The 137,331-nt window shown below is 52.3% G+C and overlaps 7 protein-coding genes and 1 long non-coding RNA gene across 21 annotated transcripts in view; 4 read left to right on the top strand and 4 right to left on the bottom strand.

The window, feature by feature from the left end:
* The window catches only part of MFNG (MFNG O-fucosylpeptide 3-beta-N-acetylglucosaminyltransferase), a 17,808-nt gene extending 806 nt beyond the window's left edge, over nt 1-17,002 (bottom strand). For 2 of the 11 annotated variants that reach the window (XR_010389460.1, XR_010389468.1), the window contains exons 1-10: nt 16,030-17,002; nt 9,803-9,851; nt 8,907-9,009; nt 8,418-8,571; nt 7,682-7,767; nt 6,124-6,289; nt 5,493-5,578; nt 4,550-4,646; nt 1,395-3,723; nt 1,008-1,067 (exon numbers count right to left, since the gene is read on the bottom strand). Coding sequence is in view for 2 of the 11 variants with exons in the window: in XM_064512875.1 (XP_064368945.1) it covers nt 4,577-4,646; nt 5,493-5,578; nt 6,124-6,289; nt 7,682-7,767; nt 8,418-8,571; nt 8,907-9,009; nt 9,803-9,851; nt 16,030-16,377 (1,062 nt within the window). In the remaining 9 variants the exon portion in view is untranslated. Of the gene's footprint in view, nt 3,724-4,549; nt 4,647-5,492; nt 5,579-6,123; nt 6,290-7,681; nt 7,768-8,417; nt 8,572-8,906; nt 9,010-9,802; nt 9,852-16,029 lie in introns of all 11 variants that reach the window. The other 9 variants (XR_010389453.1, XR_010389461.1, XR_010389454.1 and 6 more) reach the window with 8 other exon arrangements.
* A 5,376-nt stretch (nt 17,003-22,378) lies between these two features.
* On the bottom strand, nt 22,379-40,573 carry CARD10 (caspase recruitment domain family member 10). Of its 3 annotated transcripts, none has more exons than XM_026112596.2 (21): nt 40,367-40,573; nt 38,136-38,354; nt 37,630-37,767; nt 36,968-37,293; nt 34,478-34,660; nt 33,362-33,517; nt 33,108-33,224; nt 32,751-32,960; nt 32,507-32,653; nt 31,623-31,738; nt 31,327-31,367; nt 30,511-30,631; nt 29,855-30,035; nt 28,907-29,030; nt 28,300-28,540; nt 27,918-27,987; nt 27,480-27,579; nt 26,811-26,969; nt 24,286-24,407; nt 23,538-23,653; nt 22,379-23,281 (listed from the first exon to the last, which is right to left on the bottom strand). In XM_026112596.2, the coding sequence occupies exons 1-21, from the start codon at nt 40,371-40,373 to the stop codon at nt 23,074-23,076; spliced, it is 3,102 nt and encodes a 1,033-aa protein (XP_025968381.1). In that variant the 5' UTR covers nt 40,374-40,573; the 3' UTR covers nt 22,379-23,073. The 3 variants fall into 3 exon arrangements, with proteins under 3 accessions (XP_025968381.1, XP_025968380.1, XP_025968382.1); XM_026112595.2 differs by having other exon boundaries at nt 33,108-33,233; nt 40,367-40,572; XM_026112597.2 differs by having other exon boundaries at nt 32,751-32,945; nt 33,108-33,233; nt 40,367-40,570.
* Nucleotides 40,574-56,912: 16,339 nt separating this feature from the next.
* On the top strand, nt 56,913-66,414 carry CDC42EP1 (CDC42 effector protein 1). The gene is made up of 3 exons (XM_026112575.2): nt 56,913-57,174; nt 60,965-62,049; nt 63,219-66,414. Exons 2-3 carry the CDS (start codon nt 61,602-61,604, stop codon nt 64,067-64,069), a joined length of 1,299 nt encoding a protein of 432 aa, XP_025968360.1. The 5' UTR covers nt 56,913-57,174; nt 60,965-61,601; the 3' UTR covers nt 64,070-66,414.
* A 1,650-nt stretch (nt 66,415-68,064) lies between these two features.
* Nucleotides 68,065-70,584, bottom strand: LGALS2 (galectin 2). Its single transcript, XM_026112576.2, has 4 exons — nt 70,429-70,584; nt 69,857-69,939; nt 69,388-69,547; nt 68,065-68,266 (listed from the first exon to the last, which is right to left on the bottom strand). Exons 1-4 carry the CDS (start codon nt 70,432-70,434, stop codon nt 68,120-68,122), a joined length of 396 nt encoding a protein of 131 aa, XP_025968361.1. The 5' UTR covers nt 70,435-70,584; the 3' UTR covers nt 68,065-68,119.
* Nucleotides 70,585-75,058: 4,474 nt separating this feature from the next.
* Nucleotides 75,059-84,302, bottom strand: LOC135328504 (uncharacterized). Its single transcript, XR_010389440.1, has 3 exons — nt 84,205-84,302; nt 77,032-77,329; nt 75,059-75,343 (listed from the first exon to the last, which is right to left on the bottom strand). It is a non-coding gene; the product is annotated as an uncharacterized LOC135328504 (long non-coding RNA).
* Nucleotides 84,303-84,466: 164 nt separating this feature from the next.
* On the top strand, nt 84,467-96,523 carry GGA1 (golgi associated, gamma adaptin ear containing, ARF binding protein 1). Its single transcript, XM_026112574.2, has 17 exons — nt 84,467-84,608; nt 85,622-85,706; nt 86,288-86,363; nt 86,957-87,055; nt 88,360-88,483; nt 89,033-89,133; nt 90,230-90,310; nt 90,746-90,883; nt 91,039-91,120; nt 91,511-91,618; nt 91,922-92,077; nt 92,851-92,915; nt 93,053-93,228; nt 93,341-93,624; nt 93,913-94,082; nt 94,336-94,446; nt 94,619-96,523. The coding sequence occupies exons 1-17, from the start codon at nt 84,578-84,580 to the stop codon at nt 94,727-94,729; spliced, it is 1,998 nt and encodes a 665-aa protein (XP_025968359.2). The 5' UTR covers nt 84,467-84,577; the 3' UTR covers nt 94,730-96,523.
* A 1,727-nt stretch (nt 96,524-98,250) lies between these two features.
* Nucleotides 98,251-112,149, top strand: SH3BP1 (SH3 domain binding protein 1). 2 transcript variants are annotated; one of them, XM_064512817.1, is made up of 18 exons: nt 98,251-98,995; nt 101,217-101,259; nt 102,171-102,275; nt 103,238-103,314; nt 103,593-103,704; nt 103,858-103,934; nt 104,743-104,878; nt 105,313-105,432; nt 105,875-105,965; nt 106,263-106,405; nt 106,509-106,620; nt 106,713-106,794; nt 107,620-107,700; nt 107,807-107,923; nt 108,546-108,643; nt 109,748-109,877; nt 110,122-110,231; nt 110,782-112,149. In XM_064512817.1, exons 1-18 carry the CDS (start codon nt 98,934-98,936, stop codon nt 111,147-111,149), a joined length of 2,064 nt encoding a protein of 687 aa, XP_064368887.1. In that variant the 5' UTR covers nt 98,251-98,933; the 3' UTR covers nt 111,150-112,149. The 2 variants fall into 2 exon arrangements, with proteins under 2 accessions (XP_064368887.1, XP_025968352.1); XM_026112567.2 differs by having other exon boundaries at nt 98,253-98,995; nt 105,364-105,432.
* A 605-nt stretch (nt 112,150-112,754) lies between these two features.
* On the top strand, nt 112,755-116,562 carry PDXP (pyridoxal phosphatase). The gene is made up of 2 exons (XM_026112605.2): nt 112,755-113,491; nt 113,962-116,562. The coding sequence occupies exons 1-2, from the start codon at nt 112,903-112,905 to the stop codon at nt 114,285-114,287; spliced, it is 915 nt and encodes a 304-aa protein (XP_025968390.1). The 5' UTR covers nt 112,755-112,902; the 3' UTR covers nt 114,288-116,562.
* Nucleotides 116,563-137,331: the final 20,769 nt, after the last annotated feature.

Raw genomic sequence — 137,331 nt, 5'->3', positions numbered from 1 at the left:
GGCTGAAAACTAACTCAGACAAAAAGTTTAAAAACATAGTTTTAACCTTTCATAAAGTTGCACCCTAAGAAACAGAGATTGTCCCTTCAATTATTCTTCCTGGTTCCTTCTATCGATGGTTACAGTCACTTTTGGGCAGAGGGATGTTATCATCAGCTTGGGCTTAGTAGGAATTTGCTTCCACTCATTGTGTGGTTCTTTGTTTCTAATTAATTCAAAGCTGTGACTGACTCATTGTCCTGTACCAATGAGTTCCACAGTATAACTACACACAGAGCCCACTACTTACTGTTAATGACTGGGGGACATAAGGAAAAGAGTGCATAGTAGAGCACAGGCATGAAGGTTCATCATTATAGATACAGCAGTAAGAGTTCAAGCCTTGTCTTGGGTTCATTTGAAAACGTAGCTCCAATCACCTTACTGTAAACAAGGATGTAATGCCTAGCAGTCAGAAAAGGCTGGTGAGTAGAGCCCAGGTGGTGCAAAATGGCAACCCAGCTGTCTTCTAGGGTTGTTGAAGGATTGAGCACAAAAAATAAATGAATGAATGAAAAGAGCTGTTGATCCCAACCCTGGACTGTCTGAAGAGCCAGCATTGTGAGCAAGGGCAGAGGAAAGCTGGAGATCCAGAGGCCAAAACTGCTGTTAGGAAGTGAGTATAATTGCCACATGAAAGCCTATCAGCTTCTCTGGGGCATTCATTAAAATTAAAAAAAAAAAAAAAAAAAGTGGGGGGGGGGCCAATGGCACTGAACAGGCCTGATTCCCACCTCTTTCAGTGTGACCTCTCACTCACAGACTGGCATCCACTGTGGCATTGGAGGGCTACCATTGTCCCGATCACAAAAACATCCAGAGATGGGGGTCCAGGCAACACCCACTTTCCCACTCCTCCTGGGCAGTTCCCAAACAGCACTCTCAATGAAGAGCTTAAATTCCCTCCTAGGCCCTACTTGGCCATTTCTTCCCTTCCAGCCTCCTTTCTTCCTGTTCCTATTTCTCACCTTTTGGATTCTGTTTAATAAACTGCTAGTCTTTTGAAGGTTGCATCTTTTCCAAGAGGCCTGGGGAGAGAGATGAAGGCTGTAATCCAGGTACAAGTTTGCTAAATCTTCCAGCAGCTTAGAAGTCTGTTTTCCTTCGGCAGCAGAGTTGTTAAGAGGAGTTGGCACCAGAGACAGAAGCATTGTCTAGCTTTGTTATTCTCCATCCCCTTCAAGCCTTTAGCAACAACTGCAGTTTCCCACCTATTTCAGCTAACTTCTCTTTTTCCCCTAAAGAAAGGGTAGTCATTAGCATTTTCTGCACTGTCAACTAAGGGTTTCCTAATAAAAATTCTTCACAGCTAAAGGGAAAGTGAAGAAAAGATATTGTTAACATGAAAGACTCACTTAATACTTAACATTTCAAATACTGTAACTGCTTTTTTTCCCTCCTTCTCCTTTTTCTGAATCTTCAGTATACAGTTTAAACACCATTAATGCTGTTCGTTGCTATGGTGTTGGGCAGGCTGAGGTCTCTGTACTCAAAACCTTGAACTATACTTGATGTTGTACAACAGCAAGGTCATGTCAGCACCTTTGACTCCGATCCCATTTTTCCCAGTAAAATGAAAAAAGCAGGTCTCCATCCCTTGTAGTTCTTGGGGCAGGCTTTTTACTGCAGTGGGGGTGGGGAAGGGAATAAAAAAGAAAAAAAAAATCAATAGAGGGAGAGGAACCTTTGCAAAATCTTTAACTGTTACATCAGAAAATCATGAAGGAGAAGAAAAAAATACAGTCCCCTGAAAAGTTTCACGTGAGATTGTTTCCCATTTTTCCCAAGCAGCTAAACTTTTTAATAAACTAGGAAAATGAGACTGTAAAACCACAACATCTGACAGCAAGCCCCAAGAGCAGAAATCATTCCTGAAACTAATTTTAACTCAGGTTTTAACATTGATCAGATTTCAAGTGGAGAATGTCCCCTTAAGCTGTCTCTCTGTTCTTATAGAAATCCTGGTTCCTTTTGTCAGCTCTGAGAATCAATTTTCTTTCCAGTGCATTGCCATCGCAGGCATAACAGAACTTTCTGTCATTCATTTCTCTACAGCCCAAGAGATGTCTTGCCCAAGACATCTTCTCATCTGTTCCCAGTTTCCTTATGAGAGAAGGCATATTCCACAGAAGTGGTACCTACTGCTTCAGCAATGAAGCCCTGTCGTAGAGTGATCCCTCTGAAGCCCCTCAAGGATTCAACCCATTTAACATCAGACCTTCAGCCATGCAAATAGCAACAGGCCAATTCAGACTGGCTGAGGCTGGGATCCAAAGTGGGCTTCCAAATTCTGTGTCTTGCTTTTCCTCAAGGAGGTAAGTCTGCTGTATCAGTTTCTTCTCCAGGCACATGAATTGCATTGTGCTTTGACTGCCATCAGGAATTCTACAAATAGGACTGGCTTTTGAACCCAAAGGTTTGATTAACAAGAAAGCTAGCAGTTTAAATGGGGAAAAAGGAATATATCTGAGTAGTGTAGATTTCTCTTGCAGACTCTCCTTTCTCCACATGGAAACACTTTTCATCTTCTGGTTAAGTTTAAACCAAGTCATTTGTCTTACAGCCAGGACTTCAAACTCCTCTGTGTATTGTACCTGTCTTCCAACAGTTGGATGTCTCTTTGAACCGCATGGCTCCTGGCTTCATGTAGCTGTGTGAGACAAGTGTTTTTCACTACTCAGAGTGGTCATTGGCATCACTAGTCCCTGTCCATGCCCAGGAAGAATTTCCAGTTCAAAGTCACATTGTGCAAGAGAAGAAAGCAGAGCTCTCTGCTGCCTCACAAGCTGGCTAATGCCTATAAGAATGACCAGACTGGGAAACAGCTCCCCAGGCGCTGCTTTCTGGTTCTCCAGAAATTAAAATGTTCATTAATTTCTAGATCCCTCTTTGCTAAGGTGGAAGGTCTCTCTGATGCCTTCCTTTTCTTTTAAAGCTTGTGTATGCTGTGTAGGAGATGCTGGTGTTTGTTTGTGGGGGGGGATGGGAAGACAGGGTGGCCAGTTTTCAGAATGGTGGGGGCACAGTGATACTCCCCCTTGGCACTTAAGCCAAGCAGCAGACTCAGTCCCATAATAAGCATCAGAGCTGAGCAGCTGTTTGAAGAAAGGACATTTGTCCTTTCATCTGGAGATTACAGGAAACTTTCATAGACCCCAGCAGTGTGTTTTGAAATACTCCTTAAAGAGAAATATCTGTTTGTGGCACTACTGGCATTGAAAACAGCCTCTTTGCCTTCCAGCTTTCCAAGGAATATTCTCCACCAACCATTTAACCATATGTACAAGGAAAAAATGTCACCAGGGTTCATTCCCCGGTGATCAGAACTGTCCAGGTGTCATGCCAGGCTCTGTACTGAAAAAGATACTGCACAAATGTGCCAGAAAACTCATAACCTGTCTGGGACTGCTCCTTTTCCCTGTCGCACTCAGCAGGAATGGGGGCAGGGGGGGTGGGGAATGCTCTTAGCGTCTAGAGGAAAGAAATGCAAAGATAAGAAAGCTCTTTGCCTTGCTGTTTCCATTCCTTCAGGACTTAATTTTTTTGGTCAGGGGCACAAGGAAGATCATAAAGCTGTAACCTCTAATCCGCTCCCGAGCGTTCCTTCTCCATCTCTTCCTTTCTCCTCTCTTTCGGCCAGTTCTAATCCTTTATGTCTCTTCTCTCACAGGTAGGAGTTAGAATCTAATCTCCAAAGACAGGTTGGTAATTAGAGCAAAAGATTATCCTGACCCCATATCGAGAAGGTAAAAAGAGAGAGGAATAATGCAGAGCCATAAAAGAGCAAGTCTTCAATGTTCAGTGCAGGAACCATCTTCCCCTCTGCCTCCCTCCTCCCATCCCATCCCCCCCCCCCCCCCCCCCCCGCCCACATCCCACACCCTCTCCTTTGTCCCATCAGAGTGGGATTCCTGACTCTTTTCTACTTCCTGCCCATCTCCCCTTCACAGGGGAGTGCTTTTCCAGCACTATTTCAGCACAGAAATGTCCACATTCTCCTTCCATGTAGGGCGGTCAGAATCAGACCTTGACTAAGCAGACACACAGCCAAGGGAACACAGCTGGGAAGAGTTGGCAATGGGGTACACACAGGCAGGTGTGGAGGAAGAGGGCCTGCTCATGCAGGCTGGAGCAAAGGCACGCTATCAACAACCTTCAGCCAGATACTGGGTACCCCTACCCAAGGCCTTTCTAGTCCAGCAGGATAAATCCACAACAAGGGGCAGCAGGCCCCCATCTCTATCCAGATGCTCAACCCTTGCTTTGTTCAAAAAGGCATACTGCTCCTATCCCTTGTAAGCATCCCAGCAGAAAGGGAAAGCCACATGCATGTGTCCAGCCCATGTTATTCATCTTTGGCACAAATCTCTCTTGTCTTTTTGTCACCAGTACTCAGCAAAGACCAAAAAAGCCATCACAGCCCCAAGGCCATCATTGCAAGGGGGCAGTTGGGAGCACCAAGCTTATTCAGTGTCCCACCCCCTAAATGCACAAGGTGAACGGAGATCACCAGGAGACTGCTGCTGAGGCTGAGACATCACCAGCCACCAGGCTGCAAGCACCAGGAGGTGTCCGGATAGAGGTGGCAGTGAAGTGATCGAAACCTGCTGGGGAGAGAGTGAAGGAAGGTCAAGTGACAGTTCTTACCACAGTGCAAAGCAGGATAATGGAGGACTTGTCGCTCATGTCTAATCCCACACCAGATGGCCTCCTTTCACTGCAGTGCTCCAAGAGTGGTTGCACATCTCAAGATGTCTCATCTTGGCAAAGCCGAGCAGACAAGCCTCACTCTAGCACCTGGGTCTAGCCCTGGCCCATGTAGCCTCAGCCTGTGGCTCATTCCAACCACAAGCAATGAGATAGGCAATGCACCAGCACATGCTGCATGGTTTTCTTGATGCTCTTTTCATTGCCTCACTGCTTTCCACCCCTGCCATTTTCAGCCAGGTACTTACCACTAGTGCTCTTCAAATAACAACTTTAGGTTTGCTCACTCAATGCAGAGAAGATAAATCAAAGAACACTTTTGTTTGCAGTCAGCCTGAAATTAACCTTTTTCTTTTTTCTCTCCAGTTTTCTCAGAAAAAAAACAAAACAAAAAAAAGAATTTCCTTTCCTGAGTTCAAAAGAACATTTCAGTTCCTGTTCCATAGGGTAGAGGTTAGCTTGTTCAGCCTCAAAATGTGAAGCAAACCAGCAATACATCTGGCTCTGGAACTGTCCAAATAAAATGTTTAGATCCCCCTTTTTTCCCACTCATCCAAAAGGGTTTGCAAAGTTTGTAAGCATTCACAAGCAGCTTAAAGCTGTGCCTTTACTTAGTAAGCTAGGTGACTGCAAAGTTTCTGTCCCCCATTCTAGACCTCCTGCATCCCATTTGGCTGCCTCCCACTCCCAGCCTACTGGCTGATGGCTCCAACCATAGCAATCCCTAGAGCGCTTATGCCCCATACCTTGAGGGATCCTCCTGGGGTGAGAAGGGGCCACTGAGTTCAATAATATTGAGCTTGTTCTCAAAGACACCATAGCTGAGGGTGACCTGCAAAGAGGAGTGGGGAGGAGGGAGCAGGGAGGGTGACAAGATGAGTTTAGGAGAAAGGAACTTGCTTTGGGCTACAGAAGTTCCCATCCTGTTCCTTCTCTGTTGTCTTGGCCTCTACCTTCCTCTCCTCCTTCCCATGATGGTCCACCATGCCATCCCTTTGCCCTCTCCAAGCCCCCCCCACACACGCCTTGTTATCTCCCCCTGTGAGGAAGACATGGTGCAAAGCCCCTCCCCCAAATACACAGCAGCTCTCCTTGTCCTGATGCCATGTTCCTGTAAGGACCCCCCCTGCAATTATCCCTTCATTTCCCATAAACTTGCTCCCCACCACCAATCCAGGGTGCACAGTGACTGGCAGCTGTGCTGCTGGCAATATCTGCCCCTTCCTTCAGGGAAGCATTTTTCAGGAGGCCTGAGGAAAAAGCAGGCGACTGATTCAATCCACATCACTGCCACCAACCAGGCAATGTGCCAATCAGCTCCCCTCCTCCATCTCTCCTTCCTCACACACTTCTCTCTTGCTCTATCTCCCTGCTCACCTGCTGTGTGAGCTGAGTCGAGGGGATGAGCTGCAGGTTCTCCAGGTGGGAGTGGAAGAGTGAGCTGGACAGCAGCTGCCCACCAACTTTACACTCAATGATGTAACCCATGGTGCAGTCATCCGGCAAGTGGATGAGCTCTGAGGTGCTCAGGAAGTTCCTGCCACTGGAAGAGAGCAAGGCTGTATGGATTAGGACAAGAGTGGAGGCATATATAGGCATCCCTTGTGCTGGACATAAGTGAAGGACTTAAGTGAGGAACCATAGCAAATATTGGAAATATGCAAGAAATCCTTGAGTCCTGCCTGCAAAGAAGTGGGGAATGTGTTTGCTCTTCAACCACCCCCAACCATGCAGTCCCACCAGTTGTCCAGTGCTGTGCCTGATACCTACCCAACTCCTCAGTCAGCTGATTCAGAGAGCTGACAGTTTTCCAAATTACTTTTTTGCCTGTTTGGTGAGCTGCACAGATTCACTGAGGGGTCTGACAAGCTAGCACAAGAGAAGCATTGGCACCACATGGCCAGAACGAGGAAGGAAAAGACAACAGGGCGGTCTTTTTCAGCAGGAATTAGCCATCGATTGGCTTCACTGCAATGTAACACCACACTCTTGGCCATGGTTTAATGACAGGGTAAACCCAGCATTAAAGCTCCTGCAATTGGAAACAGCCACATGGCACAAAGCACTGTCTACTATAACACCCCTCAGCTAGTCCTAATATGTTTAGAACACTCTAATACAGTAGTGACAGACTTTATGCCAGGTTAGGAATTATCTATCCGTGCCACTTTAATTTTACCCTGGATCAGAGACTATCTTCCTGTCTGGGTCTAGCATAAACTGTGTATCATGGGCTTCAGCTAAACCAACGCAAACAGGATCATGGGCCACCTGGTATGGATCAGATCTGTCCTTCGGGGTATGTACAGATCCAATTAAAGGTAGCACAACCATTGCCTATGGGTGCATGTGCTTATGGCCTGTGATATGACCTAGAGCATCCTGGAAAACATCATCTTGAGCTAACAATCGTTGTAGGCTGGGCTATCAGAAGATATCAGACCTACTTCTGTTCTCCATGCACCAAGCTGAGGAACTGACAGTGGATTCTGGAAGAAGCTGGAGAGGGTTTGGGGTGGGGGAATTGGGAAATCGGCTCAAGAGAGAGGAAGAGAGGCTTTCAAGGAAGCACAGTAAGGGGAAAGGAGATAGGCAGACAGGGAAAGTACTTAGTAAACAGTCAGAGGGAGCTGAAAGAAGTGAGGAGGAGTGTGATGGAATAACCAAGAGCTGAAAGGAATTGAGGAAGGGGGAGTATGTTATCCTGCCATCATGTTTGCCGACATGCCTACTCTTGCCTGCTTTTAATAAGGTGGCAGACCCACCCAATACATCCTTCCTCTGGTCCCACCTGCTTGCACATGTGTAGCACACGGCACTCTGCACCCTTGCAAACACCACATACACAACTTCAGGTCTTGCACTAACAGAAATTTATGTGAATCCATGTTCCTTATCCTGAAGGGTTCACATACGCACCAACTGAACAGCTCACCTGGCCCAAGGCACCATCTTGCTTGCCAGCTTGCGACTGATGCAGAATCCAGCCCCTCCTGTGGCAAACCAGAAACGCACAGATTTCTGGAGAGAAACAGCAGAGAGAGTCAATGGCAGTGGCTCAAACGATACCATACTCCCTGAGATGAGAATGCTAGAAAACAAGCTTTGATGCAGAGATAAACAGAGCCCTACTGTCATCCTCCTAACTGCTGCCCAGAATGAGGTCTTGCTGGTAGCACAGCACAGATTTTGACTTCCTCACGTGACCAGGAAGTCAGGATAACCAGGGCTGCTAATACAGCACTGCAGTTCCCCTCTCAGCCAAAGGAAAAAAGAGCAAGCAGAGGTGGAGGCTCCACTGGCCAAATAATGTCACTTGTGCTAAAGAAGGCTAACTGGATACCCAGGCTGAACCCTGCCAACTTGTTAAAGCAGAACTGGCCAATTTGAAGCAGCCAAGTCCCTGCTGGCAGCAGCAGGTAAGCCACCCAATGCAAACTTATCTCCTTGCAGATGGGTACCCAAAGGCACAGAAGCAACATGGACCATCACTTCCTCTTCCTCTGGGTGGCTCCCATCAGTGCTACAACATTCAAAGAAGAACAGCAAGTTTTCAGCTGATGCCTGTGGCTCTTTGGGCCTTTTTCAGCATGGTACAGCTACAGTCAATGAACCAAAGCATTAAAAACAACCCATTCCCCTCCCTCCCTGCCATGAGCTATGGGCTGTACCGTCTTGTTGTTAGGCAGTGTTTCAGAGGCACGGATGGGTCGGTTCAGGCTGGGTTTCCCTATGTAGACATCCCATGCTGCAGAGTAGGAGGACAAGAGCTTCAGGAGGGCCTGAGGGTTCAAATAGTTGTCATCATCCAAGTGGCAAAACCAGCTGGAGGGAGATGGTAATGAAGACACAAGATGTTTTCAGTAAGGAGGGTGCCTCTTTCTCTCAATGGCCTGCCATACGAAGGTGCTGAGCAGCAGCACGCTGACTTGATTTCAAAGTGCCTGGGATCACACACACCCTCAGTGCATGACTTCCTCCTTTCCTCTGGGAACAGGGTCCCAACAGGGATAAAGTGCCATCCTCCCTCCCTACTCAGTCTCATACTGATACTTTTCCTCAGCAAATGGTTGACTACCAATTAGCCTATCTCATGGGGCCCATGTCCACATGGGCTCACAGCTGTGCCACCCCAGCAGCCCATGGCAGCCCTGGCTCACCTTTGGCTGCTGGCCAGAAATGCGTCAAACTCTGCAGCCATCTTGCAGGAGAGGGCAAGGTGGCTATGCTCAGCAGAGCAGTTGCTGAACACCACGTGGTCACCTGCAAGGAGAGAGAAGACTATCGCTCAGGGCTAGCCTGCTTCATGTGGTCCTGGAGAGGAAAACCCTCTGGGCAGGAGGGAAAGGGAGTTTGTTCAAGGCCAGCCTCCTCACAGCCCCCTGAACAGGCATCCAAGCCCACTGCCATGTGGGTGCTTTCTCCCACGCTCTCAGCTCTTCATCTCACATACCCCAGGCTGTTCACTCCACATAAGCCTTGCTCTGAAGATGATTCCTTGCTCTTTTGCTTCATAGCTAGACTTCACCCCATGAATGGCACAGTGGTGAGAAGAGTCTAATCTTCAATTTATCAATCTGCTTTTTCCCACTGCCATCACTGCACCTTGCAAAGACACATAAGTCCCATCCTTCCCCTCACTAGGAGCAGATACCCAGGGAAAGTGAAGCATCTTGCCCGAGGTTACAACCTGGCTTTGCCAAATTGCCTGTCCACCACACTTCTACCCAGCCCACTGCTAGCCAGGATATAGGGATGGCAGGGTTTTCTCCAAGGCTGCTTGTATTGAGTGGCTTTTGCTTGTGGACTTTTTAAGGCAGATGGTCTACCTTGAGTCAGACAAGCGCCCTGGGGGGAGCCAAACCACAGATGATCATCACTGTTCAACCCGGTGGGCTCTGCAGAGCTCTCCCACGGGACATGGCGAAGGGAACACTCCACCATGCAGAGCTGGCATGGGAGAGCCAGCCTTCATGCAGGATCCCCTCCAAAGGCCATGAAAGTTAAAAGGCTGAAGGTAAGGAGGAAGACATGCTGTTATAGGAAAGGTGATTACCCATTCTCCTTTTCAGGGCTTCGTCTTCTTCATCCGTGAAGACATATGTCTGGGGAAATGAGAGGAGGAGGTCACTCTGAAGCCTGGAGCTGGAGCTGCTCCTGGCTGCTTATCCGCTCTTCCCCTCAGCCAGACATGCACTCCACACATGCAAGCTGCAGTAGCCCCTCTCCCACCCCCACGCCAGCCTCTGATGCCACACTCTCTTCCAGGCATCAGGCAGCAGCTGGACTCCCCGTCTGAGCAGAGAGATGGCTGGTTGCCCCATTTTCCCCTCTCACCCAACAGCACTGGCCCTCTTCTCACTTCCACGGCCAGTTAATCCTTTTAGAGACCCATGCTCTGCTCACAGGAGGTGCAAACAGGCCCCCACACTGCCCCTTTTGCCCTCCCATTGCTTCAAGCAAAGGGGAGGGAGGGGGCTGTTTGGCCAGGAAAGCACTTTCCGTTTGGCTCAGGTGAGTGAAGGGAAAAGGAGTTCAAGTCTCCAAGTGCCCCTCTGCAAGAGCAGCTCAGCCAGATGCTATGCAAGGGGACAGGCACAAGGCAGCTTGGGTCACTCTCTCAGCACATGTCAGGGCTTTCCCACTAACGGCACTGAGGATAGGCTGGTCAGCACTGGGTGAGACCACAGGGATAGAAGCTTTGCTTGCTCCGAGACAGCCCCAAAGGCCCCATGGCTGGCCTCAGCACACAAGGGCCTGCCATGAGGAGAAGGATCAGTGCCTCCTTTGTCACCACAGGAACCCACTGCCCTGAGCTGGCACCATCCATGCTTGTGTTGCTTCATTTTTCCCAGGAGTCTGCTGCCTTGGGACAAGGGGATCTGTAACACTGTGTGAGGGTGTGAGGGAGACTGGCTTAGGTTGTGGTTGTAGAAAAATGAAAGCATTGTGGTCAGAGGCAGCTCAGATTAAAAGGAGAACATCTGTTTGTGTGTTAAGTGTGTATAGCCCCCTGTCGCCTCCTCTTCCTCCACCCTCCAGGCCCCTCTAATCTCCCTCACTGCCATTGTGTGGCACATTTCCCCCTGTTCTGGGCTAGGCAGGGATCAGACCTCAGGGAGAAAAGCTCCCCTCAGGCAGAAAATGAGCTTTCATGAAATCAAAAAGGAGTCACAAGCCTTAAACTCTCTCTCCACCAGCTGCCCACAGGCTGGTTAAACACAGCACCCGGGCAGGGACAAAGGGGAAGAGGCAGAGCTCGTAAGAGCTGTCATTGTGCCAAAAGGCTCTGACAAGGAGATAAGTCCTTTCCTCACTGACATCTCCCAACACCCACCCAGCATTCAGGCTGAGTGATGTGACCCCATCAGAAAGGTGTGGGAAGAGAAATTCTCCAAACAGGAAAGGAAGGTAGTGAGGGACCCTCAGAAACCACCTGGCTCTGGAAGAGACAGCAGCACCAGAATTAAGAGGATGGTCTCATTACGCCAAACGTGTGACTTGCAGTGACTTGGTGCATTACCCTCCAACAGCTGAATGGCAATAACTGACTGTGCATACCTTCCTACCCCATTCCAATGGTAAAATCTCTTATTTTAAACCACTTCCAAGGTGATCACGGGAAAGGAAGCAATTAGCTAAGCCTCAGGTAAAGCAGGCACTCTGGATCAGGTGACTATAACTTAATGTTCAGGCAAGGCAGGAATTCTCAGTGACATGTGATTTTCCTTGAGAGCATATCAAAGCCAGAAATTTCCACTACAAAAAAATATTTCATCTTAAGAAAAAGATCTGAAACCATTGAAACTTTCTAACATTAAAAAAAAAAAACAGAAACAGTGCTGCTTGAAATGACTTACTTAGAAATATAAGACCAAGTAGAAAACATGTACATAATAAACATCATCTTCCAATTGACCTAAAACAGGAACCTTTCTCTTTTCCCAGATTTCCTATTTGTGAAAATCTTCTGAGGTTCCCACTTTCCTCTTGATGTGAGATGGAAAAAGGTTTTTTGGAGAAACCTTATATGTTTCTGGAGGAACCCAAGGATGAAGGAGCATTGTCACCAAGGGGAACACCAGAATCTCCAAAAGAAATGCGAAGAGGGGGGCATGAGCGTGTGTGGGAGGCAAATCTGCCTTCTCCATCTCCCCTGAGCCCTGACTTCCTTGGCATACCTGGCTATACCACTCCAGAGATGCTGGAGTGTGCCCCCTGGCTCGGTCCTAAAGGACAGTGCAGCAGCACAGGCATCTGCACATGTCCTCTTTTCTCCATCCCTCGTGTCTCTGAGAGCAGGGAACCTGGAACAACAGCTGCTGCCAGCACCAGAGCAACTGCCATGGTGTGTTCCTCAACAAAGCCATAAAGCTTGGCCAGGATGGAAGAGCAAGAGGAGGGGCCCTACAAAAAACCTGCCTGGAGGGGATTTGTTCTGGCTATGCAGGCCTTTCTCAAGGAGATACCAGCTGCTCTTGTATATACTAATGGAGCCTGGAAGAGATTCAGAAGGTCGCTCTGTGCACCCTGTTGGGTATTCTCCCTGTTGGGGACATGGCAGCAGAGGTGTCTCTGCAGGCAAATGGGATGGACAGAAGCAGCCTCCCCACCATACACTCTTTTCTGTGCTTCACCAGACTCTCAGTGGGTCCATGCATGGTCTCCCACAGTGCCTCTCATTGTGGTGCCTCAGCGCTCAGGGACTATCCGCGAGCCCATTCTGGCAGGTGGCCTGGCAGTCTCACAGCACAGCCTTTCAGCCACAGCTTCCCACTCCCCTTCTGCCTGGCATCCCCCCGGCACAGTTCCTCCTGCCAGCGCAGAGGGGAATCACAGAGTCCCGCTCTCCCGCACACACAGAGCTGGGCAGGACAGTGATCACTTCTGCTACAGGGGAGCTGATCCAGGCCTGAGGAGTTGTGCAGAGTGGAAGGCATCCCCCAGTTTTGGAGCAGATAAGCTGGGACAGCTGAGTGGGAGAGAACCCCTGCCAGATGGCCAGTGCTAGTAGGCACCTGAAGCCACTGGTGTCGGACAGCCTTGCCTGGCAGCTCTCTATGAACAGAAGTGCCCATGTGATGGTATACGCTGGGCTTTGAGAACTGCTCAGCCAAAATTAGGAGCATAGACTAACAAGGAAAAATTAGGAAAAAGGAATAAATATGTGGAATCTGGCAGTCCAGGGCCACATGCATCTCCCAGGCTCCCAGGATATCCCTTCTCCAGGCAGAAACAGCCTTCAAAATGCCAACACATCAGCAGAGCTGAAAGTACAGCTGGGCAGGAAACTGTTCCTCTGCCTGGAGAACATGCTTGAGATTCGAAATCTCCAGCGTGTTCATAACCCTGAAAATGTGAAAAACATTTCAGAATGGGTTGTTCAAAGGTTTCATTTCAATCAGTTGGGTATTTGGGTTTCTAAAAGGAGAGGGGTACTAGAATTAGTTTATGTTACCAGAAAGCTAGACCTTTCTCTCTCAAAATTATAGGGCTAAGAATGTCAGAATGTTTTCCAGCTTAACAGCCACCAAAACTGATACTTATATTTAGATGAAGCCTTTCCCAGTGAAAAGTCTTTTCACTGAAATATCCTCCTTATCAAACTCCAGTGTAAAGTTTGTCATGGAGTAGTCCTCAAGAAACAGAGCATGGTCCAGCATCTAGTGAAGAGCACCCATCCCATATTTCCCTGTCCTTATCTCCCATTAGCTGCCTATCTTCTCTTATATTTAAACAATACAGTTTTAGGAAATCTCTCTCTCTCTCTTACTGTGTACCTGACTGAGTCCAACATGTAGACTCTTAATTGGGCCCCCGGACTCTCTTCTAACTGTAAAGATCACAGCTGGTCCTGTCTCCTGTTAGTCACCCACGCCTGGCCTTTGAGGTCCAGGTTGCTTCCTCTGGCAGGACACCGTGCAGATTCCAGCATCAGGAATACAACCAGATGCTAAAATTTCCCAGCCAGCCACCTGCATAGAAGACCCCAGTGGATCAGTAGCCAGCCATGAGTTACGGCCAGTGAGATAGCAAGACCAAGGTCAGCCCTAGGAGAAGGCAACCCCTGCAAGAGCTTCTGATACCTGCATATCTCTGAGACTGTCACTTACAAGTCTGTCTTTATTTATCCATAAAGCGTCATTAGGAGGAGATCTGGTAGCCTATCCCTGGCCTCACAGCCATTATATGCCCTTTGCCAATTGAGAGCTTTTTTTTTTTTTTAAGCAAGAGTTTCTATCTTGTTGATTGTTCAAAGTCTAAAACTTGCCCACCTCCGAAAAAACACTCCAGCAGTTTATTTCAACAAAAAATTAAGTCTTTTAACTCTCATATACTTCTCTTTACCCCCCTCCTTCCCCTGCCCTCAAGGCCATTTAGAAAAAAAAAAAAAAAGCAAGAAAAAAAAACAGGAAAAGTTGAGAGTGAAAAAAGAGGAAAATACGGAAATTACAGTATATTTGATAATAATGAAAAAACTATGTTTAAAAATGACTAAGCCTCCATTCTAGCCTCCCTTTCCCATTTTCCTGCTCAATCTGTGAAGCTTTCCTACATGCTGATAGCAGTACTGAAAATTCAACACCATCATTGGAGGTGAAGCTCTTCACAGGTTTGGGCAAAGTTTGTCTGCCATATATCCCACACACAGAGTGTCAGATGAGTTTGGGGAGCTGTTATCTAATTCTTGTCATCAGCAGGATGGCCAGATGTGTGTTTGTCAAATACATGAGGAGGGAAAGGTGAACTGCCTCTTGCAAACCCACTCCAAATTCCCCAATCTCATTATCTTACTGCCAGTGCCCAGCCTATTCCATAGTACAGCTACACAGTTGAGTTTGGTTTCTCCAAAGAGCCATTGGGCTAAGGGCAGGAGAGAGCAGAGAGGAGAAGTGCATCTTGAGGAGGAAGTAGGGTATCTCAGATGCTAACACGGACACACATACAGGGGAGGAAGTGTGCTCAAAATAGGACACAACTTCCTGCAGCAACCGCAACAGACCAAACAGTTGCAGCACCATAAAGTGGAAAACCACCCTTACCCAGAAAACCCTGCATCACTTCAAAGTCTCCTACCCCATATGTCCACCCCTGTCTCCCTTCCTCACTGAGGCCTGAATTTGTCTATTAGCCACATGTTGCACACAGGCAGAAACAATAAAACCTTTGGAGACAGCCACAGGATTTTTTTCTTTCTTGAAGAGCAGCTCTGCAAGGGAGTGGAGGCAAGGGAGAGAAGTACCATTTTCCCCAAGGTCCAGAGGTTAGGATTTGGCACTGATTGAAAAGCTGAGCTTGTAGCCCAGACCTCTGATCCCTAGCCAGCTGGGCTGCTAGAGAGCCTGGAGCCTGCACCAGTGTACAGAGATGAAAGCTCTTCTAAGTGCAAGAAAGCAGAGCCCAGGCAATAGGGGCACTTCTGCCAGTCTGCACACCACCACCAGTCATGGATACATGTGCCCTACCTACAACAGTTCTTCTGGCAGGAAGCAAAACTCCTCAACCTCTCCTTAGCAAAGGGAGAAAACATCAGGGCCCGGTTAAAAAAGTCAAATATATGCACACATCACCTTAGGAGTGTGCACGCAAGGTGATCTGCCAAGAAAACAAGGGATTGATTATGCTGATATGCATGGGAGTGAATAAGGCTGCAAACACTGCTCCTGCACACCACCCACTTCGGCCACTTCCCCTCTTGCCGGTGTCCTCCAGCCTCTGCTCTCCTGTGTGCTGCACTACACCATCTCAGGGTGAGCTGTGCCCAGACGCAATGCATGCATCATGGTCTAAGGCTGGGGGGAGCTACTCAACTCGAAACCTAGCAAACGCATGTTGCTTGGATGTAGAAAACCACCATTTCAGATGGGCTCAGGAAGGGCTGTGCTTTCAGACTGGTATGGCCCAGGCAATCTGTCATCCCCAGTGTTACTAGACAAAAAACAAAAGTAAATCCCTCCCCCCAGCACAAGGCCAAGGAGTTAGGCTTATGTTAGGGGCAGCTGATGCCTGTCTAAGCACTCATCCTCCCAGCCTGTGTGGGAAGACCCTACACAATGCCTTCAGCCTCTCTGCTGGCCCTTGCCTTGAACCAGTGAAACATTTTCGTGGGTAGCATCCACCTTTAAATGTGAACAGAGGTGAAAAATAGGGAAAATGAAAGAAAGTACTTGAGGAGACTGCAATGCCCAGCCTCCACTTCCTTTGGCCTTTATCCCTCCCCACAGACATCCCATCCCTGTCCTGCCACCAAACACTCCCTCGCTAGTCCAGATCCACACTCACCTGCTCTCTTGCCCGGGATATCCACGTGTCCAGGAGCAGCTCCATCCGGCTCTGGTGAAATCTCTTGGTTGTCTTCACAGCTATGAAAATGTCCTCAAGCTTCAAGCCTCCCCTAGTCTTGTATTCGTCCTGAGGATGGGCTTGCAGGTCCTTCTGCCTGCTGCCATCACCTCCTGCGACATCCTCTGGGCTCACTTTGGCCCGTTGCTCTGGATTCTCTGACATCCCTTCTCCGAGCCCCAGGTATTGGGCTGTTTCTTGAGCCCCATGGTGCCTTACGGAAAGGAGAGCCACGGTGACAAGGAAAACAGTCACTCCAGACAGACCACGGATGAGCCGGCGGCCCATGGCTCCCAAAATGTTCCTGCTGCAGCCAGAAACCTATCAGACAAGGACAATTTCTGCCTCTACCTCCATGTGAATCCGTCCAGTCTTCTTTAAGCCCCTGACAGGGCAGGACAAGCCGAGAGTGAGGTCCAGATAGGATGTAGCCAAGGAATGCGACAGGCATGGACCAGGAATTAAAAAAGATTCACGGATTCAAGCGCCAAGTCAAAGAGACAACAGGCCCTGAGGATAGAGGTGGAGGGTAGAGTCTCTACAGACCACGGAGACTTCATCACCCAGTGAGGCAGGAACAGGAGACAGGCAAATACTCCAAGGCAACTGGCAGGTGGCTGGCACAGCCTGCCATGTGGGAAGCAAGCATCCCCACTCCTGCTGGAGAGTCTAAGAGTCCCAGGCTAGGGGTAGAAGGCAGGAGTAAAAGAGATCAGCTCAATCAGTGAGAAGTCTGGACCGAAGTGATCAGGTCCCCAGCAGACACCAGCCCACGCATCCAAGCCAGGGGTTGCAGGGTGGAGGCAAACAGCCGGAGCAGTGCTGCAGGGCAGGGGCTGGGTGCCATGCATACAGCAGACCACAGGGCTGTCTCACCACCTGCTCCCTCTGTGTGCAGCTTGCCCTTACTCCCTGCCAGCCCTAACCCCAGCCCCGGCCCCAGTCCCGCCTCCGGGCGTGGGGCGGGGCGCCAGCCCGAGGGGAGGAAGAGGATAGAGAATGGAGGATGGAGGAAGAACAGGGGGAGCTCTGAGTTTCTGAAAGTGGGTTTGTCACATCTGCAGTGCCAGGGCAGCCATCCCCAGGCTGGGACCTCTCCTGTGTGACAAAGAAGCTGATCTGCAAGGACAAACTTGTTGCTTGATTGTTTGCAAAAATCTAGCTCAGTCTCTGTGTGCAAGAGGGGTTCCATGCCTTACGGAGGAGGCAGGATGTGGGCGCGAGCCCTGCTCAGCCCTTTGCTGGTACATGAGAAAGGGAGGGTGGCACCAGATGCAGGCTGAGAAGTAGAAGGGAGCAAAGCAAGTGAAGTTAAGGCGTGGGGTCCTAAACTGTTCCTGGGAGGAAATATGTTTCTCTTTGCATGCCTCCCATACTTATCCCATTGGCATTGCTCTGAATCACTCTCCCTACCCTTTTACCCTACCCTGCTTCCCCAAATCAGGGCTACGTGTCCCTTGCTGCTCTCTCCGCATATGCCCCAGAGACTCAGACTAGGATCTCATCTCCGCTTCTGAAACCCCTCTCTCCCCAAACCACGACCCCAACCCTGTCACCTTCGAAGGTCCCTTTCCCTCTGCTTCTGGCCACCCTCCCTCCACATCTCACATCCCCACCCAGGAGGCCTGGCTCTAGACCAAGGGCAGTCTGCTGCCCAGGCGGTTGCAGAGCCAGTGACACTCACAGAAATAGGCACAGGGGCACCAGCAAAAGAGAGGGGAGGCCTGGTGCCTCCCTTTCGGTGTCTGTATCTCAGCATCACTGCTGGATTTATATCCCACACACGTCTTCACCCCCTCTTAGCCTCGGCACCCACTGGGAAGGCTGATCTCTTCCAGCCCCATTCTACCCTGCTGGCCAAGCCTAGCTTTGCTTCTACTATTCCCCCCCCTTCCCCCGCCACCCCCCCAGAGACGCTGACCTGCTGTGTGGACAGGGAAGCAGGGCTGTCAAAGTGTGAAGTGAGGGGAGGAGGGTTGAGAGCTCAGTGGCTGCTTTGACTCTCAGCCTGTGTCAGATAGGGCAGGTGCTGGAGAAGGGACTCTAACTTACAGGACAGGGATAGATCTGTAGTGGGGGGGGGGGGTAAGGAGAGAAGACAGACTTAAGGCCACACCATCGCATGTTCCAGAAAGGAGCAGTTTGCCAGCATTCTGCATGCCATTCCTTAAGCGGAGGATTAAATAAGGAGGGATCTCCTAGGGCCACACTCGCCACGGAAGCAGACACCACTCATCTGCACACAGTGTATGCAAGGGAAACAGAAGGCACCTTACAGGAGTGGGAAAATCTTTGCCACCTTGGCTTTCCTGGAGCCCAGGCTCTGGGTTTGTCATGTCCATTTTCCCTGACACAAATGCCCAAGTCCCATCCAGGCTCTGAGCCTCCCAGTGCCCTCCAGCAGGGTTCAGCTTGTCCTTTTCGGCTCTTGCGCTTTCCAAGATGTTCTTTCCTTTTCCCATTCCCTGGACAATTTTGGTCTCCTCTCCCCCTATGGATATTCCCAGATGAGTCCCACAGGCAGAGCAGGAAACTGGCACAGCCATCTCCTTCGCCCCCACACCACTCCCACACCACCTCCCCACAGCCAGGCAGGGCCATGCATCTCCCTTGTGTCACCTTCACTCCAGCTCACTGGATGCCCGCATGATCATGAGGATGGTGTGGGGCTGTGCTGAAGGGCACAGTAGCTGAGCAAGCCCTGCATGGAGCAGGCTATCCCCAGGGAGGGGGATGTCAGGGATATGTGAGAGCCCCTCCAGAGCAAGGATCATTGCAGATGGAAAATCTTAGGGTCAGCACCACAGATTTCTGTGTGATGTTCAGCCAGAAATAGGGTGAGTGATTGCTAGGATCCCCTGCCATATCTTCATGCTACCTTTAAGGCCCTTCAGAAAGTAGCTGGGGGGTACAGAGAGACAACCAGCCCAGGGCTGGGTTGACACACACACACCCCACCCCAGCTTCTATGTCAAAGCACACGTGGGGACAGCACGATGATAATGCTCTACATAAGCTGCTGAAATCAGAGCGCTTCCTTAGGGAACTACTAGCTGTGGGCATCAAATCTGAGCATACCAAAAATAATAATAATAATAATAATAAGATGGGGACGGAGGAGGGACTGGGGAGGGGGGCATGGCTCCCAGGATATGCCATGTGACAAAGGCCCTCCCATCTCTCTGCTGCTCACTGCATGCCAGATCGTGGGAACTTAGAAAAAAGTGTCGGGGCAGGGATCAGGGTCCCTCTGCCCCACACTTCTGCTGTGTGTCCAAAAACAGGCATGTTATGGGATCACAGTGAAGATCTCCCTCTAGGACTAAAGACAGGTGCTCAGTTTCCCCAGGCCTCATATAAACACTTTCACCTCAGCCCTACCCTTGGCTACAACTTTCCCTTTTATAAGGAAGAACCCACTGAATACTTCTCTCCTCCCTCCCATGTACTTTCTGAGTGTCCGAGACTCCAAGGCTCCCAGCCTTCCCCTGAAGCAAGAACATCTCCTGAGCATCTCCCATGTCCCTTTGTAGGGTCCCTGAAGATTTTATTTTTAGATCCTTTCAAATAGTGATGCTTTCTTAGGCTGATCTGGGGCAGGGGGGAACATGTCATTCACCTTACATTATTGTGCGGATGTGAAGCTAGCATGACTGATCCACTGTCTCTCTGCTAAATATTGTGATTGCTGCCACAGCTAGCCACCACTTCTCAACCAGGAATTAACCTTTCTGAGTGCTTTGGCCCCATGCCTGCAGCCCCAGGCAACTTCCATACCTCCCAGGCATCCTGCAGCATCTCCCAGCCCTGGCCAAGGACATCATTTGGGAGAGGAAGGGGGACACAGCCAGAGCATCCTTAATAATGTTCCCCAGAAGAGACCTTTGGGAGCTGCAAATATCATTCAAATTCAAATAGAGCAGGGTATCAGGCAGGGGAACAGGTCAAACCCAACCATGTACAAACCAAAACATGCCTGAAGCTAAAAGTGAGCACAGCCTCCCTTTCTTCCCTCTTTCTTCTGCAGCACCTGGGTTGGGGGGGGGGGGGGGGGGGGGGCATTTGTCACTGTCCTGGTGGAAATGGCACTGTGCTTACCCACCCTATAGCCAGGAGCCTGCTCTGCTAGAGCTGCTTCTGGGGACAGAAACCCTTTGATGCCCAGCCCTGCCCCGCAGGGAGGCTGACCCACGCATTGCCAGCAGGGTGCAAGAGAAAGAGACCCCGTGTTGCTACAGCTCTGCCAGGAGCAGGGGCAGGCAGCATGGAAAGGGCTGGCAACTTCCCGCAGTGACACACGCATGCCACCTTGCCGGTCCCCTCCCTGGAGGGAGAAAATTTCATCTCAAAGACTCTTTACAGGGGCTTGTACAAGGTTGTTACAGCTGGTAATTGGTGCCCAGGGCTGCTAATTGCATTCTGCCTGTTACCTAACCCGTGACTCATTCCTCCGGGCAGGCAGTCACCCCCCCCTCTCCCCCGGGGGATACAAATAAGGGGGGCTGGGGTGTGCAGGGCAAGGTGAGGGAGTCATTAGTGTTTGCCTCTGAGCCTTCTGCCCCATTTCTCACCCATGTCTAGAACTGGTTGAAGCAGGATTTCGAAAGGCCTCTGGGGAAGACAACATGGGTAAAAAGCGGGCCTGGAAGAAGGCTGGAAGTGGGCTAGGCAGTGCCGCCTGGTGGTTAGAGAGACAGGAAATGCCAACCTTGCCCTGAGGGCATTGCTCCCCAGCTCAACCTTTCTTTGCCTCAGTTTCCTTCCTGATGACAAAGCCGATGGCCCAGGGAGGTGCTTGGCGAAGGCCATTATATAGGGGCTGAACAGCCGCCAAGCAGGCTGCCAGTCCTCTGGCACAGAGGACACAGCCAGTCTACCCAGAAGGGGGACTTGCTGTTTAACAACACCCAGCCTAGCCCAGGAGGAGTACCTTCGTGATGTCTCCCAAAGCCAGGAAAAGTGATATAGAGCTGCCTAGCTTTGAATCAGCATGCCTCACCGAGAGTATTTTCCCTAAGTACTTGAGCACTACTTTTTTCCCTGAAAAGATGCAGGCTCTAATCTCTTTACCCTCCAACCCCTGCAAATCCCTGCCCCAGTAGAGGGGAGCTTGCCTGGGGACTTGTCTTCTTGTCAGATCAACAAGAGTCCTGCTTTGTCTGCCTGCAGGGCAACCATGCTCCCACAGGGCTGGCAGTGCTGGGATGCCAGGGCTGTGTCCCTCAGAGTGGGTGTCATTTGGGAGCTTTCATCCAGATCTGTGTGTTGCACCAGTCCCTGCTTCCCTGGGAGCATAGCTGCATTGCTCCAGGGCAGCTCTGGGACATTGCTCTACATTTGAGTGACTGTAAGTTAAATTCTTTTTCTTTTTTCCCTCCCCCCACTCCCATCCTCATAAAAGACAGGCAACTGGTTTAGAGCCTGAAATAACACCTCACAGGGGACCCATGAAGATCAGCAAGTTAATCTTTCCTCAGAGCTTCAGAAGTGCATGGCACTAGCAGTGCCCTAATCACAGAGGTGAGGAGGACACAAAGAGGACTTGACTGTCTAGCGCTGGTAGCCCATCTCCCATTGCCCCAGGAGCAGTGGGCGCAGCCCTCTGCCCACTTTCCTGCCCCATGGGGCCTCCCAGAGCCACTGCCCCCTTTTTCCTCTAGCACAGGAACGACCATCCCCCACTGCCAACCACCACTTCTCCGTGGCAGAGGTATCATGGCACCCCTTACCCCCAGGGCAGCTGATAACAGCAATTGGTAAGGAGTCAGGAGTGTGCTGCAGTAGGTGAGTACAGATTCTGCTTCCCAAGCCCCCCACATCTTCCCTCTGTCAGAGCCTTAAGCCATGGTCAGTCCCAGGTGTGGGTGAAAACTGGCCCCGCCAGAGGGGTAAGGGGACCCCAGCCTCCTGGTATCATGTCATTCCCCAGGCGGTGGAGGCAGCTGGCTTGTCACTCCACAATAACCACGGCATAGGGGCATGCAGAGCTCTGGGGACCTCAGCCAGGCATGTCAAGCAAGCTTTTCCCAGAGCACAGCTGTCTGCCAGCATCAGCACTGGGGAGAGGGACCAAAAAACAGGTGGGCTCACAGAGATAGGAGGGAGCTTGATCTGTGGCCTGTTCTAACCCATCCTCTCACAGCACCTCTTGCAAGAGCACAGCAAGAGCAGTGCTCCCTCTCTCCCCTAGACAGCTGTGCAGAGAAGCCTCAGCAAAAGGAGAAAAAATACCCCACCATGTATCAACCAGCCCTTTCCATTAACACACAAACCCACAACCTGCCACCTATTCCCATTATAAATGGTATTTAATTCTCCTTTATATGCAGGTTGCCAATAAATGGGTCCATTAATAATTTACAAGCAATAAAGAGTACAGTTCCCATAAAACAAGGATGTGTCGCAAAACCCACTTAGTGTCACTCCAGCCATGGTGGGGTGCTTGCATGCAAGCACTGCTTCCTGCTCCTCAGGGCAGGAGGTGAGGTAGACAGAGAAAGAGGGGGAGAGGACCCACAGCACACAGCGCTATGGGCAAGGGAAGAGAGAGATGATGAAAAAAGGGCCTTGGAGGTACCAAAAGACAGGATGGATGTACGCGCATGTATGCATACAATGCACTTATATACACCCTGATTTCACACAGTTCCCTCAAGTGTCCAATCTGGCAATCTAACCAGGTACCCGAGCCAAGGGTAGGCCCAAGGGGATGGGGAATAGACCATGAGGGTGGTTTCCAGCATAAAGGTAGAAGACATCGCTGCAATAAAAGATGGAAAACGCAGGCTAGGGAGTTAGCATTACTCCCCCTCTCTGTGCAGCCTGAAGGGGACCTGAAAGACTACCCTGGGGACATCTGCTGATGGCATCCCCTCAAAGAGAAAGGACGCTCTGCCTAAAGGAGTTCAGGGAGGCAGGGGCCTCTGAGAACAGCTCTCAGGAAAGGTAGCTGGCAGCGCAGTGCCAGCTCAGCTAGGTCCTAGGTCAGTCATTGCCTTCCTCAACCCACAGCGGGCGGGTTTGTTCCTGAAAGATGCAGCCCCGAACCACCTTGGCCAGTTCCTCCACATGACTCCAGGCCTGGGGATCCACACGGGCCCAAGAGCATGGCAGAGCATGAAGCACCTGCTCCGCACCACAGCATACCTTCAGCACCTCTGAGTCCCGCTGGCCCGGCTTCCCCAGCAAACTCCTAGGGAAACAGAAGAACACGTTACCCTTGTGTAAAGAGATGGGGTGGAAAAAATGCCAGTACTCCCACCTTGATTCCTACAAGAACTCACACATACAAAGTTGCTTTTCCTGCTCTTTTTCCCCACAGCGACCCACCTGGCACACACAGAGCTAGTACTCCCATAAGGGTCTTCTGTCTCTTCCTTTGAACAGAGACAAGAGTTTCTCTTTTCCTCCATAATATCCTCCGTCCGTACTGCGTGGTCTCTTCTTACCTGAGTCCTCTAACGTTCTTTTCCGTGACCTCAACATGGATAACAATGGGGTATATTTCACTTCTAATTAGATCCCTCACACTCTGAACTCCAAGCTCTAGCAGGCAGTGTTTATTCTAGAAGGAAATCAAATAGATTTACTGATTTAAATGGAGAAGAAATAACCCCAGTTCCTGACAGTTACATTAAATCAAACCCCATACTGTGAAATATCATTGCTTTTCCGATAGTAATTCCATTAAATGTGGGATTTACAGCCAGGGCCAAGAGGCAAGCAGAGGACTGAAGAGCAGGGTCATCTACTATATCACAGCCAACCTGACCCAAGAGCCCATCAGACACTGTGCTCAGCCAGTCTGTCTTCATGCCCCTTCCTCTGTTGTCACCCACAGCCCCACGTCTTCTCTATCTGCCCTGAGCAGAGCCATAGCCACTTTAGTGAAGATGAGGAATGCGAGAGCAGGGAGGCAGCTTCAGTGTAAAGCATCTCCCATCACCTCCCTCACATATCGCCAGTCACCATTCCTTTCACCAGGGTGGACAAAGACTCAGAAGACCTCTATTTGTTGTTTCACAGCCCCACAGCACCTGGATCTAAAATGCCCTCTAAGTCACACAGCCCCCAAATAAGCAACTCCTTTTCTCTCACCACTCTTTCTTCCCTCCCTTCTGTTGTCCCCTCTTCTCCTAGGATCTAAACAGGGTGCCCCATCCTTGTCCTCTGTCTCCACACCGAACAGCTCAGCACCTTCTCCATTGCCTCCCGTATCATGCGGATTTGCCCAGGATCCCTCCGGTCCTGGGGGAAACTTCTAGACACAGGGTCCTCCTTAGTGTGGGTAGTGTTGCGATGCCCTTCTGCCAGCTTCTCTGCAAGCCAAGAGGAAAGGGAGGTATGAAAAGAGAGACACCATCCACTTCTCCCTCCTGCACATACTTTCTACCTCAGCTCCTGCACATTTGCTGCCATGCTGATACTTATCGAGTTCAGTGTTTATGGATTCTGGAGAGCGAGTCTAATTATACAGCATTACATGTTGGCATGGATCTCTTGCAGCTTTCTGCTTACAGAACAAGCAATATATCATAGCTGAAGACACCTTGCAGGGCAAAAGCAGCTCTTGTGTTGCAGTACCACAGCAGCCTAAGCCAGCTCACAGCCCTGATCCCCTCCTTCCCCGCTGCCACACTGTCCTGCTCCCACCTTGCAACTACTCCCAGACAGAATCCAGTAGAAAACTAATAATTTTATTTTGCCAGGTAAGGTTTCTGCAGGGTTAGCGAGCTACATGGGCTCACAGATGGCTCCAGCAAGCTGCAGGGCTGGGAAAGCAGTGGGAGTGTGCATCTTGGCATGGGAGAGTAGGAGGGAGATGGGGGGCAAGCTGAACCTCCTTTTGTTGGTGGCAGCCAGAACCATCTCCCAGTGCTCACAGGTGGGCCTGGAGAGACAGCACATGGCAACCGAGCTGCAGGGCCTGCAAACGTTTTGCAGGCTCTCAGAGAGTCCTGGTGTGCATCAGCTCACAAGGCGCAAAGTATTGCTAGTGCCCAAACAGCACCGCAACAAAGCTTCTCATCACACACAGGAAAACAGAACCGTGCTTCTCCCAAGACAGGAGGCCAGAGATAGCGTGGGCCCAGATCACCCCGACACCAGGCAGGAGAGCAGCAGAAAAGTAAAGCTGAGACAGAAAACTGGGGGCAGAGCCTTGGAGGCCACCAGGACAGCAGGATCTGGGAGGGTCAAAGCAATGATTCACCAGAAGACAAGACAACACACACATGCACACACACACACACCTCACTCAGAATCAGCAGGCTGAGCCACCCAGTGTGGCTGAAGCAGGCACTAAGATCTACCTGCTGACTCTGCTACCCTAGGCAATTGCCTACACTGCCTACCCCCAGAATAAATGAACATGACAAGAGCAGGGAGCCCTAACAAGGCTTTTAAGAGCTGCCTTTCCCTCTCATCCTTAAAGCAGAAATAATGTAATCTATTCAGGATAAGGCATGTTTGGGATCAGGTCCAGAGCGCCTTCCACTCTCCACTTCTCCCAAACCCAAGGTCGGCTGGGTATCCTCTGCTAACTCTGCCTGGCCACATAGTGGCCTGGCTCCCTGGTAAAGCTGGCTCCCATAAAGCCATCTGTTTTCTTTGGGGGCAGCAAGCTCCTATGAAGATCAGCTGGCTTATATTAACTCTGCACTGGCTGGGGATTTCTCTGAAGTAAAGTGGAGGCAATGTAGAAAAGCAAAATGGCTCAGGACTCCTGGGATCACCTTTCCCACACACCAGGCAAAGCGGACAGCAGTAAACAGAGTTTGTGCTCTAAGGGCAAAGTCCCCAGCTGCAGTAAATGGCTTCTGAAGCACTTCCCAATGCAATGTGAGGGGGACCCTGCAGAGGGCCTAGTAAGACAGGATATATGGCAAAGTCGCTTGGTTAACAAGCCCAGTGGAAGAAATCTATTTTTGTAGAGTCTTCCCTTTTCAGCAAAGCAGAGATTTTTCACCACCACTACCCCTGCAAAAGTAAAAACCAACTTTTTTCATTTCTGCATTTGGCAAAGGAAGAATTCTAAACACAGGGGAAAGGAGGGAAAGGGAAAATGGAAGAAGAAGGGGCAAAATAGAGATTTGTCCTCTGAAAATTCCCTATAGGAGAAAAACCCTCTCCCCAGCAGCCTCTGCAGCTGTGTGCCAACCTCACATTGCTGGCAGAGAAAATGGAGGACATAAACAAGGCTGGATGCTCTCACCCTGGTGAAGGCAGGACAAGTATGAAGTCGACCTGCAGATCTCACCTTGGGCAGGGGTTTCATCTCTGGGAAGAGCCACCCAGAGCAGCAAGGCAATGCCATCACCACCCACTCAAAGGAAGACAGAAGACCCTTGTGCCTCAGAAGACCAGAAGAGAGGTCTGGCTTCCCTTTGGGCCAAAGGAACAGGGCACAGTTAAGAAGGGGAGGGAACTCTTTGGAGTCGTTCAGCCGAAATGGCTGAAAGGTGACCTGACAAAAGGTATTGTCTGGGAAGACTTTAAGACCCCGCTGACACCTCATGTCCTCTCCAAGCCCCATGACACCATGTGTCAGCTTTCCCAGGCTAACAGCACCTCTTCCCTGAATTGGCCTCCACAGAAGAAGAAATCACAGGAGGTAAAACAGGAAGGCAACCTTGGAAAGTAGGACACCTGTGTACTTTACTTCACTCAGCCACAGGCTCCTAAAACATCCTTGGGCAAGTTAACCACTCATTGCCACCTACCTGCCGGGCACACATGAAAGTCCAGACGGGAGGTGGGCAAGTCCAGCAAGTTCCTGATGAGCCGTGGTGCAATGCAATCAGGTGACAGCACCACAGGACGAGGTGTCTGGACCACCACAGGATGCACCAGGTTGTAAGGCTTCAGGCTCCTGTCTGGGTCTGGAAGACAGGAATGAAGAAAAAGTCAAAGGTGAGAACATGGGAGATTGGGCTGCCACCAGCCCAGACTCCCTGCCGTTCTCCCTGCACCATCCCCTGGTCCTGACTCATGGATGCACCCACCGACCCCATGTCCCAGGAGAGATCTTCCACTGGTTACACTACTCCCCCATAGGCAACCCCGTAGGCAGATGCCTCAGCTGTAACCCTGCCTTGTCCATCATCTAGGGAATCACTAGAGTTACAGATCAGTTTATTCTCCTTTCTCTCCGTAATGTGCTGGGTGACCTCAAGAACCGTAGCAGCAATGATGGAGAGCCTTAGAAAGCCTGGGAGAAGGAGCAGGAGATTTAAATATGCTCAGTCTTCCCAAAAACCCATCAGCAGGGTAATATGAGGGATTCTGGTCAGAGAAACTGAGGCATCCTAGGTGCCAATGCACCCTCAGTGCCCACAGGGGACAACTGGGTCTCCAGGGGTGATAGGGCAGTTGTAGGAGTGAGAGCTCACCTGAGCAGGAATCCAACCACAACTGCTGAGGGGGCTGTCTTGGGCTCCCCTGTGGCTTGGATTTTACCAGGCGTAGTTGGTCCAAGGCCCGTTTCTTTAGCTGAGGAGAAAGTGAGGGCACTAAGGCTGAAAGCACAGATCTTCTCACACACACAGCTGACTGCAGAGCACCCCCCAGCAAAGGAGATGGAGGGCACACATGGAAAGAAACCAGGCCTGCCCACCATCAGGTTCAGGCTGGGAAATAGGGAGTGGGTAGGGGTGCAGTCAAAGAGCAAAGATGCTGCCTGGGCTGTAAGACCCCGCTCTGCTTGCTAGCCAAGCTGCCGCCTCCATAAGAGTTGGTCTGCAGTCAGAGCAGGGCAGACCGTGGGCCGGAGTGTGGGGGGGAACACAGGCGCACACACTCGGCTCTCGTTGCTGGTTTCTCTGGCTTACATTATTTTTGTGGCCCCTCTGCTGCCCAGGCATCTGACCCTTCTCTTGGATCTTCAAAAGCTGGTGGGCCCTGAAAAGACAGAGAGGTTGCCCTCAAGCAACTCTAGAGCCCTCAGGGACCCTAGCCTTCTGTGACCCTCTTCTGCAACCTCCACAGAGATATGCTGAAAGATAAGCATAAAAGAGCCCTCACTCGACCACCCATTCTCTCAAAGGCACCCAGATACCATTGCACTGGCTCCTGATACAAGGCTCAGACAGCTCACACTATCATGAGGGGAAAAGGCCAAACCACACTTCTCAGGACTCCTAGTGGATGCTTATTGCAGAGAAATGGAACAGGTACCCCAGGGACCCCCTACCTTTCTCCTCACCCTGTTACCTGTGGTAGTTGGGCACCGTCCCCTTGTCCAGGTCCCGCAAGGTCAAGGGATCAACACGGGAACAGTACCACTCGAGTCGTCCTTTGTGCATGGTGTCCACGACGTGGAGGATTTCCCGACACTTGACGCACAGCGCATAAGGGTCTGACTGCTCTGTGAGGGGTAGATTGGTACGTACATAGAACGAGTCTCCAGAAATCTTCCTCCCTTCCTCCAGGGCTTCACGTAGAGGCTGGTATCCTGGAGCAAAACACATAGGTCAGCACAGGCAGGGACACAAAAGATAACCATCACCAACAAAAGAACCTGTCAAGGTAGCCAGGTCTCTAGCACAGCAGTGATGCTACAGATAGGAGTTCAGAGGAGGCAAACAGACAGGGGGTCTGTGCCTCCAACCTGTAACTCACAGGATGCACACGTCACACCAGACATGACAAATAACCAGAACTATGGCCAACCCCTGTGTCACACATTGTGGCCTAGGACCAAATAGGAGAGGAGAGAGAACAACTGAGAACCGAGATTTACCTCCAGGACTGGGTGGAGGGCCTGGAAAGGGAGGCAGAGAGCCCAAGCTCAAGGGAGACCCAGCTGCCAGGGCCTTACCTTGCAGGTCTAGCTGGAAGATAAGATTAGAAGGTTTGTCCCAATGCAGCAGGCTCAGGTAGGCAACCTCCCGGGTGCAGTTCTCCAGGGAAAGCACCTCTTCTTTCAGTGATGGGACCCTCAGCTAGCAAGAATCAAATGCCATTAGACCTAGGGGCTAGAAGAGCAGGCTCCTCCCCTCACCAGCTCCTCACCCACCAAAGTTATGCAAGAGATATAGACCAAGGCAGGCCCAGGGAAATCTCTTCCTGAGGACAAGGCATCCTCAGTCTGCCTCTGGTTCCCTACTCTGCTTCTGAAATACCTGCTGCCAGCCACTGCCAGATATGGATGCTGGGCTGCTATGGAATTGAACATATGTGCGCGCATATGTGTATGTCGAGGGGAGGGCGGAGGGTTCAATCACAGGTTGATATTAATTAAAGTGCCATAGCTGCATTTCAAGTGGTGTCATTCTTGCCAAAACAAATGCCCTTCCCCCCTCCAGGAGCTTTCTCCAGAGCAATTACTCTCCATAGCTTGAGAGGGTCATGAAGGCTTGCAAAATTTCACTTCAGAATCGATTGCTTTGCAACAGGCATGCACAGGATGCAGCTTGCAAACTGCTCCAAAATGCTACAAGGTAACAACAGACAACTCCAGGGACACACAGTGATATCACTGTCTTAATTTGTGCGTCTCCTTGTTGTTTTTTCCCTCCCACAGCTGAAAGACGTGTTTCAGGTCAACTCAGCTTTTTTACATGCACTGGTATGCTTGCCTGCAAAGCAACCTGGATGCCTGTTCGTGCTGCACAGAGCTGTAGACAGGGAGCAGTCTCTGGAAGCAAGAGAAATGGAAGTGCACCTCAAGTTGGGCAGAGGGCAGTTTGCACTGGAGCTTGTTTCACGCTCCTTGTGCCTCAGGTGCATTGCAATCCCATAAAAATGACCGCATTCCCAGACTTACCTCAATGAGCCGGCAGCCTTCCCTGAGTCCTGCACTCTCAACCTGTGAGCCTGGCTTGACCCACTGGACATAGATCCCTGTCCTGTTCCCTCCAAGGATGGAGATATCTGCTCCAAGGTTCTTCTCCTGGGGTGATGGGTTGCTGGGATGCCCCATGCTAGAGAGTTGTACCACCAGGGACCTGGCAAGGAGAAATACCAAGTTCAACTGTTGAAGTTTGCTGCCTTTCTTAGGAACTAGTCACCATGCCTGGTGTTCAACCACAAGGTGTTTCTTTTATCGAGTACTGTGACGTATGGAGCTCACGATTCACAGTCATCACCAGGGTGCACACACAGCCAAGACCTATTCCACCCCACCAGCCCACCAGTCCCAGCACAGGCTCTTCTGGTCCTGTCCCAAATCAGACAGATTTTTGTCCAAATCCAGGGCACCATCCCCATCCCTGCCATAACACATGGAACAGGCCAGAAAACCGGGACTCTGCTGGGAAGCAAGGACTATAGGAACTTCATTTCTCTCCTCTCCTGCTAGCAGGAAAGGGCCCACAGGAGAAAGGCAGAAAGGAATGGCCTTCCATGCATGGTCTCCCAACAGCGTGAAATATCCCCCCAAGCAGCAGACTCAGAGTGCCTATTTCAGAGAGCAGCAGTCACCTCCTGGTGACCTCCTTGCGGCTGGGAAGCGTGGACAAGCAGATCTCCGACTTCACCCTGGTGTAGGTGCTGCTGGAAGAAGAGGAGAAGGCGCCAAGCGACACACTAGCAAAACCACTGCCTAGGAAAGAGAGCAAGAGGGAGAGAGGGCACATGACCTCTCTGAGCACTGCAGGGAGCCCACATTCTAAGGGTGGCTGAGATCTGTCACCTCCCTTCTCTGCATTTTCTAGCATCTGACTAGGAAATTGAGGCTGGAGAGTGTTTGAACACTTGGAAATGGGCACTTCCAGAGAGAAGGGGAAGAGTTAGGACTGGTTTCCATGTCTCCTGAAAACAAACAAATCTTCGTCCCCCTCATCAGCATTTTGATCACTAGCTGTGTCACAGCAGAAACCAGGGTGACCTGGATGTGCCCTGAGGAGCTCAGCCACCAGCACCCACCACAGGATGTACCAGCACTAGGAGATCCATTCGGAGATTTACAGTCCATCACCGAAAACACAGGCATTTATCTCCTCTGGCTCCTACTCCCCCAACTCCAAATCGAGTTCTCCATCAACAAAAGTTCTCCATAAATTAAATAAATCAGGTGTTAACAGCTACACATTCTGCAGGGGACAAGCCAGCTTTTCCAGCTGCTGTACTTCGCAGAGTGGATGTTTGTGTCCATGGCACCCTGCTATATGTGCAGTGCCCTCACAGTGAACCACACAGACCAAAGGTATGAGGGAGAGTCAGCTGTCCACCCTCCTTTTCCAACAGCCACCACTTCCTTCTAGCTAAGCCCTTTTGGGAAAGCCCCAGTTATGGTACCTGTTGCATCTTCCATGCTGCTAAAGGAACCACAGGACAAGCTAGAAAGGACACAAAAGGTGAGCTGTGAGGCACCAGCTTTTCTGAAGCCTGTTTGCACCCCATTCTCAACTCCCTTCCCACAACTTTTCCCCATCCTGACACAAAAGCACCGCCCAGCCAGCATGCAGCTCCCAGCCAGCCTTCCCGCTCTCACTCCCAACTGCCAGCTTCCCCTCCCCTGCCAGCCAGGCCCCTCAGGCCCCCACAACCCCAGCAGACAACACACAGAGACTCAAGCAGCCCCCAGAAGTCACCTTTTGTAGGGCATGCACCTATCTTCCCGCTGCCGCCGAAGGATGGAGCCAAGGCAAGGTGGGAAGGGGAAGGTGGAAAGGCGATTGATGTCCTTTTCACTGTCAGGAGTTACATCCTTGAGCAGAGTGAAAGAGAGATGCCCACTAACACCAATGCCCAGCACCTCCCTTCCCCCTTCCTCCGAGCTAGGTTGCAAATAGCTCCTGGTGTACCACATGCCTCTTCAGAGATCATCCACATTCCTCCCAGTGCCCAGAGGTACCTTGCCATCCCAGAGGAGAGAACAGGGATGGAGATGCATGCCATTGAATCCCTGTCTTTTTGCAAAGTACAAGCAATAGGACTAGTATCAGATGAAGGGATCAGATTCTCCTTGTCCTTATATCTCACTCTTAGCCATGGCTCACCCAGAGGCATGAGTAACCTTTGGGACTACCCACTTTAGGGTGCTGTATAATGAGGATTGAAAGAGTCAAAGGAACTTTAGTAAGAACATGACTCCATTAAAAACAACAGGATTGTTTGCTACACGATTCAAAAGAGCTAGGATTTCTCCCCCAGCGTACATAGATCAAACAGCTTTTTCATAGAGGTCAGTAGCTTACATGGGGCAGTTGATTTCGTGAGTGTCACACAGGGGGAAGGAAGTCTCACTCCCCGCTGTTTCCCAGCTAGCAAAGTACTGCACGCTTCGGTGCAGCATTGGCTGTTTTATTTCTGACAAAGCTTTGCACCTCAGTTTTGCTCCCAATGTTAAGACATTGCCCCACTCCATGTCTTCCAGCAAGTCACAGACTGGTACAATGATTCTGTGTCCTTGCAGAACAGTGTGGGTCACTGCTGCCCTCAGCTCAGGCCCAACATCCCATGGACAAGCACTCACCATGCTCTGAATGGCAGAGTCCCCCAGAAACGGGATGGCAGAAACCCCCAGTGTTTCCGCAAGCCCATTCGTCAGGCTGGAAGTGTTGTCTACGAGGCTCCAGGTGCTGCTGAGATTGGAGCAGAGGGAGTAGGAAGAGCTGCACATCTAGGAAAGAAGGGACCCATCATCCCATTGCATTCCCCAAGAAACAGCCCTGATCTCTTCCCCTTCTTCATTCCCCTTTCCTTCTAGCCTCCCTCACCTTGCCCAGGCTGCGGTTGCCTTGGCACCGCTGTAGTTGGGCCTCCAGTGTGCTGTTCAGCCCTTCTGCCTGGCTCAGTTTGCTTAGGAGGTCATCCCTCTCCTCTTCCAGGGCCCGCACGCGTTTGCGGTACTGGTCCTTCTCGATCAGGCTCTGGGAGTATTGTAGCTGCACGCCATCTCGGCTCTGGATAGCCTGCAAGGAGCCAGGCTGCAATTAAGAGGATTGCAACAGTAATCCCCTCTCCCATCCTGGCATGGCTGAAGAAGATCTACTGGGGAAGGAGGGGGTATACACAGGAGAGAAAAAAGCCCTGATCCCGCTGGGAGGCGGAGAGCCAGGGCAGAGACAATTCACCTGGTCCCGCTCTTTCTCAATCTCCTCCAGCTGCAGCAGCACCGTGTTCATCCGATGCTTGTAGAGATCACAGTCTTTCTGCAGCGTCCGATATTTCAGTTGCAGATCTTCCACCTCCTGGAGGTACTGGCAAGAGTGATCAGAATGCATTAGCCCTCCCAGAAGTGAGTGGTGCAGCTTCCCAGGCCCTTCCCTCCCCACTCTTCCATGCCCTGTTCTGTGTGCAGGGATGGGAGTGGTGAGGGATACATCACCTTATCTCTCAGCTCTTCAGCCCACTGCAGCTCATTCTGCATGGAGCGGAGTTTCTGGCAGAGATCCTGCCGGTCGTCTTGAGCTTCCTTCCAGTCGTGCTCCAGGATATCCAGCAAGATCTGCTCAGAGCCTGGCACTGGGCCCTCACCTGGTGTCTAGGAGGCAAGACGGTACCATCATTTCACCACAAGCACCATGGGACAACCAGACCAGGTAAGCACCTGGCTCAGCAAGTGAACAACAGGCAGGCTGGCATCACTATGGTCATTGTTACTGTATAAATCTACTGTGCACTCACAGCCCGAGTGCGGTGTGCAGGTCCGGTCTTCCCATCTCCTCAAAGGAGACAGGAGGACTGGAAAAAATCCAGGCAAGATGAGAGGTCAGAGCATGAAGGAGGTCCTCTAGAGGGAACAGATGAGTAGGCTGGGCTGTGCCAGGTCAGAAAAGCAGCAGTTGAGGGGGATACAAGCAAGATCTATAAAATCACAGGTGACCCTGGGCAATGGAGAGGGATTGTCTGTCTCATGTCTCTTCCCAAAACAGAGAAGGGAAAGAACTGCTCTGCCAGGGGTCATCAAGTGAAGGACCAGAGAGGCTGCCTCCTACATGGAGATTTACAAGGCACCTCTGTTGTTCTGGGCTCCATGGCACCCAGCTGTGGGGGCTAGTGTGAGGTCAGGCCTCCCAGGTGCTAAAGGGAGTCCTAACAGCAGCTGGGTCCTTCCAGCCCCATCACCAAAATACAGCTTGCCCCTGTGAGGGCCAACCCCAAGTACAGTGTCTGCATGAAGGCTGCAGCTCCAGCCTCTCTCACTCCGAGTATTTCCTCTCAGTGTATAAGGTTGACCCTCACAGTCCACAGTGAGAGGCACAAAGTCGCATGTGTGAGCACACCTAAGGGTAATAGAGCTGCAAACAAGGACCAGTCACTGTCCCACACCCAAGAGCAACAGCAGCCATCACAGGCAAGCAATCTGCCCAGAGGAAGGGACCAGCTAGGCTGGGACAGTGATTACTTCCTTCTTTCCAGTGGTGATTCACCCACGTCACCAGCACTGTAAGTACAACCAGGGAAGGAGGTGACCTGGAGCCTGCTCTGCCCTGTCAGGTACCTTTAACTTGCCCTGCAGCTCCTGCAGTGATGCTGTAAGCCGCTGGTTCTCAGCCCACAGCTCAGACACTGTGTCAGGGTGGCTCCGCTCCTCTGCCTCTCGCTGTGGCAGCGCAGAGGCCTGTTTCCTCAGCAGACTGCACTCCTCTTCTAGGCTGGTGACTTTGCATTTCAGCTGGTCCACCTGCAACACAGAGAAGAAACATAGTCTGACACCCCCTCCTGCAAGCATCTCTGCCTTAGAGGGGAGTGAAGCAGAGAGAAAGTTGGGCAGAAGAGTGGTCTGGAGGCAAGGAATGTGAAGGCTGGGAAACCAAGTGAAGAAGGAGTATCCTAAAGCTGGGGTGAGATTAAGACAGCTGCACATACAAGGTTTTCACTGCAGGACAGAGGAGGAAGATGCACTTGCACCAAATTTTTCTCTAAGTGCACTCAGTCTCAGGGGCCCCTCTTTGTGCAACAACTTTCTTGCTACCTTGGAGCACCCACAGCGCAGCTGTCCCTGACCCCAGGTGGAGCGGGGACCTCTGATGCGCTGCCAAGGCCAGCAACTGTGACAATCTCACAAAGGCTTTCCAAACTAGAACAGGTGAGAAAAACTCACAGCAGAAAAGTCCACTGAAGGCTATTCAGTGCAGGATACCTCTGGCCTGGGAAGTGTTTGAGCATCAAATCATTACAGGCTGCGGGATTTCACAGATGTATCATCCCACACTTGGCTGCTCTCACACGCTTCCATCAGCATGTCACTGGAGACAGGGTGCTGGGTGACATGGAAGTTCGTGCTGGCCTTGTCTGGCCACTCTTATGTCAACACTCTGACTCCTCAGCATGCATCCAACCCACAACCAGAGGCCCAGGGGCTGGAAGCAGGAGGAGGCATGAGCCCAAGCTCATTGGTTAGACATTTCTTAGACACAGGAGGAGGGTGACACAGGAGACATGGAGGGTGGTTACTTTTAGGATTACGGCAGGGTCCTCACAGACCTGCAATGGCTGACAAGGTTAATCAGGAAACAAGAGTTTCACAGCCAGGTGGGCTTTGAGAGCAATATGGGGTTGGGGGAACACATTAAAGCCACTAAGCACTGAGAAGCACTGTCAAAATTGCCAAGAAGGAATTCAGGGACTGTATTATTTCTGCAGATCTGCCAAGGGACCTAGAATAAGTTTCCAGGACCAGTCACTTCTGGACCTTAGAGTGGCAGCAGTCAGGAGGGGAAGGCAGGCTGGGACCTTGTGGGATTTCTCTACACTACAGTTACCCACAGGGAATTCACCTCTCTGCTCAGAAGAGACCTGGGAGAGTTGCCATTGGCAGGAATACTGGATAAAAGGTAGGGGGGGGATCCCAGTGCTGGCACACCAGGAAAAGGAATGAAAGGTAACCACAGGGCTGTGCAAGAAGCCCAGGCCCAGACTGGCAGGGGGAATACCACAAGGCAGCAAAGGATGGGTGAAACAGTTATAAATAGGCTCAAGATACAGCTGTCCTTGCCCAGACAGGAAATGGGTGTATTTACTGGAGGTGAGAACTTGGCAGCTGGAGTGCAGTGTCATGAATTCCTTCAGGTATGCAGCATGAGCCTCTGAAACATCACCAGAGAGAAGAGGAAGTGGTGGGGATGGACTCTGGGTCAAAAAACTCCTGTGCATGGCAAGGAGCGCTGGGCAGCTCCATACAGCATGCACACAGCTAGAGCCTTGTGTGCAGGCAGATGCACAGCTGTGATCATCACTAGAAAAAAGTGAATGCAAGCCCTTTCCTGGGGAAGGAGTAAACACAATCACCATAACATGCAACCTGACAGAATTAGCTGTCCCCCACACATCTGTGCTGATGGGACACAACACAGGTGCCCATTGGCGGAGCATACAGCATAGACTGACAGGGGAGAAAATACACGCAGAAACAGACAGGGCATCTCATGGTACCCGCGGCCAGGCTGAAAGAGCATGAAGCCACCGCTGGGGAGGATGTCACCCCGACAGCTCCTCTGAGCAGTTTTTTCAGGCTTCTCTACATGACGCATCTCCAGTCGCAGCATGGCATCACTGCCTCTTTCCTGCCCTGGGGCCCATGCCATGAGGCATGACTGTGAGGAGATCACAGTTCAGGCTGACTGGCTGCATCCAGTGCACCTGAGGCCAGGGTACAATGCTGCACAAGCACACCAAATACTTGAAAGCACAAGGTGAAAGTCAACTGCACAAGTCTTACGTGCCATGCCCATGACTTGGCCACTTTGCCATGCTTGGGGCACACTGTCCCTCAAGAGCAGATGCCAGCCAAGGTGCATCCGTGCACCCTGACACATGTTCAGCTGTATAATGGATCAGCTCCTTCATGCTCAAGCGCTATCACGCACAGACATCCACATTCATCCTTCTCAGCTGCCCCACTGCATTCATTCCCTCAGTGACCATCAAATCCCCAGCCTCCTGCCTCCCTTGCTGACAAGACATGCCCCCGCACTCCCCAGCACCATACCACCAGCTGCAGGTCCCGGCTCCGCAGCACAGCCAAGTTCTTTTCCTCACAGAGCTGAGCATAGCGCATGGCCATCATGTAGTTCTCATCCTTCAGCCTCAGCAGCTCCACACTCTTGGAGTCCCACTCCTCTCTCAGCCGCTGGCAACGCTCTTGCACCTTCAGGAGTTCCTGCAGCCGCTGCTCCAGCCGGGCCTGTTCTTGCTCCAAGGCCTGGTTTTTCACCTGGAGCTGGTGTTCCTTCAGCAGGTGCTCTTTCCGCTGAGCCCTCACCTTCTTCACCTCCATCATCAGGAACTGAGTTAGTCCCTCAGGGCCTTCCTCATCTGGGAGAGAAAAAGGAGAATCAGGTCCTGGCTGCTTAGACAGGGGCAACCCCAAAAAAGCAGTCCACAGATTTGTCCATCACTCTATCTCCACCAAGGGGTGCCACAGCCTCCTGAGGTGCGCAGCCTTCCTCACCCTGGTGCTTATGGCACCACAGTCCCATGTACACATACATATGGCCTCCTCCCTGCAAAATTCAGAGCACAAGGCTGTCAGGGTTCCTCAAAAGCAGGTAGCTCATGCCAGGGTTTTATGCACAGACATGCACATACACAGATTTCTGGCATTTACCATGCAACCAGCACCTAAATGGAGAACAGAGCACCTGCCCCTACCCAGGATCATAGAGCAGCGCTGGGCTGGCTCCTTCCCTGTTAGCCGGGTGTACTGCTCTGGGTAATAAAACTCTAAGGACTCCAGGAACGCTTCATAGCCTCGTTTCCCACGGCGCCGAAGGATGTCCATCAGGTAACCTGGAAGAAGGGATAAAAAGGTAGGATGAATTCCCTGCAAACCAGAGAAGAACAGCATAGCCCAACCTCGTGATACAAAATAGCATCTCCACCAAGTCTACTTCCCTCCACAGGAAGGACAGGTTGGAGATGGGACTGAGGTGGGAGCACTGCCTGCGTATGTGTGCGCACAGAGGGAGTCACCACAGAGGATGAGGAGGATGTCTGGCTGCAGAGCATCTCAGTCAACAACAAAGCCAAGTAGCACTGCAGTGGGAGGGAGACGTAAGGCCAGAACACCACATGCTGAAGAGAATCCACTGTTTCTAAAAAATACATTCTTCCCCAAAACCAGGCCCAACTTAGTACAAGTCTGTGCTTTCTCCCACCTGTCCGGTTGCTCTTGCAAGGGAATCGGCATGAATTCAGCACCTCTTCCTCATCCTGCTCGTCTATCACACGGCACTGGCGCAAGTACGGGGTGAGCTTTGCGGGGTTCAGGGAGCGGGTCAGCTGGTGCCGTGCGCTCTCAATTTTCTCCCAGAGGGTGTCTTCTTCCTCCTCCTCCTCTGAGAGGCTGGAGGTTTGGACAGGGCCATTCTCCAGGGCTTGAAGGATAAAAAGAAAGAGAAAGTCTGAGGACTGATGAAGGAGCACAGGGGGGAAAGGCATGAGTAGGCATGGGAGAACATGAATCAAGGTATGATTTCATGAATGTTTTGGTTCTTCTGCAACAGGACCCAAATATATCTGAAGCCATTTAAATTACCAGTCTGGCTGGATGGATCCTGGTGCATCAGCCTAGGGCCATAGATTCACAGGAGGCAGAAGGCAGTGGTGCCTAGGGGAGTTAGGAGCATATACTGTAGAAAGCCTAGGAAAAGGCCATCCTCTACCCTGACACATTCTGAACTTCCGCCAGACCATCACACATCTTCCCTTTTACCCCATCCCTGCTTCAGGAATGAGGGATTTTATGGCCTGGGACATGCCCTCTCATACTGGTGTTAGACGAGTGGGTTTCTCTGGGGATCCATTTCCTCTATGCATGCCTCAAGATTTGGTAACCAAAGTGAAGTTCTCGAGGGCAGTATGCCACAGAGCAGCTTGGCTCAAGGTACTGGAGCCAAAGGGGAATTCCCTGTATCTTCCACACATCACTCTGGGGCACTGGATATATTCACCAACAAGGCAAGCTCTCTGTCATCCAAAACAGACAGAAATTCCCTGAAGTCAATGGACAGAGGACACCTTACAGCAGTGGTGAACCTGCTCCATTAAGTCACGCAGGCTGTGATTAAACAAGGAGTTCTCTTCCCAGCTGGGTATCAACTCAACCATCGTATCAATTTTCACTCAAGAAATAAAGCCTGCTTCACAGGCCAGCACAAATCCTTACAGCTCACAAGCCAAAACACAGCAAAGACCCTCTGACACCTGGAAGTCATTTTTCCTCCACAGTGTGCACCATTACCTTCCCCTCTGCTGCTGGCATCAAGTCCAGCTTTCCTACCCCAGCCATACAAACAACCTCTGAGGCAGTGTATGCGTTCTTGTTGCATGAAGGCAAAGAGAAGGAAATCTCCTGCTTTCTTCCTTCCCCCTTTCCCCCACTCTGTGGTGAGAATGATACCACACTATTTTAGACAGCCAATTAGCATGGCAAGGAAGATGGCTGAGAGAGCTGTGCAAAAGTTAATCCTCCAAGTAGAGAGATGGATGGCTCAGGGTCTGTGGCATGCAGGATAGAAGGAAAAGAGAACAGCTGAGTCCACAGAAGATACTCAAGTGTCTGATTCTCAGCACCAAAGGGCTTAGGAGCCTAAATACTGGTACAGATCTGGAGCATCCTACTGATAAGGAGGTTGAAACTGCATTTCTTGCAGAAGCAGTTCTCTCTCATCTGGGACAGACTCATTTGCTAGAAGGTCACAATTATGAAAAAGGAGGATGCAACAGCAGGTAACAGCACGGAAAAGCGTGCTGGTTTCCAAACTTTGCCTCCTGTTTTGAGCTCTGTTCCTCGGCAGCAGATTTATGCCTTTAATTCAAAGTGTTTCTCCGAACACCCTAGTGGGCAGGGAGAACTGTGCAAGCAGCAACCAGCTTCTTGGCAGGACAGAGGGGTCTGGGAGATGGTACCAGCTCCTCCTACCCAGCCTGGCCCCTCCAGGCCTGGGGCCTGGCAGGGAGGCCGCAAGAGAAGGCGCGGTGTTTCTCTGCCTGTTCGCTTCCCCTTTTGGCAAGCCTGAAGACACAGCCTGACTCTAGGGAAAGACGAGCCAGATGCCAACCCTGAGGAGCAGACAGTAGCTTGGGAAAGAGGAGCAGAAGAGGAACAACTCTTCCCCTCCCCCGAAATCCAGAGTCCGTGCAAAAAACATGCAGTGCCAGTGCCGCGCCCCAACCCCCCGCTGCCCCGGGGCGGCTCAAAGGCTGGCCAACAGCCGAGGACGGGGGGGAAGCGGCGTGAGCCGCCCCCGAGGGCCGGGCCCGCGGCTCGGCCAGGAGCGGGGGAGCAGAGGGACGGGCACGGCGGGGGGGAAACCTGGCTCGGCTCGGCTCGGCTCGGCTCGGCTCGGCTCTCCTCCCCGCCCGGGCGCGGGGCTCCCCGCCTTACCTGCCATGCCCGCGGCTGCCGGGTGGGCTGCGCCCCGCTGCGCCCCGCCGCTGCGCGGCCGCCTCGCCGCCCCGGCAGGTGTGTCTGAAGCGCTCTCCCCACCCCGCTGCACCTTTACCCCCTCCTCCCTCCCTCCCGCCTTCCCTCCCTCCGCCCGGCTGCGAGGGGAGGGAGCCGGCAGCCCCGCGGCAAAGCAAGCCGGCGCGGCCTGGCCCAGCGCCCCCGCCCCGGTGCTCCCCCCGCCCCGGAGCCGGAGGTCCCTGGCGGCAGTCACCGGTGGGGCGGGCCCCGGGGAGGCGAGCGGCGGCGCCTCCGCCGCAGAGCAGCCCTAGGAGCAGGGGGGGTCCGGGAGCGGAGCAAGGCGGGGGCAGCCGCCCGGGGCACCCCAGCTCCTGCCGGTCTCTGAGCGCCACCGGCTGCTTTTCACCTGGGCGAGCCGGGGAAAGGCTTTTCGTCTCCTCTCTGTCCCCATCTCCGCCCCCCGCCGGTCTGGAGCTGCTCTCCGGAAGGATGTGGCTCGCCGACAACTTCTCTTCTGAAACGCAGCCGGCTTCACCTTCCCACAGACCGGCGGGGGAAGGGTCTCAGTAGTGTCTGTGGGTGCATCTGGGTGTGGAGGCATCCCCGGGCAGAAGTCTTATGCCTGACCACCCCAAGGCATGCAGGGGCCTGCATCTTGCCTGATGTTCACTGGCGTCAGAGGCAGATACAGGGAAGCTTTCCTTCTTCCCTGGCCCGAGCAGCCACTGCAATGCCAGAAGCAGACCTGCATCCACACAGCATCCCAAGGAGCCTGCATAGGATAACCTCCACTCCTGCTGTGTACCAGATTGCCCAAACCTGTGCTGTGCTACTGAGACTAGGAGCTGTCTGGGAGAGATGGACACGATGGCTCAGTCCCTGTAACATCACATGCTTCCCCCTACAAGACTGAAGTTTTATTCATTTCCTCTAGCAACCCCATTTCGCTCTCATTTCATCACTTACAACCTCATTACATCTCAGACCTCACAGGTATGCCCCCACGGCTAGGACAGATGGCACAGGCTCTTTGCAAGAGATCCCTAATGTAATATCAGGCTGTTAAGGAATGGGAGTTCACTTGAGTTCCTCCAGCCCCAGGGGTCTGGGCACAACTGGTACCTAAATAGCTCTGCTCCTGCTCCAACCAGACAACATGACTCAGGTGGCTTAAAGTTCAGCCCATCGGATAGCCCAGAGCAGTGCTGTGCCTCCTTCCTGGGCTCTGGAGGCTGCCAGCTGTAACATGACATGAATTCCTACATTGCTGCTGCTCCAGCTAACACATTCCCTGGACCCAGTGGGAATGGGATTCCCCTGTCCCTAAAAGGGGATTCCCTCCCCATCCTGCCACTGCAGCTTCCAGTCCCCACCTCTGCATCAAAACTTTTCTCTCCTCCCTAAAACAAGTGAAGAAATCAAAGTGGGGGGGGGGTAGGGGGGCATGAAACACTCTTGAGGTATGAACCAGGAGGTTGGGGAATGTCCCAACTACAACCTTTTCCTGGGAGGAAAGGGGTGAAAGTTAAGGGATACATCCCCTTTGAGGTAGAAAGCGACTCTCACAGAGAGAGCAGTGCTACCCTCCTGAGAGAGGAAAGGAGTCACAGGATTCCCACTTCACCCAAAATCAGCCTCCTAGTTTGTTTCTCCTCTGGGGGTCAATGGCAGACACATCCCCTCTGGGCCCCACTGGACTCCTGAGCTGGCTTAGGTAAGGCAGTCTCAAGGGAAGAGAGGCTTTAGCAAGACCCTCTGCCTTTGCTGCTATGTTTTTTTCGTGGTCAGGCACAACCACCACCTGGAGACTGAGATAAATCAGTCTCCATTCATCTATTTTATCTGCTGTGTCCCAAAACCTTCCTTTGTGCATCACACAAATATGTAGCCTCTTTGCTGCTAAAAATGCACAAGTGTTGAGCAAACACCAGGCACACACGCACACGCAGGGCTTTCAGCAAACACGACTTCATTTTGCATGGCAACCATCCCACCAAGTGCTGGTTGACACCCCAGGTGTATGTATATTTGCTGCTGACTCACTCTCCCTGCAAGGGGTCCAAACTGCCTCCTTCCTCTCCCTTGCAAACCCAGCACTGCACAGCTCCTCCCAAAGGGTGCGTGCTGACCAAAGACTGTGAGCTGTGCTTTCCAGGCAGGACGGAGCTCCAGTCTCCAGCCCTTACCTCCAGCCAGAGCAGTCCAGTTGCAAATGAGTGATCAGAAGCAAGTACAAGCAAGGCTGCCTGCAGGGAACCAGGACTGACTCAGGCCATGTGAATTTTTGCCTGCTAGTTATTCTCTCACAAGTAACTCAGGTCTATCTAATGAAAAGATTCTCTGAACAAGATATTCGATGGTGACAGAAGACAAGATCTTCACAGTCACGATAAAAGCCCCAAAGAGGGTTGATTACAGCATCATTCATCCAGGAGAGAGACAAACTCAGAATGGATGTCAAGAAAACCTCCCCCTCCACCCGACCTGACCCCATGGGCAATGGCTGTGGTGCTTTGTGATTCAGAGCACCCAGCACTCACCAGACATCAGAGACAGCAGTGCCCACATCAAGTGTCATCAGCCGCTCCCATTTACAGAGGGAATCTGAGAGCTAATGCTGCCAGGACACGCAGGGTGATGAGTTTCCGTAGGGCACCCCCAGGGGAAGACAGACCACCCCTCAGGGCTCTGGGGTAGGCTGCCGATCTCAATAAATCAGACAGACAACTTCTGAGAGGAAGGAAATAATCTGTCCCTGGCTTTTGTCTAGGGTACGGAAGCACAGAGAGATGAAGAGCTTGCCCTCCACAGGATAGCTGCAGTTCTGCAAGACACCTACAATTTGTCTGAGATACACAGTCCTACCAGACTGAACATGCTTACAGCCAGATATCATATTTCAGAAAGAGCTATATTGATAGCAGCTACTTTTGTGCTGGCACAGCTGAGTTCACACTAGGAATGACACTGTGCACTGTGGTGTTTGGATTTTTTTTTTTTAAATCCTCACCAAAATAGTTTCATTGGTAAAATTTTCCAAGCCACGCTGGCTTGCACAGGAAATCTATGACAGGCCAGCAAATGGTGAGCCATGCATTGTTTCCAGTGAGAGAGGAAGGGCTTAGCACACATGACCCACAAAGTGTGACAGGCAACTGGGTCTTCAGGGGGAGCTTTGCAGTGCAGATCTAACCCACGGTGCTGCAGGCAGCAGCTGTAAGTTAGCATGATCCCTCAGAGGTGAGTCAGCCAGATAGTCTGTGCTTCAGAGAGCAGGACTGGGTATGCCACAGCACTGCATCATTTCCCTGCTCCTGGAAAACAGCTTTAGAAAGGTTTGAGGTGCTGAAGAAATGAATTAAATTCTAGATTGTGTGACTAAAATTCTGTCAGTATAAAGCTCAACCTGCTGTTACGGATAATAAGCTTAGATGCTTTTCAAAAACTTGCCACTGTTTTAGGAACCTCAGTATCTTTACAAACCTGGCCTGAAATGTCCTACCTACACAGTATCTATAACGTAAGCTGGTCAGAATATTTGCAATAAAGTATTTCTTGTTTTATCCTTTTTTTCTATCAAAATCTGCTACTTTTCTCACAGTCCACTGATTTGCAAAAACTTGAAGTTTTAGGGTAGAGGTTTGTTAAGGTCTGGGGTCATCTCTCTAGTCATGCCCAGGAAGAGATTTTGAAACAACCCCCCTGAACTTTCCCGCCCTATAGTAGATGTCCTAACACAATTCTGTGTTATAAATACTCTCAACAGGTTTTCTTCCTGTGTGGAACAAAAACAAATGTTGAGAAAAATGTCATGAATCAGAATTATTGAGTCTAATCTGGTCTAATCAGCTACACACTGGTTCACACCAGATTAGTTAACATGCAAAAAAACACTTTTATTTTTCCTACTGACAGTCATCAGATTCAGTGTTATATTAACAACATTTGCAAGGGCTTTGACTATCCACTACTCTCCCCTATGCTTTTCACAGACAAGATTTTGGGGTAAGACTGCCACAGCATGCTAACAGCTTTTTGTTCCCTTCCTGTTGGAGCAGATGACTACACAAGGGGAGAAGAAACAAGACCCTCCAAAAAGGAGGGGGTGGCCTCCATTGCAGGAAGGAAATGCGTGTATCTGTGTGCGGAGATGGGAAAACAAGTGAATACTTCCTTCAGTATTCCTCCCCCTCACAGGCACACAGCCATTGCCTGGAGCTAAAGGAGGCAAAAGCATGTGGGAACCTTTTGGTAAGGGATTGGCAACACATCTCTATTCTCATTAGGGCTTCAAGGTATGCAGGGTGGCAAGTAAAAGCTGAATTAGAGCAGGCTCATGGGATTTGAGTCACTAAAGCAGATTTCCTCACTCCAAAGCTGCCGTACTGCCTGCTGCAAGGAGGCTCCACATGAACAGGGCTGCAACTGGAAGTCTCCTCACATTTGTCCCCCACTTTAGCCTTGCTCTCAGTTACCTTTTCTTTAAAGCATTAAGCCTGTGAGACATTTTCCACTTTTTTTTTCCTCTTTGTCCAGAAAAAGCCCCAACTGAGGCTCCCATCTTGCTGCTTATTTTGCATCCAGGTTAGTTGGCTGTTTTTGCACCAAACTTTACAAAGAGACTGAATAAAGTCTGTCCTCCACTATGTAAAAAGGGCCATACAAGTCCAAACACTGACCACACAGCAGCTACACTGTTTTCAAGGCAGCAGTGTCTGCTTTCCCCAGGTATGAGCCACTCTATTTAGAAACTGAGGATGAATTCAACTCTCTGTGAAAGGACCCACCTTTGTTATTTACTGGTGTGCACTCAAATGGAACTTGCGTCTAACTCAGAAGAAGGAGGAGAAATGAATGGATTGAAGAAGTACACACAAAGAGAGGTAAATCACACCTTCTTTGGGCAGAGAAGAAATGACTGTTCCAGAGGCAAACCAGTAGGAAAGGGAAGGAATGAACTGACCTGCGTATTAATTGCGACAGGCAACAGCTCATCAAACCCACAAAATTTCCCTTAGTGCTTTCCTTGCATGCTGAGGCTGCAGCCACCAGAGGTCAATGTGAGCACATCAACCTCAATCAGCTGTTGGGTGCTGCACAGAGCCCCTTTGCAACACCCTGGGACACCAAACAGAAATATGAAGTAGGTAATGTTTTTCACCTCTCAGGAAATAACTTCAGGGTAGATTTGCATGTAAACGAACATTCAAAGCATTAATCACAATCTGACCTCAGCACTATCCTGAAAAAAAGGGCTTAAAAATGACAAAGTCCCCAGTTAGCATCCTGCAGACATTCTGACTTTCAAACCTTATCACTTGCGTGAAGTCCTACAGGGACCCCACAGTTGCTCCAGCCACTCCAGGCTTGTTTCCTACTGCTAGTTTCAGTGTCACTCAGGTGATTTGCACCAGCCCTTGATCTGCCCTGTAACCAATGGATTATCTGTATTCCCCTGACTCCCAGTTCTGCTCCCTGAGGCTAAGGTCTGTCACTGTGAATGAGGTCTGCCACAAATGCAGGCTGTTTGAATAAAAGTGAGTTGCTAACCTGCAGCCAGAGGAGGCTGAATGGGGTAAATGAGCAGGATCATCAGTCTGTATTAGAAGTCAGACAGGGTAAATTGCACTGTGCAGAACAGAAATCAATATGTCTATATGCTCTGTAGCATCCAGCTCTTCCTCAGCACTCCTGCATGTGCTTCTCTGCCAGCACGTGTAGCATCTCTTCTTCTCTGTCTCAGTCATGTGTTACCACTTACCTTCTACTTTCCATCCCATTTCTATCTTCCAATGGTCAGGGAGAGGCCCTTCCTATCCTAGCCTCACAATCCCTTTATCAGCTATGGGGACACCCACCTAGTTAGAGCAAACAAGACACTCCTATTCCTCCCTCCAGCAGAACAAGACATCTTTTGGTTTCCAGCCTTCTGGGGTGTCAGGTTTCCTGAGGTGAAAGTTGTCTTCTTCTCCAAGGAGACTCCACTGGACTAGAGGATCATTAATGGTCCTCTGCCCAAAGTTAGCCAGTTGTCTGGATTAAACATGTTCCCACCATCTCATGTGAGGTCCAGCTTAGGATGAGGTTGAAGACATACCAGAAGGCAAACTCTGCCTTCTGTTTCCAGGGCAGCTGAAGGTTAAGACACATACACAGAGAGAATCACTAGCAACAGCTCAGGTGCTGTCATACAGAAGAACAAACTGGCTGTGAGCAGTCTGAATTCAGAAGAATGACTTGCCTCCAAGGGGCAAAACCCCTTATGGCTCCTCTCCTGTACTGGTATGCCCGCAACACCAGAGGCAGCAGGGCAGCCTGAGTCTCTAAAGTCACTGTCAGGTTGAGGCTGGCCAGATGCTGATGAAGGAGTGGCAGGAGGGAGTGATACCATCTCATAACACCCATGACACTGAACATGTTTCATACCAGAGAAAGGGGCAGGGTTCCTGTGTGAGGAAAGGAAGATGCTGCTCTTTCAGACCACCAGCAAATTTTCCCCATAAAGTGACAGCCCGAAAAGCTGTCTTCTGCTAGAGCAGGTCCACAGGCAGGTGCATACTGGGGCTTTGAGGGCATGGGTTGGTGACATACATGCAAGGGTGTGTTGGCTTTTCACCCTGCTACCCAACATAACCCGAGCAGCAACTGTCAGAGGGGAGACCCCCATTCACCTGTGCACCTGGCTTTGCAGTGCATGGTTTGGGCAACAAACCCCAGCTTGGTGGTGGTTTCCTAGCCCCAGGAATACCTGACTGCCCTAGGCAGGTGAGCAGTGCAACTAACTGCAGGAGATGCAGACATGCCAAGACTTTGTTGGGACATTGGTAGGCCAGGACCAGGAAAGGACCTTTCCCCTTTGGTTGGAGCACAGGGCACAGACAGGTGAAAGAGCTGAGCTCATATCAACGGGGCAAAGCCTGTCTGGAAAGGGAAAGGAGTGGCTGATTGCTACCAACACTTGTAACACTGCTCCAGAGCCATGGGATGGCACTGGCCCACCATCCTACCCCTTGAGGACGGAGGGAGCTGGGGAAGTGCCAGAGGCTGTGCCTGTTTCTGCCATGTGGATCTGCTGGGGCTCTTGGCCCCTTACTGCTGAAGCCCTTCCCAAGCCTTTCCACTCTGAAGACATTGATCTGCACTAGGCCCAGCTATTCTCATCATGCACCTGAATGGAGATCACTACTGCAAGGAACCTGGCCCAGACTTACCTGGAGGACAGCAAGGGGGCTATAACTCTCCTCTGCTACCATTAACACTGCTTGATGGGGAGTACTCTCTGGGACCTGTGTCAGAGGTGGGTCTGCACAGACCACCCCTCAGCCCATATCAGCAGAGCTGAACTGTAGGGCCAAGGTCTACAAGGGGAATGAAAGCTGAGACCAGAAAAACTCAGTACAGATATGCTGTAAGCCAGAGCAGCTAGGTGCCAGAACTGAGGGAGAGCTCACAGCATCTTGGACCTTATTTCTCTCCCCACATATCACCATGGCCACCCCAGATGCTCTGCAGGATGTGGCCCTAGATAACACAGGAGGTCTTGCAGCTCTTTTGCCTGCTGTACAGGCTCTGTGCTGGAGGTGTCATGGATAAAACTGGTGTTACTTGTACACTTTCCCTAAGCACTCCTCTATTCCTGGCATTCTCAAAGCTCCTCATTCCTATGTCCCAAAGTCAACATACCCAGCTACCTCCTCACCCCCCCTGCAGTGGCCCTTTGCCCTTCAGACCATGCCGCAGAGACCAGCATCAGCCACGGCCAGAGACGAGCTCTCTGTCAGTGCCAACAAACAAAACACGGGAGGAATCAAAGGCTGTGGTGCAGCAGGAGCCATGCCTCACTTCTCAGGATGCCAGCCCCAGCTTCCCCACTAGATCAGACCTTTGCAAGCCCCAAGAATATAACCCCAATCTCTGTGGTCCAGCTGCATCCCCCTGGAATTTGGATGTCCATTTCCCCTGGGAAGGACTTGAGCCCTATCCTCAGCCTAAAAGATGCAGACAAACTCGAACTGGAGCCTGCCCAAAAGCAATGAGCTTTCCAACTGCTTTCCCTTTCTTGGGGGTCTGTTAGTCACATAAACAGGAAAAGCCTGGCCCTCTTCCTCTGCTCCATGTCTCTGCCTCCCCCTCTACTCTCCCGTGTGTGCCTGCGTGATACAAGCCCCTGTGTTTGCCTGCTGGGCCCCCAAGGGAGGAGCTGCCGGCTGGCCCCTGACCTTCAGGCTCCGCATTTCCTGTGGCAGCCAAGGAGGGAGACTAGGCCCCTTCATCCAGACACTGCGGCTGGGCGCAAAGGGGCCTCTGTGGGCCAGCATGGGGGGAAAAAAGGTCTTGGTAGACCTTTTTGAGCCACTCAAGGTCCCCCGTGATCCCCACTGCTCTGAGGAGACACAGATACCAGCTACACTGGGAGAGGTGTGAGCAGCACTGGGACAGAGAGCTTCCAGGCGCCTGCTGGAGGGGACCACAGCCAAAATGGCAGGACGAGGACTGCTCTGGTCCCAGTCCCGCAGCCAACTCTGCAAACCCTTCTTTAGTTCTCAGCGTTTATTTTTAAAAGCTCTGTGGTGTTCTCTCCTAAAACCAAAGGCATTCATGTCGGGTCAGGGCTGCTGCCCAGGAGGGCGTGCGTGCAGGACCAGAGTAGCCACAGAGGGTGCCCACAAGCGAGGGGTGCACTTCCTCCTCCCCTAAGACAGCTCCAGCTCACAGAGTTGCCTTTGCAGATGCCAGCACTGTTAACCCTCAACAAGCTGAGCACAGCAGCAGGGATGGATGCCCAACTTAAAATGAAAAAACTGGGACTCCCTCCTAATAGTATACCATGCTCCTCCTTCCCTCAGATCCCTCTAGAGAGGACTATGCCAAGAGAGGCATTCCCTGCCCCTCTGCACATTGGGGCATGAGAGGAACCTGGGTCTCCCAAGGGTTGTCCTAGGGAGCAGGACTGAGATCTCCTGAAGGAAGCAAGGATATCGACTGAGCCTTGCTGCAGGCATTCAGCTTGAAAAGCAGATCCCTGTCCCTGGGTCCCGGTCCATGGTTTCCCACTGGGATCTGTGCCAGCCTTGGCTTGTAAAACCCCAGGACACCAGCCAGATGTGATGCCCAGTCTTTGCTGCATGGCACGAGATGCCGGATGCCAGAGGAGAGACGGGAGGGGGGAGGGCAGGATGGTATCCTGGATCAAAACCTCTAGCATGCCTCTGTGCTGATTTCCACTCTGCCCTGGAATGCGCCCGCCAGCAGCATGTGGGAAAGTAGAGTCAGCAGAGACCTTGGATGTGTCAGCTCCCCGGCTGAGTAAACAAGAGGAGCCCTGGCAAGCATTCAGCCCCAAGCATCAGAGACCTTGAAAAGGGATCTGGAGACGGGGAGGTTCTTCTTTCCTCTCCTTCCGCACAACCCCTGCAAAATATCTCCTAACCTCTCCCCTACCTCAGGTGTCAACGCCATGTCCTCTTACCCCTCCCTACCTTGGCAGGTCTGGAGAAGTATCAGTCAGGGAGAGAAACTGCTTTAGGCAATTGCAGCACTGGGCTGTCAAATCTAACATCCCAGGAGCATGAGAAGGAAAGGGGGTCTGCAGAAGAAAGAGGTAGGAGAAAAGGATTTATCACTCCACCCCCATGCACACCCATCCATGCCCCTCGCCCATTTCCCAGACAGCAGGGAGGTCTTATTTCTGCTAGCAGCATTGGCACTGCCTTGGCAAGCATGGAGAAGGCTGGGACAGAGAGGCATGCTGCACCTTCCAGTGCTGAGGGTGGAAGTACGTCACTGGCTCCAGCTGCAGGCATTTCCACTGCAGGATGCCAAATCCTGTCTGGCACCATCTCTGCAGGTTTCACAGTGTACCAGATGGCTCAAGAAGAGGCTGAGAAGGGAAAAGTTTCCCTGTGATGGGTTGGAGACATGCTTTCACCACCTTTTGGGTTGCCTGCACTGCCTCCCTCATCTCCTCCATAAGATGCGTCCACATGAGATGGCTCCTACTCCCCTCCCTACACTGACACAGAAGCCAGGTTTGGAGCCTGGGGAGCAGCGTGAAAGAGGGATGGTCTGGGGAAGGTCCCCACATGTCCTACTGGTCATCCCAGCATTTCCCTCTTCGTGTCCTTGGAGTTGAGCTCCTCCAGCCACAGCGAGGTGCTCAGAGGCTGTGCCCGCCTTCTGGCCGTGGGCCCGTGTCCCCTATCGCTCCTCGCCAGGCGCTGACTCTGAGAGAATGAACCATTGTTTCCCAACCCCGCGGCCTCTTCCTGTCCCCGTAGGGCTGAGAGACAAACAAAAGCAGAGCCAGACACTTTGGGGAGGAGGCTGGCCCTGCTCCCCTCCTCCAGATCCCGCAGCAACCCCGCAGGCAGACAGACAGACGGATGCCCGCCTTGGGGGAATGGGCAGGGACACCCCTATTTTTAGCTGCCTCTGCACCCCACCCCCTTCCTTCCGTGAGCCAGAAATACACAGGCTGGACAGACAGGCAAAATCATTAAGATAAAAGAGTTGGCCAGGCCCTGTTTCGAACCACTCCCTTGTCTTTCACCTCTTCCCCTTGACCAGTACAGATGTGCGACACAGGTCCCTCTCTCTTCCCGTGGACCTCTTCATCCCTATCCCTTGTTCCCTTTCTCCCCACAAAGCCACCCTGTTTCCTCACATCACACCCTTCCTCGTCCCCACTTCCCTTCTGCTCCATGGACATATCCCCTGTCCCTTGACGGTCCCATCTCCCACATCACACCAATTCTGGGACATATTCTCTTCTCTCAGGACCCTCAGGTCCTCTTTTTTCTCAAATCCCCCTTCCCCCACCTTGTCATACATGTCCTTCTTTCTCCGAAAGGGTCCTTCTTTCCTCCCCTTGCACCCACACAGACATCCCTTCTCCCCAGTCTTACCTGCCAGCTCTTACCCTGTCATCCCTCTAGGCCTGCCATTGCCCTCTTTGTTCCAGCCTCTCTGCCCTCCAGGCTGCTCCCTCGGCCTGCCCTTTCCCCCTTCTTCCTCACCCCAGGCACTCTTCATCCCCCACATCCTCTGCCCTCCCAGAGCCCCCTGGCTTCCTGCTCCTTATCGCCTTCCTCTGTGCTCCCTTGCTCCCTGATGCATCCCTCCTACCTTTGCCATCTCCTTTCTCTCCTGCCCCGGTAACCTCCATCCCTGCTCCCCCCAGCCAGCACAGAGGACTTTAAACTCCTGCAGATGTGCTCCCCCTCCTTATTTTACTGAGGTAACTTATTTGGGGAAGGCAAATGGGCCCCAAAATGCCCCCCCACATACACAGTTCTGTTTCTCCACAGGCTCCTGCAAGAAGGAAAACTGATATCTGAGCCCTCCCCCCCCCCCCCCATCCTTCCTACATCTCCTTAAGGTCTGTGAAGAGGAACCAGAAAGTGGCATTTGGGGGGGCTTGCTCTGAGAAGTTTTATATATATATATATATATATATATATATATATATGTATCTCCTTTTCCAGCACCTGGAACGATAGAGGAGTTTCCAGGCCACAGGCAGCTGTTCCTGGATTGCTTCTGGCTTATGCAACTTCCCCCCTCCCTTCCCAGCCATGTGCCAAACCACCTCTTCTCTCTCCTCTGTGGCAGGGCGAATATAAGAGGTAGAGCGTGGATCTGGGTCTTCCCAGAGCCCTCCCCCCAAAGCCTACCATCTCTCACTCCATCCTCCCTCCCACAACACACACCACGACATGTAAGGCAGCACACATCCCTGGAGCCTGCAGACAGGACTAGCATACAAGGAGAAAGCCAGGGGGAGGAGTAAGAAAGATGAAAACATTTGGGATAGGAGGATATGGGCAGAGGGAGTGAGGCAGTCAGACAGCAAGCCTGGGAATGCATCCCTACCTCCTCCCAGGCTTTGGCAAGCCCTGAGACTTTGAGTTCCCAGGCCAGCTCCCCGGGGAAAAGCACCCCCTCCTTGGCTAACCCCACAAGCAGGACGTGGTCAATCCCATCCCTTTGGCCTCCCACTGCTCCAAGGGAGGGGAGCTGTAGAAATTGGTGGTGAAATGAGAAATGGGCTCTTACAGACTCAACCCAGCCCCTCTTGTGTGAGTGGGTCTGACTTGATCCTGCCGTCTGCCCAGTGGTGCTCACTGCAATGTGACCCACTTTCCTTCTCCAGTGCAAGACAAGACCGCTGGGAACAACATAGGTCTCATTTTCCCTCTCCCCAGCTGTTGTCAGATGCAGAGGCTGTGAGTATGGAGTGGGGGGACCTGCAGCACAGCCCCAAGAATGGGCTGAGTATGGCCCCACAAAATCCACCCTGTGGAATGCCACAGGCAGATAAATCATCCTGGTGGAGAAATTGCTGTGCAAAAGTGATCTGAGTCCCCCAAAAGCCAGAGCTAGTATCATACTGGGGAAGTGCTGGGCAGAATCTATAGAGGGTTCCTCATACCTACACCGTGGAGGGCTTGTCCATGACATAACAGTCTTCTGGGAACTTTCCTCCTGCCACCACCCCTGCTTGCTTATCTCCCTTCAAAACCAGCTCTGCCTCAAACTCAGCTCCAGTGCAGTGAGCTTCACACTGGAGGCAGCAGCCAAAGGCCAAGACCTGGGAGTAGGGAAGAGGGATACAACAGCAGTAGGGTAGGAAAGAGCTGGATGGGGCCAAGCTGTGTTGTGTGGTGGGGCAGGGGGCTGTTTCAATCCCTCCCCTCCTGGCAGGGGGCTGTCTCCACCCCACTGCCTGCAGTAATTCCCAGTCCGTGCGGTATGCACCCTCGCAGCCACTGTGAGGAGAATGGAAACATCTGGAAGTCACCCGCAAACGAGCGGCGCTCCCAGTTAATGAGGAAATATGAGCTGGAGACCCTGGGCAGCAACAGGATATCTGCTTCTTGTGTGCTGAGTGAGACACCCCTTCCCACCTCCCCACTCTCCCTCCCACTTCTGCCTCCCCTCCCCTCCAGCCCTCCTTCCCCAGGAGCCATCCAGGGACCCAGCTCTGGAAGAGCTCCCTTCCAGGGGTGCTTTTGTGTGGGGCAGGACCTCGCTGCCAAGGAGCTGCAGGCCCCCAGGCGCCGCTCTTGGGGGAAAGCGCTCCCTTCCCTGTTTCTGTGCAGCCACCCCTGTGGGCCTATCAGTCCCATCCTTGCTGGATCTTGGCACAGCTCTCCTCCGCAGCCCTCTCCAGCTGATAGATGTGTCAGGGGGCAGCCGATGATTGAGGGAGCACCAACAAGCAGCCATACCAAGGTGGACCAAAGGCGACTGAGTCCAGTTCCCTGTGGGACCAGCAGCAATACCTGAGGGAAACAAGGAGAGGGGAAGGAAAGCAGAACATCAAGGTGTGTTGGGCCTCATGGCGGCATTTGGGATAGCACTCTCTGACAGTCATTGCTTGGCAGGGAACAGAAACCCATGGACAGGTACCCTGTCCCCAAGCTGGGGTGCCCCCATGACCTTCCCTCAGCCTCCCCAGACACAGGAGAAAGGAAGCAGGATTTTCTTCCACAAAAGGAGTCCTGCACCCACCTCCTTCATGCATCACCCTGCAAGTCCCTGGGCCTGCAAGCAGGGGGACAGAGCTGCAAAGCAAAATGTGAGGAACAAGCAAGCCACATCTTCAGATGTGATGGGTCCTTTGCTCCCTCCTTCACCTGCATCTGGAGATTCAGGGCAGAGGCCTCAGCTCCCTTGCAGCTCACTCTCTCCCTCTCTGCTTCCCTGTTGTACTCAGTGACAACTAAGGCGTTCAAGGCTTTGGCCCCATGTCTGAGGGAGGAGTGCTGGGAAGAGGGGGCAATTTACCCAGCCTGATCTTTGATGCTGTAGGAATCAAAGCAAATAACAATATTACCCTTGAAAGCTGCAGGGCTACTTGGCTGCTCCTATGATAAGCCTGATAGCCAGAGTCTCTATTAGGGCTAAACTGGGACAACTGCCTGCGGCCTGAGGTTACATATGAATGAAAGGCAGGGGTTACTAAGGGTAAATGAGGTATCCAAGCACCTGATGGGGGTGGGGATGGGAGGGATCCGGGATTTAGCTTCTGCCCAGGGCACTCACAGCTGTTATGGTGACTCCATGGCACTGTCCAGACCCACTGCAAGAGATAGCACCTGTTGGGAGTAGAAAGTCTAGCAGCCAAAGCAGATAAACAGCATAGAGGGAGGTTGGGAGGCAGGATTATGAGCACCCACTTCCCAGAAAACTGTATCTGAAAGGAAGGAGTCTGGGGGGGGGGGTGCAATCCATGTTAGGGTGCAATTCATGTTAGGGTGTAGCCCATGATAGTGCTGAATCACTTCTGCTTGTACCCTGGCATCCAAAGGCCAGGATGAGTACTGAGTCCCAGAGTCAACACGTACTCTGGAGGTCTCCAAAGCCAGGAAAAAGCACTTTGACGCCAGCCCAGGAAGGACAAAAATCACAGCCTGGGTGGAATGGCTGCAAAGAGGGGTGCAGGAGAGGGGGATTTCCAGCTACTTTCCTAGAAACAGAGTACATCCTAGCCCCGAGCACAGAGATGCTTTGAGTGCAGGGGGAGAGGGCAAGGAGAATGAGGGGGTGGAGAGCTGCCCCCTCCTCGTAGGACAGAGCGTGGCCCCTGTCCCATCTGGAAGAGATTTGTTCTGCATTCCCCAGCAGAGGAGGCTGCCGTCGCCCAGACTCCACTCCCTGCTGCAGCCATCGCTGCAGGGAACCGGGAACGGGGTGGAGGGCAGAGGTACCCATCCATCTGCAGGGACCAGGTTGAATGGAGAGAGATGGAGCCCCTTTGGCTAGTAGATGCCCTGGCAGGCCTGAGAAAGGAGGAGACATGAAGAAGGGTTTTTCCATGCCCCTCCCACCACCCTGGCTGTTTTCCTCTGATTGGGGCATATGGGGAGAGAGGCCTAATATAGCTCCAGCAAGGAGGGAGGATACAGGTTATGATTCGTTCTCCTTTTCCCACTGCTAGCAGAGCCCAGGCCCCTCACGCTTGAGCGCCTCTCCCCCTCAGAGGCATAGACCCACTAGAAGTACCCCCCAAAACACACAACTCCTGTGCTGATAATGACATTCTCAAAGGCATCTGGCCTCAACAGAAGAAAGCAGAAAACTTAACTAACACATTTTATAGAGGAAGGGCCCAAGGCTGAGATTGACACATGCCAAAAACCTACTGCTGCTTAGCAAACCTCTAAGGAATAGCCAAGGTATCAAGTTGGTCTGCCTGCACCCTCTGCAAAGCACTGAGCCTGTCTTCAACAGAAAGTTTCTCCTAATTTTCTCAAGCAGAATGCACAGCAGAATCCTTCTTTGGGGTTATTTACTGGGAAAGGTAACCCTGAAAAAAGGAAGAGTCTCAGGAAAGGCTAAAGTAAAAGAAGCCCTTCCCCCAGTGATGGCAGGGCAGCAGTCCTGGGAGAAGGGAGAGGCCATGGTCTCCTCCCCTCCAGAAGCAAGCAGACCCTTAAGTTAGTGAGATGGATGTGCAAACACATGGTGCCCCTCCTGCCTGGTCCAGGGCAGCATCCTGGCTGGCCAACCCAGTATGGGCCACCTGAGCCTAGCAAGAGGGCAGGCTCCATTTTGACATCTCCTCTGCAGACATCTTGTCATCATTTCAGCCAGGCCCTGCTTAGCCCTGCTTAACAAGTCTCATCTTGCCTTTCCCAGCTGAGACGCCTCCCTTCTCCTCCATGGGGCCATGAATAGGCACCTGCGTCTGGGTGAAGCACTTCCCAGCAGAGCCACTGGGTCTCACCTGGAGGCCTCAGGGGTCACCAACAGGACTGGCGCCGTTGTGTCCCCCAGGAGATTGCCCCTCAGCAGGACTGATGGGGTCTTCTGCCCTGTGACTATCAAGGGGCAAAGCATCAAAGTACAATGCCAGGGGGATGCGGTGTCTCCTGCTTTGGCAGAAACCCTCCCTGATGCTGCAAAGGAACCCCTCTCCTTGGCTTTACACAGTGCATCCTCACCCTGGCTCTCTATAGCACTACTGATATGACACTTGTCTTGACCCTGTAACGCTTGTCCTAGCCCTGTCACCCTTGTCCTGGCCGACGCTGCCTTCAGTGAGGCTCTTAACCAGCCAATGCTCAACCCAACTCTACCCACAAGTCCTGGCATGACTGCACACCCCCAGACCAAGAGCTCCTCTCCTCATTCCTGGTTGGTAGCACTCTATCAAGGGCATTGAGGATTTCACATCCAACATGAACTGGGATGATCCCAGGTGATACATGAGGGCTTTCACACACAGGCGACAAATTTCTTTCTTTTGCATGCCAGCCAGGTTTCCTTAATCAGGTCTGCTAGAGAGCTGGGCTTTCCCCTTCCCCCAAATTCACTGAACCTGGGCTTCTTCACAGGCGACTCAGAGTCTGATCCCAGAGGAAGGGAAATGGTACTAGGGAAGAGGGGGGAGGCACAGAAGTTCCTGAAGTTTTCTGTCCTGGATAGTTGGAATAAATCTCATTTTCTCTGGTCTCATTGCTGAGGCAAAGATTGCTTAGGGTTAGCGAGGATTGGTTCAGCAGCGCTGCAGCCCGCCCCCTCCTTCCCACATCCCCTCCCCGCCAGCTTCGCTCCCTCTCTCCACTGGCACCAGTGTGTTATGCACAGCAGCCAAAAGAGCAGCCTGGGGAGCCAGTGTTGGTGGGGGGGCAGCCGTGGGAAAAGGGGGGGGTATGCCTCCCCTTCCCCCCTCCTCAGGGACACAGCACTGGTAGCCCTCGGAGCAGGCTGAAGGGGCACTCTGGGAGCGTCTCTGAACTTTTCTGCTGGAGGACAAAAACAAAAGCCCTGGTTCTTAAGAGGTAAATCCTGAAAGTTTTGATTCCTATGCATGTAGGGCTTGGGGCGGGGAGAGATGTTTCGAAGAAGAAAAAGTTTGGAGAAGGTGGTAAGAGAGGGATTGAAGGGGTGGGAGAACTGGGAGGGGTGGCAAGATGTGGAGACAGGGAGGATGAAAGAGAGGGGAATGCAACAGGAAATGAAGAGAAGAGGAATGGAAAGACAGAGCAAAGAGATGGGAGAGAGGCCAGGGGAGAGAAGAAAAAAATGAGGCAAGAAGGGAGCCCCAAGGAAGTGGCCCCAGAGCTGGGAAAGCAGCAAGGCACCCCCTCCCGCTGCCAGCTTTCTCCCTCAGCTCTGAATATATTATGAAGCCCTGCAGTCTCTCAGAGCCTCAATTTTGTTTTTCTGGAGCAAGAAAGGGAGCAGTTCTGGGCAAGGGGGTAGGGAGGGGATGGCTGGAAACTGCCTGTGTTTGGAACACCAGTCTTCCTCCATGTCCAAGTGTGTCGGCTTGGAAAAACACCCTTGTTATACAGAGAGATATAAACATATATATAGCAGCAGGCAGCGCGGGAGTCAGACTCAGGCTTGTCCGCCTACTGCCCGGCATTGCTCCAGAGGAGCTGGAAAAGGCCCAGCCTGGCCAGCCAAGCCCATTTCCCCCTCCCTGGCGGCATGGTTCCCTTCCCCAAACCCTGTACCTTCTGGCTTTCCCCATCCCCGAACAAAGTGGCCCCAATTGTGAAGCCTCTGCTTCTCTTCCTTCAGGAAGAAGTTTTTCAGTGCTCGGGAAGGCTGGGAAAGATTTCCTGCCCACCCACAGCAATTTGCACCCACTCTTCCCCCTACTGAGACCACCCCAAATATCTCCTCTCCCTCCTTGGAGTATGTCCCCTGGGGGGGGGGGGGGTGTAAGAAGAGAAGGAGCGGGGAGAGGCTGGTTTCAGCAACTCCAGCCAACTAGACATCTGGATTATTTTTCCCCTCTTTCTGGTTTCCGCTCTTCCCAGCAAGCAGAGCAGCTCTGGCCATTCCCGGTGACTGGAAAACCAGTGAAAACCAGCTGAACTCAGTGGGGGAAATGGGGGAGGCCAGAGTAGTAATAGGAGGAGGTGCCGACAGCCTTTTAGTGGCTTGCCTTTAAGAGAAGAGGGCTTCCCAGAGTTCGTGAAAAGGGAGATGGGGAGAGGGGATGCCGAGGAAAGAGAGGTGAGGACAGGCTCCAAGCTTGCCCCACCCAAGGCTGGCAAACACGGCGGGCTGCCAGATGGGAGTGCTGTGTGTCCGGTCGACAGACAGACTGCCAGACACAGGGTCCCCTTGCTCCCCTCGCCCACTGGCAGAGAGGAGCACACAGGTGACCCTTTGCCCCGAGAATCACGAGTTTCTCTGGCAAAAAGGGATACGCTTGGGCAGAGGGAGGGCAGGGCTCAAAGGGCCTGCACTGGCTTTGGGCACGGCCAATTTGGATACGCACCAGAGGAAGGAGGAGAAGGGGAAAAGAGGGGCCTGGAGGTAGAAAAAGCTGAGCAGGCCTGCCAGAAACCTGCCGTCCAGGTACGGTTTGGCACCAGCTGCCTCCCTCCTTCTCCCAGTACAGGGAAAGGCAACGCCTACTGCCTGGGAAGCAGCCAGGGACAGCCGAGGGCCAGGAAGCACAGGCTTGTGTCCCCATCATGGCCAGGGGACGGGTGGATAGAGAGAAAAACTTTCCTCCTCCCATGTCTTCCTTTGGCAGGTTCACCAGGAGGTGAGTGTGGAGGCGGCAGGCCTCTTCTCTAGCAACCCCCTTCCCCTTACCTTCCCACCCCGTCTCTGGGGCAGAGGTCCTCAGGGCAGCTCAGCTGTGCAGGGGACCCAGGGCGGCTTTTTTCTCTCCTCAGATTAGCCCACAGCATGTGCCCCACATCATGCAGATGTCACTGCTGAAGGGCACAGTCCCCACTTCTAGTTTTGCAATGAGTCCCATGTATGGAGGGAATGGAGAACAGGGAAATAAAGGGTCGTAACTCACATAACACCGTCTTCCAGGGTCACATACCTTCCTAGGGAATTCAGGGGCAGGCTCAAAATGAGGTCACTTTTCTCTCCGTATGACTCTTAGACCCCAGCTGTGCTGCAGGGTGGACAGCAGTGCCCGCACCAATTGCTTTCCTTGAGTCCCAGTAGAGCCCTGGCCAGTGGCTATGGATGAGCTTATGCCAAAGAGAGGAACTTTCTCCCCATTCATCCCCCCATCCCAAACTTGCCACATGTGTGGCCCATCCTAGCCTCAAGGAAGGATGCGCAGCCTCCATGTGCAGGAGGCAGAACGAGGCACTGTGAGCCAGGGAGGTGAAGGCCAGCAGGAAGCAAAACTGCCACCGTCCATGTGCTCCCCCGCCACCAAGGGAAGCAACCAATGGTGCCCAGAGCTACAAGGGGAGGTTTGTTTTCCCTCCCTCAGGCATTAACCCCTGGCAGATAAGAGGGGCCCTGGGTGAGCAAACAAGGCCAGGGCAAGGCGAAACACGTGTAGCCAGCCAAGAAAGCAGCGCAACGCCCAGGGCTCCCCCTTGCCAGAGGCTTTGCTCTCACTGGCACCGGCCACCTGCTTCAAGGTGACCACAAACACAGAGGAGAAGTAGGCAGTGTAGCAGGGGTGGGACAGATGGAGCCAGGTGGCCAGGGGGGCTCCAACACAGAGTTCAATGGATGCTAGGTTCATACATCTCATCTTGGCATGCTCCTTTCAGCAACTGGCCGTGCTGAAAGGACCCAGCTCCATCCTGTTCCCCCAGCCCCAGCCTCCAGCCTCTGAGAGAGGCTGAGCCTGGGGAGGGACATGCCCCCACAGCCTTCAGTGACCCATTGACTTGCTTCCTGCAGTGCCAAATTCATGCCTGGGAAGGAGACTTGGGTCACTGACATGCTGGGGTGCCCCAAATACTGAGGATTTGGGCTCTCTTCTTTCCAACTCCTCCAAGCCCCCTTTCTCCCTCTTGCCATGCACACCGCCCTGGGCTCTGCAGATGTGAGTGTCCTCCCCGCTGACCCGTTCCAGCAGAGAGGCTATGTAGCCATCCGGTCATCGCCCTGCTGTTGCATGCCTAGCCGCTGCTTGCATGCTTGTCCCCCAGTGCTGCTGTCTCCCAGATCTGCCTGAGCACAGAGACCTGTCCCACCTACTCTTCTGACCTTGAGCAATCCACCTCCCTTTGGCATGCCTCAATTTCCCTGCTGGAAAAGCAGCCTGCTGCTCTCCCCTGCCTGTCCCCTTACGCCTCAGGCTCCGACTCCATGCTGTTACGTTCAAGTTCTGGCAAAGTTTGCCAAGCACTTAGGGATCCAGGGAGGTAAAGAGCCAAAGGAGGACAAATAAACTAATATACAAATATTTCACTTCCCCTCCCCGCCACCCCTCCTCCCTGAGAACTACTTGGTCCCCAGGCCTCACCCTCTCCTGAAGGGCTCGGCTGAATAGCAAAAATGAGGGAGAGGTTTTTCACTCTGGTAGCACACACAGCTGTGTAGGGCAAGGCTCCTGCCTGTCAGGGAGGAGGTGCCATCTGGGAACCGGATTTCAGCTTAGGTCTGAGCAATGGGCAAACCCAAGGGGTCTGAGAGGTACAGGGCGGAATGATTTGGAGGTCACACATTTGGGGGAAGCCTTCTTGTTTCACCTCAAGAAGAGGACACATGCACTGGCTTTAACCTCCCTGCTTTCAGGACCACCCAGCCCAGCCGATCTCTGGAGTACACCTCTCCTCCAGGCAGCATAATTAGGAAAATCCTCTCCAGCGGCTTCACCTTTCCTTTTGTCTTGTTTAGGCTGCTTACAAGGGGATCAAGGCAGTTGCCCTGCTATCCCCTCACTCCAGCTCCTGTGACCTGCTGCCCCATCTGTGAACCAGCTTCCACACTCCCAGCAGGAGGAGGCACAGGCAACAGAAGACGGAAGACAGTGGATTAGCCCTAAACCCACGGCTTTGCTCGCTGCCAGCCAGACACAGCTTCCGGCAGCAAAAGCAGCACCTGGGGTGACCGCAGACCCCTCTGAGACACCTTCACACCACCATCCTCATCAGGGAGGTGGGGGCAAGAAAACAAGACTCCCCTCTCCCATTTTCCTCTAGGAGGAGTTATATGACCAGCCAGAAGTCCCCTGCGCCACTCACTGGGGCAGCTTCTGGCAGCCAATAGGTCTGGGACATACACTCTGTGGGTAATTTCATGAGTGTAACAGTGCAAAGAAACAGGGAGACAGGCAAAAATCCCACCAGCTACTCTTAAAGCCAAGGGACCAAAACGTGAGCTGTGCCCCCAGGTCCCTGAGAGCACCAGGGGCAGGAGCAAGAGTGACGGGGAGGCCAGGGATGTGACAAGCCACCCTGGTGTTGAAGGCCCAGTGAAGGCTAGTTTCTTGGGCTTTTAAAGGTGTGGGTGCGCAGGCACAACAGGGTGCAATATGAGCCTTGGAAAGCTCCCCGTGATCAGCTGGGTGTCAGGCTCCCATGGCAAGCGGCGACTGAAGTCAGAGCTGACCCCAGATATGATCAGCCCACCACTTGGGGACTTCCGGCACACCATGCACGTGGGACGTGGCGGAGACGTCTTCGGGGACACCTCCTTCCTCAGCAACCATGGTGGGGCTGACACAGCCAAAGCCAACAACTTCTTCACCCGGACACTGCGGCACGTCCGCCGGACACCACTGAGGAGCCGGGGCAGTGGGAGCCAAGCAGAGACATCGCCTGCCCCCCCAGCTGTCTCACCCATCATCAAGAATGCCGTGTCACTGCCGCAGCTCAATGAGGGGATGTATGATGGGGGCAGCAATGGCGGAGGCAGCTTGACCAGCAAGTTCTCCTTCAAAAGTGCTTCCAGCAGCTTCTCCAAAACGCATCAGGCCTACGGTGAGTGAAGCACAGGGCAGGGGTGAGATGCCAGCTAGGAAGCTAGCTCTGAGACACTGCCCTTCTTCTGCAGTCCCTCTCCGACACACAGTGCCTCAGTTTCCCAACTGAGGGACAGCCATCACCTTTAGGCTCTCAGCAGAGACAGGACACTTAAGAGTCCCCAGCCCTGGTAAACCTTACAAGGAGAAACTCTCATCTTGTTTTCAATTGGTATCCATGCTCCTGCTCTTTGGGTGTCTCCTGCCAGCATGCCCCCAGGGTGGGGCACAGATGTTTCTCCTCCACATGCCTCCAGCACCAGCCCAGGCAGGCAGGCAGCAGTCCCTCCCCATAACCTGCATTCAGCTGGCAGCCTGTGTGAAGTAGTTATAAGGAGGTGCCCCTTATATTCCCCTAGTCCTATGCCTTTCTCATTGGCAGCCTCCCTGGGGATGCCAAGTGGGTGCTGGGACAGTGGGGCAAATGCTAAAGTACCAAGGCCAAGGGGGCCTATTACAGGTCCTTCCCCTAACCTACCAACCCCTCCATCTCCACATGTCCCTCATGGGTCTCGGTCCATTCCTCCTCTATGTACCTACATCCCTCCCTGCTGACTATGGTCTGGGTCAAACCCTTGAGGGAAGGCTTGCAATAATGATGGGATGGGTCAGTGGGATGGCTTTTCTGGCCTCAAAACACTAGGCTGTGGCTCAGCTTTTCTCCAGGGAGGGAGGTCTGAGGCAGAGGGTCTCAGGAGGGTCTGGGGGTGCGTGTGGCAGCCCGTGGACATGGCTGGGCTCCAAGGGAAAGGCAAGCTGAGGCAATACTGCCATCTCCTGGTCCCACCTGCATGGCTTGTCCCCCACCAGCATGTTACCAAACCTGCTGCCCACCTTGAGACCTCCACTGAAAACTCTGGGCTTTGGAGATGTCCACACAGAGAAACAATCCTTGAGGTGCACTACTGTGAACCCTCTGTTTGCTGGACCTGGTGAGCCTAGGACCAATGGGGCAGTAAGGGATGAAACTTGGCCTTTCCTTCACAGGCTAGAGCCACTGACAGGATAGTGACGTGTGCCAATTTAGCATCAGTGTCCCTTGTCCTCTGGAGTCCTAAGACAGGCCTCATCTTATCATGATGTCTTAGTTGTGGCCCCCTCTCACCAGTTGTTCCTTGTGCCTTGCAGGACTGGAGTCTGGATTTTGCACCATCCCTCGTGTCCCTCGCTTGGAAAAGGCCCAAGAGAGCACCTTCCCTGGGGAAACAGAGCTCACACGCTCGGACTCCCTGCTTTCCTTCCGCCTGGACCTGGGGCCCTCCCTGATGAGCGAGCTCCTCCAGGTGATGAGCTTCTCTGAAACCAACGGAAATGAGGCAGGGGACAATGGCCAAGATTTGCCTGGTGGGCATGTTCTCCTGCATGGTGAGGGGACTGAGGACAGAGTCTCTCTGGGATCAGGCATAGCCCATGCAGAGGGGAAGGCAGTATCCAGCTTCTGGGACCACTCTGGGCAAACTAACCTGTCCGGGGGCAGCTCATTGCTAGGACTGACTGTCCGTGCCAATGGAGAGGCACATGCTCTTGAGCACATAGGAGAGGACCCTGCCAAAGTTAGGGGCTCTGGCTGGGCTTCAGGGATGGCAGAGGGGTCAGGGGCAGTGTCCAGAGGGACCCTGTGGCAGGGACACTGGAATGACTGCACCATAGAGGCGGGAGAGTTTGACCGGGCAGCCCGTGTCCTGGCTCGCCATTATGGTGGGACGAGCACCCCACGTAGCTCAGAGGAAAAGAATGAGGGTGCCCGACAGGCCCGGACGCAGGCCTTGTGGGAGAGCCCCAGCAGCAGCTCATGGCAGTCACAAGTGACAACAGAAAGCCGGTCCCTGGAGGGCCCATGGAACCAAGAAGAGGAAGAGGAGGAGGAAGAGAATGAGCTCTCGAGCCTGCAGGAGGGGGATGTTAGCACCCAGGATGGCCGCAGCAATTCCTTTGAGTACGCTGATGAGGAGGAAGAGGACGATGAAGTCAAGGTGTGAACAACTGTCCCTCCCACCACAGCCCCCCTCCAAAGACACCAGTGCCACGGTCTTTACTCTTCTCCCCATCCCTTTCCCTCAGCTGCCAGCTCCACAAGTGAGCTGACAACAGACTCAATGGGCGAACTCCTGGCTGAGTCATGCTCCTCTGGAGATGCACCAAGCTGAGGGCAGTGGGGTGCAGGAAGGTGCGGGCAGGGTGGAAGAGGGTAGTCCATCTCCCAGAAGGCTCCTCAGGGCTGGGTGAGGGTGCCATGGTGAGCAAGGGAAGGCCCGCTGTGCTCTGCATCGCAGCACTGGGTGTTGTGGCAGGGAGAGACAAATGCTCACAACCCTTCCCCCTCCTGACCTCGCTGTTGTTAGGTGCCAAAGGAATGTTCCAATACGCCAAAGAAACCCCAAATTCCTTTCCACCCCATCCTACGTCCTCCAGGCAAGCAAACACTTTGCTTGGGAAAGGGAGAGGTGATAAACAGAGAGCAGACAGAGAGAGAGACTGTAGACACAGGGCTCATTCCCCCTACGTAAAACCCAGCCCTGGAGAGGCAGTGAGTCAGGAGTGGGCTCTGAGACAGTCACGCTGGGACGAAGCATGGCAGAGAGCTGTCTCAGCTCGGAAGGAGGCAGTAGCTCGTGTGCAATGCCCCCAGACCAGCAGCACAAGCCGGCTGGAGCAGGCTCTGGAATCCGGCTCACATTCCTGCCTCTTGCCCCCACCAGGGCAGTGACACCAAGCCCACTCCTGGGGTGCCTGGAGGGTAGCAAGGCCTTCTCTCCTGCCTCACAGAGACCCCTCCCCCCCAACCCACACCAGCACCCTCCTCTCTCATGTGGCTGCAGTACCGCATACAGAGAAATAAGGGGACCTCTCCCAACCCTCAGCTTAGCCCAGCTCACACACCTACGGCATGCTCCATCCTCCCATCAAAGCCCCCTCTGTGCTGGCAAGGTTGCCTTGATGGACATACTCCCATTGATATGTCTTGCACATGAGAGAAGTTGGTCTGCCCAGCTCTGGCTAGTAGAAGACTCTCCCATATAGCACATATATCTAACTACTGCGTGCCCTGGGGAGGTCAGCTGGAGGCTCAGGGGCCAGACAAACATACAGAGCTGTGCCTCCCTCCTTCCCCTCCAGAAAACCACGAGCTCAGTGTTAAGGAAGGCAAGATTGTTCACAAAGATAATTGCAGGGGGCTTTCCATTTGCCTCCTGCTGCTGAACATCACTTAGGAAGTCTTGTTTTCTAACCCCTGCCCTCTTGCAGCAGGAAGAGGGAAAGATGTCTTGCCTTGATGACACAGGGGTGAGATTGTCAGATCATCAAATTCTGTAGTTTGGGCCCCAAAAAATCTCAATAGTCATCTCCAGTCATCAAGATTAAGAAACATGATGCTAGGGCCCTCCCACCACTGGATGACTCCCCATCGCACAATAGCCTCGCCTGAGAGATACCCTTTTCCAGGTCAATTCTTACCCTTCCTTTCATCCCATCTCAGAACAAGACTTTCTCTCTGCAGCCACTTGGCTAGTTGAGATCTGGGCTGTCTCTTTTCCCTCTTCTCCTCCTCTCCCCATTTCCTACTCACACATCCCTCTTTCCAGAGTGCCTCCCTCAAGGGGTATTTGTGGATGGTTAAGGCCTCTAACCGAGGGTCTCTCAGTGACATGGCCTTCCTGGAACAAGCTGCCCCCCACGCTGTCCCACGTGCAAAGTGACGCTCATAGAAGCGCCTTTGTGCCACAGCGTTGGAGCTGAAATGCTCGGGGGCTGAGGTCACTGAAGGGACCCTCACAGGACTGCCCTTGTTCTCTGGGACAGAAATGTGTGTGTAGCAGGGGGAGATGCCAGGCCATGGCCAAAGGGCTCTGTTCCCACACAGCTCACCCACTGCCTGGTCCTTCTGCAGGCTGCTTCTGTCAGGGAACACTCCCAAGCATAATAAAGAGGCTCCAACGTGTGCGCGTGTGTTGTGCTTGGGAGCAGCATGTCTGAGTGCTGCTCCTCAGTCAGGTCATCGAGGTTATGGGCAGCTGATCTCCACTTCCAGAGGCCTCTGCCTTGCACCAGCAGGCAGCAGCAAGCTGGGGCAGTCAGCCCTTTCCAGGAGTCCCCATCTCCAGCCACTGACAACCAGCAGGGCCTGAGCCTCTACAGCCTTCACCACCCCTGCGCCCTCTGTCGGGTGGACTCTGGCTCTCAGGATGAGGTCCCCTGCCCTCTTCTTCCTGCACTGTAATACAAGCTCCAGACCAATGACCCACATCTGTGGAAAATCCTTTCTGCCTCCACTCTGTATCCCATGCACTTATTATTGTTCTTATTAAACCAGTTTTGATACTAATTTCTCTTCTGGTGCCTCCTCCTCAAGCCTCGCCACAGCTGCAGTGACCCAGCAAGCTTAACATCTCTTGCCACACCTGCCCACATTCCAGTCCTAGCCCCCAAATCACTTCCTCTATGCACTCAGGGCTCACAAGGAAGTGGGATTTGCCAGTGCCATGGGGATGCTTGGAACACCTAGTCCAGTACCTTGCCTCTCACTGTGACTAATACACAAAGCAACCCTCTCTCCTATTCACCCAGCCCCATGTAGCATACAGGGGAGTGTAAAGTTTCTTTTCCAACTCAGCAACAATTAGTTTGCACCCTGAAGCAAATTGTTACCATTCCCAAAACTGGCTTGGCTACAGGCCTTCCAATCCTTCAGGAAACCTCCGCCCAAACACTCAGGCAGCAGCAAGTCTCACAGACTGTGGAACACTGCACTCACAGTTTGCTTTGAGCTAAACAGCTGCTGCTTACACTGAAGGAGGCAGTGTGGAAGCACAGAGGAATGGCAGGAGCATTGCAATGCCCTTTTAGGTTGGACCCTCCATGCTCTTCTCTTCTCTTCTACTCTCATCCCACCCAGCTCAAAGTCCTCTGAAGTCTGCTGTTTGCTATCATACATCAGTCTCACTCAGAGCTTTAACACCATCTCTCTAGGCGGCAGTCTTCTTCCCATTACCTCAATCTCATGAGGGCAAGGAGGTAAAAGTTTAGCCTGCTTTTCTTATGTTAAGACATTTCCTATCCTTCCTTCCAGCATTAGTGTTGCAATATCCCTGTTACCTCATTTTCTGCAAATTTCAGTCTCTCTCCCTGGGGACTTTGGGAACAGGATTGACCCAGTGTGCTCCCGGCCCACTCTCCCTCCCTGTGGCTTGTGAGACACTTTTTAATTTGAGCAGCAGCAGCAGCTAATCAGGAGTAATTGCCTGTAATCCTGTGTGACAGACACAGACCGAGAGATGCTGAATAGTGTAACCAAACCAAATACCCTCCTTCCTGCTGCCCTCCCCTGCCTCACTTTCATACTGAGTATGATACTGTGTGGAAATGTCTGAGTAATGGGTAAACCAGCTGGAATGTGCCAGCAGATAAGTGAGGTGAGGTAAGAGGAAAAGATGGAGAAGACAGCTCCTTATCGCTGGCAGGAATGCCAGCTCAGAGGCACACCTGTGCTCCATTCCCAGGGCCACCGCTTTGCCTGGTACGGCTCCTGCTGGAGGGCAAGGCACCCCTTTCCTCCTTCCTGTTTACTGCAAGAGGCCAAGAGTAAAACATCAAACCCATGCCCTGAGGTTCCCAAACCTAGCATTTAATTATACGCTTTTGTGGCACTGAATGCCATATTGCTCACATCATGGTTTTGTTTCCCTCCTTCCCAAAACCTGGGTGCAGGAAGAAATGGCGCACTGTGAAGAGATTATACAGCCATTCACTTGCAATCACATACTGCCTTCCTCATCCTCCTACACCCCCACCTACAGCCTGCTTTGCCCTGTGTGCCATCTATTCATCCCTACATCCTGGTCTGACCTGGAAAAGGCACCTGGCTTTATCTGGGAGCTATTTCCATCCAACAAGGGCTCCTTCCCTTTTGGCAGAAAACCTTAGGCTTTATCAGTATTTCACATTAAGCCAGAGATCTCACAGAAGACAGAGCAGCTGGAGAGAACAGTTCCACTGCTTGGATCTTTATTAGAGCTAGGAAGCGGTGCCCATCAGTCCAGTTTGAAGGAGGTGACCCTGAATCCTCCCTTGACACTCATGTAGGTGATCTTGTCATAGGAGTGTCGATTAGGGAACTCCACTTCATGCCCATCTGGTAGTTTCACCTGGAATTTGTCTGCCAGGAATTCAATGGTGAGCTAGGAGAAGAGAGGGGAGGAAGAGAAGGAATTGGGGACAAGAAGGAGAATAGGAGGTAAGCATCCACTCCAAAGACCTGGCTGGGTCAGACCTGGTCCTGACAGCTTTAAGCAAGGTGCTGGGGACTGAGCTGAGCTAGCACATCACAGGCAGGAAATGAGCGACTGATACCAAAGGTCTGAGTTTGTATCTAGACTATGATCTGGGAAAAAGATCTCTCCTGGGGCTGTTTCAACTGCTCAGGTTAGTTAGAACAGTTAAACCTAAGTGCAGTTTCCACTGCATCTTTTTACACAAAGTGGCTTAGATCTGCCCTGAATGGGGCAGATAAAACTTCAGACCTGAATGCCTTAGGAGCCCTGCAGCAGCTCACTAGGGCACTGATACTGAACAAGACCCAGCAAAAGAAATTTCACAGATAAATATGCACAGACAAGATGAAAACTCATTACTGATTGCTGCAAATTAAAGGGATCATTCCTCATTGCCACTGCCTCTCCACCCGTTCCCCATGAGCCAGCAACGGCTGACAAAATGAGACTCCACTCCATGGCAATAGGAAAAGGACTGTTCATAACAGCAGCCCTATCAAAATACTGGGGCATCAAACAGCATGAGGCAGCAACTTGGACAGCATCCCCGGCAGAAGGAGATGGGGGACAAGTTGTCAGTGTGGATCCAGGAGTGCTGAGGATGGAAGGGCTGAGGGAGAGTTAGTTGGACCAGAAAGGGCAAGAAGGGAAGTTTGCACTACATTGCTCCCAACTCTGGGTTGCCTTGAAACCTGTGTTTGCCTGGGAGGGAATGAGGGAGAGAAACAGGGAGGAGAGCAGCAAGATCCTGCTTCTTAGAGACTCCCTTTACTTTCATACCCACGCCAGGTGTGCTCACTTTCTGAGCTGTGCTGGGCAGGGATGGGGAGCAGGAAGTATTAACAAAGCCCAAGACAGAAAAGGCTAATGCAAAGTTCCCAGAGGAAGCAACCAGGGGATGAATATAAGTAGCTGTTGAGAGGGTGCAGGAGGCTCTGGAGGGCAGGCTGGGAGGAAGCGGTGTACAAGAACATGCTAACCAAGGGTTTCCACACACACACAACCTAATGCCAGCACAGATCCCTCACCTTGATAGTGGAGCCCTTGGAGAAAGGGAGGTGGTTGTCACGATGCTCCCGCTGCCAAGCTTTGGAGCACCTGGAGTTGCAGACGATGACAGACTCATTGAAGCGGGGATTGAAGTGCAATGCCAGATCTGAGGAGCTGTAGCCAAGGTTGATGACGAAGCTGCGGTGAGCAGGAGGAAGGTCAGCCATGCAGGCAAGCCAGGGTCTTAGAAGTATCTGAGATCTAACACACAGCTCTGCCTCCAATTCCTCCATCAGCATTGGAGATATTTAACCCTTCCTGTTTCCTCGTTCTACTCATGAACTGGGGTAGTTAGAATGGGAGTGGTGTAGGGGCTCTCCTAACACTGAGCTATGCTCAGGCTCAGGCTCTTTGTACTGGACAGGCATCCCCGGTGACATAGGAACCCCCCCACCTCTGCAGCCTACCTTCAGTCTTGGTGAGTTGAAGTGGTTTCTTCATACTTACCCATCAGCACCCTCAGATATCTTGCCCTTGATCTTCAGGCTGTCCCCAGGCTTCAGATGCAGGTTGAAGATTTCAAACACTTCCTAAGATAGAGAGAAAAAAAGGCCTGTGGGGCTCCTTCAGACACTACAAGTAAGAGCACAATACTTGGAGAAGGTGCCTTAGCCAAGAAAACATCTGCTGCTCTCAGCCAATGTTCCTTTCATGGCCTAAAACTTCCCATACTGGAGGTCTTGCATGGTCTTCTCACTCAATGAGGGGAAGAGAGGGCTGAGTGAAGCCAGCAAGCAACAAAAGACATAAGAGAGAAAAGAGATGAAAACAGGCTTGTCTGTAGCATAGTGAAAGACAGAGCATGACAACAGACATACAAAGAGGGTTAAAGCAGGGGGGTCCAACACAGGGGTCCCCAAAGGCTTCTCAGTGGGCAGCATCACCCCCAGCCCAGGAAATGCAATTGGTGAGAATGGAAGTGGCTGCGGCATGCCCATCCCTCACTCAGCATTGCTGACTACCCACTACCGTGAGCTGAGGACCCCAAGGTAATAGAAGAGAGCAGCAGCAGCCCTTACAGACATCTTCCTCAGCAGAGCAGAGTAACCAGGTAGGAAGCCACAGGCAATTTAGCTCAGAAACTCTCTGTACAGAAGATCTTACATCCCTGAACTTCCTTGTGGCTTACACATTAACAGCACTCCTGCCTCTGCAAGGCACCACTGACTGCTATTAAACCAGACTTTGATCCTGAGAAATAGCTCCCCCACACACAATTCCTTTCACTAGGGACTCAGGGAGATTTAATCAATCTCCAGCCCCACTGCCCCCTCAGTGCACTTCCTGTGGAGGGATCAGCACACATAGCCCTTAGTGGTGTTAACTCCAGGCCCCACATAGGACAAGTATCATCCCAGCTGGCTATGAAGATGTGACCGCCATGTTCATTTCTTTTCTTTGTGTAACAGCTCAGCCAATAAAGCATCCCAGCTCCTTCACTTTCTGTGGACTTAGATTCAGCCCCAGCTGTGTAGATTGCCCCAGCAATACCTGGAAGCTCTCTGCAATCTCCCGTTCAAGCTCCAATGAGATCCAAACCTGTTAGCTTCAGGAGCCAAGCATAGCTCAGTCCACCCTAACCCTAAGAAACAGGAATGTTGTCTTCACAAGGGAGCATCACTCCATCAATCTCCTTCTGCAGTAAAAGCTGCAAGTCAGGAAACAGTGTCCCAGATTTGATTGAAGAAATTGGTGCTCTATTCCCAGACTCCAGAAGTCAGTGGGAAAGCAAGAGGGAGGAGGAGGCCAATGTGAGGAAGACTAGCAGTCCCTCACTCCCCCTCCCAGGCCCCGCCCCTCCAGAGAGCAGCTGGATGCAGTTATCCTGCTGTTGCACAGCCAGATGGAAGATAGGGTCTGCCCTTCCCCAAAAGGCTTCTGAAGCGAGAAGAGGTAAGTGCTGATAAGCACTCCTCCTCTGGAGGTGTTTCCTGTTAGCAGAGGGTCATAAACCCCAGCAAGCTTTGGAAATCTATTTGCTGTCAAGGTCACTTAAGCCACTCATGAAACCCCCCCCAGGCTAAGCTTGCGGGTGGCAGGAGCAGGTGCTGCAGATGGTGGTTCCTGGCACTGGGCCCACTTCCTGTTGCACTGCTATGTCCCACCCACACACAGGTTCGCATCACCTTGCTCCCCCCTCAGCCCTCCCAGTGTTGAATGCAGAGCCAAAAGCCCCACTTCCAAAACATCTGAGCATCCCAGCTTTCTTTCCAGCAGCTCCCATTTGCAAGGATAAGAACAGGATTCATCCATCGAAGCCACTGACTACGTAGCCACGACAACAGTTAGTTACCTGAACTTATTTTAAGCCAGGTAGAAACATACACTTCTAGGGCTCAAGACATCATGCCCCAAGACAGATCCTAAACTTGGTCAGAAAAATCCTGTCCTGCATGGCTGGTCAAGGCCACACAGGAATGCTGTGGCAGAGACAAGGCGTATGTCTTCAGCCAGTATCATACTGACTAGAGGATCCTGCCCCCCACTTCCCACACAGACCAGTGTGGAGTGGACAAAAAAAAAAAAAAACAAAAAAACTGTCAACAGGATTTATCAGCTGATCTCACTGACTGGCAGAGTCTGTAGCTGTCCAGGAGAGAGAGCAGCATGTGTCTGAGGGATGGGGAGAACCATTCATACAGAGGGCTACATGTGGAGTTACAAGAATCACGGATGTGAGAACATACAGGGAGGGAGACAAGAGGCAGGAAAGAGACATACAAACTGTTTAGAAAGGGGCCATGAGATTTTTGCCAAGGTAAAATTAAACCCCCTTCCACAAATGCTCAGCAGGGGCATCAACCCCCTTTTTTATTTGCCACTGGGAACAACAGTGGGTAATCAGGCAGAAATTCTGCCAGTGATGGCTACTTCCTTCATCTGTGAAGCTGAACCTCTTCATGGTCAGAAGCCAACTCTGTAAAGCTGGCCTGGCTCATGTAGGATGTGGATTCCCCATGTAGGATGTGGATTCCCCATGTAGGATGTGGATTCCCCATGTAGGAAGGGTCTGAGACTTTAGCAACCCCAGAAGAGCTGAGATCCTCCATATAAGCAGAGCTGGGAAGTTTCACTAGCTCAGCCAGGGATCCTCACACTGTATTTTCATCTAGCACTCTCTGAAGCCAGCTTGAGCGACATACACCTGCCTGCCTCTCCCTGCACCAGGGCTGGCTGCTGCAGTGTGTCATCTCCCAAATTCCTGATGTGCTCAGGAGGAGTTAGTTATAGTCAAGGTGCAAATGGGATGGCAGAAGGGAGTAGGGGGCAAGTTGATATTCCCCATACAGACAATCCAAAGCAAAAATCTCTGAGAAAATGTGATGCTGTGGGAATGCACATCCCAAAGATAGAGGAAACGTGGCTAAAGGGCACCTGCAAAGGAGATGGAGGGTCTGTGAAGGGAGGAAAATGTAGGGACGTGGAAGCTTTGAGGCTTCTCAGGAAGGACTTCTACAGGAGGTCTTGCTGGCATCCTGAGGGGGCGGTCACTGGTGCAGAGGACCTGGGAATCCTTCACCCCCAGAGACATGGATAAGAGGGCACCTGCCAGGGAGTGCCTGACCAGGATCCCCTATAGATGTTTATCCTGGCTAGAGGATACCTGGCCTATACTGGTGTTAGACACCTGCTTTCACACTGCTAGAGCCAGAGGAGCCCCTGCTGTGTTCCCAGAGGGCTGCCTTGGGATAGCAGAGACATGACAAGCAGTCACTGGTGAAAGGGTGGAGGACATGCCTCACCCAATGGCAAGCTCAGCTTCCAATAGGGATCAGACCTGCAATTTCACACAGAGGAAACGGAAGGATCATACAGGGTAGGGCAGCACCTGTTTAAGGAGGGAAGAGACCAACGCAACTGTGTGGGCCTTCAGCCATGGGACACAGAAGGGCGGCAGGGCAGATCCTCTGCAGAGTGACTGTGGGGCTCACACCTCCTCCCCTCTGCGTGGGGACCCTTGAGTCTTGCAGTGCTCGGAGGGGTCTCTGCCTGACCTGGGGAGCAGAGCGAGATGGTCACTAAAATGCTGCCAGTGTTTTAGACTGCATATGGAGGAATCATGGTGCTGTCATGAAGAGAGGAAAAGGGCAGCCAATTACAAGGTAGCAAGGGAAGAGTTTGGGGCAGAAAGGGAAGAGAATGATACTTTCACTGCATGAAACATGGCAACTTCTTTTGCCAAGGTCTCATAAGGTGGATGTTGAGGTTAACAGTCCTTCCTGGCCTTCCCTATACCCCTGGAGATCTCAAGCCTCCAAAAGCACCTATGAGAGCTCAGGACCCTTGGAGTGGCCCCAGACAGCAGCACCTCATGTACCACTGCTTACAGCAGCCACTGCTACCAGCTGGCACCCACACTGCTTTTGAGGATAGACTGAATGCTACCCTCCCAGACAGGCTGCCAAGATCCTTGGAGGCATCATTGCTGGCAGCAGTACTATTTTGTTTCCTTACTTGGGCAAGAAGTCAGTCAATTAGGTGTGCAGCCTTGAAGAAAATCACAAGCTTCCCAATGTCCTGGCCAACATAGCACAACCACCCCACAGAGAGGTTTCACAGGGCCTTTTGCGGTCAGAGGTGCACCCTAAAATCCACACCAGCAGACCCAACAGGCAACATTGTCCCCATCCCACCCTCCCCGCAGTGCTCTGAAAAAGGGCTCAGGACTGAGAGGACAGGGCAGCCAACACACCCCCTCTAGTGGATACAAGCTATAAAGAGTCCCCTCATGAAGTGACATGAATTGTCATATATTAGACATGGTGTTCAGCCCAGATTCCAAAGAAATAAAGGCAAGGCAATGATGCTGGATGTGGGAATGTGTGCACCACTGTCTTATGTCTAACCAAGCCCTGAGAGAAAAGGCAAGAGATCCCCTTACTGCTCTCACAAAAGGCTGTAGTTTCAGCTCAAAACTAATTAGACACCAAAGAATCAGCACTAGAGAAAGATGCTATGAGGGAAAAGCTTCTGTCCAATTTTGCACTCGAGGCACCAGGGAGTCTGTGCTGTAGACCAGGCCTACCAGGCCTTAGTGTCTATTCAAGGCAAAAAGAGCTGCAGAGACCATGCATTCTTTCTTAGAGTAGCAGCTGTTCACTCTGCTATTATTTCCTACTGCTTCATATAATTTGTACTCCACAGCAAGCTATTGTCCCTTTCCACTGGCTATTTATTTCCTTGAATAGCCTCTGGGGAAGAATTTCAGTGCAAGAGTAAAGAAAAAAGAAAAAAACTCTACACAATAAATACCGAGCAGTGACCTGATTTAAACCATGTTCTCTGACCTCATCTAGTGCCCTGATAAGTTCCTCCCTGTAATTCTTAGAATAAGCCACATTTCTGCCTCAGTTTCCCCCTGCTGTGAAGCCTGGCTGGGAATGCCCCCCCTGCCTTGGAGGATTACAGGGTGTATTTCAAGAAGCTGAGTCCCAGATTTTCAGAGACCCTGGGTGTGCAAAGCTTTTCTAAAAACAAGTGGGGAACATCAGCCCCTCTGAGCAATAGGTCCTACCAATGCACCCAGATCCTTGTGCAAATTCCATCACCGCATGACGGAGAACAGGCTTTGCACCACCTCCTGATGCCTGTGCTTAGTCCTCTACCTGCTATTTACAAAGATTCCCCTACAGGCTTGATAGGACCAGCTTCCCCTTTAGTACAGAGGTGTTGGTTTGCCTCTCATCAGATAATACCACAACCTTCACCCAAACTATCCCTAAACTCTGAAAACCAGCCAACTTCCTAACAGAGGAGGACTGAGAGAACAAAATGTACTTACCTCAGCCAAACACTGAAGCAAGCAGGAGACTGGATAAGCAGGTCTGTGGATCTGAAGGGTGTGTAGAGGGGAGGACCGTCCAGGAGATGTAGGAGAAGCCAAGGTAATGATGAGCACTAGGAAACTAGTGCCTATGAGCACTAACCTTCTGCCTAAGAGGTTAACCAGAGAGGAACAGCTGCTTTAGAGAAGACATCGAAGTCTCTGCAGTTGAATCAATTAAAATGGGAAGGAACAAAGGACTGGAAGATAAGGTGCAATCCCCTGCCATCCTCCATGCCCCAGCTCACTGCTTGTGCAACAGTCCTGAGCCTCGCTAGGTAATATAGAAGTAGCACCCATGCTCTGAATCTGGGCGCAAGGGATCAGAGGCCATCAGCATCTTGTAGGCTCTCTGGCAGCATCACTTCCCTTCACCTTTGGGGTGCAAATTCTTTTCCTCTGGATGTGGGGAATGAGGAGGAGGAAGGACACAGCTATTGGAAGAGCTAGAATCTTTTAAAAAACACCTAGCTCCAGGGCTAGGTGGTGCAGGGCATCAGGGAAGGAGGGAACCTGCACCACAACAGTGAAGCAGATCAAGAGTCAAAGAAAGCAGTGTAATCTCAGACCCTATCTCTTTCTCTACCGCATCAGGAAGGCTCCAGTGTCACAGTGACTGGCACTTCCCATGTCCTTGGGGAGTTCAAAGCACTTTGATGGAAGGTTTCCATCCCCATGGCCAAGTGGCCTTACAGACTGCAGGGGACATTTCTCTCAGGCAGCTCTAAAGTCTGCAGTAACACTCTTGTGCGGTACAAGCTGTGCAAGGGGAGGGGAGGAAGGTGGTTCGTGTGCATGAAAGCTGGTTCATAAGACATCAAAGCCATTTCATCAGCCCAAGCAGCCAGATGATTCATGTCATATGGGTCCTCAGCTTGCCTGAGGGACAGGAGAATGGACTGGCACTTGGGGGGGGGGGGGGGGGGAAGGGAGGTCAGAGGACTGATTACATGCCACCCAATTCCGTTTCCAGTCTTCATTTCTCTAATGCCTTCCTTCATGGGGGCAGGCCAGGAATGTGGATTGTGAGAAAGGCTTTCAAAAACATGCCTGGAGATAAAAAATGCGCTTATGTTGAAAGCTTCCCCACTAGCAAAGCAGAAGATACATAGACGGTTCATGGCTCCCCCCTGTCTCGCACCTCTGGGACCTCCCTGCTTATGCCAGACTTGCTGGATGAGATATCATTAGCTAAACAGGAAAAATCATCACCCACAGAGCTCTCCACAAAGGATCAGCTTTATAAGGTCTTATGCTCCACTTGCATCTTGCACCAGAAGAGAAAGATCTCCAACAGCTTTATCTTACCACTGGGTAAGGAAGATGGCAACTTCCTCATTTTGCACATGAGGAAACTGAGGTGCAAATACCCAAGCATATATCGAAATACAACTGTCCTTGTTTGGATTCTCATCTCAATAGCCAGATTTGCAAAATAGCCAGATTTGCAAAATACAGCTTTGCAAACCTGTCCCAGAAGCTGAATGTAAGTTGGGCACCTTTGGCTAATGTACTCCAGATACTGGAGATGCTGATTTCTCACCATGCCATCTAATATCAGTAGGAGGTATTGGGCATTTAGTGCCTCTGAAAAAAATCAGCCCTCAAGTATGTCCAAATAAGTCCAAAAACCAGAGGCATTCAGAAAGAATGGACTCCTTCCAAAAATGTTAAGCCAGGGGACTTCCAAGATGCCCCAAGTCCAACTCCCCCTGATCATTTCCCACAATAAAGACAATAAGAGGCCAACTGGATGGAACTCAAACAAGCAAAAAAGAAATGCAGAATTGCACCATACACAAAACATCCATGGGGACCTCCCTCAGTCAAGCTTGGAGCAGCCATCACAGATTCAACCCCACACAGCAGCAAGGGGGTGCAGTGAGAGGGAGTGCTGAGTTGCTGTGCACACAGTCCATCCCGCACGGGAAGAACAAGGCTGCTGGCAGTGCACTACTTGCTTTGAGCGTTTCTCACAGGCTCCAGCACTAGCCAAGGCGGGTTGGACAACTCTGAGGACTTGCAGGAAGCCTTCAGACAAGCAGAATCTGTCTGAGTCACACACACGAGGAGTGATGCCAAGGGTGGCTCATCCACTGGAAAAAAAAAAGAGAGAGAGAAAAAAAGAAATGCTAAAGGAGAAATAGCAAGTTTTGAAAAGCCACAAGAATTAACAGCTTATGGGCTAGAAAGGAAAGCAAATAAAAAAGTCTGTTCTTCCATCATCACATCACTAAACCCTAGTCTTCCCCACCCTGCGAAGTGGCAAGCCACCTTAACTCCCATCACCCTTGAGGGTCTGAGGGGGCTATCAGCTTCTGATCCAAGATTGTGGCTGAAGCCTGCAGGGAAGGGGGTTGTCAAGTCAAAACTATCTGTTGCTCTGAAATTAGTTTGAACAGATTCCCTTTGATGGCACTGCAAAATGAAACAGTAAAAACCAAACCAGCTGGAAATGGAAAAGAAAAGCTGCTAAAAAAAGGGAATCAAAATCCCAAAATGACTGGCTCAGTGCAGGAAATGGGCTTCTAAAGAGGGAACTGCAGCCATCTAGAAAAGACCTAAGAAAAGATCAGGCCCACACAACTGTCTCCCCCTGTTCCTGTCCCCACCCCCCATTCCCAGAGAAGGACACCAGAAATAAAGGGACCAATGAACCTTTAGAGTGAGCTGCAGGGAAAAGAGCTGAACCTGACCTGCAACCACTACAGGAGCCCAGGGAAACAATTCTGTTGTTAGCAAAGTGCAGAGGAGGTTCCAGCTCCACTCTCAAGGACATTAGGAGCGCTAGATTACATTTTCCCTACTCCCCAGTGAAGAACCACAGCCATAGCCTTGCTTTGAGTTTCCACCTGGGTGAAAGAGCTTTTAAAGGCACCAGCAGAGCCTGCTTGGTCACAACAATGCCAAGAGCTTTTTAATCTCCTCACAGTACTACAGGGAGGGGGACAGCAACTGCTTTGCACTGCCGGGACATCCTGTTTCCCTTTCCAGCACTATACTGGGCACTATGGGACACCCCTTGCATTTCGGGATACACTATTTTCTCAACCAGTCCCGCAGGATTATCTTGTCCCTTCTCTTGACTGCTCCTTCATCCTCTACTCCTGCTTTTGACCCATTCCATGTAGCCACATATCCAGTCAGCAGTATATAAGCCCTCATTTGACCACAGTGGATGTTTATTTTGTGTTCTCAGTGGCTGTGCCATGCTGTTTATTCTCCCTGGCTGTCCTTCCCTTCCCTCCAGTTTGTGCCTCTTTGCTGTTGTTATTTTCTCCACCGCTTACAATACATCCAGGCAAGAACATGGCTGTGTATCTCTGGCTGCCCCCAGGTTCCTTCACACTGCTCCCCACAAGACCCCTGCTGCAGTGAGGCAGATTAATTGCTTTTATTGCAGTCAGATTCCTGGATGGAGAACACTTGTCCCAAGAGGGGGAAAAGAGTATTACAAGCTAAATGCTTTGAACACTGCTCACACCAGACAAATCATATCATATCCCAGGCTGAACAGCCCCAAACACATTGCCGTTCACTGTTCAACAAAGAGACTTGCCAAACCAGGAGATCTGGTAAGAACAATGTGAGGAACGGTGCCCGTAACTGCAAGGCAAGTTCCCGTCTGCAGGCAGATAGCTTATCTCTTCTGTCAAGATGGGACATGCATCAATGTCTACTGCACAACAGCACGGAAAAGCTAGTGGAGACCTGCTCTCTGGTCCCGAACATGCACGTAGCACCTCTTACAACACTGTCCCTGAGGAACATCTCTATTACTCACTCCATCTCATTAGGAAAGGGGTGTGAATCTTTCCTGAACAGCTCTGACAGAGACACAGCTCCCCAAGGACCCTGCTCAGGATGAGCTGGAAAGTCCTAGACACCAGCAACCAGCTGTTAGCAGGAGCAGTGCAGTAGCTAAGTGTGGCTCACATAGAGGGAAGAGGTCTCATGCCTCTAGTTCAAGCCAGGCTGCGACACGGTTGCTTTCAGCTGCGTTAACTCCCACCGCACACCCTCCTCCTAAAATCCAGAGTGCCGCTACGAGGAGGGCCCAGGTAGGATGCAAGGCACTCTGAGTGAGGACAAAGATGGAAAGAGGAACAGCCTCTGTGGGGGACATCTCCTCATTCTGCACAGAGGAAGCTGGGGCTTCAAATCGGTGACTGCAAAGGTGTGACATGGTTGCAGTGAGAGCCAGAATGTGCATGTTCCCTCAGAAAAGCCTGCCGAGCTAAGGGGGAACATGGTGTGCAGCCAGCACAGACCAAAAGCATTTCAGGCAGTGTGCTAACAATTACATGGTGTGAGCCATCCAGAGGCTGTGCTCAGGCCTTGCCCTGCTCCTGTTGCATTTACTAACACAGATGAAGCCACACTGACCAGAAATGAGCCTATAAAGGCCAGGCCCACCCTAGGAAATATGTAGACTCTGCATCTGCTGCCTCCTCCTCTTCAGTCTCAGCTTCTTTTCATTTCTAACTCCACATCTGCCATACCCCAGCACTGGGTTCACTCCGCCCTGCTGCTCCACCCTGCCTCTCTGCTGCCAAAGCAGGCCTAAAGCTGGCTGCAATGCCAAGTGGAAAGGAAGGAGCAGCCAGGCTGGAGGCAGAGCCATCAGACTGCCTCCTCCTGCTGTTTCACAGTCCAGACTTAAGCCAGCACTGAAGTTTCCTAGGGAACCTGACGCAGCTGCTGCCAAACCAGGATCACCAGCAACGTAGGTTTTTCAAGCCTGGGCCAAAAACTGCCTATTCAAGCTCATCAGATGTCAAACCTGAGCCAGCTGCACAACTGAGAGCATGGGGGGCACCCCACAGAGGGAATGCCTCCTCCCTGTGCTGCTTTGTAAAGAGAGGCTGGACAAAGCTGCATCTCTGAGCACCCCAGATTGCTGCTAAACCAAACATCCCCAGCAAACGCTTCACTAAGTCACACTTCATTGTCACCGCAATGCAGGGATGTATTAATCATCCAGGCTTGGGGATTTGCTGCATTTGGGCTCCCTGATTTGCTCCAGGATTCCTAGCTTCATCTCACTGATCTATGCTCGGCTGCCCATGTAAAATGCCTTTGCAACAGGACTTTTCCCCTTCTCCCTCCTGCTGCTCTTTAGAGCTAAACTATCTCAGCAAAATCCAGGTTCTTAAAACAGTCTTCCAGTACTTGTGCTTTCTAATTATTCCCCTTCCATCTGCTAGAGATAACACTGCAAGTCAGAGCTAGACCTAGAGGGAGAACAGGTGAATCTGTTCACCTTTTCAACTGCCTCTCTCAGCACTTAAATCCTGAGTGCACTTTGCTGGTGTCTGTTCCAGTCTGGAGCTATCTCACCAACAAATGACTTCACTGAAGATCCCCCTTGCGGACTCGGGCCTTTGATGCTTGCTTCAGCCTAGTAAATTTAAGCAATTCTCTCTAAACTGGCAGATCTTCCTCTCCCTGTTCTGTTTTTGGCTTACACAGATACATAATCTAACAGCCCCCAGGCCAAGAATATAACTAGGGTTTCTATCCTGTTTTCTTTTTTCTTTGCCTGCTGCACATACCGTTTCTCAGCAGCAGCAGCCACAGCAGCAGTTTTCTGATGCTCTCAGAGCATCCTCTGCCTGTCCCGGACTCTCCTGGCAAGTCACTATCTGCAACAGTAAATCCAGCTGAGCCTTCCCTGGGGGGTAGCTGGACATTGTCACTTCCTAGAATGGACGGGAGGGCACCACTGACGACTTAGTCAAGGTCTGAAAGGAGGGTTTGAATACGAGGAAGCAACAACCTGTACAGCTCACCTCAAACTAACGCTGGCCTATGCTTCTCTTGCTTCCAGATCTTGCAGATCCAGTTGTTACTGGTAAAATGACAGAATCAACATGGAGAGGAAATTTTGAATACAGAGGTCAAGGCAACTCGCCAAAGGAAGCAAGTGAAATTATCTTCATGCTAACAACTGGGGAAACTGAGGCAGCAAGTATGCATGTGCATTTCCTAAAGTCTTACTCTAAGACATGCTCAATGGCAGAGATCTAGCAGGCAGATTTCCTGATCCCTTATTCAATATTCTAGTCCCTCATTCTGCTCCTCTAATAATAGAACAATCTCTTTGATCACTAGCAACAGGTCTTCCTACAGCAAAAAGGGAAATGTTGAAAGAAATGGAAAGGAACAACTCCAGTGGATGACTGCATACCACAAGAAAGTGCTGCATGTGAAAGGGAAGAAGAAATTTCCTATTAGATTAAAGGAGCTCGAACCTGCTCTTCCTCTGCAGAAATATGCAACTCTGTACTTGCCTCTCTAATTGCAACCCTCCACTGGGAAAGGTACTTAGAAGTATTGTGAAAGAAGAGAGCTTAGCCAAGGTCAGGGAATAGTACAGCTGCAAATCCAGAGGATTGTGTAAGAGATGCATGGTCTGAGGTGATGTCAGGAGAAGAGATGCCAGCCCTGTTTCAAGAGAAAGTAGCAGAGGTAACTGAGCCAAAAAGCCAGGAACTGTCTGCTGCAGTCAGCTGGAGCAGGCAAATAAGAAGAGTGATCAAGGGACCGCAATACAGCGTTTCGGGAAAGTGAAAGGTCTCCAACAGAACAACTTGCCAAAGAAAGAGGAACCTGCCGGGAGAGACGGAAGCTAACATCACAGGCCAGAGCCAACAGCCCAGCAGGAAGTGCACAGGAACTCTTGCTACTGCACATAAGCACACGTGAAAGATATTGCATGGCTCATATGCAGACACACAAGACTAAAAAAACAAACACCAGAACAGACTGAGGGTGACAGAGTGGTTCTGGCAGGCTGAAGATGACTAGGTGGGTAGTCTCACCTGCCTGGGAAACCCCTCTTCCAGGTGACCAAGTCACTCATGCAGACCTCCTCTCCTTCCCAATTACTAGTCACTTTGTTTTGTGATTCACTACATCTGCAGTTTCACGGGCAGCAAGAGCATTTTCTGAATTGATGTTAACCAAACAGCCAGTCTCCTGCCTGCTACTGCCCTCTGTGGGACAGTGTGCAGCAAGCCTGACAAACCCGGGATCACAAACCCTTCTCCCATCACAAGCTTTTATGTTACTGGCATGCAAACTACCCAGGCCTCCGGCTTGAGCCTAAACACTTTTCTCCGCAACCAGCTACAAGATAATTATAGTTCTAGTATTTTTATTCTGGATCAGTGTTAATTACAATATAGGGTGTTTCACTCCATTAGGCTTCAAATCTGGTTTGGGATTCCAGCTGCCAGCAAAAATAAAATGAGGGACAAGAGAAAGGTTTTTCTCACGCATCATCTAACCACTGTTGCAAGGAGGAAAATGCAGTTTGTTTGCTGATAGATCCAGTGGAAAACTCAGATCTCTTCCTTCTTTTGCACTTAGGGCCCTCATCACATGGAAAGCAGATGTAATCAAAGTGGTAAGATTCTTAAGTTTAGGAGAAAGAAAAGAAAGGTCTGAAAGGCTGTTGCAAACATAAATGTTATGCCTGAGTTCATTCACCATTGTTTGTGACCAGCTGAAAAGAGGTGCAGCCTTCTATTCATCTTACGCTTAGTAACAACTGGGTGTTGCCAAAGACAGGAAAGTAAACACCTCAAGACTTGGACAGATCGAAACTCCTGCAACAGGGAGCTGTGAAACCCCAAACTGAAACCACTGCTTCAGAGGCATGATCTCTTTGTGGGTCAGGGAGAGGAGATACCCACCTTCTTCGCAGTTCTAACATGACCTAGAATGCAAGATGTACACCCCAGTCTCTTAAAGACAATTTAAGAATTCTCAGAAAATCAAAGAGGTAGAAATGAAAGGCAGGATTGGCTCATAAGATTAAAATAACTCACGTAAAACATGCCTGAACACAGCAGAGGGAAGGATGTGGCAATTTTCTATGAAAGGCATTTTTAAAAAAGGCTTTGTGATGTAAGGGAGTAACAGTTAAAAAAAGAACAACACTTGAGTGTCAAAAAAAGTAGTTTTTAATGGCCAAAAAGTCCCCCCAAAAAAACAATGACTACCCAGAAGGAAAAGACATTAGGTGTGACACCAAAGCAGTTCCCTCCTCTACCATCTGTGGGATTAACTCTATAAACATGCCCACAATGAGTAACCCTACACAGGACCACTCTGAGTCATACGTCTGTCTCCAGGATTAGACTTTCTAAGGCTGAATAGGCTGCAACATACTCTCATCCTTATCGCTGACACTTCAACAGGGCCAGCCTCAGCAGATGCTTTGAACACCACCGTGGATGCAGTGCACAAGATGTTCGTCAAACAAGTGGAGAACTATGCTCCCAAAGGCTCTCAAGCTGGCACCTTTCACCAGCATTAACTTAAGACAAATACAAAACAAAACAAATCATTGCATACAGAACATACGCTGTTCTTTCCAAGACCACTGGTGCACAGACTAGACAAGCAATGCTCATTAAACATCACAATTAACACTGGCCCGGATTACTGGAGCTGCAAGGAGAAAAAGGACAAGTGGAGTTTAAATTTCTAAGGACCCTGGCTTTTTCCAGAACTTTTTTTTTCCCCTCTCACCTCACAGCTGTTAAAACATAGAGGAGAAAGTCCAGCCCCATGTAGGGAAGAAAGGATTTCTACTTAAAGAAGCTTCTAGCCAGGACACAGGATAAAGAGAAGTTCATTTGCCGGTATGTATAATTCCTCCTAAAACATCCGCACCCACCCCCCCGGGGCCCTGTATAACTCATTAAGCACAGAAGAAAACCCCCTCGCGCCGCGGCCGTTAAACTGCCCGGACCGGACCCCGCCCGCCGTGGGGCGGGGGAGAGGGGCGAGGGAGGCGGGGCGGGGGGGAGGGGAGGGGAGGGGAGGGAAGGGGAGGTGCGCGCGCGCGCGCCCGCATGCACTGCGCATGCGCCCCGCCCCTCTCCCTTGTCCTTTGAAAGGACACGCGGCTTCCCCGCGAGGCGGAAGTGTTCTGTCTCTGTGCCGGAAGTGACCTCACCTGCAAGCACAAAGGCTCTCTTCCTTAGGAGCGTGTTTGATATGTCGGCTGGCTTCCGGCGCTCTAGCCTATCCTGTCTTCGCTCACTCTGTTTGTTCTAGAGCTGGAAGCCTTCCGCTTCCTCTCTGGTCTTGTGCCCTTCTTTCCCCCATGCGCCGAGCTCTATGGTGGTCGTGCCAGGCAGCTCGGCAGAGGGCGCGCTGGACTCTCGGGGGCGGTCTGTGCCGATGACTTCCGGCTCTCTATGGTGAGGCTGGCGGAGCGGCGCTCTAGACGGTTCTGGGCGCCCTCGATGGCTCGGCAGCGCCGGGCCGGGTGGGCGGTCGGCGGCGCGGCGCTGCCCCGTTGAGGAGAGCGGCGGGGCCCGGCCGCCATGGAGCCCGAGACGCTGGAGGCGCGGATCAGTGAGTGCCGCGGGGACAGGGCCCCTCCTCGGGGCACGGCCCGGCCCGGCCGCGCCGCCTTCGGCCTCCTGGCTGCCCCCGCAGGGCGGGGGAAGGGGGGTGTGGGGATGCCACCGCGGGGTGTGGGGGGGTGCAGGTATACCGGGTGAACACTGGGGGGTATGGGTCTGGGGGGTGCACACTGGGGGGTGTACGGTATAGGGAGGTATAGGTCTGTGGGGTGCACCCACCAGGGTGCACGCACTGGGCTGTGCAAGGTGTGGTGGGGGATGTGCAGGGGGGCAGGGCTACGGGGTGTACGCGTCGGGGTGTGCAAGGTGTGAAGGGGTGCAGGAATACGGAGTGCATACGCAGGGGTGTGCAGGGCGCTGATGGGGTGCATGCACAGATGTGCCAGGTGGGGGGTGCGGGCACGTTAGGGATATGCACAGAGGGGTACGTGAGGGGGTTGCAAGGATCTAGGGGAATGAGCACTGGGATACGCAAAGTGTGAGAGGCTGTGAGGATGTGGGGGAGGGTTTGTGTTTGTGTTGGGGTGTGCAAGGTGTGAGGAGGCTGCAGGTATGTGGAGAGGGAGTGGGAGGGTACACGCTGGGGTGTGCAAAGTGTGAGAGCATGTGTGCGTACGTGGGAAGAGTGCATCTTAATGCAAATCAAGGCATCAGGGATGTGTACGAAGGGTGGATGGATGTGCCTGTGTGCACGTGTGGTGTCTGTGGACGGGTCCATGCACCTGAGGGTGGTGTCCGTGTGGTAACGATGGGACTATGTGCATTGCTGCCCTGGAGAACAGTGTAAGCGCACTGACAGGGAGGTGGTGGTGAAAGAGTTTGTGCACAGGGCTTGTGTGTGAAGACATGGATGCCCAGGGTGTATGTTTTTCTGTGCACACTGTGCTCCACTGATGCACTCGATGGGGCTGACTGAGAGGGAATCGGAGTAATATTACCCCTAATGTCCCCAGGGAGGGGGGTTGGGGAGACCTTCTCACTTTCCTTTTCTCCCTTCTGCAGACAGAGCCACAAATCCCCTGAACAAGGACCTGGACTGGGATGGTATCAATGCTTTCTGTGAGCAGCTTAATAAGGAGCTAGAGGGGTAAGTGTGCTGCTTCTTTTCCCCAGGCTGCTTTGGATCATGGGCTTGGATTGTCATCTGCTGCCTGGTAAAATTCAGTGGGATTATCCTGAGGGCTGAATAGGCATGAAGTGCCTGAAAGTAGTGTGGGGGGGATCCTGGTCCTCTAAGGAACAGGAGGAGAGTTTTCAGCAGATGGCACACTTCCACCTGAGATGGTACAGAGGGCAGCTACACAGCTGCTCTGGAGATGTGCTGTGGGGAACAGCAGATCTGAGATCCTAGGAGTTCAAAGTCCTTTACCTTAGTGTTGCAATTGTATTCCCACGCATGGGGTTCCTCTCTGCTTTAGAGACTCCTTAGAGCTTCATGTAGATTTGCCTTTTTTTGTCTCCAGCAGCTGTGATATAGCTGTGCTTTACTCCAGAGAAAGCTGTCTTAGTATAATAAAGAAGGTTCTCATAAGTTTTTGAAGTGGCCTGAGGCCTTATCAGTACCTTAAACTTGCAACATGCTTTTCACCCTTGGGTACTCAGATGGAAGCACAGGTACCAGCCTTCTCATCATTAACCAGCTAGCTTTTTTCCCCCCACTCCTTCCAGTCCTCCACTTGCTACCCGACTTCTTGCCCACAAGATCCAGTCTCCGCAGGAATGGGAAGCTATCCAGGCCCTCACGGTAAGGGCATTTGCAGGCTGTAGAACTAGATGGAGGGCCAGGGTGTGGAGTTGCTTCAGTTTGACTTGAGGAGCAAGGGAAGCTTTGAACTCCTGAGTGCCTGTCTTGGTCTGAGAAAGTCCTGATACATCTGGGCTCTTGTGTGGGAGGGGCTGAAGATGGTTGCACAGGAGTGGAGTGGGTGGCTGCTAGGAAAGGTCTTGATTCTGGGAAAGATCATGGCCTACTGAACACCGTGGTCCAGAGCCTGTTGAAGTCAGTGGGAAGCTTTTTGTTCCCTTGATCATATTCTGGATTTGTGCTGTGAAACCTGAGCGTCTGTGAGCTCTCGCTCTCCACCTCAGTGATGGCTGTACACACTAAGGTTATCCCCTTCCATGGACTGCCTAGCCACCTCTGCAAAGACTGATCCCAAAGAGGAAATTTTCCTTGCTACCCTGGGAGGGTGATTGGCACCCCAGGAGGGGAAGTGGGTGTCCGTCCTGGCTGCAGTGAGGGTAGCCGCAAGCTCTGTGCCTGGCAGGGGGTAGCCAGAGAGGGCTGGCTCCCAAGTCTACTGACCCTGTGCCGGGTCACCCGGCCCCTCTCCCCAGGTGCTGGAGTCCTGCATGAAGAGCTGTGGCAAACGCTTCCACGACGAGGTGGGCAAGTTTCGCTTCCTCAATGAGCTCATCAAAGTGGTGTCACCCAAGGTGGGTCCCAGGGGATTGCACTGGAGGGGACTAAAGCCTGGTGGCAGTAGGGCTTTGGGAAGAAGTGACCGAGCAGAAAGGCTGGGTATACACTGGGATATGGGGAGAACAGGACAATACTAGGAAGAGATGTAGTCCTTATTCCCTGGTGAGTTTCCCAGTAAGAAAGTGAGCTTTTACCCCTCTGCTCCAGGCTGATTCTTGATGCAGGAAGTTCAGGACCAGCTAGACACAATGCAGCTAATGCTTGTGAGGCTCCTGAGCTCACTGTGTGCCGGGAGTCACGTTACTTATGTCTCCATTGGGCCTTGTCTGTGCTGCATGTGCTTGGGAACCTTTTTCAGCCCTGACACCATGACTACATCTCTCCAGGATGTCTCAGCCTCGTTGTGACCCTATAAGAGGACAGGTCGAGGCCTAGTCAGTGGTGCTCTGGAGAGTCCATCTGAAGCACTGAAAGTCATTACCTGCTCCTCTGTTGCTGTTCCCACAGCAGAACAAGTTGTGCATGCTCCTCTCTCCAATCAGGCCAGTTAGCTCACGTCACCAGCAGATACAGAGTTAAGGGAACATGAACCAAATAAGACTAGGAAGAACCTTTGTCAGTCACAGCTTCTGACCTGTGGTGATGAACAGCCAGGAACAGTAACACCCTAAAGTCCTCTTGCTAGGTGCCCTAGAGGGTATGTGTACACCTTAGGTCACTGGTCTCTGGTGGCTTATTCATGTTGCTTCCACAAGTGCACAGCAGACCCATTGGACAAGGGCAAAGGATGCTTGCATGGCAGAAGGAAAGCTGTAGAATTTGGACATCTCACTGCTGATTGCTGTTTGTGTGGGATCTGTGCAGCCACAAAGGGTGTCAGGCACTCTGTGCCAGAGAGTGCAGCTGAGGAAAAAGTGCTGGGCCCCAAGGACTGTTGCCCACAGTCCTTCCCCTCCAAGCCCTGCTGTCTGCTCAATCCTGAAGGGCTGCTTTGCAAAGCATCTCCTTTTGGCAGTACCTTTTGGCAGTTTCCTTCAGAAAGTAACAAAGATCCACCTGAGCCTTCCCACTTGTCCCTGGGTGTTGCTGAGGGGCTACTGGCCCAGCATTTCTCTCACTTGTTATGTTTCCTGTGCTGGAAACCAAGCATAGCAGGGGTATGTTGCAAGGGCCTCGTGGGCTTTCCTGCTTGCTTCCTCTTTCCTCGTCCTAGTGCCGTTGGGAACTATCTCACTTCTCCTGGGGGAGGGGATGAAGACACCAGGTTTGCAACAGCTCAGATCAGCTCCAAGCCACCTCTTCTCTCTTTTTCTTCTAGTATCTTGGCAGCCGGACACCAGAAAAAGTGAAGTCAAAGATCTTGGAGCTGATGTACAGCTGGACATTAGGGCTGCCTCACGAGGTGAAGATCTCTGAAGCCTACCAGATGCTGAAGAAACAAGGTGAGAGGCAGTGGACTGGTGAGGGAGGACTGACTTAAGGTTTTTTCCCTCCCATCCTTTTTTGTCCAGGCAGAGCCTGAAAGAGATTCTTTTTTTTTTTCTTTCTTTTTTTTTTTTCCTTATGCTCAGAGCCAGCACATCCATGGCTCTGTCTCAGCAACAGGGGCAGGAAAAGAAATGGGTGCCTTGGCGATCCTAGCTGCACAGGGATTGTTGCTTGTGATCTGAATTGCTTCATGGGTTGGAGGGGATATCTGTCTCCTCCCTACTGGAGAGGGGGCACTGGAAGGAGTTGGGGCTGCAGCACTATGAGTGCTCTGGCAGTAGACTTTGGATTTTTCAGAGGAGACAGGATATTGATGGGGAGGTTCTTGACAAAAAAAAGAATTGCTATGGAAACACAGTCCAGGATCATGGATGGCAGGAACAGACCCAAATCCCCTTAGTCCCAGCTGAGTTTGGGCCATTGGAGAAGAAATATCCTAGGTGACAGTGTCATCCCCCCCAGCGGGTAAGGCTTCATGACCTCTCCATCGGTCTCTACTGCAGGAATTGTGAAATGTGACCCAAAACTGCCTGATGATGCTCCTTTTCCACCACCTCCTCCTCGGCCCAAGAACATCATCTTTGATGATGAAGAGAAATCCAAGGTAAGGGCTCTGTTCAGGGAGAGGGTCAGAAGTCAGCATCTCCCCCCCTCCAGGATCTCCTGTCCCGCTGAAGGTCCAGAAAGAGTCAAGGCCCCTGCTCCTTGTGCCATGCTTCAGGAAGTGCATCACAGGAATGCTGAGGGCCTGCACCTAAGTCAGGACTAAGGAAATGGCCAGAGATAGGGTATGTAGATCTGTTTGACCTCTGGAGCTCTCAGCTGCAGGATGCTGCAAAAGGTGAAGTGCTGTGACATTAGCCCAGCAGGTTCTGGGAGGCTCGCTGGTGTGCTGTCCCTAGTGTGCTGAGTTATCTGGCTATGTGGTCTAAATTGATCCCAGACCCACATGCTGTTACTGTAATCTCTTCCCCACCCCCACCCCTGCAATCTGTTTATTGGCCAACTGCTTATACCCTCGTGTACCCATCCTATATTGCCTTTCCTTGGGTCACCACTCAGATAAACTTCTCTGCTTTATTAATGGTGATATGTTTAAGCAAGTTTTGGGCTCCTCTGGTTCTAGTTCTGAAGCAGAGATGTGATCAAAGTTTGTTGTATGAGATAATTTTTTGCCTTTGTGGGCCCTTTCCCCAAGGAGGTGTCATGGAGAACATACCAGTGAGGATTTGTAGGTGGCCTGTGGAACTGTTCACTGAGTAAGGTGTGTGAGGAAAATTGGAGCTCTGCCTCTTTACCAATTACAGCTGCAAAAGGAGTGTGTAAAGAGGTCTGAATAGGAGTCCATTACAGTCCTGTGGCAATTCCCTGTGTTAACCCAGTTTTTCTCTTTCCCAGTACTAATATTGCTGTGCTTCTGGGTCTCTGCAGTGCATAACCAGCAGGCTGGGGCAGGTTTTGAATGCAGGGGATTTTCAAGCCTCTATTACCACAACAGGGGGAAGAAGACCAGTTGCGCTTTTTCTCTCCTTGGTCTCTGATAGCCCACAAGTGATCCAGCTAGGTTTTCAAGTGGTTGTTGTCATCCCCTGCCTCAGCCAGATTTGGGTTTGCTGGGGACTTCACTGGCTCTAGTATTGCCAGAGTGATTCTGGCTGCCACCCCTCAGCTTGGGCTTAAAGGTGTCTTCTCTTTTGCAGATACTGGCTCGTCTTCTGAAAAGCTCCCATCCCGAGGACCTCCGGGCTGCCAACAAGCTCATCAAGGAGATGGTTCAGGAGGTGTGGCTGGGGAGAAGTCGGGGGGGGGGAGGGGGGCATGATCTGGGTGCTGATGCTTGGAGCCAGGGGAAGGGAATCAGGGCATTGAGTCTCTGTCCTCATGCAGGCACATGGAGCTTCTGCCCAGAACTTTGCAGTAGGTGCCAAAGAGTCTCTGTGCAAATTCTGCTATGCCTTGGCTTCTAGGAGGAACAGCTCTGGGCACTTTCTGTGGCACAAGCCCTGCTGCAGCACTAGATCTGCAGCAGATCCACCCCATCTGGCAAGTGCTGGACCAGAGATGATCTGAAGTTTTCCACTGGTGTGGGAGCTCTTTTGGGGGCAGTGTTGCTGTGCTTTAGTCCAGGGAATTGGTGTGTAGGCTGGCCCAGCTTTCTTTCTCCCCAAGTTGTGGACAAGAGCAAAGACACCCCTCCCAATCTGGTTGCCCTCCAGGACCAGAAACGCATGGAGAAGATCTCCAAGAGGGTGAATGCCATTGAGGAGGTGAACAACAATGTGAAGCTGCTGACAGAGATGGTGACCAGCTACAGCAAGGGAGAGACAACAGAGAGCAATGAGGACCTAATGAAGGTGAGGAAAAGCCATCTCGGCATTTTTCTGGGGCTTAACACTGATGGGTGGGTGCAGTCTTTCACCCCAGCCCTCCTAAGTTCTTCCTGCCTGTTTTGCACCCCTAGCTGAGCTTCCTGCTTACCACCTCAGTGCCCCTTTCTCCTCTTCCCCAGGAGCTGTATCAGCGCTGTGAGCGCATGAGGCCCATGCTTTTCCGACTTGCCAGTGACACAGAAGACAATGATGAAGCTCTAGGTAAGCAGACCTGGCCCTGCTCCCTTCATCTTCTCCCAGGGAATCTCTGCTCAGGCTGCCCATGGCATGGCTTTTCTCAGCAGCTGCCATTCTGTTTGAGGTTAGTTAATCTGTGCTTGCTGCTGAGCAGGGGCACGTGACGCCAATCAGCAGCATTACAGACTTCTTTCACTTCACTGTAGGAATAGCGCTTGCACTTGCCCTCCTGAGAGTGCTGTGGAGGTGTCAATGCACCCCCATACTCCTTGCAGCAACAATGGCAAAAATGCTATTTGCAGTGAGTTGCTATCAGCTCTTTGGGCCTTGCTTTCAAGGAAGAGTGGGGTGTTAAAGTCATGCTCTTCATTTCTTACCTCTCTTCAAACTTACTTCCCACCTATTCCATTTCAGCGGAGATCCTGCAAGCCAATGACAACCTGACACAGGTGATCAATCTCTACAAGCAGCTTGTGCGGGGAGAAGAAATCAACGGGGAGACTGTGGCTGGTCCCCTTCGAGGTGTGGAGGCCGGGCAGATGGGGATGGGAAGATCCGGCACAGGGGCCCTGTTGCTGGTTTTCTCTAGTGTAAGAGAAGATTTTGAGAGATGTGGAAAGGTGAAACATGCAGGAGGTCAAAGTGATGTTGATGAGATGAGGAAATGGCCAGTGGAGATGACTGATGCATGAAGAGAGGGAGTTGAAGGGGAGAGCAGAAAGGGGGAATTCCCTTTCCCAGGTGTGAGGAGGGATGGGAGCTGGCTGTCCACACACTAAGAGGCCCAAGAGAGTTTCTTTCTCTCACCCCGTTCCTTCTTTGCAGGCAGCACTTCAGCGCTTCTGGATCTGTCAGGTCTAGACCTTCCAGCAACAGGTCCTTCCTACCCAGCCTTGCCCACCCTCTCACGTGGCTCAGCAGTCCCTGTGCCTGACCAAGCTGGCTCTGTCTCCCTGCTGGATGATGAACTCATGTCTTTAGGTGAGAAGAGCGGAGCAAAAGCTCTGAATGAGAGTCTGAGTGGATGGTTCATCTGATGTAGGAGCATGAGTGAGGGATGGCTCTGGGAGAGGTGAATTGAGAAAGACCAAGAGGTGATCCTCACTTAGTGTGAGGTAGAAAGGAAGGAAAAACCCTGATTTGATTCTGAGCTTCAGTTCCCATGGTGTTTTCCTGACTAATCAGGGAAAACCTGCAGTGATCTGCCCTCTGCTTTGTTCTCGAAAAACTGACCTGGCAGGTAAATCAAGAGTGATGCAATGCCCATCACCAGATGGGATCACAAGGGTGGGCCACCCCCACCTCTTGGTGTTTACTCCTTGGAGTTGACAGTAGACACACAGGACTTGCAGAACGGCTCATGTGGAAGCCTTGTGAGGTGCCAATCCTAGAAGGCTCTAGAATCCAGTTTTTCTGAGTGTGTGTCTGTCTCCCAAGGTAAATGATTTGGGTACAACAGTGTGAACTAGACATCCTCCACATGCAAGTGCAAATGGAGATTGCCGACCCAGTAGTATTTACGTCTGTGCCAGTTGCACTGGGAACTAGAGTGTGAGAGAAACAACACTATCATCCTTCCTGCTCCTTCCCATGCAGGGATGGGGCTAGAGATGGGGAGCATATTGGTAGTTCTGCCCTGTTGCTTGTGTGTCCTGCCTGACCAGAGATGTCAGTTACATGTGCCTTATTCAGGCCCCATTTAGTGCCCTTACCAACTTGACAGCAAGGCTTCATGTTTGCTTTTTCCCTGGCAGGTCTGAATGACCCAGCACCACCTCCTGCCCAGGCTGGTGACAGCAGTGGCTGGAACAGCTTCCAGGTAACATGCTGGGAGCCATGGAAGCAGGTGGGGCGGGTGGTGAAAGCAACATGTGGAACAGGTAAGGAGGAATCCCTGATCTGATGGCTATGCTGATATGACTGCTTGGGGGGCTCTCCTGTGCATTGTCTCTGCAGTCATCGGATAGCAGCGAGTTTGGCATCGCCCCTATCACAGCAACACCACCAATCAAAGCAGATGCTGGCACGTCCTCCCCGAAACCTTCTTTCACCAGTGGCCTGCATGACCTAGACCTCCTGGGCAAGACTCTGCTGCAACAGTCTCTGCCTCCAGAGTCACAACAAGTGCGGTGGTAAGCGAGAACAGAGCAATCTTGCATCTTTGACCATCTCTTCTGTTTCTGGGGTGCTGGACACAGGTATTCCAGTGCCCTGTTTGATTCCTTGCTCTCTCTTACCATACAGGGAGAAGCAGCAGCCACCTCCACGGCTCACCCTGAGGGATTTACAGAACAAGAGCAGCTCTGGCACCACGGCCCACGCTTCCAGTCCCCTGCCTGTGCTCCAGAGTGTTTCTCCCAACCCCACGCTGCCCCCGGCCTCAGAGCTGCCTGCCCCTGCAACGCTTCCAAAAGCTGCCACCACACCAACAGGAAGTACTCCGGTCCCACCACGGTCTCCTGCCACTACCCTGCCACAGGAGATCTCGCTGGCCAACATCACTGTGCCTCTGGAGTCAATCAAACCCAGTAAGTAGGCTGGAAGAGTGGGACAAGTTTGGGGGTGGATGGACTGTTCGGAAGAGAACCAGACAAATCAGGGAAAAAGCACCTGGAGAGGGTATGAAGAGGGTGGAACAAACTGCATGTACAAGGAATGGAGGAATATGAGGAAACTTCTTGCCTTTTGGATTTTTGGGAGGTTGAAGAGGAGTGGCATCTTTTAACCCAAACTCCACACAAGGGACTATGGGGAGAGTTTGCTGCAGGGCCAGTTCCCTCCTGGCTGACTGGTGCCTGTCCCTGCCTTTCCCACAGGCAGCATCCTCCCTGTGACGGTGTATGATCGGCACGGCTTCCGCGTCCTCTTCCACTTCGCTAAAGATGCCCTGCCCGAGAGGCCTGATGTGCTTGTGGTGGTGATCTCTATGCTCAGCACAGCCCCGCAGCCAATCCGCAACATTGTCTTTCAATCTGCTGTCCCCAAGGTAAGGGGGCTGCTGGGGCTCAGGTGTCCCAAACTAAGCTGCCATGTGATCCTTCCTTTGTAGGAAAGGCAGGGTGGGTGGAGAGCGCTCTGAGGGGCTGAGAGCAAGTTGTATTACCCTCAGATTAGCAGGGACCAGCACAATACCTCTCTCTTTGACTACAGAGTGGAAGCTCCCTAAATACTTGGTGGGAGCAGGGCCTTTGGCAGCCAAGTCCCTCTCTCAGGTACATGGGATGTTGTTCTTTCCCTAGGTGATGAAAGTGAAGCTGCAGCCTCCCTCGGGCACAGAGCTGCCAGCATTCAACCCCATTGTCCATCCTAGTGCCATCACACAAGTCCTGCTGCTCGCTAACCCGCAGAAGGTAACCGTGCTATCCCTGGGGCAGGAGCAGGCTGGTCTTGTTGCCTAGGCAAGGCCTGGCTCCCCTTTCCCCTGTCCCTATTCCTTATGCTCACTGCAGCTTTCTAGACATCTGTGCCTCGTGCCTTTCCGCTCCTGTTCTTGACTGCTTTTCTTTTCTCTCTCATCTCCAGGAGAAAGTGAGGCTACGATACAAGCTGACCTTCACCATGGGAGAGCAAACCTACAATGAAATGGGGGATGTGGACCAGTTCCCCCCACCAGACTCCTGGGGAAACCTCTAGAGCCACCCCTTGCAGGCACTACTCTGCAGAGTCCTTGGGAAGCCAGCTCTGCAAGGCTGCAGCACCCTGAGGAGATGGGGAGGGTGGGTGGGGGCTGCTGCTCACACTCTATTCTCCAGATGGCTGGGCAAGGGCCAGAGGGAGCATGCCTGAAGGATGAGAGCAGAGATGCCAGGAGATGTTCATCCAGTGTGACTAGGAGTGGAGTTGAAAGCTTACTGTGGGTGAACAGTTGCCTTCCCTGCTCTTCTGAAGGCTTCCTTCCCTCCCCAATTTGTTCATCTTCTCTTCTAACCCTGCTTTCCTCCTTTAGGTGCAGTGGGGAACAAGGATGGGGAGCTTTAGCAGACTCAGCCTGGAGCAAAGGCCTAGTAAATGAAGATCCTTTTCCTTTTCTGTCCCCTCCATCCTTCCTGACCCTTCAGCTGCTTCACGCTCTGCAGTGCTCCCTCTCGTTAGCAAATGCTGAGCTCAGATGGGTTCCCCCTACCCCCCACTTCTTCAAGCTGGGTACCAGTGGTTCCCTGTCTGCTGGGATTTTCACAGCCAGCTCTGGGACATGAGGCTGAACAGGGACTGGGCTGGGGTCAGTGTCTTTCCAGCACCAGAGAGCAGGTAGCTGTCCTTGCTTGAGTTGGGAGGGGGAGTAGTCTTCTGTGTCCCCCTCCCTCCAGCTGCAGGCAGAGCTGTTGGGCTGGGAGAGGGACCCTGGGGTTAGGAACCTGTTGGGTTCAGGGCTGGGAAGAGCTTACTCTATGCCTGCCCTGACTACATCATCTCTGTAGCTCCTTGGCTCCTAGCACTGAACCCAGCAGGGAGGAAGCACACACCTTTCCCGTATGCTTTATCTACTACAGCAACCATTTGGGATCGCTGTTGGACTATCGTAACTGTTTGTCCTGTGTGCCAACCCTGAAAGGGGCATGTTTCAAAGGGGCCTTCTTTAGGGGTTTAAGTCTTCCCATAGCCTCTGAGTCCTGTCAGACAGAGGGAAGGGAAGCAGCAAGTCATCCTACTCCCCCTGGCTATGCTAAACAGTTTGGTTAGGAGGGTTTTATGAGGGTTTTTTTTAGCTCTTTGATTTCTTCTTGCAGCTGGGAAAGGGATGGGCTGGAGTTGGGGAGAGACTGGACGGACACCAGCCCATCTCCAGGCGACACCACTAAGGAACTGCACTGGGAGCGCAGGTCCTCACTGGGGCGGGCAGTATGACTGTGCCTTGTGCACCTTTGCCTGCAGCAGTGGGCAGGGGGTTCGTCCCAGGCACTCGATCACTGTGACACAAGAGCAGGGATCTGCAGGCACAGAGGAGACCAGGGGGTGGCATGTCCAGAGCAATCCCCATTCTGATCGGACTTGTGACCACAGGAGCTGCTTCCCTTCCCTAAGGTGGTTTTAACTGGGCCTGATTTTAGAGGTGTAAGCAAACTGCATCTTGTATCGGCTTGCTAGGTGTAGAAGGAGCATGTGTGAGATGGAGGACGGTGGGTGGTGCTCGTTCTTGGCTTGGGGGCAGTGAAGGTGAGAGGTCTCGGAGCTGGGTGTGTTGTGTGGTAGAGGAGAGGGGGAAGCAAGGTCTCTTTGCTGGGGTTCTGCTGTGTCTTACTTCCCTTTCTGGTCTCTTTTCAGGGTTTTGTATGGGTTTTTTCTTTGCAGATCTTGTTTGGTTCTTGAACAGACTTGTATATATTTTCAGTGCAAATTCTGTAAATTGAAAAAACAAAGATTTAAAACAAAACGCCCGGCGCGAATAATCTGCTGTATTTATGGGAAATAAAGAGAGTTCTTTCCTGATCTTTTTCCCTGTGCCTTTTGACCCAGGGAATGAATTTTCCCCTCATCCTCCTGGACTTCAGAGAAGTTGTTTCTACCCTGAGAGTGGTAGGTTACAGGCACAAGTGTCTTAGGCTCAAATCCTACCACTGCTCTCATCTATTTAATCCCCCTGGCTGTCCCTGCTTGCAGGAGTGGGGAGAGTGGAATTGTGGAAGTCCCCCAGCTGCTCTCAATTCCTGTTTGAGAGCAAGTCACTTCCATGCTGAGAGCTGGGTGCTGCCTGCTTCCCTCCCCTGCCGTGGGTGGAGGAGAAGGTGGGCAGGGGTTGGTGCCCAGCAGTCTGCAGGGGTCGGGGGGGGGGGGGGGGAGCTTGGGGTTGGGGTGGCCATGAAGGGCTGCCTGCCCCCTTGCTCAAGCACAGCCTGCGTGGCTGTTAGCAGGCAGGCAGCTGCTGCTTGTAGGAGTACTTCCTCTTCCCCAGGGCTGCCTCTCAGAAACAGCTCCATGAGGCAGTTTTGTTGCAAGCTTGCAAGGGTGGTGGGGTGGAGGGAGAGGGGGTCTGTTCTGAGAAGCAGCAGGGATGTTCTCCCTACTGAAGGCTATGGTGTGGGAACAGATCTGTCCACAGCGCCCCTTGTGCCTTGCCAAGATGTTGTGTGGGAGGAAAGAGGCCTCGGCCTGGTCACTACATTACGCAGTGCTGCCCAGGGAGTTGTTTGGTTTGCATGGAGGTTTGGGTGAGCCCTTTTGCACCTTCGCAATAGGTCCTTGGAGACTTTGTCTGCTTGCAGTCAGCATGATGCCCCTTAGGAGCACCTGTGGGGCTTTTTAGCTGAGTAGCAGGTGTGCCTTTCCATGTTGCCCCAGGTTTAGAGCAAGGTGGTGTTGGGGCAGGAAGAGTGGGGCTCCATTTACGAGTCCTACCTTGAAAAGGGAGATGCCAGCAGCACTTCTGCTACACGCTCACTGGAGTCTCACCCTTCAAGACAGGTGGAGGAGCAGAGCGCAGGACCTCCACTCTGAGCTACCCATTTGGAGACTGCAGGGCGCAGGTGCAGTGGCCCTTCCGCCTCTTTTTCCTTTGCTGTTTGTCTCATCTGCTCATGAGCTGACCACTTCCTGTCTGGGCTCTGATGCTAGTTCCTTTGCCAGCCACATAACTTGGCCACCAACACCCTCTCTTAGTGCAGAGCAAGGAAAGTCCCAGCTGCAGGTAGCCAGAAATGAGAAGAGGTTTATATCTCATAGAGCAGGAGTGAAGGAGTGGCTTAAACAATCTACCTCCCAGAGCTTTAGAAGAAAGCTGAGCCTTGATGCTGTGGGATGCTTTAGCTCTGCAGAGAGCAGGCAGCACCCGAGCCTGGGAACCTGGAGCTTGTGGTCCCTGTGCAACTGTGCAAGGGAGGTGCTGCTCTGTGCTTTGCCCAGCCGCCACGCTCAGATGAGCGTTGTCACAGGAGGCGGGAGCAGAGAGGAAGGGGGCCGCCGCAGGGTGTAAAGCAACAGCCCTTTTCTGCAACTTTGCGGTGGGTCCAGAGAGTCTCAGCAACAGCAGGGAGGGAAAAAGCAGGGAACACAGAAGTGGCCACAGGGATGGCTTAGCACGCTGAGGAAGGGGGCCTGGCCATGCTGCATGGGGGCAGGCAGAGCGCTGTAGGCTGTTCTCCTGTTATTAGCACAACAGAGGGTCTGTCCCACAGGGAAGAGGCCAGAGATAAACCCATGAGAATGAATAGGTGCCCAAGGGGCACTAGCAGAGTTAGGGTGACAAGGTAGGGCAGGAGCTGTTGGGTACGTCAGACACCCCATGCATGCCGCTCAGCAAGCTGGCTTGGCCACAGACTGCCCTGCATCGCTGCTAGTGGTGGGGAAGGCAAGGTAAAAAAAAAAACCACCCTGGCTGAGAAAGAGAGTAAGAAACAAAGCGTGGGCCCTTCGCTCAGGCTCCGCAGCAGCTTGTGCTTGTCCTGCCTTGTTACGTGTTTGCTGTAATAATATTTCCCCTTTAAGGCTGGGCTGAAGTTATTTATACTTGTGGGGTGGTGACAGGAACACAGAGCGGAGCAGGAGCCCTGAACTGCTCTTACCTGATCTGCAGCGAGGGTGCAGAGGAGCAGTTTGAGGTGGAAGGAAACCCAGAAAAACAAGAGGGAGCAAGAGAGGGAGTTCGGCAGGGGGGAAGAGAAACCAGGCAGGGCATCCCTGGGGAGAAACGAGGGAGGGGAGAAGGCGGGAAACAGAAAGAGGGGGAACAAGGGAAGAAGGAAGGACAGCAGTAAGGAGGGAGAGGTGCTTGGGGGAAAGCAAGGGGCAGAGCAGCCCCTGGGAGTCAAGGGGCTGTGGACATCCGATGCCGAGTGTTATCTGAGAGTGCTGAGAGGGTACAGCCAAGCGAAGCAGCTCTTGTGGTCTCCTCCCATCTCTCAAGATGATGAAGAGGCAGTTTCATCGGATGCGGCAGCAACTGTCCCATCCCAGCCTCACCATCCGGTAAGGATTTCTCCGTGACCTGAGCTGATGGGCTGGGAGGGAGCAGGATGGAGCTCCCAGAGGGTTTGTGCCCACCCTGGACTGGTCTCCTGGGCTAGCCAGGGCAGAGGAAAAGGGGATAACGACCCTGGTCTTAGAGCGTCTTTAGTGCAAGCCAAGACGCTATGCTCAACTCAGCTCCCGGGTGTCCATGGAGCAGCAGGGAGGCTGCACCAGTGGTACTTGGCAGGGATGTGCTCACCAAGCCCAGCCGAGGGAGCATGGCTACCTCTCCTGTGCCCCACAAACATTGCGGCCAAATGGAAAGGGGCCCTTGGCAAGCTCAGCTCCGCTCAGGCTGGGATGCCCAGCTGCCCCCCCCTGCCCCCCTCCCCCCCCCAGCTCTGACAGCAGAGCCTGAATGGTTGCTGCCAGCAGGCAGCAATGGGGGCCATTGGGTGGGGAGGGACTCCCCTCAGAGGGACTCCCCCCTCACCACACATCTCTAGCTGTGCGGTAACTGGGAGGGTATTAGGAGCTGGGACCTCCCCCCAGGAGCCAGATGCCCAGCACAGTGCTAGCGAGCAGCCCCTGATCCGGCAATGCAGACATCCCAGGATGCCCTTTGAGGAGAGAAGCAGTAACCTGGGGCCCCTGGGGCCCCTGATCCTTGGAGAAGCCATGGAGGGCTTACAGTTTCATGTGAATTTCTCCAGCCCAGTCCCACCTCCACTGCTTCCTTATTTTTCTCTCCAACTTTCCAAAGCTCTACCCTTGCAAAACCCAGAACTGAAATTACAAGACAGGGCTGGGCCCTCCCTTCCCAGCCCCCTCACTCCTTCCTTCTACAGCCACCTCAACCTGTACACACACAGGTTCCCTACTGCTGAGGGCTGAATGGGACTCGGAGTTGTCCCCCAGGCCACCAGGGTCCTTCAGCCAGCCCAGCAGATCTGCCACAGGGAAGCAGTTCCCATAGCACGGTCGCCTCTTGCTCTTCTTGCATTTCCCAGAAGGGAGCAGGTTTCCCTTTCCCATCTCTCCTCCTTTGAGGAGAACCCCAAGCCTGTTTTGTCTCCACACTCCCAGGCTGAGGAGCCGCTCGGCTACGCTGGATGTGCCTCCCTTTCGTTTAAGGCCTGACAGGCAAAAAGTCTCAACCAGCTCATGCAGTCCAGTAGCAAGCTCTTCACCCACTGCAAAGCATCTCCTCTGTGGGCTGCAATCTCACGTGACTTTGCCTGCCTTCAAGTCAGCCACCCCCATTTCCTGTGGCTCCACAGACTTGTCCTGCATCTGTTCTTGCAGGCTGTGAAAAGAGAGAAATGTGAACTGGCCAGGCAGGGAGACAGCCCTCATGTGGGGACAGGGAAGCAGTAGTGGGAAAGCAAATGCAGGTCCCAGGGACTTAACAATGAGTGTGACCTGAAAAGCCAGGTTTCTCTTTCACAAGGAGTCACGGAATTTTGGTGGTGGTGGTGGCAGCTATTGTTTTTAAATTTGGTTTTCATCAAGATTTTCTGCTAACCAGAAGCTTCCTGGATGCCTTTGCATGATTTGCAGCTCATACTTCCTGCAAAACCAATTAGAAAGTTGGTTTCATTTAGTTGTTCCTGGGGGCTGGTGTTCATCTGAGCTTCCAGCTGACCACAGAGTTATCTGGTGTCCCTTGCTCCGGCACTGGTGACCCTGCAGCTTCCAGCCACTCTGGCCCTGGAAAACCCCTTGCAAGTATGTATGTAGGGCTCTGACAGAGGCTACCTTGGATTCGCTCTCAGCAAAGAGGTGTTTGGAGCTAGAAAGTTTAATCAGCAAAATTCCCACAAGTGCAGTGCCCTGCCAGGGGCCCTCTCCCTGAAAAACAGGCCATGTCAAGACATTTTGAGCTGGGTGCTCTGAATCAGGATTCCTATCTGAAATCATACTCTTGCTTTGGGGAGCCACCAGCTGCAGGTGCTGTTGCACCTATCTGTCTGGGCATCCCACTCTTCTTATGTTCATCTTTCTAGGGGATGGGAAGTCTGCTGGCCAGCAAGGTTGGCTGCTTTTCCCTGATCCTGATGTCCTCTTCTCCTGGGCTCATTCTGCCTGTAACCTTGCACATGATGGTCCAGGCCACAGCCAGTATCTTCTGCTCCCTGAAGCCATGAACAAAGAGAGGTGAAACAAATAAGGACCTGCCTTCCCAGGCAGGCCAGGTCGAGGGTACTCCATCTGCTAATGGCTCCTTCTTCTTCTGCAGAGCCCAAGAATCAACTGAGCTCCTGACAGAAGATTTGCTGCAGGTGAGATGTGGGCTTGGTTGCCAGGCGTGTGCCTGCTTGTGCTTGTGTGTGGGAACATGTCCTGTTCCCGCCTGTGATTTGCCCAGCCGGTATGTCCAAGCCACAGGGCCAGGATCTCCCTGTGTGCCAGAGGGCGACTCCAGGACCATAGCGAGAGGTTCGGATAAGCACCAAACAATCCATCATGGCTTTGCCTGGCCCTTGCTCTTTGCTGTGCTGAGCTGTTCCTGTCACAGCAGCTTTTACTTGCAGCCTAGCTGTGCTAGAGAGTGGTGTTACAACATGCCCCCAACCACAGGAACGCGGTGTTCGCTTCAGCACCCTCAGACCAAGTCACATCATGACCGCATTGAGGAAACAACAGGCTTGTGCCACAGAAAAGGGCTTCCCTAGCTGCCTACGCAGGGACGAGCCCTGCAGCCTGATCCAAGCCTGTGATGGCACCAGCCTTGACTGGGAGCCACACTCCTGTTTGCCCTGGACATGAGATGTGCTGGGCTCTGGCAAGATGCTGTGCTAGTTCAGGTCCTGGACCCAGAGGCAGTGTGTGCCAAGCTGAGGTTGGCTTGTGGACAGATGGTCCCAGGGCCCTGGCATTGTGCTGCAGGGTCACAAGGTTTGCTTCCGCGCCAGTGGCTTGGCTGACACTAGCGGAAAGGTGCCACAGTACTGCCAAGGTGAGGGGAGGCCAGGAGAGCCTCAGCAGCAGGACAGCAGGAAGGCAAACAAGGCCTGCAGGGTTTCACCCCTTGAGTGACATGGCTAATGGCAAAAGGCAGAGGGGACATTTGCTCACACTGGGAGAAGAGACGCTGCTCCTGCTGAGAGACACATGGGGCCAGCTGTCCCTGGGCAGGGCTATCCTGGTGGCTTGGCGACAGGGCTTCGCCATCCCACCCTTCCACCTCCAGATCGAGCAGAGGATTGAGCCAGCCAAGCGAGCGGCTCACAGCGTGTCCAAGAGGCTCCAGGCCTGTCTGCAGGGGCAGTGTGGGTCAGAGATGGACAAGCGAGTGGTGAGTACAGTCCTCCCCACCATGCCACTCCCCATGTTTACCCCTGCTCTGCACCCCACCAGCAAAGGGGATGCCATACCCCTGCCTCCATGGCCAGCCTTGGCTCTGCATAAGGGTGGCTAGGGCGGTGCAGCCCAAAGGTGCACCTAACCCAGGTCCTGCCTCCCGCAGCAACCACCAGCAAATGCCCAGTGTGAGCAGAGCAGGGCAAGTGTTCCCTGGACACTCTCTCAGCCACCAGTGGTTTGAGGCCAAGGTGCTTCCGGGGCCAGAGACCATGTTTTTGTTTTTAATAACCCTCTGGAAAACTTTTGCCCGTGTTACTTTTTGAATCCCTGTGAACCTTTCGCATCCACAGCACCCTGCAGTGAGAAGCACCACAGTGCAACTGGGCACAGTGTGCACAACTGCTTCCTCTTCTTTGAGCTGAACTTGCCACCCTGTTTCCAACTGATGCTCACCAGCTCTTGTCTGGAAAGCAGCTGCAAACAGTCAGTCCCCCTTCATTCTCCCTAGGCACCCCATGATTTTGTAGACCCATCTCCTTGCCAGCCTAATAAGCCCTAGCTTGGTTACTCATTCTTGTTTAGGAAACTGTTCTGTCCATTTAAACATGGCAGGGCTGGGCTTGGAGGAGGTCTCCATCAGTTCCACAGTCCTCCACAGCAGGCTATGTTAGAGAAGGCAGGAGGATTTCTAAGCAGTTATGGAGCCTCGGTGAAGCTAATTGGATCCTGGCTTTGTCTGAAGGCACATCAGAAAGACAGAGATGGTCCTTCCTCAGGCCTCAAGGCCAGTGGGGTTGGGTGGGCTAGGGGAAGATGTGGGGGTCCAGCTCAGGGCTTGGAGGCTGGTCAGCCCTTGCTCCTGGGTGGTAATGGTGGTAGTGCTGTGCCTTGGGAGCAGGGAGCTGCCACACATCGGCTCATCATATCCTTTCCAAAATCATTGTCTCTGTGCAGAAGAAGCTGCCCTTGATGGCTCTGTCCACAACAATGGCTGAGAGTTTCAAGGAATTAGACACAGAGTCTAGCCTTGGGTAAGTGCCGGTGGGGGAAATGGCCAGGGGTGACCCTGAAAGATGCCAAATCCTGGCAGAGCCACTGTCTCCAAGCTGAGCTGTCAAACTCCCTGCTCAGAGCACAGCAGGGACCCTCACCAAACACTAGTGTAAGCACAGAAGAGGGGACAACCATTGCCTTTGGTTTGCAAGTGCAGAAGGGGCCAGGGACTGGGTCCCCCCATCTGCCCCTCATGGGTATGGGTACACAGAAGGGTGTTCGCTCTGGCCTGCAGTCATTTCATCTCCTCATGCAGGAGAGCCCTGGAGATGGGCTGTTGCATACAGAGCACGCTGGCCAAAATCCTGGCTGAGTTTGAGATCGCCCTGGAGCGCGACGTCCTGCAGCCACTGAACAAGCTCAGCGAGGTAGCCCTGGCCGCCCTCCCTCCTCTGCTCTCCCTGTCCTGCCTTCCCCTTCCTGCACTCCTCTTCCCACTCTGGCTCTCTTTACCCCAAGCCTCCTCGCATGCCCCAGGCAGGGCAGGCTCAGTGACGCCCTCTCTGGCCCCACTCTCCCAGGAAGAGCTTCCCATCATCCTGAAGCGCAAGAAGACACTGCAGAAGTTGATCTCCGACTGGAATGCCATCAAGAGCAGGTACGGGGCATGGAGAGGCACTGGGTGGTGAAGGGGCATGCCATGGCAGAGAATGGGGCACGCTGGGCACAGCCCATTCTCCCAGACTGAAGGAAAGAGGAAGATGACTGCACGCTGCTAGCACGGTGAGGCCAGGGGAGTGAATTTCCCAGGGCCTGGGGTGACGTTAAAGAGGCAGTAGCTTACCTCTAGCTCCATGTAATGTAAGCTCCCAGTCAGCCCTTCTCTGTGGGTGCATCCAGACCTGGTCTGAACTGCCAGCTTGACTGCACAGGAGAGAACAGCAATGCCAGTGCTGAAGGCAGCAAATTGCCACATCACCACTTGGTGCAGCTGGAGTCACCATGCTCTGACTGTTCCTGGGTATCCGAGGCCTCCCAGCCCAGGATCAGCAAATGGCAGGAGTGGGGTGTTTTTCTGGGAGAGCAGGGCAGTGGTGAGCCTCTGATAGTTCATTTCCACCCTGCTCACCATGCCTCATGGGCTCCCTTTGGCTGGAGGGATGAAAGAAGAGGGGAGATTGGGGCCTCTTGGAAACATGACATGGAAAGGGTCCTCCAGACCCCAGCTGTGTCAGGAAGCCATGCTGAATACCCTCTTCTTAACTGGATCATGCTCCCTGATGCAGCAGCAATTTTTCCTCCTGGTTAAGTAAAGTGGAGCACTGGCTGGCCTAGGATAACCACCTCAGAGCACTACAGCGGCCTCCCATCCCCACCGAGGCCCCCATACCCTCCCTTCACACCTGTCCCATCCAGTGTCCCTCTGTCACTGACACTGGATGTGGCTCTCCTTTCCCATCTGAAAGGCTGAACCAAGCTGCCAAGAGTTCCAGTAACAGCACAAGCACCGGCACTGGCCCTGGGGCATCTTCTGCTGCCAACAAACTGGAGAACTTGAAGGAAGAGGAGGAGGAGGTGAAGAGGAAGGTGGAGCAGTGCAAGGTGAGAACAGCCACCGTGGTGGGGCTGCTCCAGGGCTGGAGACCTGTTCGGCTCCAGTGGCACCATCCAGGGCAACCCCCACACCAAGCTGGGCAGCAACACAGCCAGAACAATGCAGCTGGCACATCTCACCCTCTGAAAGCAAATGGGTCCCTTGAGGAGCAGAAGTTGGGAGATACCCAAGCCCAGGGAAGGAGAAGAGTAAAGGACTGCAACCACAGCTGCTGCAGAGAGGAGGCTCCAAGGGTTGGAGCAGGGAGCTTATGAGATCTCCCCAGGCTGGGACCCAGCCTCATAGTCAGGGCTGCCTCACCAGCTGCCCTCCCAGGACACCAGGAGCCCCTTTCTTGGGGAGCATGCTGTCTGAGCAGCTCATGGTACAAACAAGGGGCACAGCTCATGCGGGCTTCGTGACGGCAGACCCTCTTCCTCAGGGAGCCAAGGATGAGGTGGAAGGTTGCTCTTTGCTGTCTCTCCTCCCCCAGGATGAGTACATGGCTGACCTCTACCACTTCTCCACTAAAGAGGACAGCTACGCCAGCTACTTCATCAGAGTAAGTCCTGACCTCCTGCTTTCACACCCCTGCTTAGCACATGAACGTCTCCTAGGGTATATCCAGGGCACAAGCCTTGCCCCTGTCCACATCGAGTCCTCCAGCCAGGGCAGGGGAGAGTCCTCACACACCAGCAGATGCTCGAAGTAGGGCTTTGCCTCCACACACTGCAGCTGCATGCTGCCACTAGCGCCGACTGCAAACAGGGCGGCTTGGCCCATTTACCCCCACTCTCCAGTTTGCTCCCTACCCCTCAGCACTGACACAGTCCCATGTACCCTGGGGAAAAGGGGAGGGGCCCTTGCAACTCCCCTTTTTACTCCTCCAGGATCTTTGCTTTTCCTCCTCCTGTCTCCATGCCGGTGCAGTATCCGAGGATGGGGTCTCTCTGAGAGGGGCCAGTGCTGAACTGAGGGCTGTCTGTGTGTGCTCTGTCTACCAGCTGATGGAAATCCAAGCCCAGTACCACCGGCAGTCCCTAGGATCTCTGGACTCTGCTCTGGCAGAGCTGAAGGAAGCCCACAACCAGACAGGTACCACCTTGCTCTCCATGCAGCCTGGGGTGGGCTATGGCCGACCCCAGGGGATGTGAGTGTGGCTAGTAAGCTGAGAAAGGCAGATTTTTCCCTCTCGCTGCTGCCTCCTACACTGGGCTGGTGGGAAGAGAGATTGGAGGCTGAGGAGGAGGGTTGGTGTTCCTGCCCATTGTGCCTCTGCCCTTGCCTAGCAAGACCCAACTCAGAGCAAGACATCGCTGCTCCAACAGTGATCAGATTCCACTGGGGCCACAGCTGCCTCCAGGCCTCCCGACATTTCCTCCTCTCTTCCAGAGCCCTCCTTTACTGCAGACACACCAGTCACAGGGTATTACGGCGTGTCCCTAGAGACGCACCTCAAGAGCTTGGGCCGGGAGATTGCGCTCCCCATCGAGGCCTGCGTCATGATGTTGCTGGCCTCAGGCATGAGGGAGGAGGTAGGCATCACTTATGACCCCTTAGCCTGCCCCATGCCCCACTCCCCCAAAATGAAGTCAGGGCCAGCCCCGTACATCCTTTCACTCTTTGCCTCATCCCCAGGGACTCTTCCGGCTGGCAGCAGGTGCCTCGGTGCTGAGGAAGCTGAAGAGCAGCTTGGCCAGTGGCTCCAACACCCTGGAGGAGTTCTATGCAGACCCCCACGCTGTGGCCGGTGAGTGCCAGCACCACGGAGAAGGTCATGGGGTGGCAGGCCCTGCTGCCCCACTGTCTCCAGCACAGTCCCCACTCCCCCTTCCCTCCCAGGTGCACTGAAATCCTACCTGCGGGAGCTGCCCCAACCTCTGATGACCTTCGAGCTCTACGACGAATGGGTCAAAGTGGCCAGGTAGGTCAGAGAGGAGAGACAGAAAAGCCCGATGGAGTGAAAAAAGCCCACTGCCATCCCCCTTTGCCTTTCCTGGCACTGAAAGCAGGGCTGCTCAGCTTCATTTTTCACAAGAGAAGACAAAAACACAGCTCCTGGTCCAGCTGCCATTTCTATTTGATGCACAGCAGAAATTCAGATGGCCTATAATCTCATCTTGGATTTAAAAATGAGAATAGCAGTAAAAACAAGTAGGGAAGGAGGGAGGGTTGCAACCTTTTACTGCACTGACAGCTTTCTGCTTAGCATGTAAAGACCACATTGGCCTTGGCTAAAATGGTGTCTCAAAAGCATGAGCCCCTTCCCATCTCCCAGGCCTGTCAACTCACTAGCTATTTGGCCTGTTGCTTTCGAGATGGAAGGAGTGATGGAGGAAATACAGAAAAAAAAGCTGGGGAAAGGGCACAAGAAGAGCAAATCCTGGAAAGGGGCAGGAGCATCTTTCTAAGGGGATCGGCTCATTGCCAAACCCATGTAGTCCTCATGAAAGAGGATTACTACTCACAGAAGGGCTGTGCTCTCTCCAAGGCTCATCCACAAGCTATATTCATATCATAGTAAATCCCTTTGGGCATTTGGGGTAGTATTTTGTCCTCTGTGGATGCATGGCCCACATGAGCCAATAAATGTAGCAGCATTTGGCCTTCTCCCCTCAGGGCATCTGCTGTCCCAGGGCTGTGGCCCACACGGCGTGGCCAGCATCAGCCTTTCTCCCTTGTGCACCATGCCCATCTTTGTTGCATGGAGTGGGCCAAGCTCTCCTCTCCTCCCTCCTCTCTCTCGCAGCTTCAAGGACTTTGATGGCCGAGTACAGAGTCTCCGAGACACCTGCAGTCGCCTGCCCCAGGAGAACTACAATAATTTAAGGTGTTTTGCGGGGATGGGGTTATTTTTCCCCATGCAGTCACCAGGGGCAGCCATTCTCTTCCTCAAGCCATACTTACTGCCATCCCACCCTCTTTTTACCGCACAGGTATCTGATCAAGTTTTTAGCCAAGCTGGCCGAACACCAGGAGGTAAATAAAATGACCCCCAGCAACATTGCCATTGTGCTGGGCCCCAACCTGCTCTGGGCGCAGCAGAGCACAGGGTAAGACTGCGTTGACTCCGTGGGGTAGGAAGCAGCTCCTCTGCCTTGCAAAAGGTTTTTTCCTGATCCTGCAGGCCACCTGCACCTCCTCCATCCTTAGGTCTGTCCCTCATCTGCTGCCATTCTGGAGCATCACATTCCCTCCCCAAGCTCACGTTCTCTTAGCCAGTCTGCAAAGCAGCAGACATGCCTTCCCCACAGCTCTACATTCACCCCCACTGTCCTGCATCCAGGCCCCCAAGTGTCTCTCTCTGATGTCCCCTTAGCCTCTCAGTCCTCCCTCACTCTGTAGTCTCCTCCAGAGCCATCCCAGGCCTGGCATCTCCTACACAAATCTCTGTACACCCCCAGCCTGTTATCCACACCTGGCCCTTATACACCTGCCTGCCTGCCAGCCTCCACTCTTCCACTGAGGTGCACAGAACAAAAGGCTGAGCCCTAGGCCACTTGTGACATGGATGACCTCCAACTGGGTTGGAAGCCAAGTTGCCAGGATGGAGAACAGGGCCCACTTCCCCTGAGCTGTCTCTTCTTCAGGCCTCTGCCCCCCCGGGAATTAACATAAAATGGGTTAATTCCCTTTAAAACCTTTCCTGATGCCTCCCCCACCTCTGTCTCTCAGAGATCCCATGCAACTGGACTTGGCCTCGGTCTCTTCCATCCAGGTGGTGGGCATTGTGGAAGCGCTCATCCAAAACGCGGACACCCTCTTCCCCGGAGGTAGGACCAATGTTTCTCTCTGCCCTTCCTTCCTTGGGGAGCAGCAACAGAGGGTGAAGAGCACATAGAAAAGGCACTGGGTCCCACTGCAATTGCAAAGAGCAAGGGGATAGACGAAGAGCATCCCATGTTGGTCGGTTCTGTCATGTCCATTTGTGGCTGCTGCAGAAGGGGCTTGCAGCAGAGCACAGGAGCTCTGTTTATCTGCAGTCTATGTTTGCAGCAGGGCAGCCAGCAAAATGAGCCAAATCCCTGCCTGCTTTTATATAACCTGATCAAACTGGAGGCTCAGATCCTGCTCTGGGAAAGGCAAGGGTTTCTAATCCCCTTGTCCACTGTGTTCAGAGCACCCTCACAGATGGGGCATTTAACCTCAGTGGGGAGTTGGTATCCATCGAGCTTGGAGCTCAGGGGGACTGTGAGTCAAGGGCTCAGTGGGAAGGGAGCAAGAGGGAGCAAGGGATCAAGATTTTGCCTCTGAGACCTGCCATTTTGGGCTTGGTCCAAGTTCCCAGCTCGGCCAAGCTTGTGTCTCCTAGAGGTACCCTCATGTTGATCTGCTGAACGCAGGTGTGTCTGAGCCACAAGCTTGTGGTTTGTGCCTAGCTGGGGACTGTAACCCTGCTTCAAGCTCTGTATAAAAGCAAACCATCTCTCTTCCACCCTTCCTGCTCATGCCCTCAGACACCAGAGGACTCGTGGAAGAGAGCCCTAGAAGCAACATCAGTCTGCAGGGAGGCCAGCAGTCCCATCAAGGGGGGCTGCTGCCCCTACTCTGCCCATGGGTCTCTGCCCCCCAAAACAAAGTGCTGGGGCTATGTGGGAGGAGGAAGGGAAAAGGACATTTTCTATTCCCAAGAGAGGTCGATCCCCAGGGCCAGGCTATCCTTGCGACCTCAGACAAGCTGAGGTACCAGTCAGGAGGAAGGAAGCGGGGGTCTGTGCAAGGAGGAAGGCGGGCTCTGGAGACTCCTCCATGGCTGGGCTATACCCACCCACAGCCTGCTCTGATTCCTAGCCTTAGGATGAGCCTTGTGCGGCATTTGGCATAGCTTTGCTTCTAGCACAGTTTCCTCAGGGCTTCCTTCCTTTCTCTCTACCTAGAGATAGATTTCAACGTCTCAGGCATGTTCACACCACCTGCGAATGCTGTACTTAGCGAGGCCAGCGCGGTAGAGGAGTCGTCTCCCAAGTCCCCACCAGCCAGCACCCCTGCTCTCCCAGCTGAAGAAGTGTAAGTCTGGCAGGAGCTGGCAACTTTGGCTGTCCCGGCCCTCCTCAGACAGCTCTTCTCCCTCCCCATCCCACCCCACGCCATGCACACATATCTTCGCACATAGCCTGGCCTACGCATGAGGTGCCTCATGCCAAGGACCAACTGTGCCCCATGGAGGCGCTGATTCCCACTATCAGCAGGATACACTGACTTCCACTGTCAGCAAGAAAACCAAAGCCTGACTTGCCTCTTTTTCCCACAGCACAAGAGATTCCAAGATGAATTCTCAGCCAGCTTCCCCAAAGGTGACCAGACCTTCTGAAGCTGCAGGGCTGCTGGCCCCAACGCCAGCTGATGACACCACCCGCAAAGGTTAGGCCATGGAGCAGGAGGCCCCACACCACATACTAGGATGCTGACAATGCTTAGGAGATATCCACAGGGCCTGACAACCCCAATGCCATGTTCTCTGGTTGCCGTCATCCCATCACACCCCAGAAGAAAGGGTGCTGTAGGCTGCCCCTGTTGCTGAATGGGAGGGGAAGGGCCTGTGGCCAGACTGTGTAGGTGGCATTCCAGCCCTCATTTCGTGTTTTCCATCCCAGCCAAGGTAGGACCATGGGATGGACATGGCTGGCCCTCTGGTGGAAGAAACTCCCTTCTTTCAGAGCCATCAAAGCTCAGGGTCTCTTGTGGAGGAAAGGAGGAAGGAAAAGCCCCCAAAGCTGGTGGGTGCTCTGTCCTCCCAGCTCAGTGCTCCAGGATGGGATTGAGAAGCCAGGCAAGGGGCAGTGTGTCCATCAGTCTGTCAGGTCTGAGGCCCTGCATGTGATTCGTGACCAGCACTGTGACCCCCTCTCCCCTGGGGATGCGGTAAGACCTGTGCTGAGGGGAAACCAGCCCACCTTGGCTTTCTTTCCAGGCAAGCGCCCGGCTCCTGCCCGGCCCACGGTGCCACCGCCGCCTGTGGCCCAGCCCCGCAGCTCAGCTCCCACCTCAGCGGCCCCTGAGCACACAACTGGTCCCAAAGCCCTGCCACGACGGATGGCTGGGGGCCCCAGTCGAGCCCCCTCTGTCCCCCCACCGCTGCCTCCGCAGCCAACACGCCGCCAGAGCCGTAACGGCCCACAGGCCCCTATGCCTCCCACCAGCGAAGCTGGTGCCACACCTGACATGGAGACCACCACGGACTGTGACCTGGGAGCTGCCAACAGGCAGTCGCTGTCTCCGGGAGGAAGGAGTCCCCCAGTGGCATCTCAGCCAGCGGGCCAGGCCTCAGAGAATGACTGAGCAGGGCAGGGGGACTCAGGGGCACTGGCTCTCCTGTCCTTCTGCAGCAGGTCTGGGGAAGATGGGGTCCAGTGCCCCTCCAGGATCTCCTTCCCTTCCTGTGGCCGAGCATCTGGCAAGAGTGCAAGGGGAGCTCTGTGAAGACGCCTGGGTGGCACAAGGGACAATGCGCCCTCAGCTCCTTCCTCCGCTGCCTTGGTTCATCCTGAGCACAGACCCTTTATGTGCTTCTCCCTCTCTTTCCATCTCTGTCTCCAAAGATCTTTGCTCCTTTCATCACTGCTTAGCATTGCCATGTCCCCATTACCACAAGCACAGGTCGACTTTCCCTCTTCCCGTCTGATTGGCATGAACTTCCCATCACGACACACACCTGAACCTCAGCTCCTGGAGAGCCTTGCTGCGTTTCGGGGCACTGCCACTACCGGCAAGAAACCTCTCCCTGCCCAGGCCCATATCTCTGATCCTGAGTGGTCCTGTTGAGCCACCCAGCATTGTGGGGGGTGGTCAGGGATCATTCCAGTCTGTTCCTCAGATTACTGTTAGGGTACTTGGTGGTGAGGGCCCAGATGCTGTGTTTCTCCTGGGGTTACCTCTCATGGCCACTTTGAAGAGTCTTTCAGCCCTCCAGAAAGAGTTGTTCAAGGCTGTGCCTTATCCACTTTCTTTTCCAAAACTTCACCCTAATTTACTGCCCTGATGCTCTCTAAACCCTGGAGCACATTGCGGGGGGGAGACTCTAAGACATATTTGTGATATTTAGACATCAGGTGGGAAATGCATCACCAGGCGGAGACCAGCTGCTTCTGGCTTCAGAAGCATTTTGGCACAGAAAGCCTAGCTCCAGAGGCTCATACAGTTGTTTACAGGTGCAAAGCAGTAATTCTAAACCTTGATGTCTAATTTTGCCTTAAAATGTCTTGTGCTCTACCTAGGAATTGATATGGCTGATTTTACAGCGAAAGTTTTTAAAATGCACACGTGTGCAAACACACACACACATTGCAACTAAATTATTTGAGAGTTGGTGTCAAAATTACACATTGGTGTAACTGAGCACAGCATATTTTGTGGCCCGTAATGTTAGAGGCCAGCCGGGAGGAGGGCGACAGGGGGTGCTTCCAACAGGAACATAAACATGGCTGCTGTGGTGTGCTGCACTGGCAGGGCATGGATCAGCAGGGTGAGGAAGATGGGAGGCACTTCTGCGCCGAGAGGGACAAGGGCTCCGGGGCTAACGGGGTCTCCAGGGCCTGCTCCCCCGCGGCCTGCTCGCCACAGGCCTCCACGGCCACCATGGGGCGCCATGCTCCCGCGCGTTGCCATGGGCATACCCGGGGGCAGAGGTATCTTGGGAGGGGGACTTTAGCCATTACGCAAGCGCAGTCAGGCTTTACCGCGCCTCTTGGCCGTCTTTCTGAGCAGCTAATAGGGGAAAGGGGCTGCCACTCCCGGGACCCGCCTCCCGCCGCAAGTGTCTCACTGCTCTCCGCGTCACTCACCCCCCCACCCCTTCCCCTCGAGGTGACGGGGCAGTGCCGCTGTCACTCTGCGCTCCCTCCACCTCCCATTGGTTCTCGCGCTCGGCGGGCGGTGCTGCGGGCGGGCCGAGCGCGGGCCGCCGTCCGGGCGGCGGCGCGCCGATTGGCGCCGCAGCGGGGTGGCGCGCGGCGGCCGTTGACGGTGGTTGGCGGCGGCGGCGCGCTGATTGGCGGGGCGGCGCGCGGCGGCTGTTGGGACGCTTGACAGCGGCATGGCGGGCTGCCGGCGGCTGAGCGGCGCGGGCCTGCGCGAGGTGCTGGGCCCGGCGCAAGGGCTGCTCTTCGACTGCGACGGTGTGCTGTGGGCGGGCGAGCGGGCCGTGCCGGGGGCCCCCGAGCTGCTGGAGCGGCTGCGGCGCAGCGGCAAGGCCACGCTCTTCGTCAGCAACAACAGCCGCCGCTCCGTGGCCGAGCTGGAGCGGCGCTTCAGCCGCCTCGGCTTCCGCGGCGTCCGCGCTGAGCAGGTCTTCAGCTCCGCACTCTGCTCCGCGCTCTTCCTCCGCCAGCGCCTCCTCGGCAGCGGCGGCGGCGACGGCGACGGCGGGCCCGGCCGTGTCTTCGTGCTGGGCGGCGAGGGGCTGCGCGGCGAGGTGCGCGACGCCGGGCTGCGCCTGGCGGGCGAGGGCGAGCTGGGCTCCGGCGGCACCGAGCCAGTGCGCGCTGTCCTGGTGGGCTACGACGACCAGTTCACCTTTGCCAAGCTGGCGCAGGCCTGCGGTTATCTGCGCGACCCGCAGTGCCTCCTGGTGGCCACCGACCCCGACCCCTGGCACCCTCTCAGCGACGGCCAGCGCACCCCCGGTGAGCCCCCCCTCTCCGCCCTTCCTTGCCCGGGGGAGCGGTGCCAGTCGGCCATGTTGTCCCCGGGTTTCTCCCACAGCCTGTCCCTCTGTTCGGCCTAGGGGTGGCGGATGCGTGGGGCCGAGGCCTCACCAGGTTTGACCACTGACTCCCCATCGGGTTTGCCCCGTTGACCAGGCCTGTTGCTGCCTCCTCAGTGGTACCACTCTGGGAGCTGGCACAGGTTTTAGTGGAAGGGTCGGCCCCTGTGGGATTTGCTATGCAGAGCTTGGATGAGACAGTTTGCTATGCAACAGGACAGGCTGTGGCTCTCCCATGCATCTCTAAGAGATTCAGGATCTCACAGGGATGCTGTGTTGCTAGCACTCCACAGCCTACATAGTCATCCTCTCACATAACGCAAAATGCTGGGCTGCCTGTAGCCAGTGTATGGCTTAGCTTGCAGCTATTTCTTTTTCTCCTTCTCCCAGGGACAGGCAGCCTCACAGCAGCAGTGGAAACTGCCTCTGGCCGCAAGGCACTGGTGGTGGGGAAGCCGAACACGTACATGTTTGATTGCATCGTGGAGCGTTTTGGCGTAGACCCCTCCCGCACCCTCATGGTTGGAGACCGTCTGGAGACAGATATCCTCTTCGGCAAGAACTGCGGCCTCTCCACCATCCTTACCCTGACAGGTGTCTCCCGCCTGGAAGAGGCACAGGCCTATATGGCCAGTGACAGCGCTGCTGCCAAGGATCTCGTGCCCAATTACTATGTGGACAGCATTGCAGACTTGATACCAGGCCTGGATGAGTAGCATTCAGTACATGTGAGGGGAAAGTGATTGGGTTCCTCATCCCAGATCTCCGTCTGTTCCTGTTTCTCTTTCTCTCTTCCTGCCCTATTTCCTCAATTCCTGTTTTTTTCACATTCCAGTACCCCTTTTTAGGGGCAAAGGGTGTGGGGGAAGGAGGGGACAGTGTTCAAGTTGTCTCCTTTCTGCAGAAAGCTATCCATGATAGACAGAATCCTTCTTTCCCTCTTATGCCAGCTGCCAGCATCTCTGAAAGAGAGCTGGAGGCCTTGAGGCTGGTGGGAGCCAAATCAGAGTCCGTTTGTGGCTTCTCCCCCTGCAGCGGTTAGGGACCGGCTGTCTTGATTTATTTTTCTCTTAGATAACCAGTGGCGGCCTTTTACTGCTGTCCCTTCCCTCATGTAGCTCTTGACTTCTGACCTGCAGCCCCTGCACTTCTTGCAGTAACCCCCTCCTTGCCAGGGTATCAGCTGTCTTGTCGCCCACTCTGTCTCCATCAGTGCCAGGGCCTGCGGAAGGAGCATGTCAGGGTTCTGAAGCGATGAATGAGACCCTCCCACAGCCACAAGTGAAAGGGAGCATCATCTCTTCTCTCCCCTGTTCCTCAAAGATCTTTTTCCCCTCCACCCCTCTCCCTGCTCTGATTCAGTTAATAACTATGTCAGTGTCTGTTTGGAGGACTGTAGAAAGAGAAGACTGTCCTTTTCTGTGCCAAACCATTCAGGCAAGCTGTGACTGTGCACAGTGGTTCCGTGATTGGTTTTTTTGTTTTTTTTTTTTGTTGTTGTTTGTTTGTTTTTTAACCCCAGCATCCTCTCCCAAGGGGCTTGTGGAAGGGGAGAGGGCTTCTAGACCAAGAAAGCACAGCAGTGGTGAACTATGTGGCTTTCCCCTTTCCCCCTCAGTGGATTTTGCCATAGCATGGTGAAAGAAGAGGGCCGATGGGGGTCTGTGCTCCAACTGCTGGTGTGCAGGTGAGGTGTTGTTGGTATTGTCACTGCTGTGAATGCATCACAGCTCTCAAAGTCATTCCTTGCTGCTTTGTCTTTCTACTTTTTTAATTTATTGATCTTATTTATTGAACTTATTTATTGTTCAAATATTGTATTATTTGTATAGATTATGCTGAATGGTTGTGCCAAGGGGACAGGGGGCAGTGCCTTTGGGCCTCACTTTACTGTCCCTGTCCCATGTTGATGTTCTTACACTCACCATGTCTCTGTATATAATAAAGTGTGAGTGTAAGCTGGAAATGGCCTCCTTTTTTGCCTGTGGTCCATGCTGGGCTGGACCCATCAAGCTGGGAATGACCTGGGCATCTCTGAGCCATTTGAGACTCCATCCGAGCAGGACATGGAAAGACTTTTCCTTTCTCAGAAGGGTCCTGCTAGGTAGGCAGAAGAGGGATGGACAATATCTTGTGGACAGTGTTTTCCCTTCTTAGGCTATTGTTTCCTTCTGCCTTTTACTGAGGGCTGGTCTCAAAATACACAGCTTGAAACTAGGGTGCAAGTGGCCCATGGGGCTATTGCATAGGGCAGACAGCTGAATGGTGTCTGGCCAGGTGAATGAGGGCAGTGAGCGATGTGAACTTTGCCCAGTTCCTTTTTGCTTCCCAGCAAGGCTGACTCTTCGCCAGGAAATGGAGATTTCTTGTGCTAAGCATGTGAAGTCTGCCAGCTGTTAGTCAGGTGGCCCTCTTCCATCCATATGGCCATACGCAGTGGTGCCCAGCTCTTGCGCATGTGGGACAGGGGTAGCGGCGAGGTGTAATATCCGTTGCCTTGATCTGGCTGAGGGAGGGCAAAGAACTGCTCCAGTAAGGCTGCTGTAACACTTCTCAGCAACACTAAGCTTTGAGTTAGGGGAAAATACTGGACTGGCAGTCACTGCTTGCCTTGCTCTGTGTCCTCTTGCTTGTTAGTTTGGCTGTGATCCTAGGCAGGAGGGATAAAATACAGTCTGGGTAAGAAAAGTGGTTGAAATCCTTTGAATGTACTTTGTCCCCTGCCTCATGAGGGATCAAATCCTACCCTTACTCTGTCAAACCTTTTTAATGGCTGTCTACTGATAACCAAGCATCTAATTTTCCACTTTGATAGATAAGTTGTTTAGATGGACAGCTGACCTACATATAACTTGTTACTATATTAGGTCATGTGGTAGAACTAGATGCAACTTAATGGCCTTAGGATAATTCCGTTTGTTGAATGTGTCTTTTTTCAAGTTAACTTAGGAGATGGGCCTCCAAATAAAAGAATATCCAGGCTTCAAACACTCCAAAGACTGACTGTGTCATCTTAGTTAGTCCCCTTTGTGTGTGTCTGTCTCTTCCCTTTGTCTCTCCTGTCTCCAATTAGACAACCAGAGGAATGGTACTCGCTTAATGAGTGTCTGATCAACACTTGCATCACCAAGCAGAGCAAGGTTAAGACCTAATGTGCCTGCTAATTTAATTAGAGATACCCAGACCCCAATTTATTTTTTAGAACTCTCAGCTCTCATAACAGGCTGAAACTCAGAGCACTTTTGTTGTGACCTTGAGCCACAACTGTGAATGCTCAGCATGCCTGCAAATCACACGAGTCCATTAGATGTGTGTGTACAGAGGAGACTGTGCACAGCAAGAGTCCATCCACCCTTTTTTCTGGGGTGCTTTGAGGGTGAGCCCTTCTTGTGCTCCTCCTCCTTCTGTCCTTTCTAGCTGTCACAACCAGCGGACTGGAGGTTACAGGGGATGATCTCCCATGCTGTCATACAAGGATACATAGGGTTTCTAGCAGCTAAATGGATCATAACAGCCCAACAGCCTGTGTTTGGGTGTTTCCTTGACTTTGGGGTTATCTTTTTTGCATCCTGAACAGTGAGCTTAGAGAGTACATTTTCTTTTCTATGCTGCTGCTAATGAAATAGGACTCAGAAGAGGCAGTGGCTGAGCCATCTCCATTATGGCTATGTAAGCTCTTTTGTTCTGATTCAGCCTCTCCTCAGGGACCTCACTATGAAGGCGAAGTGGACTTGGAGCAGAAGGGGAATGGTCTCTACCTGGCTTTCCCCTGATTCTTTGTGTAGCTGAGGCCACCAAGTGCACTGGTGCCCAGAAAGTGCTTCCTCTCCCCAGCAATGGAAACAGGGGTAAGTGCTACCTCTAGCCAATGTGCTGCTCCTGCTCCATCGCAAAACTGAATGGGGGTGAGAGCAGCTATATACGGATCTGTTAGGCCTACCAAACTGGTATGCGTGACTTCCTTCTGCTACCATCTCTTCTGCACGTAATGAAGGTGAGAACGGATCTTACTAGAAAACCAGCGTGGAATGCCACCCTTCCCAGGGTCCCCAGGAGATGGTCCGTTTTCCATCCAAGCCCTTCAGACATGCATTCAGCCTGTGTTAAAACCTCCAGTGCTGAAAGCTCTGCAATACTCATGGGGATCAGGCCATGGCCTGGGTTTCTGGTTCCCCCCAGGCTGGGCCCAGGGGCCTGCACAGCATGTCTGCTGTTGAAACTGAAATAAGTGACAGCTGATGCCTAAGCAGACTGATCTATTGGTCTTACGCAGTTTTTCCTTTTTGGGTTTACTGTTTAACCTAAACAGTGCAATTGCCAGGGAGAACAGGGCGGTGAAGAGCAAAGCCGTGGAAGTACATGGGAGATGGAGTGGATGGGAAGCCTGGCTTGGTGTAATGTAGAGAAGGGTATTTATTTTCTCACCTTCAGAAAACTGCACCATTCTCTCCTGCTGTGCAATAAAGACAACACCCTGACCAGGAGCAGGCTTACTGTTAGCCAAGGAACCTTGTATTCTTCATCACGTAAGTGTGGTTACTGTGGCAACCACTGGTTGGATGATTCAAGCAGCCACTTGCAGAGCATCGCCTGTTCTGAACAAGGCCCAGGGAGAGGCTAGGGGTGCCCATGTTCCCCTGACATTGTGAGAGCTGTGTGAGTATGGGAGGGAACTTCATGTCACCACCCAGGCTCCAGCCACCCTTGAGCACAGAAGGGTGGAGGAGGCTGAGAGCTGCGCAAAGTCTCCCTGAGCTTTTGGGAGCATGGGGCAGTGTGGAAAGGGGTCAGGTTAATGAGTAGGCTAGCCTGCATCCACAGGAAATGGTCCCTTGAGTCAGAGTGAACTGAGATATGTTGCTTCTGTTTGTATGTAGCATACTTCATTTGAAGTCAGGTAACCTGGAAGCAATCTGTGTGTGCTCCTTTGTGCCCATACGCTGCTTTCCTCTGCTGCTTTGTGACCTCTGATTTGGCTGGTATCACCTGCCTGACTTCTAGGGCACTGGTGCTGTAGTAACCTGATATCCCCCAGTTTGAAATATTCTTTGTCATGCTCCTTTTTTTCCTGGGATCAACATGTTAGCAGGTCCTTTCTATTTTCCTTTTCCTTTCCGAAGCCACATGTACCAAAGCATACTGCTTTCTTCCCCTTACACTGCAGGAAGACAGAAAATGACCCTCAACGCAGGCCAAAGGTGTTAATCAGTGAGTGGATACCTTTAATATGAGGAACTAGCAATCATCTTAGCTATGATGTTCCTCACATTCAGCTACATGATGCAGTAAGAGAAATGGGAGGATTTGGAAGGTCCTGGGTCTGACAGATCAGAGGAGGCTTTTTTGCATGGGAAAGTCTCTCCAGAGCCAACAAAAAATCATAATCCTAGGAACTTGCTCGATACTTGCCTAACCTGATGTGAGACTCCCCTTTGCCAAGGCAGGCACCTCTGGTGCCGCCCTGTCCCACAGCAGCTGGAACAGGGAGGAGAACATAAGAATTCCTGCTCTTGTGTGGCCTGTTACTGCCTGCCTTAGGGAGGCAACCAGCATCTGCTCTTCCAGCTATGTCATGGATAGAGGTCCCTCCTCCACAGCAGAGTGTCTCTCCTTGCTCCTCACACAACACATGGCCACTTCCTCCCTGTAATGTGGGCTTTCAGGTATCCCTTTGCCATCCCTGTCATTACCCATTCCTTCCCTCCTTATTTTCTCTTCTTTCACTGTGAGGACTCTGACCACAGCAAACTTGCCAAGCAGCCCGAGAGACTTGCATGGCTATGCAAGTACAGGAATTGCTGCTGTTTTGTTAGGCTTTGTCTGCTTGGAAACTGTACATGGATAATGTATTGGAAATGCTCCTGGTAGACAAGTTATTTTGGCTTTCTACATAATCCCTGTGAGATCCCAGACACCTGAACCAGTTGAGAGCAATTAAAAGCCATTTATAACTCCACCAGCTTAGAGACTAGCATTGGTTTTTGTAGCTTCTGCATACCACTGCAGCAAAGCATTGGCAGGGTTGTAAGGCTTGAGCATGGAGACAGGGGTGGTTTCAGGCAGCTGCATAAGGGTACCTTGCATTGAAAACTCAAAGCTCAGAGGAAGCACCTAGTCATTCTAGCAGGTCCTACCATAACTGAAATATCTGCAGTGCTCTATTTAAAAGCCCAGGGCCTGTAACACAGGGTTTGCAAAACTCAGATTGCTGCTGCTGCAAAGCTAATGCCAGTTCAAAGGAGTGTAGAAGGCCTTCTCGTGCTGTGGCCCAACACTGCTCTCTAGGAGTGAGTGGGGTTCAGGTTGCTCAAAGCTCTGTGCCAGTCTCTGTGCCCAGCAACCTTTGCTGAACCTCTACCCTGGCTTCCACAGAAGTGGCACAGAAGGCAGTACCTGGTTAAAATTTTGTGGCAGGAATTGCTTTCATGCTTGGCCTGTTTCAAGTATCCTGAAAGAACTCAGGTACTGTTTTCTGTTTCCTAAAGGTGTACTCTGCTGTTGTACTATAGCTGCTTGTGTGCAAGTAAGTAGTTGTTTCCTGCAGCACAGATGTCAGGGGAAATTGATCTGTTAACTAGAGATTCCCACCCCCACACCTCCCCACACCACCCCGCTAGAGCAATGGTGACTGGAACCCTGGCAAGGTGCCCTTTCCTTGTGAAGCAGAGGAGTTCTTGAGTTAGTGTCCTTCTCTGCCCTACTGTGTGGAGGCTGCTGATGCAGCTAACCTTGATGAGCAGATCCTATAAGCAGCATGGAGCAGTGCCAGTTCCTATCTGTGCTACTGTGAAGTTTGCAGGTGGAGGTGTAAGGAATGGTGGTATGTTCCCCTGCAGCACTCCAGTACATCTAAGGGACCACAGGGCAGTAGGGGCAAAGACCTTGGTAACTTGGAGATTGATCACTGTGATTGAGAGCTTAGGCTTCATTTAGGCTGAGCTTCACAATGCTCGTGGCCTTGCAGTTCACCACAGTTAGTCTAGTTAGTTACCTTCCTTCAACAGTTTCAGGGGTGAAAGAACGTGTGTTACTGAGCAATCCCACATTGTGTTGGATTCCTGTTTGGGCACAGGTCACTGTATGTCCTTGAGCCAGTATTCCTGGAAACCTACCTGTTGGTGCAAGTTTTCAGCTGCTTTCTTCCCAGTCATGTTTTGGCATCCCTATGTTAAAGATGCTCAGGAGAACTTTCTAGAGAAGTGGTTTTCCTCATCTTGAAGGTTACCTGTCACTCACTGATGGTCCATTGGGTCAACAGTACAGTCCCCCCGCACTGAAGCACACTTCTTCCCTGGGTCCAGAATGGTCAATCCATGGCTGGAGATGGCTGTTCATTGCAAGTAGCACATGCTCCTAGCTGGTGTATCTTTTAACTGGCAAGATCTGAAGCAGACCCTGTTGCTGCTTGCTGGCACAATACAAACCTCTGCCATTACTCCTTGTAGGTGTGATGTAAGCTTTCCAGAACAGTGCATCTCCTGCAACAAACAGCAGCAGAAAAATCTATCTGAACCCTGTTAGTGATGTAGGAAGATAACTCAGCTGCGCTTTCCCTGGAAAAGAAGACTATGAGTTACCCTGTGACTTCTGGCAGCAGACCTCCAAGCTCATCAATGTGGAGATATCTTGTTTGCTACCTCCCTGCACTGGCAATGTTCTGTGATGTGTAACAGTAAGGCACACCACAAAGGCTCATCCTTAGCTCCTCATTGTCTCTTGGATTCAAATGCTGTATTAGGCACAGTAAATACATTAGACATCACTAGTAAGTCAGCTATCATCAGCCTTCATTCAGCTTTCAGATAAAGGAAATCAGCTTTCATTCTCCTATTTCCTGGACTGCTCTTCTCTAGGCAGAAAATAAATCAGGAAGTAAAAGATGGATTCTTCCCATTAGGCTGGCTGGGATGAATCAAGAATCACCTTTTTCCTCTCTCCTTTCCACTACAACTATCAGGGACTCTGCTGCCAGTAAGTTCCATGTACCAGTGGAGTGTGAGTTGTTGTAAATCACCACCACCATCCACCCCACCAAGTACCACAAGTTGTTACCCTGTCCTTTAACGCACAGCTAGGTGATACCTGGAGGCCACAGTGTTGGGCAAGATAGAATAAAAAGGGGTGAAAGGAGTGGGAGGTTCCATGTCAGAGTTGCTCCATAGCTCTGCAACCATCATAAGCCTATGCTGCCTGGAGAAAAAGCTATTATTTTCATATCAGCTAATGCTCAGCTGCAGGAATGCTTTGACCATAAATGAGGAGGTAGTGCAAGGCAGGGGCAAACAGCTGAAGGTAGGAGGACAGAGTAGAATGTTTTTTTGCAGTGTCACCCTGGTAAATGTGAGCTCACTGAAATATGGGTTGATAAATGGCAGCTGGCAGGGGAAAGAGTGTGAAGTTCAGTCCCTGCACACATTCAGAACTTGCGTTCCTCTGGGTTGTTCACTGGCCATTGTCAGCACTCCAGGGCCTTCAACTGTTCCTGGCTCCCCAGGGTGCAGCAGTCCCCCCATGGCTGAAGCTCTCTGCTTCAGAGTTGTTTTTCATCACAGTACTTCCCTGCTTCACCACACAGCCCTGTTTGGCACTGGATTGGTCACACAATTTCTCTATTCAGGACAGCCTCATTGCTAGTGAGCACAAGGCTGTGTCCTGGAGAGCAAGCTGCAAAAAATGTGGCTGAAAATCCTGTAGTCTGAAGCCAAGTCACGGCTCCCCTTCGTGCACACTTAATCAGCTCCTTCCGTGTTGGACTCCAGTGTGCTATTGGTTGGTATTTCCTGTCATGCCTCCAGCTGCACTTAGTGGGACTATGCCTTCCATCTATGCCATATAGTTTAAATGTTACAGATGTATGTTTTCCAGTCTGCACATCATCCTCCCTTCAATAACTGTCTTACGCAGCTCTTCTCCATCCTTTGATGGACTCCAGACACCCTCCTTGCTGCTTCATTCACTGTTGCATCAGCTGCACAGCTACAGGAATCAGATTTTCTATTTTCTAGGCCTGTAGCATATTGCTTTTGCCTATCCACATCAAAATGAAGAAGGGCCTGATCCTTTTAGGCGCCGCTGTAAAGCCCTTAGCAGTTTCAGGTGCCCAAATCTCTGTGAATCGGACTTGAACTCTGAAGCAGAGGGAAGGGGAAAAGGGACACACTGACTCTTGCCGACCATCCACAGCCCTTTTTGAGGCTGTGCCCAGCCCTGCTGGCTCTTGCTGGCACACTGGCCAAGTTCATGCCAGTTCCTGGCTCTTACAAGAGAAGGTACTGAGCCTGCAGGAAGTGCCCTGTTGAGCCATTCTGGATAATGATGATTTAAAATGCTCTTTTCTGTTATCCAGACACCCAGGGAAAAGTGTTAGCAGCCCTGGGTGGTAGAGTGGGACCTGAAAGGAGTGGGCAGAGGCCCACCCAGCAATCCCAAATTCAACTGCAGCATCCCTTTCCTGACCCCTGTGGAGAATGATTATTAATCCAGGCTCTGTGACCAGCCGGATTTTACAATGCAGCTGGGAAGTGTTCCTTCTCCTCTGCAACTATGGACATTTGGCAAGGCACAGGAAAGGAGAGCGTCTGGGACTGCTATTTGTGCACCACTGGGAAGGTGCACATATGCAACCTTGCTAACCCTAATGCAGTCCTCACCTTCATCCCAGTTCATTCAATGATGCCTGGCTGGTTTGCTCTGGAACAGCAGCCCTGAGGGGCAGTGTTTCAAAGAAATGAGGCCATAGATGCTCATCCACAGCCAGGGGCTGGAGCAGGGCAGCCACCACCCAGCAAGGCTGCCACCACAGCCTGCTCAGCCAGCCTGGCCACAGGAGAGCCAGGGCTGTGGTCAGACAACCTGCAGTCAACACAGGCATGGCCGGCAGCAAAGTTGGGCTTGGCACCCCTGTGCAGTGCAAGAGACCGTAGAGAGGGAACTCTCTGCCGCTCTGCAGGCAGCATCTCCCAAGCAGAGCTGAAACACACTGACGGGGCAAAGGTGTATTGAGGAAATGCAGTCTGTTTGTGCTTGCCCTGTTCGCAAACAGAGGTGGCCAGGGACTCAGCCTAACCAAAGTTGGTCTGGTGTTCAGATGCTATTGGCAGCAGGATCAAGGGGAGCCACCTTGGCAAGGTGCCACCTGCAGCACAGGGCTCTCCCACAGCAGGTGCCAAAGCCTCTGCTTTGCCCAAGGAGAGGCAGGACATGCTCCAGCCATGCACAGTTTTGCTGTGACAGTGGCCAGTGAGACAGCACTCTGCAAAACAGCCCATCGAAACTGCTCTGGAGGGCAATGGCAGGGCCCAAAGGTAGAGAGGGTGCTGTGGCAACTGAAGGGGAGTGGTGGGTGTTGGCACGCCCTGAGCATCCTCCTCCCTCAGCTCAGTCGAGGCCCTTTTTCTAGCAGAAGCAGTGCAGAATCCACCTGTGGGATATCTCCCTGGAGACAGGGATGCCTTGGGAGGTCTCCCACTGTCCTGCAATGTCAGGATCTCCATTCTCATCCCCAAGACACCACCTACTCATGAATCATCCTATCTCCACTGGGCCAGGCCAGCTCTGCTTCCCATGCTTGTGCTAGACTTCTAGGCCTGCATTGCCATCATCTCTGTTGCTGCTGCTGAGGCCTGGTCCCTAGTACTAGAGTACCAGCTAATTTTCCTTAGTGGGGGTCTTGGTGTTTTGAAGCACATCCACAAAACCCAGAAGACTAAAAGATGTGGCATAAAAAGGAAAGGTGAAAAAAATAGACTGCATTTCATGTTTCAGCCTCTTGGAGGGACCAAAGAGTATCTTGTGCTTAAAAACAACTCCCCCACTCTGCAAAAAAAGATAAGCTCAGCTGTAAACCATAGAGCATGTCCTGCTTTCCACCTTCTCCCTAGGATTCATCCTTCCCCTGCCCAAGGCAGCTCGCCGCACATACCCACCGTGCTACAGTCCTGTCTGATGTGCTGAGGCTCTGGTGAGCCAGGCTGAGACACCCTTCCCTGAGAGTCAGAAGAGAGGGAGGCCCTGCAAAGAGAGAGGGGTGGTACTCTGCCTTTGGCAGACCAGAGCTGGTTCATGGCAGGCCCAAAAAAAACCAAAAGCAAACCTTTCTGAGCCATTTGTGAGTCTCCCTGAAGAGGGCAAGCACATGTTAGCTGTAGTAGGCCTGCACAGCAGGCCACCCATTTGCTGCAGATTGTGTCCATGCCCATTGCTGGCAAGCTCCTTGTAGAGAGACTCTGCCTTTCTCAGAAACTGTCCTGTTTCCCTGCAGGGAGTATCACTGAGCTAGTAGCCATCCTCGTGCTCCCGAGGAGGACAGTTGCTCTCTCTGTGGCTGGGCATCCTCACCAGCTGCTGCTTCTGGGAATAGCAGTGCAGACCCAAATGTCTTGGTTTCACTCTGAGGGGCAGAAACATCTGTCCCCCAATGGAGCTGAGAAACAGATGTACTTTGATCACAGACACTAAGTTTGACCTTTTTGCAGCTCTTACAGCCTTTGTCCAGGCCTGGAGCAGGTCAAATATTGATGTTAGCGGGTAGCTCTGTTGTTGCATTGCCTCCCTGTCCAGCTGCAAGCCATCTGGCAGGGACCTTCTCCTGTCAAGGGGCTATTTACATCCTCCCATCATAGTGTAAATGTGGCCAGAGTGGAAGAGCTCCAATTTCCCAGAGAGGAAATTCTGACTCACCTGGGAGCTGGTCAGCATGCAAGCCCAATGCTCGACAGCATCCACTGGGCAGCTGTATCCCGCCAGCTTCAGTAGGACTTACTTTGGACATTGCCTGCTTAAAGAAAGTTGAGCCACGCATTTTGAGGCTGACCTGACTCAAACCACAGCAGCCCTTTTTGAAACCCCATGATCCCCAAAGCTGACTGTGCAAGTGCTGTACAGACATACTTTGGGACTGGACTTTGCAGACTGTGGGCTTGTTATTTGGTTGAGGGCAGGGGGAAGAGCCTTGGTTCTGGGACAAGGTTTCGACCCCACCTGCCGCTGACCTTTTTCTCTAGGGCTGAATGACATTTCTCTGTCTCCTAGTCTTGCAACCCAAGGCACCAGGTGTTCCAACATCTTGGAGTTAGTTGTCACTCTGTGGGGAAATTGTGTGAGGAAAGTTTTCCTGCAAACTAGCTCTGTCACATGATAATTAGTAGCCTTATAAGCAGAGTAGCCACCTTCTAGCCCACATCCCAAATCCCTTCATGTGCCCATCCGCCCTGGGGCTGCTTTGGGATCAGACCACTGGAGACATCTGACAGCTGTTCCTCCAGCCCCATACAGTTGCATCCAGGCTTACCAAGTGACTGTAGCAACCTGGCCTACCTCTTCCCCAGGCCAAGGGTTTGATAACCTGGAAGCCACTAGTCTAGCTCCGTTGCTGGTTGAGTGAAGTGATCCCAGCACAGATCCCAACCTTGTTTGGTTCACAATACATGCAGCGCCTGGGAGCACCAGATTTTCTCTTCCTGAATGATAGAGTTGCTCCAAAGCTAGAAAGACCACTGTTGGTTCTTCTCCTCTTGCTGTCTTACACCTTTGCTGCACCCTCCCACAATCCCAGAGCTGCAGTTCTTTCCACAAAATCCTTCTCCATGAAACGCCTGTCTCGGGCCTCCCGAGCCCTCAGGCCTTCATGAAAGAGCCCTCAGGCAGATGTTTTGTAACACAACACTTTATACAGCTTGCACTACCTGGAGATACTCTGAATATAGGCTATTAAAAGCTCACAAGGCTCTCCTGGCTATTTTGGGAACTTGAAGAGGTGTTTTTCTGGAAGCATCAGTCTGATGGACATTGCATAACACAAGAAAAGAAGAAGGTTGGTGCCAGGTAAGCCCAGCTCTCTCCAGCATCTTCCCCAGATGTCTGGGGAAGAACATGAATCATGGGATTTCCACTTCTTTCTCTATAACTCAGCTCAACTTTTCTGACCACTCCAATTGCCAAACTTAGAAGGACAGCTTCAGGTGTTTCAGCCATCATGTCACTTCCTGCCTTTATTTCCCTTGTGAGCCTGTGCTAGCACCACTGAATGACTCTGCCCAATGGCAGCAGGTCCCTTACCTCCGGGGCTGTGTTTGGGGGGCTTTGGGTAGCACAGGGCTGCCAGCCACACTGACCTTGGTGGTGCTCCTTGGCAGCTGCCCCAGAGGGAGGCTGCCTGGGAAGGGGGAGCTCGACTCGCTTCCCCTCTCCCTCCCCACAGAGGGGTCCTTGTAGGCAAACAGCAAGCCCAAAGCAGCAGAACAGGCAGCAACTGCTGCACAAATCCAGGCCATGAGGCTAGGCAGCCTGGTGCCAAGGCAGGGTCTCAGCCCCATTGTCCAGAAAGGGCAATGATGTTGGCACGGGTGTGCCAGCCTCCGTGGAGCCAGGCAGGAGGAGGCAGAGGAGGAGGAGACAGGAGCCCAGCGGTAGTGGTTGTCCCACATGATCGTCCCTGGCCTACTGGCTGTGTCACCAGGGCACATGAAGGAAAAGGTGTTTCTGTGCTCCCTGTACATTACTGCCGGGCTCTGCACCAAAGAAGGAAGGAAACAGGCAGGTAGAAATCACATGAAGCAGAGTCTGAATGAAGTCCAACTTAGGCATCACACAAGATGAACAAAACAACAAAACTCTGGAGAAAAGCAGTTCTCTACACCCAGCCAGACCCCCCTCCTGGAGCTGCCATAAAGGCAGTCAAACACATCCTTGGCTCAGAGTCAGGGAGTAATAAACACAGGGAGAGACTTCACAGGCAGGGAAGGTTTTATCTGTTGAGCAAGTCAAGGAGTATCTCCCCCCAACAGCTAGGAGCAGGGCTGCTGGCTGGGATTAGCACCACGGGGAGGCAAGTGGGCGATGGTGTTGGTATGGCATTCCCCCACCATGGCCTTCAGTGCAGCCACATGGGCATGAGGTAGTGGAGGAGCTCAGTGGGAGCCATGTTTTCTCTGTGATCATCCAGGCCAAGAGAGTGGCTGGGACATCTGGAGAGGAGAGCAACACCTAAGAAAGGGTAGGGAGTGTTGGGGCCAACAAAGGTAACCAAGTATCATTGGCAAGGAAGCAGCTAGGGAAGGCTGAGGGCCTTCACCATCTTCAGCAGCCTGGCCAGCAGGTTTCCCATGTTTCTTGGCACCCTCCTTGGACTTGAACCTTTATTGTTGGAGAAGTACTCCTGCGCGTTGACAGGCTGGCTTCCTAGGTGCCCTGGCCTGCCAGCCATGACAGATCCCTCTCTCAGCCACTACTTCGCAATCCCAACCAAAGCCTCTCTGCTCGTTCGTGCGCGCAGCTCCTCCTTGACTTGCTCAACAGGTAAAACCTTCCCTGGTTGTGAAGGCTCTGCCCCATGCTGCCTAGCTTGCACCCCAAGGGCAGCCAAATAAAGCACCATGTGGGGAAAGGCCCTTTTCTGTGCTCTGCTGCTCCTCCTTCCCTTTACCCCAAACAAACAGGCCACCACAAAGAGAGAAAAATTGTTTTTGTTTCCAAAGCTGGAAACACTGCCAGAATGGCATTTCTCCCTGTGTCTTGTCAGGGATAAGTCCTGAAGGATCTCAGGGTACCCTGACACACAGCACAAGTCTATGCTGACAATGCTTTTGTTAAGAAGGGGTGTACTGGGGGGGGGCTGGGGCTGTTTTCCCCTACTTGTTTCTCTCCAGGAAAGGCATGGCTGATACCTGCTTGCTCAGGGAAACTTCCCTCCCTGATGGCCCTTAGTCCAAGCAGACACCAGCCTCGCCTTCATCAAGGGGTGTTCAGAGAGCCCTCCCCACTTCTGGCACGTGCCACATGCCCTAGGGATGGTAGGCACCCTACAGGGAGCTGGACATCCCTGTGAGGCTTCACAGTTGCTCCATAGAGTGAGTAATGGCTTTATGCAGAAATCAAGCTCAAAAGAAAAAAGACGCCACCTTCCACTGTGGTTGCCGAGCAGGAGCAGCCCAGCACTGAGCTCAAACCGCTCGAACCTGACCTCTGCACTTGGCAGCACCCATCAGGTTTCTCCTTCCAGGAGCTTGCTGGCAGCCAGAGATAGGGAAACAACCCCAGGACACTCGCCCTGCCTGGGGTGAGGGATGCATTGCACAGAGCTTGGATCCTGCAAAGGGCCTGTCCACCTCACGGCGATTTTACAAGACAGGAGCCTCTGTAGGGAATATTGCCTTTTCCCTAAGATTACTTCCCTATCATGGGCTTTACTTGGGGACTTCCCCCATCTCCCCGTCTTCTCTTTGAATGGGAGGAAGTGTATTATATCACAGCTCGAACTTGCCTGGTTACATTTAGCCAGTGCAGAGACCAGGAGAACCTCTCTGTTTTTTCCTATTCAATCTGGTGGGAATAGAAATGACACATCCTTGCTGTCGCCTGCTTCTCGAGCAAATGCCTGAGGGCCTGGTGGCTGATACCTCTCAGATGTCCGGTGTTTTTGAAGCCAATCCACGCTGCACAAGAAAACTCTTAGATGGTAGGACTTAAGACTCAAATGCACATGCAAATCATGACAGGCACATGGAAATGAGCTTTTAACTCAGCATTTCACAGGCACCAAAATAGATTAGAAGAGGGAGTGGAATGATTGCTAGAGTGAAGATGACCCATCACACCAGGACTGGCTGAGCTTTCCAACTACTCTTTCCACACACTGGCATAGAGAAAAGTATATCTTGATTTTGGGGTTGGCTGGTGTTCTTTTTCAGTTAGTTAGTTTGTCTTGCAGGGTGCCTAAGTTGGACTTCCTTCAAACTCTGCTTCGCTTGATTTCTGTCTGTCCATTTCCTTCCATCAGCCCTGCGCAGACACTACTCACAGCAAGGAAACCACAGTCTGGCACTTCCCAGAAATCTCTGAGCCCAAAATACCCACTATTGAGCCTAGCTGCTACCTCCATGTAGACTGAGCCATTCAGTCATGTGCTTCATTTCTGCCCACACTCAGAAATGCCTGGAGACGTTTACACTCCCGCAACCTGGAGTATGGGGGTTGCAACTGAGGGAGAAAAATGAAGAGGCATCAGGGGAATTTTTCTGAGGGGCTTCACACAAGAGCTGCTTTGACCTTCGGCTCCCACAGCAAAGCCATAGAGAAATCATGAGAAAACACATGCATACCTGCACTCCCATCCCCTTCATGGGGGCCAGCACAGGCTGGCAGGGGAAATAAAGGCAGGGCTAGGCCCCTCAGATCAACAAGGGGATGGGACTGGTCAGCAATGTCATCCCCATGTGGCATGTGACGTTCGGGGTGAGAGAACCAGTGTGAACAAGCCCTCTGGAGAGAGGGGGTTCAGGGGATGCCACGTGAACTATTTCAGTATGATTTCTGAATGTTATCACCAGCCCAGGATCTAGGGCAGGAGGGGAAGTCGGGCAGGTTTAGTAACCCTGTTGGGTAATCATACTTACTAGTTGGAACCAAGGGGAAGTGACAAATGCCCCACTGTATAGGCGGGAAATCTGCAAGAGTGCTTCTCAGTGCTCCTTAGTGCTGGGGCTCTCTGTCTTGTCATGCCCAAGGGGACATGCCCAGTGCTTTCCTCCATCCTCAGGCAATGCTCTCTGACCTTCCATTCTGGACTACACTCCCTTGCAACCAGTTATTTTGCTTTTGCAAAGGGACAAGCTAAGTGCATTAATTGCACAGTTGCCTTTGCCAACTCTGAGGAAGTCTCAGGAGTTAGCACACCTGGAGTGTAAGGGCTGAGCCTCCTGCTGGGGCAACTGCCCTTGGCATCCTGGTGTCCTGGCATCGTATGCCCAAGAGACCAGCTAGCTATAGCAAGAAGAGGTGTACAGGATATGTACAAAAGACCTGGCTGGCCAGCAGACTCCCTCTTACCTTCCAACCTGTGAGAGAAGAGCACGCTTAAAGCTGTGAGTAGCTGCCAAATCACTGGCACACGCACAACTACAAGTGAACTTCCATCCTCTTCCCCCAAGGCTCCTCCTGCAAAGAGGCTAAGCAGAAGCATACACTGTGTCTACCAACCCCTTGTCCCAGCAGTGACCCCACTCCCTACTGAAACATCACTCAACAAGTAGCCCATGGGCCATCAATGCATAGTAAAATCCTAGAAGTTGTCCCACCAGAAGGGCACTGAAAGCCCCAAACTCATGCATATGGCTATGCAGTCAGTTGGCATTTCAAGATCTCCCCCCTGGCTAAAGCCAGGAGTTTGTCAGTGCTTAGCCTAGATATTTATCATAATGACAGCGATGCTACGATCTCATAGAACAATACCATGTTTTCAGTGCTAAGTGCATCAACATGCTTCCCTTCCTTCTCCCAAACTGCCCAGCTCTGCTGGGATGTGAGCTACTCCATGGCTTTCTTCCAAAAAAAAAAGAGATGGTCCTTTGTTTGGGAAAGGCTGAGAAGCCCAACTCTGGAGCACAAGGCAGAAGAGAGGGAGGGTATATGTGTGCTGCCAGTGGTGGGAGAGTGTGAGCTCATGGTCCCGATGAAACTGTCAATGTTATCACCCTTCCAGGTGCTACTATGGAACTGTCCCAGCTCCAGACCTGTCTCTTCCTGGAGACGGGAACTGAGGAGACCCTAAGTGTGGCTCCTATCTTTTGCCATGAGGTCTTGACACGTGAGACTTGGACTGAGCTGAGCACCCCAGATCAGCTCTTTCCAAGCACCGTGTGGACAGGCAAAGCCCAACTCCTGTGAAGGCAGGGGTGCTGGAGTCTGGTCTCTGCCCAGGGAGCAGACAAAGCTGGAGGTGAGGAAGAGAGAGCCCTTGTGTGGGATGTGGTGAGTGGATGGATGTGCTTGCTGGCTGAGGGGCAGAGATGGCTCTGCAGCAGGCTTCCTCGGAGAGACCCACTTGCAATAACCCCCCCACACACACAAAGAGCAACACAGTCTTGCCACTGCAGTAATGTGTATGTGCCCACTGGCCCCAGGGAGTCCCTGGGCCCCCTTGTGAGGGGGTGGAAACCAGCAGCATTGCAGAGCATGACGTGTCAGTGCTTCCCACTGCCTTCGAACTGCAATAGCATCAGAGCGGAGCTCCTTCTGCTTTCCCTCCCCAAATAGTACATCTCCTTCTCCGAGCGATGGGCCTCAGGGAAGGGAGGGGGCCAATCTCTGCAGAAACACCCTCCTGCTTCAGCGGCTGATTCTGAGGGATAACAGGTGGCTTATTCGTGAGCTGGCAATTGTTTCAGCTGCCTATAGGGTGGAAGGCAGCAGCTGTCTGACAGGGCACAGTACCACCTAACTGTTTGGGACAGGAACTGAAGGATGGCACACGCAGCTGAACCCCCCAGGGGAGTATGGGGGGGATTCCCAGTCAAGAAGTGGAGGTGAGTCCTGGACCGTTGGCTTTGGCATGCTACCCTTGCATGCAGGATACACCTCTGCTGGGCTGCGCTGGGGAAGGACAAGCTGTGCCACATGCAGGACCCCACGGGAGGGCAGGACCCTGTTTGTGCAAGGCAATCCCTGTCCATCTTCCAAAGTAGGATTTTGGCACTGAGGAGCTGCCCCTCCTCCAGGGTAGCCAAGCAGAAATGGGGAGGATGGGCAGTTAGTCCATAACACATCCACATCAAAAGTAGCATCAGGCCTGCAGGAGACAGGAGCAGCTTGTGGCGGGCTGCCAGCAAGAGGTCCCACCTGGGCCAAAAGCGAGGGCCTCCTCTTCCCTCCAGCTCCTGCTATCCATAGGAGCTCCCTTGCCACTCAGAAAGGCTAAGCTGGCCTTTCTCCTGGCTTGGTTTCAGCCCAGCTGTGTTGATGCCTTGTGGTCTGACGCACTTTGGAGGCTCTCCAAGCAGAAAAACATGCACCTAACACTGGTTCACAGGCTGGCTGCAGACAAGCACTTGCACTAAAGCCAGTGCAATGGTCCGTACAGAGTATGTCTCAGTAAGAAAAGCAAAACCAAGGCCTGACATGCTCTAGGCTCCCTGCTGGTCTCACAAGAAGTTCTGATGCTGTTTCTGCAATACATGGAGATAAACATCATATCTCACAGCATAGGTACCGCTTTACATGCACAAAAAGGAGAGTATTTTCAGGCTTCTTTGTCATCCTTGCCAGCCTATTCAGAGGAATTCATTTCTTCAGAATTATCATTCCAGACTGGCTTTCACACATATCACTCACTGAAAAATGGCAAGGAGCTGAGTTTCAGTCTCAAGGGTGTTACAGGAGAACGTGCCTGAATTCCATGAACATACATCTCCTCAGCACAGCCTCTTGGAAAAGCTGAAACCAGAGTCTGGGTTGTCATAACATGTTCAAACACAGCATCCACTTACAATTTGCATATTACGTGCAGCAAACAAACCTCTGCCCAGCATGTCTCAAAAGTTGCATTAACAGACAAACAACCTGAGACAGGCAAACTGCCTCAGCAGGTAATTTCTAGGCTTGAAATAGGCTCAGTAAATGGCAGACACTGCAAGGAAGTAGATTTGGGTATTACAGCAGTACAAGCCAGTGTCCACAATCAGTCGACAGCCTGCAGCTCTCATACTGCAGCACATCAGTACCAATGTATCTGACCATCCCCGCAGTGCATATGGAGTTGCATTGCCCTCCCCTTGCACTCTCAACACAAACCAGCAGCCCACAGTGTAATATTTTAATAAAATTTTCCATTTCTTTCCTGCAGTGGTTGCATTGAGCTTATGATGAAGGCCCTCTGGAAGTCATTAGCCAATGTCCTCTGGAAGTCATTAGCCAATGTCCAGACAAGTGGTAGCAATGTTTTCCTCTCTGTAGTCAGCATTTGCTGAGCTTGTAGCTCCACTTTCAAACATGTCATTTCTTAAAGTTAAGGCTTTAAGCCTTGCCTGTAGTGTCTGCACAGCCTGAACAGCACATGCTGCACCCCAGCTTATTTTCACTTTTACCTTTTCCTTTCTTTCTATTTCTTCAAATTGATTTATTTAAAGAAAAAAATGGAAATTCACTACACTGGTCAGAATTTTATTTCCCCTGTTTTCTTTCAAAACAGAGAAATAACAGCTGTTTCAAACTGCATGACAGAGTTGTAAAGGTCCCTAACTCAACTTTGTCCACCACAGAACTTAAGTCTTACTGCGTTCACCTTCCAGCTTTCCTCAGTCTGTAGACCCCCTCTGGATCAGCAGCAATTGCTTGAACTGCTGCAATGTTCCTACTGATTTCCGTTTGCAGCTCTTGAAACTCCTCTATGTGCAGCCTCCGAGTCTGGGCTGTGTCATTAGGAATAACCTCTCTATGTCAAAACCAAGAACTGCTTTTCTAAAGCATCGGGCCACCCCTCCTTGCATTGGTTCGCCTTTGCTGTGATGCCCTATGCCAAGTGCTCTTAAACAAAAATGCAAATGGCCTGAAGCCTAGTCATCGCGTTGCTGGATTTAAAGATCTGCTAACTCCGTTACTCCAGCCTCGGAGTCAGGATTACTCATGTCCAAGTTCATCGAAGGCTTGGATTTTTTTGCTGTACTGTCACTATTTTTAGCACCATCAGGTGAGTTCTCATACTTATCGCCCAAGCCTGGGAACTAACCCACACAAGTCATAGGTTCCTCACAGCTCTCGTATGCTGGAGGGACACTGGAAAGGCTTGGGCAACCACCTCTGCGCACTAACCCAGGCTGATCAGCAGCGGCCAAGCAAGACTCAGCATTCCCCATAGCAGAGCAGTGCTGCTCACAGCAGTGACCTAGCACCCCCATCCCTTCTGCTTGTCCAGACATCAAGATGAGGACACGCAGCAGGACATGGGCAGGGGGGAGGGCCCTGTGCTGGGTCCTTGTTTGGGGGCACAGGCAGGACACCCTAGCTGGGGAGGGGTGGGGGAGGGGGAGGCGAGATGGGAACTCAGAGTGAGCGGCTGGAGTGTGCAGGGGAGAAGGTGAGGAGCAAAAATTTGGGGTGAGGCAGTGAACTCACCACACACACTTCAAGCTGTCTCTAACACCTAAATCCCTACGCTATCTGCATGAACAGGAGTTGTTCCTGCTTCCCCAAGCTGTAATTTCAGGCTTTCCCAGATAAATCACCATGCCCAGGTAGCCTTTGATAATATTTGCAGAATTATCTTCGTCACTGGGGAACATATTTCCATACTGATTTAATGGAAGCAGAGATTCTGAAGTCAGCAGGAGCTGTATATACAGTTCTTAATCCAGGAAATTGGATGTGATTGGAAATGTCTCAGCAGGCAAAGCTTGGGCAATCCTGCTGTGGCTCATTCCTGTTGTGAGGCTGTGTGTCCATGAGATAGGGTTTGAGCACCTAATCCTGAATTTAAAATGCCACAACCCACATAACACAAAGTGGCTGAACAGGTACAAAGATGCTCTCCCAGTGGAAAGGTGTTGCAAATCGCTGAAGGAGTCATTGTAGCCTAAACAGGCTTTTGCCAGCTTGGGAGCAGTATATACAGAGGGACTTTGCTCAGGTAGTCCACAGGCTGTTCAGCCAGGCCTTTTTGTTCCTTTTCCCAGTGCTCCAAGGTCATGACTCAGGATGCTCAGTCTGTCACAGCATTCCTCATAAGCAGAATTGGGGGCAAATTTTTATCCTTCTGCTTGAGATACTTGCTGGACTGAGATATTTCTTTGACTGCTGCCAAACCACCTTGACTACAGCCACACAAACCCCTTAGTATGCAGTAGCTGGACTCTGTCCCGCAGCACCCAGGATCTTAGTCCAGATATGTTGAGGCATACCAATGCCTATCAGCTAGACTGGAAGGCAAGCCTTAAATCAAAGCTACTCACAATGATGAAACATGTTTCCTATTTCAACCCAAGCAGAACTACAGGAGCTGCTTGGGTGTTGGGAGGGACAGAGGTGTCCATGAGGAAAGCCAGAGCTGGGCACTCAAGGAACTGTGTCATATTAGCATGGGCAGATCAGCACAAGCATTTTCAGGATCAAGGGGAGTGCAGGAATAAGGCTGAGGCTCTGGGGGAAGGGCTACAAATAAAACTATGGGCAGCCCTAGCAATGGATGGGAGTGCCCAGACCCTTCTACAGGAATGACAGATCACAGCCAGTGTCAGGGTATGAATTCAGGCCCCAGAAGCAACAGCAATTCTTTGAGCACTGTCTGGGATTGTTCGCTGTACAAGGGCAATTTGCATTTTCCAAGGAGGAGCAAGAAGACGGGGACGTTGTGCAAAAAAAGGCTAGCAAGAGGGGAATGAGTTGCTCTTGGAGCCAGGCTGTCTCTGAAGTGCAGGTACATGGAGGAGGTGCCCAGGATCAGCACCTGAGGAGGATGCCTAACCCCTAGCATAAGGCATGCTTTGTGCGGTGTCTCTTTGCAGTGATTTCTGGCCTTGCACACATGTGCTGTCTGTACCCTGGAATTTGATCTGCCTCTGCCATGGCAGCCGATTCTCCTACATCCCTTTCTCCATGGCAGCTGATTCTCCTACATCCCTTTCTCCTGGCCCTGTCCTACCTGGAGCACACGGTGACAGTTTTGAGAAAGCAAATGCAGATGCAGTCACCACCTGCCTCACTCTCATAACCAGGGCTCAGGTATTACTGAAGTAATATCTCCACTGGTACTATTCACTTTTCCACACCTGTGGCTCCTTCTGGCCAAGAGTTCGGCATGACTAAGGACACTGCATGCGGCAACAGCATCGTGGCAACTTGTAACCTTTGGCTTGGATAAAGAAGCTTTTCTGGATCTCCTTGGATATCTTCTTGGATAAAGAAGATCCTCCTGAGATGCAGATCAGCAGCATGTCCTCTAAATATGAAGCATCCATAAGGATCTGCAATGTGATACAGGAAAGGTCTCCTGGTGAGGAAAGCTGTGCCTGGCTGAAAGGGGGGAGAGGAGGAGATCGGTCCTATGGCTGAGTTCCCACACAAATGGGTAAGCCTGTGCCACCAAGATCTGCTGTGATGTGCCTTCATCTCCGCTCTTTCCACATCAGGTATGCTGATAAACTCTGGTGTGGTGGACATGCCTTTGCCATACACTGATAAGGAGCAAGGTGACGGGAGGTGAGGATCACCAGTTCTAACAAGCCTAGCTCTGCCCTTCTAAGCCCACAGTGGCCCTTCCTATGCCACATCCCTCCTGAACACAATAGGCAAACACTTTTGCTTCTTCAGTGTCATGTAACAGGTGGTAGTACAGCCACCATCCCTGTCTCTGTGGTGTGCAATCACAGTGTGCAGGGACCTTCCTAGACAAGGCCTCTGAACTTAGCCATATCCAGTGAGGACACTGGTTCTGGAGCTTTAGATACTGTCTCCTCATCATGGTGGCCCTAACCCAGGGATAGGAAGAGAGACACAGCATTGTACTAATGGAGGTAGCCATGGCCTACACACCATGGAACATGCCACAGGCCCCTGGCCCAGCTGGCAGAGCCTGGGCCAAACTGCAACAGGAGATGTTCCTGTCATACTAATGGCAGACATTTACTCCAGAGCTCCTCAAAAGCCAGTGGAGAGCCCCAGACTTCCAACAGGCAAGCACAGGTTGCCCTAGGGAGACTCAGATCTGAAGGCTAAATTTCCTTTATGTGAATAGCCCTTACAGCATCTCCTCTGGGATGGTATCCCCTCCCTCATTATCTATGAGCTGGTCTCTAATCTTCCCAGACAGCTTGGAGGAAGGTCCCTGGACAGATGTAACCCAAGGAGGCTAGTGGCTGCTAAAGCTGGGTTACAGTACACAGCTGGCAGAAATACTGCAGGGGACACACCCTTGATCTTTCAAATGTCCTCCCACATCTCCAGCTCTAAGTGATCAAATACTTGGACATTTCCCTTCTCCATCCACCAGTTCTTGCA

The sequence above is a fragment of the Dromaius novaehollandiae genome, chromosome 1 (assembly GCF_036370855.1).
Source record: "Dromaius novaehollandiae isolate bDroNov1 chromosome 1, bDroNov1.hap1, whole genome shotgun sequence".
In the NCBI taxonomy this organism is placed as follows: Eukaryota; Metazoa; Chordata; class Aves; order Casuariiformes; family Dromaiidae; genus Dromaius; species Dromaius novaehollandiae.
Note: the sequence above shows the minus strand (reverse complement) of the source record. Positions and strands in the feature narration are given on the sequence as shown.

What these genes read in the sequence shown, in the direction of transcription:
- CARD10 (XM_026112595.2), bottom strand. An exon ending in CTTCCAGCTAGACCTGCAAG is followed by an intron (nt 28,541 to 28,906) that starts GTAAGGCCCTGG and finishes GTTTTGCTCCAG; the next exon opens with GATACCAGCCTCTACGTGAA. An exon ending in AAGAACGTTAGAGGACTCAG is followed by an intron (nt 23,282 to 23,537) that starts GTAAGAAGAGAC and finishes CTGTTTCCCTAG; the next exon opens with GAGTTTGCTGGGGAAGCCGG.
- CDC42EP1 (XM_026112575.2), top strand. Translation starts at nt 61,602, where the DNA reads ATGAGCCTTGGAAAGCTCCCCGTGATCAGCTGGGTGTCAGGCTCCCAT. An exon ending in CAAAACGCATCAGGCCTACG is followed by an intron (nt 62,050 to 63,218) that starts GTGAGTGAAGCA and finishes TGTGCCTTGCAG; the next exon opens with GACTGGAGTCTGGATTTTGC.
- LGALS2 (XM_026112576.2), bottom strand. An exon ending in ATATCTGAGGGTGCTGATGG is followed by an intron (nt 69,548 to 69,856) that starts GTAAGTATGAAG and finishes TGCTCACCGCAG; the next exon opens with CTTCGTCATCAACCTTGGCT. An exon ending in CCAAGGGCTCCACTATCAAG is followed by an intron (nt 68,267 to 69,387) that starts GTGAGGGATCTG and finishes CTCTTCTCCTAG; the next exon opens with CTCACCATTGAATTCCTGGC.
- GGA1 (XM_026112574.2), top strand. Translation starts at nt 84,578, where the DNA reads ATGGAGCCCGAGACGCTGGAGGCGCGGATCA. An exon ending in AGACAATGATGAAGCTCTAG is followed by an intron (nt 91,121 to 91,510) that starts GTAAGCAGACCT and finishes ATTCCATTTCAG; the next exon opens with CGGAGATCCTGCAAGCCAAT. An exon ending in TGCTCGCTAACCCGCAGAAG is followed by an intron (nt 94,447 to 94,618) that starts GTAACCGTGCTA and finishes TCTCATCTCCAG; the next exon opens with GAGAAAGTGAGGCTACGATA.
- SH3BP1 (XM_064512817.1), top strand. Translation starts at nt 98,934, where the DNA reads ATGATGAAGAGGCAGTTTCATCGGATGCGGCAGCAACTGTCCCATCCC. An exon ending in GGAAGCCCACAACCAGACAG is followed by an intron (nt 105,966 to 106,262) that starts GTACCACCTTGC and finishes CCTCTCTTCCAG; the next exon opens with AGCCCTCCTTTACTGCAGAC. An exon ending in GCTCTCCCAGCTGAAGAAGT is followed by an intron (nt 109,878 to 110,121) that starts GTAAGTCTGGCA and finishes TTTTTCCCACAG; the next exon opens with CACAAGAGATTCCAAGATGA.
- PDXP (XM_026112605.2), top strand. Translation starts at nt 112,903, where the DNA reads ATGGCGGGCTGCCGGCGGCTGAGCGGCGCGGGCCTGCGCGAGGTGCTG. An exon ending in CGACGGCCAGCGCACCCCCG is followed by an intron (nt 113,492 to 113,961) that starts GTGAGCCCCCCC and finishes TCCTTCTCCCAG; the next exon opens with GGACAGGCAGCCTCACAGCA.